Genomic DNA, 130377 nt, shown 5'->3' with positions numbered 1-130377 from the left:
GGTTGCCAGCCTTGAGTCACAAGGAAATGTCTACGGCGCGAAGGGATCAGCGATCAAATCACATAGGAAATAGGGAGCCGCTGTTCTCAAAACAGCAATGTTGTTAAAGACACGTCAAGAGCATATACACGATGCCATTAATCGGGCAGCGCTGGCAAAAATCTGCTTGCTATTCATGCGCTCAGTCTATAGAAGCACAACAGCAATGCCGTGGGCTTGGGCCAAGACAATGGGTGCAACTGTCGTTGCACTCCTCTCCTTCTCCTCCTTTCTTTTGCGCTCTCTCTCCCTCGCATGGCAGAGATGTCACAGAGAGCTCCAAAGGAGGGATGCAGGGAGGGGACGTGTGCAGGAGAACAAACGCATTGTTGTGGCCTGAGAGGAGGTCTTTGTGCACAAGACGGACGGCACGAGTGGGAGAAAGAGGCGAAAGGCAGCGGACAAAAGACAGAGGTGAAAACCGACGTCTGTCAATCTCAACAGCCTCAAAAAAAGATTCGGACACTTATCCCCCTTTCCCTTGCCCACCTGCAACAAAGACAAACACGCAGGTTCTTCTTTGACTTCTGGGCTTTTACTTGTAACAAAATGAAAATAGACCTCTGGGTTCTCAGTGGAGAATTTGTGTTCTTGACAGTTCTACATCTGGACGCTCCTATGGATACTTACCTGAAGGGGGAAGAAACAAAGTACATAATCTCCTGTCCAATTAATGTGATCCCACAAGACAGGGAGGCCCCTTGGGTGCTTCTAATGCGCCCCCCCTCCCCTCCACCAACCCCATTCCTACTTTGATCTCAGGACCACTATTCTGTATACTTGGGGAACTCACACAGCATCATTTGTACAGTTTTCCAACCTCACTAAGCGTGTACTTTACAAAAGCACAAAGCTGCAGTCCAGCAGTTGCTCTGAAAACATTTGAGTCAGCCTTAAGTTGGTAAAGCTGGGGCAGCTAGTAGTGTAGTGATTAGAGCTACTGCCTTTGGACCCAAAGGTTGCAGGTTTGAGCCTCACCTCTGGCTGTAGTACCCTTGAGCAAGGTGCTTACCCTAAATTGCTCCAGTAAAATTACCCAGCTGTATAAATGGGTAAATAACTGTAACCCTAACATCATAAGTTGCTTTGGAGAAAAGCATCAGCTAAATGTAACCATTTTAATTCAACTGTACACTGCTCCAAAAGTAACTCTTGAGAAGAAACTGCAATTTCATCAAACTATATACTAAAGAACCCAAAGCTCTTTCTCAACATGCTTTATCAAAAGTCAAAGTTGGAGGAGATGGAAAGCACTGAATAAGCAGAGAACAAAGAGAATTTAAAAAAGAAAAAAAATATTGAAAAGGGCAGGAAAACCACACTTTCCATCTTCAGTCCCTCAAACGAGCACAAGCATCACACAAAAGGTCTATTATCTAGCCTCCTTTTCCCCAGAAAAACAATCCCTGCTCAGTACAAAGCCCACATGCGCCTCAGCACACAAACACACACTCCGCTGTGGGAAGAGCGAATGTTGCTGCAGTGCACGTGTGTGTGATGTGCGTGATGCAAGCTTCTCCCATTACAGATCCCATCGTGCAGCTCCCAACCTCAAGGCTGAACTCCAGGGCTCTCCAAACATGCCCCGTTCATCTGTACTAAAAAGTGGACATGGAAACAACACACCACCGCTTCTTCCCTGAAATTCACTTTTTTATTTCAGCCACATATTAACATATAAAAATTATTTACATAGGTCTCATTTTCATATTATATTTTTTCTGCAACTCCCAGACATAAGCGAAAGATCCATCGTAGTACCAATACTTGTACTACTAATATAAGTAAAACTAAACCTACTGGATGGGTAACTGGCTGTTATGATACATAGCTGTCCAAAGCCAAGGAGCCCTTGAGCACAGGGGGCTCAGTAGTAGTCCTCTGGGTCGGCTCTATCGGCAGCTCCCTGGTTCTGGATCTGCTGCTGTTTCCGGTACAGATCTGCAATCTGGGTGGGAGGGAAGCAGAGAAAGCCCGTCACTGGCAAACTGGTGGGAGCACCACAGTGAACGCGCTTCAAACCAATCTTGTGGGCCGCTTCTAGAAAAGGGTGGGGGTGGGAAAGAGCACGTCCCCCCCACCACCACCACTTAGCTGATGCTATAATGAGGAGCAACACAATACATAACGTGCCCCGTTTTGACACATACAGCGACAGAAGTATGGGAACACACAAAATATAAAAGACTTGCCCACCTGTGCTCCTGTCGTGGAATCTTCTGGTTTCTTGTCATCTCTGATTCTGAGGAAACGAGGGAACCGTAGGGAGATGCCCTTGTCTGGTTCCACCTTACATGGAGAAAAACACACCAAGGATGAGAAACAATTATAGTCGTTCATTCTTAATTCCTCAGTAACAATTGAAAGCAGACAGACATAGCAAGTTACAAGTGTTATGAATGTGACAAACAGGAACTGACCAATCCCATGGCAGCTTTGTGAACTGGAGAGAGTGACAGGTCAGCACACTTCACTTCCCACACTTGTACCGCCTCCAACCACACGTCAGGCTCAGCTGATTGGTCAACGCGGTAGTACGGACGGAGCTTCTGCAACACATGTTCCTGAAAAGAGCAATATATGAGGGGTGGCTTCTGCAATACATTTACATTTATTTATTTAGCAGAAGCTTTTCTCCAAAAGAAATTCCAATGAACTCTACGCAGTCTTATGTATGTCTTCGGACTGTGGGAGGAAACCCACGCAGACATGGGGAGAACATGCAAACTCCACACAGACTTGAGCGGGGGATTGAACCTCTGTCCTCTCGCACCACCCAGGAGCTGTGAGACAGCAGCGCTATTCGCCGTGCCACCTGTGCTGTTGCAATATTTTGTTTCATAAAAGTAGACAGTTAGCTGCCAAGGGTTGCACAGTCGCCACAGAAGTGTCATAGTCAGGCAATCTGTTCTGTACCTTGAAGAAATTAAAATGCTGCTCCAAATCCTCATCCTTAAAGCCTGTTCCAATCTGTGGACAAAAAGATTACAGAATTATACCAGACAAATTAGAAAACACTAAGAGCGAGCCAGTAACTGACAAAGAACGGTGACGGTGCAGGGCCAGTAGAAAGAACTGGCCTTTGACAAAACCAGTATGAACTGTAAGCTCAACAGTGTTCATATCCCAGAGTTCTTTAACTTGAACAGAACCCCATCCCAAGCCCAATACGTACATCATCTGTGACATCTGTGGCAGAAAACTCAGGTATGACCTTGGTACATAAGGACTGAAATTTTCAGTGTCATAAACAAAACTTTGAAATGTAAAAGGCACAAAGCAAACGATGTGTGAGCACATAGTTGCAACAGATGGAGAAGTGCAGGGCACGCATCTGCAGGCCACTGCACACTATGAACGTGGTACGAAAGATGCAGACAAGACAGCAGCTTAGGAGGCAAACCACATTCCTAGGCTTACGCATAATTAAATAACTACTCACATTTATGACAAATAGTACAAGGTACTGTGCCAAAGTCATCTTTATCAGTGATGTTTTTCTTTTCGCCTGGAAAATGGGACCTTTTTCTTGGCCTTGGGAACTAACTGCACATACCGTAAAGGGAACTAGGTTTCTGATGTGCAAAATTTGCCTTTTGAGAAGCTTCTAGAACACAAATTAAATCTGTAAATGAGTGAGGCACAGCTGTATTATTAAAGTCTTCCAATCTCACAATGGCATTTTTTCATACTGTTGGAGATGCAGTTTTAGCGTACGCAGCACTTCCAGTTCTTCCCTGAAAAGCTGTGACAGTTTCGTCAAAAAGCTGACAGATGGGTGAAACAAAGGCCAAGCCAAGATGGCATACAATGACACACGGAGACAGATACCTTGCACACAGACTGGTACTCCTCGTTCTCCTCGTCGTAGCAGGCTAACAGGTAACCCCCATATGACCCCGCCCTCTTGCCCTTGCCCAGGTAGGCACCAATCACACACAGGTCCACGGTGTCCCCTACCCCATCCAGGTAGTCCTTTTTCAGCTGGCAAATAGACAACGTAATTTCTGTATCATATACCATCCCACATTTCTTACAAATTATTCTATGGATTTTAAATCAGTCTTTTCTCCAAAAAAATTACATGGAGAACTCATATGTATCTGTACAAGATGTCATGACAGTAAAGCTCTACACCCGGTGTGAAATACTTTCGTTACCAGAGTTGCACATTGCTTTGCAAAAAAAAAAAAAAAGCATCCACTAGATGAATAAATGTAAACAGGAAGAGTGTGTAGATGTAACAAAACCAGTGCACACCAGGTTTGAAAATAAATGTCTGTGAATGATTCTGAATGACTGCAGATGAGTCATTCACATGTGTGGTAAGTATATATCTGATCATCACACAGGAGTACATAAGGCCTGTCTATATGTCTGGAGTACAGAGGGGTATGTAGGTGTAAATATGAATTTTCCACTCCTCAACAAACGTACCTTGAGCCAGTTGTGTGAGCGCTTAGCGATTTCATAGGTGGCATCCTTCTCTAAGGTCTTCACCATAAGACCCTCACAAGAGTCTGGGTTCCAAAGCAAATTACAGAGCTTAATTAGGACCCTTCACCATAGTAGAACTCGAACCCTCATTAAACACGTACATCTCGGCATCGGGTTAATTACACGGGCACCCACCTCGAACAGACTGCTCAAGGAACTCGGCAATAGTGTCCGTGTTGTCTGAGTCAAGCGAGCGGGCAAACATAAACTCCCCCTCACGCTCCTCAAAGCTCTCTCTCAACAAGGCCCTACGCCAGGAGAGGGGCTCTCTGACCAGAGACTGGAGAGAAACCAGAACAAGTCATGACTGTCATGATCAGCACCACTGCTATACACATCATCATCACCAGCATAATTATTCCAGGCTTTGTTTACGTACCTCTCCATTCAGGTAAAGCAGGTCAAAGGCATAGACACAGACCTGCACCTTGATGTCAGACGCATCCACATCCTGCAAAACACAAAAGTTTGTAAGAACACTACATGCTGCAAACATTTTCATACAGGAGCTGGCCACAATACAAATGACACACACAGTTGCACAGAGCACCACAAAGAAACAGGGGTACCTTTCTCTTCCGTGTCGTTAGCACCTGAAAGGGCTGGATCTGCTTCTTCTCCCTGTCCCAGGCCACTGCCTCCGAGTCAAGCACACAGGAGCGCACAGAAGCCTTTTTTACCTGGCAGATGCAGACCACCAATTACAACACAGCTCCAGAAAGGACTGAATGAGCACACTGGAAAATGTCCCAGTGATTCCGATGTCCTGGAATCCTAAGCTGTTCCTGTGACAAGCAAAAGCTTGGCGGCAAAATGGTGAGATGTGTTTTATTACTTTACAACCACAGGGGGGCCTCAGTGTTCACTATTTCAGACGAGAAGCGTGAGCTAAGCTGCAACCTCTAACGTAAAAAGAATATTACTTGTACAATAAATAAAAACTCCAGAGACGATATGAACTGGGAGTATTTGTGCTTGTGAGCTCATCATTACTTGTGGTACACGAGTGATGATGTCTGGATATTTAGTCGTGTTGTCCTCCTGATTGCGGCTGAAGATGCGAACCTCCCCATTCTCCAGAATATGGATCTGAAAAACAAGACAGCCACCAATTACTAACTACAGTGACTGACTGCAGAGAAGACCCAATCACAGGGGATATCTCGAGCAGTTCAGACAAGTACACGTGAGCACATGGTGCACATGCAAAGAAGTTAAACACACACTTGCCTGTGCTCTCTCTCCATCATACTTGTATTCGCAGGTAAACGCAGCTTCGTCAAACCGCTTCATCACCTCAGACACACCCTTAGTGGGGTGAGCCAGCATGGGCCTCAGGGGGACTCCTGAAATGGTGGGGGAATGAAAGAGCAAAGTTTAAATTATGGCCACAGCAACACCGAGCTTAGACAAACAGGCAGGCAGACAGAAACCTGGCGTGAGCTTGCAGTGCTGAGGTAGTTCATCAATTCCCTCCTTCAGCAGGACTGGAACAATGACATCATAGCTCGGCATCTCACTGACAGGAGAACAAGTATCTCATAAGAGTTCATCTACATTCAGTCAACCTTTACCAGCTAAAATTCATAAACCTGAATTGGTAACTATGGTAACACATGGTCAATGTGCCACTGAAGTAAATGCTAATTCTCTAGCTGCTCTCCACCACCTCAGTTGGCTCGTCATCATGCCAAAAGCCTCATCTTACCAGTATGTCTGCTTTAGAATGAGGGTCTTTTTCTCAAGCCAGGTCCTGCGGGTCTCTGAGCTCATGCTCTTTCCAGCATCAATCACCTGCAGAGGAAACTCTACATAGGGAGCTTAGTATTATACAGTGCTGTTACAAAGGAGGTACACTCACTTCTGGCCTCAGAATTACTTAATACTGACCTTGCCCTGGAGGGGTCAGGCACACTGCTTGCGCCAAGGCCGCCAGTACGCTCTGCTCTGCCAGACCAATCCGCAGCTTCCCAGCCAGAGACCTGTCAATGAATCGCACACCAAAATAACTGCTCAAGTACAGGGGTATTTCACCAGCAAGAAAACACATAGCTAAATAACTTAATTGCTATACTTAATAACAACAACTTAATAAATAGCTATAAATGTGTCAGCAAGTAACTAGTTTCATTCTCCGCAATTATCGGCAGGGATTAATTACCGGCAATTATGTTTCGTTATAGACAGTTCAGACTTTTGTCAACATACTTAATAAAATTCCCCAGTGACATGCAATACTACACTCCACAAAATTCCATTTTCACCCAGAATCCACCAACATCAACTAGGTGCAAGTAACATGGGTAAGCTGGGTCTGGGTAAGTTGTCTAGACTCTGACAGAAGTAAGAAAATTTACTACAGGCAAGAAATGAAGCCACAGGTGACAGAAACTCACCTCACGATGTATCGGGCTTCAGAGTGTCTGCAGGCCACAAACAGGCCTTTGATGATGTCAATTTTTTTATTCATAGACTTGAATAAAGTAGGTGTAAAGCAAGGGGGAAAAAAACAGCAGTACAATAAATTTAAAAATATTCATATTGCAATCATTATTTAATAACTTTGAATTGATAATTATTAATACAAAAAAATACACTCACAGCATTTCCACTCATGTTGGCTATGTCCTTGAGCTTGCTGAACACACCAGCCGCTGTCAGATTGGCCGGGGTAAACATCATTCTCTGGTTGCTACGTGAGCTCTCGGCCACCAATCCCAGGTCCCCTTTCTCCTGAGCCTCTGCCTTGATTTTGTCCAACTGTCGCCCTGGCAACAAGCAACAGACGGAAGAAATTAACAACTAAGGCCATAGGAGAAAGGAGGAGAGGAAAAGGAAAAAAGTTGACACAAAAAAAGAAAGAAGAAGAAGAAAAGAAAGAAAAAAAAAAAAAAAATTGGCCCTGATCAGAATGTGCTTTTTTTTTTTTTTACCGGTTGCCTGGGCAACAGCCTTCATCAGCACAGTTTCCCCAACTCCGAGCTCCATTCCCAAGTAAGCAGGACCCAACTGGTTCAGACACAGGTATATGCAACAGAGCAGGTCATCTGGAGAGAGAAAGTGATGCCATGTCAAGAGCTCTTACACACACACAATGGATCTGTAGTCCATGTCTACTTATTCAGTCACCCCTCACTATGACCACTGTACAGTCTACCACAGTGAGGAGCAGTGCTTACGGCAGTGGACTTGCAAACTACTGATTGAATTCATATCCCTCCTTCCTCCCTCTTTCAGTCCCGATAAATACAGAAAGTCACCTGGAGAGAGCGCCACCACGGAACGCAGCAGGTTTGACAGGGTCTCTATGTTCTTCAACCTAAGAAAGCAACACAGGATGTGGAAGGCAGTAAGTACGCAAGGAACATCCAGCTGGGGGAGAGTTAACTGTATCACCGACTTCTGCACAAGAAAAACCTCTATATCTACAAACAGAAAAGTTCAAGTCCAATAGAAAAAAAGAGGTGCTGCACCTGCCCATTTCCTCCTCTATTTTCTCAAACGTACGAGCAACAGCCAGATAGGGCACCCTAAAAGACAGAGCCATCACTGAAGAGATGCTTGTGTGCATGGATCTTAGTGGAAAAAACACAAAACGAGCACTACAGTACTGGTACATGTGCACAAAGGCACTTTTGCACTGACCTTTGACCCTGACTCCAGCAGGCATGCTCCACAGGATGGTAGTTGGGCCTGGATGGATCATACTCAGTCTGGCTCAAAATTCCAGCCTTTCCACTTAAGAAGAACAGTAATTAAACATGGAACAGAAATCTTCTCAGAAAGAACAGGGGTAACATTATTGCAGACTGCCTGTATTTATACCCACTACAGGGGGACAAGAAGGTCTGCAGACTGACATCTCTCTCTCTCAATTACCTTCTCACTGTCCCTTTCTCATTCCCCGCTGCCTTCTCTTTTGTTGCACCCAGCTGTTTCTCTCCTTCGCCATTCACAGTCTCCTCTGATTTTTCCAGTTTTGCTGCTGCTTTCCTTGGTGCTAAACAAGGAGGTCCAATTTCAGTGAACACCAGGAAGTATAATGGAGGGGGAACATTATTAGGCACAATTCTTCAGAGACAAAATATCTGTATAACTACAATACACTGTGCAAAGTGTAAAAACACCTTGAAGGAGAACAAACTGCAAAACTTGAGAAATGTCAATACAAAGTGCAAAACTATTCACAGAAGAAGGCACAGAAACACTGCAAAGAGGCCCAGGGTGTGTCAACCTGACAGAAACTCACCAAAGAAACTGCTTATGGGCTTTTTCTTCTCAGAGTCTGCTTTGCCTTCCTGCTTTGTCACTTTTGGAGGACTCTGATCCTCTTCAACCTTTTCAGTATTTTTTTCTTTCTCTTTAACCTTTCCCTCCATTGTTCCAACCACCTGCTCCTCCTTATGCTCCTGTACTTCCATGCTTTCGTTTGGATCAGCAATATCTTTCTGGTCCTCTTCTGCAGCTTCAGTCTCATGATCTAAATTGAGAATGAAAGGTTACTGTAATGCAGAACACAGAGACAAGACAATAAGTAAGAAGGAGGTGAAAAGGGGAACTGGGGGTGACAGGTTGCAATTTTTTGGGCTCCCACCTGACACTTCTGGAACTTGCTCTGTCCGGGACCTCTTTGCTTGGTTTCCTTCCGGTTCTGTTCCCTCCTCACTGGTACATCCACTGTCCAGCTTTCTTTTCGGAAAACGCTTTCTGGCTGCAAACATGAAAAAATGTAATAGTGATCTAGAAGCATTACCAGAAAAACGTACAAATTTAACTGTAATAAATGGTTCAAATAACCTTCATAGCCCCTGTTACCTGGTTACCATAATTACTGCAAAATACTGAGAATTCCACTTTATATTTGTCTGTATGATTTTAATCAGAGAAATACAGCAGACAGAGACACTAACCAGTCTTGCGCTTCAGGATTCCTGAAGGGGAGATGGAGGACGGGGTGCCTGGGGATACTGAGGTGGCAGGACTATCTGGAGTACCTGAGGAAGCTGGAGTAACTGGTGTAGAGGGAACAGGTGAAGAACCTGGAGCAGCTATAGGAGATGCAAATGCAGGTGTCTTCCCTACTGTCTGCTGGAGGAGTCAAAATAAAAATAAAAGGTCATTAGAAATAAAGAACAATATATGGTTAGTTTAAAAACTCATCCAGATAACTGATTATGAAGGTTAAAGACGATGTGACTACAGAAACCTCCTTAGATATTCATTATTCGGCAGAATTAATATTACTAATATTACTAATATTTACGGCAAAATTTACCTATTTGTCTGCTTAGCTTAAAAATATATACCTTCATCGTTATGTTTTCTCTAACAATAGCTGGGCAACAATTAAACTTTCTAAGCTTTTCCGACCTAGAAAGGCAGGCAAGGCTTCTGAATTGAATTAAATTGAGGTTTTATTACTGAGCTGTGCAAACAAATTGTGCCAATAATTAGTTGCTTCTAGGTAAGACTGGTAAACTATGTTTGCTACCGGTCACATTTTTGTTAAGTATGGTACTGAAAGGATTGTAATGGGACCGGATTAGCAGCAAAAGCCTACAGCACAGCAGCTTGTGTTGGCAGCACATGTAAAAAACAACTGGCTCTGCACCAGATGCTGCTTTTGTGGGACTCTGGTCGAGTCCTGGTCAAGGACAACACCAGACACAACACCGTATCTCATCCTGTAGCGATGAGAGCTCAATACCTGAGACACAATGACAGGAATAGTAAGAGAATACAAACACAACAGAAGACCAACGTTCCTAGAAATGCACACATTCAGGTGCAGATGTCAACCACACTCCAAGCTCACCTTTCCAGGAGTGAGAGAACAAGCTTGATTGGCTGCCTGCTCCTTCACAACAGGCTGTTCATCATCATCGCTGTCTATGATTTGCCGGCAGCGCTTTGTGACTTTCTTTACAGGCGAGTCACATTCCTGCAGCCCATTTTGAGGTTTTAGTGGCGATTTAACTAGTCTAGTGGAAAAGCATGTGTAAGAGAGATTGTTAACATGGTGCTACAAAAAAATTTAAAAAACTAGCATAACTTTGTCCAAAATTGAAATTACATTAATTCAACACACTGCATGTACAGGACCCCAGGTCTTACAAGGTACTCTGGTATTTGTGATCTACCCATCCCACACACAACCCAGTATAGCTGCATGTGCACAGTGTGTCTAGAGCATATGACACAAAGTGTAAGACATGCAGTATCTGTATTACATATGTATTCAACCATTATCTATAATCACTTGTCTAATGCAAAGGTCATAGCGGTGTGAAGCCTATCCTACACGTATAGGTTGCAAGGTAGGGAACATCCTGGATAGGAAACCAGTCCACTGGAGGGCAATCATAGTCACTGTCACACACAGAGCAGCCCAAACATGTATGTTCCATACAATGAACACAGACTAAGCCACATTTGAACCCACAGATAAACACACAGCACAAGAACTCTGAGGCAGTGCTAGCTAGTGTACTGTACAGTATCTATAACATGCAAATAGCCTGTGATCATGACCAGATCACGTGACTCGACCACCCCACCCTTACTCTGTCCTCTCTTTATTCTGTCCATCAGTTTTTCGTCCCTCCTTCTCCTTTTCTTTCATGGGTTGAAAGAACGACCTGAAGGAGCAAAACAAACACTGTTCACAGAGGATTTTGAAGAAGCAGGACTGCCACCGTTACTGTCACTGCTGGGTGTGTAAGCTGCTCTCGCGCGCACACACACAAGACAAGAGTCAAAATTTCCGGTTGGTTAACTCACTGTAACAAGTCTAATAAAGTATTCAAAACAACTGCCTCATTGAAATGTAAATGGACAATATTAATTTAATCATTAACCATTTTATTAACTGAAGCAGCTGCAAGGTTCACCAACCCCGCCCGTGGTGATAAAGTTTAAAATTTACCTTTCAGGAAACACACACACTTGGGTTTTTGATATGTTTTAAAAAAGATAAACAACAGTACTCACGCGATGCTGCGCTGCATGACACACGAATGTTTATTTTTGCTGCCTTGAATTTCGGCACAAATTTCCCTCGGTTACAGGCTGCCGCGCGCGCGCACTTACTTTACCCGCGCTTCTTACCGACAAACAAGGCGCCGCCGTGAGGTCAAGAGCAACCGCTCGCTTCCGGTGTTTTGAGTTCCGGCGCGCGCAAACGTCTGAGCATGCGTGTAGACAAAGTAGTTTTTTTTTTTCTTTCTTTCCTCCTCCGAAGTTGCACGTCGAAGTTTCCTTGGTAAAATTACTCCAGGGTGTGTCTTGCTGTGCATATTGGCGCCCGTATTTAGAGAGAGTAGTCGAATACACATTTAAAAGTGCGGTACACTTTGAATTTAGTCACTTTTAGAATTCATATCCACATGACGAGTTACTATTTGTGTTCCATCAAGTTTACCCATGCCATGCATGCACTCCTGTGTGTGACCTCCTTCCACTAGTGATTTGCCGGTTATACAGGTGGGTCATGATTACCTGGAGCAATTGAAAAAAAATTGAGACGAATACGATTTTCAATCCAAGCAAGGGTACAGTTACGCGGCGGGGTTCAAACCTTTGACCCCCAATCTAGAACGCCGGCAGCTGCTAAGACTCTGCAGTCTGCTGCCTAATAATTTAGCTATTGCGAGTAGCATCATCATAGACAGAGATCATGGCATGATGGTAAGCGAGTGACTACCGATACATATTTTTACCTTTTCAAAATTGCTTAATGTTCAAGGGATTGAGGCATACATACATTTATTCATTAGCAGACGTTTTCTCAGAGATACGATCATAATCATGATGATGAACTCAGCCTTTCGGAGTATAAGATAGGGCCTTAAGAACTTTGATGGCTATGAATAGTGCTCACCCACTCAGCTAGTTACTGTGTCTTGTTGTAAAATGTACAAAAACCTGCCCGCGGCAAGAGTCATCTTGAACCCATTGTATGGAACGAGCTGTACGCCGGCGACGCGCGTCACCTTTTAGCGCGCAACCGCAAGGTCCGCTACTGCCATCTACTGTAGAGCAGGAGAACTGCAGCACGTGGCTTCTTGCTAGAGCAGCGCTGGGGGGGGGGAGGGGAGGGGAGGGGGGGGGGGGTGTCCTTCAGTTTTCTAAAGTAAGCCTTCCTCCATCATTGCTGTGCACCTCCTCTGGGTACCATTGTTCACATTTTATTCCTTCCCCGGTTACACCACAGTAAAACTCTGCACATTATACAAATAACTGTCGTACAGGTATTTATTACAGGCTGTTCACATAAAGTGCATCATGCTGAACACAGCGCATACAACAGGAAAGAGACCAATTACCCTGTAACTCTTTTTTTCCCCCACTGAAAGGCGCTGCTTTCTCTCAGGCCTCGCCGCAGTGCGTTGGTGGAATTACTTCCCCATGTCCCCAAGCAGTGGAATGATAGAATTCCTCTGAGCCCTTTAGGTGGTAGAATGAACAAAAACTTCTCTTATTCCTCTCAGCGTTACAATGATAGCATCTTCACTCATTTGTCCTCATGTGAGAATGATAGAATTTCCACATATTGCCCTCAGCAATAGAATGATATAGTCCACACTCATTTCTCCTCCTGGCAGAATGATGGAATCGCAGCCTATTCCTCTTAGCAATAGAACGATACAATCTTCTCTCATTCCCTCCCACTTTACAATGACACAGTCTTTTCTCTGTTTCCCCATTTTTTAAATGGGCGGTTCGCTGTCGTTGAAACAGTACAGTTATTAACCTCTTCTGACTGAGAACTTAAAACGTTTCATCGTAATTCTGTGTCCCCTTCCTGATAGTGTCCTCAATTTGTATGCTTTAATTATGACGGAATGAGCACTTCTCTGTAAATCACAGCACACGATGATACACCTTTCTCTACACCTGTGGCTGTGCTATAATCAGACACACCAAGCCAAACTATTTCTGTTACACAAACGACATTATGGAATATTTCAAGGACCGCTTTACAGGAAACAATATTTTGTTATAGATTTCAGTAAATACACCACACGCAAAGTTGTAATAAACAGAAATTGGAGGGCACGGTCTAAATGACACAATAACTCGGATGATAAAATAGTCTAATAGCGTGCTTGTAGCTTTGCTGTAACAATTAACAGTAGGAAAAGATGTTTCTTGTACAAGGGTGGAAAATATGCACATCTACTGATGCTTAAATTGTCAAAGTGAATCTTGATTTCCCCTCCTCTTCGCCTTCTCTCCTTCCATGGCTTTCTTCTTTGTCAACCCCTTTTCTCTCTCCCTCCCTCTGTCCTCCGAGGACATTTCTGCTGTAGCGGCCGAAGCTCCACTCCCTGCTGGCTGCCCAACCGCTGAGAGCAGGAGGGAGGTGGAATGCAGTGTTGACTGATGGCAAACCTGAGAGATCTGATTGGCCAGAGCCCACAGTGGGTGGGATTGAGAGATAGGACAGCTGGCCCTGCAGAGTGTGGGTCTGCAGACAGGGGAAGGGCTTGGGCAGAGAGTAGGGCAACCAGGGAGGCCGTGGCATGGACTGCGTGACTGTCGATCAAAAGAGAGATCCAGAATTACTGTTCGTGGCTCTGTAACATAGTAGAGGGATGTTAAAATATAAAACACAGTGCGCTTTTATATTTCCTTTGGTGATTTGCAGACACAGTACAGAAAATTTTTGTACTGTGATTTTTGGTAAGGGAAAACAAAATCACACACACACACATTTTCGGAACCGCTTGTCCCATACGGGGTCGCGGGGAACTGGAGCCTACCCGGCAACTCAGGGCGTAAGACCGGAGGGGGAGGGGACACACCTAGGACGGGACGCCAGTCCGTCGCAAGGCACCCCAAGCGGGACTCGAACCCCAGACCCACCAGAGAGCAGGACCTGGTCCAACCCACTGCGCTACTGCGCCCCCCTCTGGAAAACAAAATCATATCAATAGAATTCATTACGCAGGAATCATTGATAATATGCTTTAACATTTGTTCATTTTGCTGACACTTTTCTCCAGCGTGACCTGCATCGATTCTGAACTGGTATTTAGGCCAGGGGTGGTTCTTGAATGCACTGGCAGAGGGGGCGTTTTAAGACATCAGTTGAGGACCCATCTGTTGCTGGTATGCGCTTTTGTCTGATTTTATGAGATGTACGTTGCTTTGGAGAAAAGTGTCTGCTGAATGAATAAATGTAAAAGTAGATCTTTTCGCTGTCAGAAATCAATGCATGTTTCGAGGTAAATTTTCAAGGAACAGAGACAAAAGCGGACAAATTATTGTACGTGCAAGAAATTAAAATTATGACTGTTATTCTTCCATCGCGCCAGATAACTGGCAGAAAAAGAGCTAGCCAACGAGATGTTACACAGAAATACACAGAAATACTCCAAAAACCTGAGCTATAAAAAAATAGAAGCTATTACAAAAGCACAACTAATAAAGCAGAAGTCAAATGTCTGGAGCGTTAAGTGTTAGTTGAGCAAATCATTGTCTTCTCACTGTTGTGTTGCTAACGTGAAACTGAGTTGTTTTAATCCTCTTAAATGGTTCGAACAACGTTTGTGTTCAACCAGTCAAAAAATAGCAGATGTAACTGAATCAAAACTGGAGTAAAAACTTTTCCCTTTATGTTTTCCTTTATTATACATCATACCCTGATTTTTGATGAGGTGGGCAGGATGGAGGCCGCCGCCAGAGTGGACACCGGCTTCCCTTGCCCACCCTTATCGCTGCCCTTGATTTAGGGGACACCTTTGTCCAAGGTGATCCATTACACTGAACTTTCTACAGTCATTCACACGTTCATACAGCAAAGCAGTGCAACAGACGCATACAAACACAGACAGACAGACGCTACAGGCTAATTAAATCGCCGATTCACCCGAAACATGCGTCTTTGGCCTGTGGAAGAGAACCAGAGCACCTAGAGGAAACCCACGTGAACACCGAACATATGGAGAACATGCAAACTCCACACAGAAAGAGGTGGATTTGATCCCACTTCCCAGTACTCACCTTCAGGTGCTGTGAGGCACCAACGCTACCTGCTGCTCAGCACTAGAGGATACATTTGCAGAGCTTGTCGGATATTTCATGCACAGTTTTCTGCTGGATCCTTACCTCTTTCTAGCATTTCCCCTTGACTGTCCCCAGGTACAGCCATCCCTCTGTCTGCGGGGAAGAGGGGGAACTGGACCGAGCTGCTTTGAGCCAGCTAGGATTGTGTCAGAGGAGAGTGAAAGGGAAACGGTGGGGTGAGGATTCCTCGCAGTATGTTTTAGAAAATTAAACTGAAATGGGAATGAAATGTCTGATGTTACGGTGAGGTGTAACTGTATGTGTGCGGTGTAATGCATGTGAACTCGTGCAGAAGTGGAGGGAGGCAGGTTGTGAGTTGAGGAGCAGAACAGAGACCCTGGTGGCACGCCCTTACCTCTGGAGCTTGCAGGGGGCTGCTTGGGTACCAGGGGTAGTTCACGAGGATCAGTTTGCTGAAGTTGAACTTATAGGTGAATCGCTTCCCTTTGGTCTTATGAAGAATTCTCTTGTTGTAATAATACCTGGAGGTGAGAGTGGTTGAAAATATTATTCTAATATTTGACCTCAAAATGCAGATGTAGTTATATTTATACAAATAATAATTGTAATATAATAACGCACAGTCATTATTAGAACAGTGACTATAGTATTTGTAAGATTTGTGTCGTCTACACACACACACACACACTTTCTGAACCGCTTGTCCCATACGGGGTCGCGGGGAACCGGAGCCTAACCCGGTAACACATGGCGTGAGACTGGAGGGGACACACCCAGGACGGGACGCCAGTCCGTCTCAAGGCACCCCAAGTGGGATTCGAACCCCAGACCCACCGGAGAGCAGGACCCGGTCCAACCCACTGCACCACTCCTCGTGTCATCTATTTTGATTTATATTGGATAGAGTAGGGTGGCTTGGTGGCACTGCGGGTACTACTGGTGCCTCAGATCCCGGGCTGTGGAATGGGATGTGGATTTGAATCCGCATCTTTTTCTGTGAGGTTTGCAAGCTCTCCAAGTGGTCGCATGGGTTTCCTCAAGGTGCTCTGGTTTCCTCCCACACTCCAAAGTTGGACTGGTGACTCCGGATTGCCCATAGTGTGTGAATCAATGTGTGCGTTTCCTGTGCTGAATGCTGTCCATCCAGGGTGTACACTGCTTCACAGCCTGAACTTCCAGGATAGGTTCAGGACCACTGCAACCTTTTGTTAGACAAGCAACTATTGATAATGGATGAGAAGGAGAGGTATATGGATGGGATTCTTCGGGCACAGGTACACTCCAGAAATTTTAACAAGGCTAATTGGTCTTCCGGACAGAAAATGGCTAGCAGTACTTTAAATGAAAGACGTTCTCTACAAACACGAAAATGTTGTGTGTATGTGTGCGCAGCAGATGAACCTGAGTGCTCTGCTCAGCTTGTCATAATTCATGTGGGGCTTCCCTTTCCTCTCGCCCCACAGACGTGCCAGTCTCTCCGGATCTCGTATCACAAACTCGCCCCACTCTCGCCCCCAGCCGATGGCCCCGCCTTCTCCGCGGCCCAGCAGCTCTAGCAGGAAGTGCCACAGCTGCACCTGCCTGGACCCGGGAGACCAAGCAGGTTTATAGGCCCAGTTGGGAAATAGAACTGCTGCTGAGACACGGAAAGGTCAGAGGTCAGTCTGTGTACGCTGGTACTCACAGTTCATGAACAAATACACAGCGGGAACATATCGTGTAGCTGAAGATCTAGCAGTGGACACACCTAGAAGTGACTTCTGTACAACTGTGTTATCATGGCACAGAAGCAGAAAGAGTGAATATTATCACTTACACACGGGCAGCAGGAAGTGCAGTGGTTAGAGCCACTGCCTCACAACTGAAAGGCTCACCCAAAAAACTAGGTTCAAATCCCACCTCCTGCTCTTGTACCTTTGAGAAAGCTACTTACTCTAATTTGCTTCAGTACGAGTTACCGTGCTATAGAAATGGGTAAATCACACACATACATCATCTGAAACCGCTTGTCCCAGGTGGGGTCGCGGGGAGCCGGAGCCTAACCCGGCAGCACATGGCATAGGGCCGGAGGGGGAGGGGACACACCCAGGACGGCATCCCAAGCGGGACTCGAACCCCAGACCCACCGGAGAGCAGGACCCAGTGAAACCCACTGTCCCACCGCACCCCCCATGGGTAAATCAACGTAACTTAAAATTGTAAGTCACCTTAGTGGAACGTACGAGCTAAATGAATAAATGGTAAATGAGGCGGCATATGAAGACACAATAAGTAACAGTAACATGACACACTATTGCTGGCGGCCACGGTATGGAAATGTAGTAAGAACGATGACCACTTGGCTCAAGATCAGACACTGTACTGATGGCTGAAGTACAGATTCTCTAGAGGAGTGTACAGTAGTGCCGAATGGGGTCTGTTGCTGAAAGACCCGTAACAGCCGGTGACCCCAGGTTACATCACTGGTGATGTGTCCACGTTCATCTCAAAATGCACAAAATAAATGATACTGAACAAGTATACAGAATGCACAGTTCAGCCGAAATGAAATGGTACTAATGGTTACAGCAAAACACACTTGACGCTGTCACTATACTATGGACAGGCAGGGAGCAGACACACAGAGTGTGACAATATTTCAAATGAGGATGCTGAAGCTTTCAAGCATGTTCAGTGACACCAAGGATCAGTGACATTTAGAGCGATGCTGAAGCCACCGTGGCTGTCGGTACAGTTACAACACTAAAAAGAGGGGTCTGCGCGTGACCGTGAAAAAAACACCAAGAGACTGTGAAATACCTCTGCTCCAGTAAGGGTTTGAGATAGGTCCCATAGCTGAGTTACAGTTGCACTGCATCTGTTGAAAAACGCCATTGCTTATCAAGCACCATCCCTGTAATCATGACTCTGGATGTGAACACAATCTAGTGAGTAAGAAGTGGGAATTGTCACCAGACGTTTGCTCGTTCAGGTGCTACAATGGTCTGATTGCCGTCGTACATTTACTTACTGTATTTAGCTGGTGCTTTTCTCCAAAGCAAATTACAGTGTTAAGATTACAGTTATTACAGTTACAAGCTTATAATTATTTACTGATTTATACAGCTGGGTAATTTTACTGGAGCAATTTAGAGTAAGTACCCTGCTCAAAAGGGTACTACAGCTGGAGGTGAGGATCAAACCTGTGATCTTTGGGTCCCAACCAGCTGTCCCAAAGCTTTGTCACTGTTGCTGAGCAAAGGAATGGCTAGAGCCACCTCAAGTAATTTAAAAAAAATGTGCAGTGATCTCCAAGGGGAAGTGGGAGATAACATAGAACCCGAAGCAGCAGAAATGTTTTTCCAGATTCACTGATCTGTGACTCTCAGCCTCTCATGTGAGTCATTTTATGATTATTTATTTAGCTGACACCTTTCTCCAAAGTGGCTTATAATTATTTACCCACTTATACAGCTGGTAAATCAGACCCTACTCAAAGGTACTAAGGCAGGAGGTGATCCAGTGAGTCCTAAGGATAGTGCTAACCACTATGCCACCTGCTGCCCCAGGACAACATGGTACATGAGATGGGTGCCTGAACCAGAATCCACTGGTCAGCACATCTTTCCGGGTCGCCTTCGTTTCCTACCGGAATGCTCAATGGGTGAAGGTCTCATGGCACCTCCCACTACACTAAATGGGGCAGGTACGCTAGTGTTTCAGCCTGAACGTTTCTGGTTCGGATCCCTGCGAGGAATCAGCGTCTGTACTTTGCACTGTTTATCCTGAATTGCTCTGGTAAAACACTCTGCTGTATAAACAGCAAAACCGTTGCAAAGTTGCTGATCTAACATTGTAAGTCGCATTGGAGAAAGACCCCAGCTAAATAATGACACCTGCAGTAGGACAAGGACTCAGAAATTATTATGAACTACTAAAAAAGCTTGCACTCACTCACACTTCTGTCCTTGCCATCTTTGGATTGTAAATCTATAAATCTATAATACATTAGCCATGATTTCTCAAAGGCACAAACCTACAAAATGCAGGTTTCTTAAAATATACTGAAAAAGTAGTACTTTATAGACTGGGATATGTAGGTTGAATGTTTACACTGTTGTAGCAACTAACAGCTTCTAAAAGTGCAAGTAATGTTTTTAAAAATACTTTTTAAGTTCTGTTGGAGCTGTAGGACATACTGTTATACTATAGTATAATATACTGGTGTATACTATGCTCTGATCAGAGATGTGAGGCTTATGAATATGTGTGTTGGGAATTTTTTCCACATTAAGATATTATATAGAAAATTTAACTGAGTGAAATGATTTTTCTTGATTTCTTGATAGTGTTCATTACCCACAGCAGCTGTGCACAGAAACAAGATGTTTTTAGAGCAAAACTAATTTATGCCTCATTTGGGGATGAGAACAATGATTATTTAAAAAAAAGTGTAGTATTTAGCAGTAGCTGCATTTTGTACAGTCATTTCTGTAACTCTCATTATATTTTCTATAAAACATTAATACTTGTCACTTATAGCATTTAGCCTTTCAGGTTGTAATTTGTCACTGAGAAATTAGTTGAATAGGAAGTTGAGTCATATTCATCGTGTCGTTGTGATAAAATATTAATCTCTTCAACAAACATTCACACTAATATGATAACGGTTCAGTCTTCTTTGGGTAATTGAGATGAATAAATATTTTTCTAAAGCAAACTGCTGAAATTGTATAATTGTCATGTATTTATGTAACTGAAACAGTTACTGTACAGGAATCAAAACAGTGATTTTTATTTTTTTTAATATTTATTTGACTGGACTACAGTGCAGCTCAAGTCTCGGAATTAATTCTGTGTATTTATTTGTACTTATAAATATGCATATTAACACGTATAAAACATGTAATAAATTTTTTTTAAAGACATTTCTTCAGCAATACCAACCTGCATGGCTGGTTATTTTCATTTAAACTTTGTTTTAAATTATAACTCTAACTGTTCTGTGAATACTTAAAATAGGGGTAATTTGTTGTTGAATCAAAAATGTTTTACATCTCAATTTGTCAGGTTTATTAATTGTGTTACGTTATTTTAAAAATGATTAATTTAGGGAATAATGTAATGAATGTAAAAAGTTTCTGTAAAAAGATACATTAATTACAGAGGCAAATAGGATACTATATTAATTATAACTGCCAAATAGAGCACATCTATAGGCCTAGTAATTAATCTGGAATATTCTTGTATATTTTGTATAATTATAGTTAATAATATTAACATTAATATTTATTTTAAATTCAGAAATAATATTTGTATTTTCCATTCCGCTCATCATCCACATCACTACACATAATTTATACATGAATAAATTTAATCTCCCTTTAAAATGTGTTCTCAGTTATTTGTATCTTTAATTATTGTGCTGTTTATTTAACACATTAATAAAATCATATTCTATTAATAATGGACATTTCTAGCAACATTTGCAGCATGTTAATATATATTGTAAGTGACCTGAATGTGTAACTCAAGCAAATTTGTATCTTACTGTTAAAAGTGCAGCTTTTTTTCAAAGATAAATACCAGACATGAATATTGTAAAGGCAAAAAGCCTTTATGATATCTGTTAGAATGGCTCTCAGAAGCGCTGCTGGACACTTACCTTTCCCCAGCTCCCAAGGACAGTGACTCTCCCTCCTGTCCTCCTCCTGAGTTCTGCAGGTACTTACACAGCAGACTGGAAGATCCAACATGACCCCCCCCCCCTCTCTCCCTCCCTCCCTCCCTCCCTCCCTCCCCTTTGCCCCCTCACCCCCTCCTCCGTAATTGTGATTAAGACGTGATTGTCATGTACGATGTGCTTTGGAGAACATCATTTGCTCTGTGTTTCCACCCAGACTCCGAAAGCGAAGTATGCTGAGAGCACTCCTCTCTGTGGCAGTATGTAGGGGACCGAGATGAAGAACAAGACATGGACTGTGTCATTTGGCAAAAAATGCACTCAGTAAATAATACATGCGTTTACTTTGTACAAGTGTGAGTGAAATTAGAGAAACTGAGGACTGATGTAAAGACAGTAAGAGGTCAAGAGCCGTAATGAAAGGAAAGGTGAGAAAGCAGGCGAGAGACAAAGTGACGGACGATTAAGCATCTTTGTTAAACAAGTGAATTGCTGTACAGCCTTCGTCAATCCATGCCATTGCTACCGCTTCAGTCTCAATGCGTCTTATTTATTGTAGGGACTGTGAATCCATGCTGACCGGGTCAAAGCATGTGCAGCTGACACGACAAGAATTGAAGCGGTACTAGTTACACAGGAAGACCATTTTTACCATGGACCAGGACGCTCAAAACAAGTACAGCAAGTGAGCAAAACATTTATGCTTTACACAACTTTATAATGTGGATGAAAACATACTTATTTCAAAATCTCGACGAGTTAAAGATTAGTCTTCAGTGAGTAGTACACTCATCCCTCCCTAAACGGGGTTAATTAGTTCCACGAAATTCCCCCGCTGGGTAAATTCCCATTGTGAAAAACAATCGGTTTCCGAATGAAAAAACGTGTCCCCTGAAATGAATTAAAATAAATAAAAGGCACTTTTATGATATCCATCCTTGCATTTTCACTAAGCACTTGTCCAGATCAGGTTTGCAGTGGTCTGGAGCCTATCCTTGAATCGCTGGGCAGCAGGGAAGAAGGCATATACACCTTGGATGGCGTGTCTCTTCACACGCCGTGGGAAATTTAGCATCAGAAGTTCACCTGAACAGCATGATTTTGGACTGCTGGAGGACACCCACAGTGATAGCTTGACTTGAACCCACACCCAAACAGCCTAGGCGCTGCGAGGCAGCTGGACTAACCAGACTGCCGGACCCTCACAAGGGCAAGTGGTTAATGAAAGCAAGTGAGGGAGAATGTTCTTAAGTATTCCCCGGCGTGTTTATTCCGTGTTCGCTTTTACCGTTGTGTTCATTGACTGCTCTAAAGTGAATAACAGGGATGGGAGTCGTGGTGTTAAGGGAATCACCAGCACAGGGTTCATGCAACTCTGTGTGGTTGCACTGCCTGTTGTGTTTGTCAGAACCACACAAAGCACGTTCATGAGCGCAAAATGACCACGTGTGGCAGAAAGGGTGCAGTTGCCGCACAAGCTGTCGCGGCAATTTGTGATGATCAAGAATGACTCCAAGTGACCTGGATGTGTGGGTTCAAGAGCACTTGACAGAAGTGACCTGCTGGGGAAAAGCACTCGAAGCAGAGGTTCTCGGAGCAAACCAAGAGTCGCACGTACACTACACACACACACACACACACATTTTCAGAACCGCTTGTCCCATACGGGGTCACGGGGAACCGGAGCCTACCCGGTAACACAGGGCGTAAGGCCGGAGGGGGAGGGGACACACCCAGGACGGGACGCCAGTCCGTCGCAAGGCACCCCAAGCGGGACTTGAACCCCAGACCTACTGGAGAGCAGGACCCGGTCCAACCCACTGCGCCACCGCACCCCCGCGCCCCCTGCACGTACACTAGTCATACCCATATCTTTGGCACAGCCTGGTCTAGAGTCCACGACTCTGCTCCGAGCTGCTGCCCAAACAGCGATGTCACTCCGGATGTGGTGATGTCATTGAGAATAAATAAGATGATTTTTTTAGAAATAAAAATGAAGCTTGACCTTCAGCGAGTGCAATAGAAACACTTTGTTGCACAAGAAGGGTAAGATGCGGGGGGAAAATCTTTTGCTCTCTTTCAGTGTCATTCTTTCGGTGCGTCTCTGTCCCTCGAGCCCGATAACTGACACCGGAGGCTTTTAATTTCAATGTAAACACAAATACTCTCCCAGACAAGCATCAATAATTCAGGGCACTAATTGAACTGAATGTTGTGCTTTTAGCCCAGCGAAGACCCCGAGTCGCGCTGCGAAGCGGCTGAAACCGGACACGGGCCCCACTCCCGCCAGCGCGGAGCGCACCGTCAAATTCCGGGACAGTAGACGCAAGAAAAAGGGCCAAGTCTTCCAAAGACCATCACCCGATAAGCTGATGACAGTGCGGGCGAGAGCAAATCGCGTGGCTTGAATTCCACAGTAAATTAATCAATGACTACTTTAGAGAAGCTACAAATACACCCATCTTAGCCTGTGACGCTGCTCTTCTTGGTGTGGGCGCTGCTGCTAAGCTGATACCGTAGGTAATAACACCTTTCTTTTGTCGGATCAGAGGTTTTAAACAGATAAATGAGTCTTTCGATTGCGTTTGAAGTCCAGAAAAAAAGCCTTTCTAAAAAACATTGTAAAATGTGATAATATTCATAGTTCTCTACACCTTGTGGCTGTACATGTTTCTCAGCACAAGCCATATAAAAATGTTGTTAGCGCAAATATCAAGGGCTGCTGTTCCCTTGTCTCAATTGTATTCATGATCATCGCCATACTGTGCTTTTACACTGTTTACTGTGGTGTGGCACGAGCTTCATGTGCTGCACGCCTGAATACAGCGGCGTGACGAATTCGGTTCCTTTGAGACGAAGGACCTCTCGTACCTGGGTCTTGTGCAGATCATTCTGTTGAGAGGGTGGACTGTATTTTCTGTCCGTGTGAAACTGGAGCAGAGCGCGTGAAAGTGTGTGTCTGTCTCGCGGAGAGAGATTGGTGGGATGTAGGCGAGGTCGGGATTAGTTGCTCTAAAAGGGCTGTTTGTTTTACAGCCCGTGGCCCAGGATCTTAATCTGCTGCTCACTCCCCCCCCAAACCTCCTTCCTTTCTCCAGCGCCCCTTTTGCCCTCCCCCTTCCACACAGGTGCAATTTAGGATTTCGATAATTGCACGCAGGGGGCGCGGTGGCGCAGTGGGTTGGACCGGGTCCTGCTCTCCGGTGGGTCTGGGGTTCGAGTCCCGCTTGGGGTGCCTTGTGACGGACTGGCGTCCCGTCCTGGGTGTGTCCCCTCCCCCTCCGGCCTTACGCCCTGTGTTACTGGGTAGGCTCCGGTTCCCCGCGACCCTGTCTGGGACAAGCGGTTCTGAAAATGTGTGTGTGTGTAATTGCACGCATCTTGATGTGCATTAGCTTTAACTTAAAATCCCTGCGTGCACATTAGCGATTTAACTGGAAACGTGAAGATTTATGCACGCAAATCATACTTTGTGGCCAAAACATACGTCAGATAAATGAGTTAGAAATAGACAAAATGGTTGTTACCGTCACATCAGAGATCTAAGTTATAGAAAAAGTATGAATGACCATTTTTTTTGCAAAAATCAGAGGCCCTGAAACCTTGAAAATTTTAAATCCAGAATTGTGCACAAAAATTTTAACAGTTCATCCACTGCATGCTGTGAGGTCAACCATCAACAAGCTGTTCCACACGTTGCACTTTTCTCACACATTATAGTCCTCATTTTAAGCACAGCTTATGAGTGGACATACAAGTTACTGGTTCTAACAAAGCAGCTGTCAGACCTGCTGTTCTTTAATTCAGTCATTCTTCTTTCACACACAGTCTAAAGCCGTTCATTCCAAGCAGGATTGTGGCGAGCCGGAGCCTAACCCGGCAACACAGGGCGCAAGGCTGGTGGGGAAGGGACACACCCAGGACAGGACGCCAGTCCATCACAAGGCACCCCAAGCAGGACTTGAACCCCAGACCCACCAGAGAGCAGGTGCAGGCCAAACCCGCTGCACCACCACACCCCCCCTCATTCTTCTTTCTCCGTTTCATATTCATATGAGTTTTACCACACACAATAACGATGTTTAGTTAGGTTTATGTTAATGTGGATAACCACGATGAACCAGGTGAGGGGTCCTCTCCACAGGTTGCAATATCGTTGACAGGCGTGCTGAGGCCAGGCCCTTCCAGAAGACACCGATGTTCTCGCCCAGTGTGCTTGCGTGCGAGTGAATGATTCCCCGATGGCCGCGTTGTCTCCACGAGGGGCCGTGACACTCAGCTCACAGGTCTTAGGGGTCAAATCCTGTTATCACTAAGAAGGATGAAGGGTTTAGTGAGGCTCTCACTCGCTGTCTGTTTGTGTGAGATCTGTGAGAAGGATGAAGGGTTTAGCAGGGAAATTCGTGCCCTGTTTGTGTAGGGCGCCGTCATTGTTGTGCTCTCCCCTACAGCGGCTCACGACACTAATGCATTCCCAAGCAAAGCCACTTAAGTCGAGAAGGTTACAGTTATTCCTCGCCCCCAACTCCATCCCCCTCAATCTGTTCCCTACACCCCCCGGTCGCATTGCTCACAAGGCGTCTCTCTTCCTCAATCGGACTTTCTCCCTCTTCTCTCAGGGGAGTTGTGGTTTTTGAAAGGTTTCTGTATGTTTCCTATCCCTCCATCTAGCTGTGTCTGGAGAAAAAAAAATATCCGTGTGAAATTTAAGTATGTGATGGGGTGAAGGGTGGCGCATAGAAGAAAAAAAGGCAAGGTGTGGGGTGCACTGCAAGAGACAAAACAATGTCTTTAAATATCTTCATGTCTTTATTAATTGTAAACAAACGTTGAAAAGAGCATTGGCCACTTATTTCTGGAAATAACATTACTGATTTTGTACAATCATCACTGAACTTGAATAAATATTACAGGCCTGTCAGTAATATTCTGATCACTTCCTCGAATAATCATCGCTGCCATTATATTCCAGTTAAGCAGAGAATAGAGTTACTATCCTTTCAGAAAAAAAGATGAGCCCCATCTAAACGTGTTGTCTCCTTGTCCCAGTGTGTGTCAGTGTGTACCAGTGACCAAGAGTGTGGTCCTCCTCGAGGTATGTGCATATGCTGTGGCAGTGTACTGTGTGTAGTGGTTTCAAGCAAAGATGTCAGCGTGAAAAGCCTCAGTGCTGAGTCTGGCCTCGAACCTTCGCACCTGGGTGTGTCACTTGGTAGCGGTGCATTAGGCGTTGATTAAAACTCAGTGCATTCAAATTATTATATTAATGCTTACAGCTATGATGACCATAATTAAAATATGACAAAAAAGTAACAGTTTAGTGTAACATACATAGTGCAACATTACTGTTGAGTAATTCAAACTATACCAGGAAATATTTTATGTACAGTCCCAACAGAGAAATGCCATGATAAAACATATTCACACATGTAAAGAAAAGGTTGCTGGTGCTCTCCGTGAGCCGCCGATTTGTTTATATGCTGCGTGGATGGATCACACGTTTGACACTGGCTTCAACACCCTTGTCCCCAACTAGCCAGGTGGGCCTTGCAGTGCTATGACCCACAGCAAGGACACTGCCAGGGCCTTCACATAGAAGGGCTGGCTTTGCTGTTTTGTTAACAGCCCTCTGGATCCCCTCTCCCACACTTCACTTTATGGGTTTCTTCAGCCTTTCTGAAGGCTCCCTCCAGTCTTCTGACAATCACAATCAATGTCAAAAAAAAAAAAAAAAAAAACTTTTATTGCAAATGAAGCTGAGGGATGACTGTGAATCAAGTGGCAAGCAGAAGGATGAAATGCTCTCTCTGATTTCAGCCATTTAGCAGGTACTTTTATTCAAAGTGACTCGCAAAGCTGCTAAAAATGGCTGAAGGTCCACGCTCAAAGGTGCACAAATCCAGGCCCTCCACCACCTGGCTTCCCACAAGCCCACTTGTTTGGCCTTCTCACTCCACGGCCCCTGTCACTTTAAGGCTTTAGAAGCTCCTTGGCTAAGTCAGGGTTTGCTGCTAAGAGGATCTTGTTGGTCCATAAGACTAGCAGATTTGTCTGCGAAAGCTGGGGTCCCATTTAAGCCGCGCTGCACCAATTCATTCCCATTCACCTTCTCCGAGGGTCCAAAAACCTGCCTCCTCTGACTTTGGGACCTCTGCAGACTGGTCAGATACATGACCTCTGTCAGCTGACTCTGAAGCCTGTCCTTACACACACAAATATGGACACGTATACAAGGCGGTGCATATGGGTGTGCGCATTATAGTACGAGACAAAATAAGGAAAGAGTTGGCAGAGGGGCAAACTTTACTGAAGTTTAGGTAGCAGTCCCTAAGCTCTTTCATTTCCTCCAAATCCAGCGTTTCTCCGTGTGTAAAATGACAGCAGCTCACTTCCAGATATGGAGAATGAGATTAAAGTTAAAATGAGAAAAACCACACATGCTGCCTGTCTCAAAGTTACCACAAAGTAGTGGTGAGGAATGCCTTCATGTAGGAAACCATAGAGAAAGAGCACTATAGAAACACACACCTGGTCTTTTCCTCTCCCTCAACAGAATGAAATTAAGTTCACGTTTAAGAAGAAAAAATTAAAAAGCTTTACAAGCCAGAGGTTAATTACTGCTACAAGATGGATGAGTGTGTTAGCTTTCTGAATGCATTTTTTCTGTTCGATATGTACTGTCCTTCATTAACAATAAAACAACAAATTAAATCTGTGCCATTACGTCTCTTTTCGGGAAAGTGAGACCCATCTGAAATTTGAGAGACTGCCACTGGAGAACACAGTTTCTCAGCGCTGGTCACGCGGTCTTGCCACGCTTGTTGCGTTCAGGAACTTCACTCCCTCTTCCTTCTCTACAGCAGCCTCCAGTAGATACAGGTGATGAACAAAACCTCAATTGTTCTTTGTACTCAACTTAAGTTGGGAAAAAGGAGAAGGTCAAAGAGCCCTTCTTACAAACACACGCATGCTCCGACACCCACACATACACAGGAACTATACAGCAGGACACACACGTGAGAGTGTCTCAAAGCCTGACTGCTGTGGATCTCCACACTAGAGAGGGTAGAACTGTCCTAGGTACTAGGCCAGATTTTTTAGGGTTAGGGTTTGTTAGACAAGGCTTTCACAGCATAGTTAAGGTTGAACTGGCCAGGATTTTGTTGCAACGAGATTCAAATCCTGGGTTTCGTTGCCGTTTTGTGGTATAAATTGGAAGCAAAAAAAAAAAAACTCTTTCCCCGATCAGCATTGTCACAGTTCATCAATGTAAGAGATGTTAAAAAAAATTAACTAAAACCCTTCATTTCTCAAGAGATCATCAATCAGTTTGACAGTGACCAAGCAAATGTCACTTCGTGATCCTGGCCACAAATTTACTGCTATTATTCTTCTTGCAAGGAAACACCCACCCAGCTATTCACTATGGAGAGAGGAAATAGCTCACTTTCAGTTAGTTTACTAAAAATGAAATCACTGATAGTTACAACTCATTACTACCTCCTTCCTTCTGTGACTCGCCCATTTGGTTACGCGTGTGTCTATGTGCGTGTGTTTGTGTGCACAAATCCTTGTAGTTGCTTCCATCCTCTCCCTCCCCTAGACGTAGAACTTGTCCTCTCTGATGCTTTCTCTCTCTTTCGCTCGCTGTCTGTCTCCTGCCATCCCCTCTCTATGTGAAGTTCTCCACGGGCTGGCTGACCCGCATGCAGGCCCAGTAGAGCGCACGGCCCAGGCTCAGCAACAGCAGCAGGATCAGGACGGCCCAGGAGGCGTAGATGCCCCGGTAGCGACGGGCTTGTGTCCAAGTACCAGCCTAGCAAAAGAATGCAAGGGAGATTGCAAATGAGGAAGCAGAGAAACAACAAAAAAAGGCAACAGAAAATGTGCAAAACAGAACCCCCCCCCCCCCCCCCCCTTCCTTGTAGGAGACTGGAACAAGGCAGACTAGACTGTCTACATACTTGTGCTTATACACATTACATGTGTGTGCTGTAGTGAGCCCAGTGCGCTTCCCACCGCACAGAGTGGAACACAAGTATGAGCTCCGTCACGGTCCCGGCACAGCTACGTGCAGCTCCAGGTCCTCTGTGACCGCTTCTGTCATGTTGCCAGTGTTATGTTCACCCCCCTTGGCAAGTGGACCTGTTCAAGGACCATCCCTAACATCTCCAGAGCAAGAACCTAATTTCTCCCGCCCAAGAAGTACTGCTGTCCACTGAGACGGATTTTCAAACCTCATCGGGAACTGTGTCATAATTTGTTGCACCGTCTGTCCTATATATCGGCCAAAGTTACTGTCATCTGCCATTTTGCAACCGCATACCTTGAAATATTTTTCAAAACAAACTTCAATACAGTGATTGTACCACTATTTACTCTTGTCCTTGTTATAACTGATTATTATAAGGGTCACCAATGGTACATGGTGGCACAGCAGGTGAAGCCAGTACTTCACAGCTCCTGAGCTGCTTGCCGAGCATGGGGTTCGAGTGCAGCTCAGGCAGTGTGGAGTTTGCGTCCCAAACATGTACAGGAAGCAACAGTGGTAAAGACAGAGGTGAACAACGCATCCGGTCGCTTTAGAGTCAGACTCGACAGCACTTCTACAAACACGTACACGCACGTACCTATGGTCCACCCTGTACACTGAGTGAACACTGTACAGCACGTGAGTGGCTCTGCTCTGTAAACTACGTAAAGTAAAAGCAGGACAGACTAGTTTGTGCTGTCGGGGTGTACAGTGTACTCACTATGAGGCCGGCAGTAGCAATGCTGAATAGCAAACACAACAGGAAACACCACAAGCTCCGTCTCCTGGGATACCTCTTGCCAATGGAAGAGCTGCGCAAACAGAGCACCAAAGGCATTGGGCACAAGACCACAGACTTCAGGAGAACTACACATTAATAATCAAATGAGAAAAACTACACTTCAAAACAGGTTACATGCATAACAGACATTACCCAAAAACAGAAAAACTTAAGGAGTTTAACTGTGCTATTGTTAGTCTGGTCCAGAGGTAAGGCAAGGAAGTCTAATATTAGATTTAAGAGTTTAAAGAAACCGTTCACTTCAAGGAGGGAGCGAGATCAGGGCTGAGAAAAACAGATGGCTGAAGTGACGCGTAAGGGAGAAAAATGTCTGCTTACACTTTCCTGCAGTGAGGGCATCTGGCGAGCGTTCTGTCTGTAAACTCTGTCCACTGAAAGAATGGGAACTCTTTAGAAAGATGTCCGCATCGCACGCCATCGCAGCACTGAAGACTTGATGAGATTACAAGCATAAAATCCATTGCGTTCATTATGATCAGTGCGACAGATATAAACGCAGTAAATATTAAGGTTAATAAAACCTCCATATCCATGACAACTGTTCGTCACATCAGAAAAACAATGTCATGACAAGCGTGATACTTTATTTAGTACATGAGGAGATGTGGAAGATCATTAGTGCGGATACTGGGTAAGGTGGCAGACAGCACAAGCACACACCGCAGTAACGGCCATGGCAGAAGACTACGATGATGAAGACACCTACCAAGAAGGTGTTACTGCAGTGCCCGCATACAACTCTCGCTCCGGTCGGCTGGGGATCCGGGCTCGCCGGGCCCGGATGGACGGGACCCAGATTTATTATCCTCTTACTGCAAGGCAGAAGCAGAGTACAACGCACTGCTGCCTGACCAGTCACCCCAGCAACATTCCTCTCCCCGTTCACAGAAGGACTGCAGGACATTGAAAGTTGCTTTCTACTCCAAATACTTCTTTCTCTTTGCCTCTTCGCTGACGAGGATGGTCGAGTAGCGTAGCGTAATGATGTTCTTGTCATTTTTCAATAACCAGCTGCTCGATTAAGGCCTCTCTCAGGAGTACAGGCCACAAGATTCATCGTATACACACGTACACACTGTCATCTCCTGGCCTGCACTGTAGTGTGAAGCACTCAAGAGTCATGCTGCGTGTGAGTGGGTGTGCGCATCGTGAAGGGCAGTAGAGTGCTCTAATGTGAATTATTGTAGTACATTGAGGGTGTCTGTATGTGTACGTGCGTCTCTCACCAATAAGGCCGTGGGCAGGCAATTCTCTGCGAGGTCACCTTGCATATGAGCAGACAGTTGCACGGACAGCGAACGTACTTCTTCCCAGCAGGAGCGTTCTTAATGGGCTGGAGTGCGAGAACATATTCCACGGCATCAATTCAGCGTTCTTTCTAAAAATGCTTACATCTCAGACTTGCAGACTGGTAGTTATGAATAACAGCTAGAGAAAATCCATGATTATGGGGGATGAGTCATGCCAACATTGAGCTGTGATCTTAACAGTATGCAGGAACAGAAATAACACAAACCTACCACATAAAATGGTTATGCTATTACGGCATGAAATGCTTGGTGCTCTAGAGAAATGAATGCAGACAGGTGTTTCTTTTTTACAAAATAATGCCAAACACGTAGGCAACGGTTCTGTGGTCTGGGTGCTTAACGCTCTTTCACATGTACAGCCTAACAAGCAAGTTTTGCTGAAAATTCCTGAGTTGGGGTCACGCGTGGATTTCCCAGATCAAGACATAGTAAGACTTCCGAAAACCTTCCAACTTATGCTTGAACAAATCCATAACGTTAACGAATCAGTGAAACAAAGCAAGCTAACCCTAACTTCTCTATAACATCCAGGATCACTTCCTCCTTGACAACACCTATGTTCAGCATACAGGCGGTCCCCGATTTGCGGTGGTTCGACTTACGATTTTTTTCGACTTTACGATGGCGCGCCGGTGATAGACAATCAGTAGAAACGGTACTTTGAATTTTGTATTCAGATTTTTTCCCGGGAAAGCGATATGGGGAGCAATACTCTCTCGCAATGCCGGGCAATGGCAGTGATCCACATCTCCCATTCTATCACACAGAGGTGTGTATTAAATGCACTTTCAACTTACGATACGATATTTTCGACTTACGATGGGTTTCGCAGAACGTAACCCCATCGGAAATCGGAGACCACCTCTTTATACCTGTCATGTGAGAATGCACCACCCCACACCCATGTATGTGTCAGAACTTACCGTGGCCTCATTGCAGACCCCACACTTGACCACATGCTGGTGGATCTTGCCCTCCACACTAATGAGGCTCTGACACACCCTACAGCTGATCACTGGTGCACTGCCGCTCTCAGGGGAAGTGAGGGGAGAGTACGGTGGGGGGTCTTCTCCAGGGAGCACAGAGGGCTGGGTGGGACCAGGAAATGGAGGGAAACCTGAAGAAAGGCGGTGTGAGAATGAGATCGCATAAGCAGAACACATTCACTCTGATGGCTTAACACTGTATGTTAGCAACGGGTTGAAACAAAGGGTTTATTTTGTTAACATCAAAGGCAGGGCAACGGTTAAAGGCCCGGAACTGCAACCTGAAAAACATGTATTAAATAACTTCGTAATTATAATAATATCAGTAACAGCTGAACATACAAACCCCCTAGTATAATAAACTGTTTGAGGATAATAGGTTCATATGCAATACAAAAGCTGACAGGTAGGAAATAATGGCAACATTGTACTGCTGATGGAGTTATTACTCCATGCACACTAAATAAGTGGTCACTGCAAAAGAAACAAGGGTTTTGTATAAGTGCATAGATACCGGCATTCCAAAGAGTATAATAAATCAACAGCACTGAGGGTGAGAGAGTGTTACTACAATACATTAACATACAACTGCACTGATACAGCTTAATTGCAAAATGAGATTTGGTCTCGAGTTTGGAGGAAAGTAGATTTGCAAAGGCAATGCAGGAATGAAAGAGCTTATTTAACAATGTGTGTGAGAGAGAATGGGAGAAAGAGGGTGAGATTATTCTTCATACATAATTAAACTCATGTTTATAAAGCTTATTCCTAAAAACATCTCACTCAAATTGGGCATGCTGAGGGAAACCAGACCTCTAATAATAAGCAGAACAGTAATTAAAAATTTTTTTTAAAAAAAGAAAAAAATTAAATAATCTTGATGTCAGTGTGTCAGCAGAAGATAACTTTTCACAAAGCAGTTTTACGTTCAAATATGTACGAAACTACGATGGATGCTAACGATAATATCTGTATATACTGTTTATGATGGAAGTCCAATGTTCAGCAGCGTTTATTTAAAAAAAAAAAAGAAAGAAAAATAAAACAGGTGAGAACCAAACAATTCCAGCACTTGAACTGAACACAGAGCCCTCAAACAGCACTGCCCTGGGCAACATTTGGACTCCGCCCTTCGCGGAAAACCATTGGCCGTCGGCTGGTCAGATCGCGTTGGACGCCCCGCTGATAGGCTAACCAGAAGTGTCAATCAAATCAGGTGCCCTGAGGTTGCAGCGCCGTAAAAACTGCATCGTCAATGGCCGCGACGCCGAAAGATGCCTGAAGCCACGCTGATGTTGCACTAAGCGTGTCGCATCGCGACTCGTCCCTCTTTATTACGCCACAGTTCTTGAGTAACGAATAAAGGCAAGAACAGGTTCTTTAAGAACAAACCCACGAGAACAGTGCAGTGCATTAACTAAGCTCGCCGGGCAGATGGAACGTCAGCTAGCAGCTAGCCGCGCTACTGCCGGATTCAAATATCAAATATGATGGAGGCTGGAAAAAAAAGGATACGTGCTTGAAGAGTGTGTGTGGAGGACTAGCAGAGCGCGCAAGCGTCGTTCGCCTCACCCCTGCGTGCGTTTGTGTTTTGGGGCGTTGCTGGCACTGACTCCGCTGGGTCCCTCACTCAGTCAGTGTACGAGTGCGCGGTCAAGGTCCGTGAGTCACTTCCCTTCGGCTTCGCCGCCCCCCCACCCCGACTGTGAGCCGAGCCCGGACCCCACCAGGTGCGCTGCTCGTTCCCCGCTCCACCGCTCTCCCGTCACTCGCGTCCGAGGCCGGCGGGGCTGGTATTGTCCTCCAGCCCGCTCACTGACTCACACCAGGGCCGCTCATAAGCTGCGCGGATACACATGATGATCATCATGATGATATACTCACTCTGCGGTTTGCTGGGTAAGCCGTAGGGAGGCACTCCGGGCAGCGCTCCGCCGCCTCCACCTACGCCGAGGGCTCCGTCGCCGAGGTCCGATAGAAGCGGTGACCGCTCGCCGTCCGCCATAGCGAGGGCGCGGGCTCAGGCACGGGCGTGGGAGTGACACGGCGAGTCCGCCGTGCTGTTGTGGCCGGTGTGTGCGAGCACACGGAGGCGTCACATGACCGCGTCACGTGACCGCCCGTCTGCTGACGGCTGGGAAGTGCGGGCGCGTGTTCGCCGCAGCCCTCGGCGGGAAGGTGGCTCGCGCGGGCTCCGGGTCCCCCCAGCAGTGTCGCCAGGAGGACGGTTATGGCTCGTGACCACATGCGAAGGGCGGCGCTGCCTTTTCAGAGCAAACGTCCCTCCTGTAGCGCGAAAATGACCGGACCGCCTCTTGAAATGTGTGAAACATTTCTGTAGTCGGGAGGAAACGACACACACACACACACACTCACTGACTCGCTCGCTCGCTTGCAGCCACGGGGGCGGGAGGTCTCACAGGTCTGTTGTTGTGCCTTGTCAGTGGCAACAGCTTTTACTTTAAACCGCTCCTCTTACTTTGCGGCAAATGTAATATATCCAATTGGTTTCCTTACTGTTACACTGAAATCCCCGAATTTAGAGCGAAATGTTTAGTAGTAGGAGCTGTAGTTACCCACACCATGTACGCTTTGTTTTAGGGAAAAAAGCAGCACAAAATAAACACTGGCGTCCCTTGTGTCGAACTCAAATTTAAAATTTAATGAAAATCGCAAGTTTTGGATGAACTAATCTCTATGGCTATTTTGAACAAACACTTTCATTTAAAAATATCTGGCTTACGCATATATACAAAGGTCTGCATTCAATGAGCAAATTAACCTTTTAAAGAATGAAACTTCACCGTTTGCAGCACAAATTGTACCTTCATGCAAATCATTAGTCCCCTATGTAACATTAAATAAAATTAAGAAATGCTGCTATGGTCAGATATTTATCACAGAAAAAAAAAAGTGTACTTTAAAATGGACAAGTGATTTCACAGGTATACATCTAACAACTTTGCATAAAAGTATTGTACAATAACTAAGAATGCCACATATGGAATGTTTAATACCTTTATTTTCATAGCTAAGGTATAAAACAATTTAAAATTCCCGCTTCTCTCAATCCACCCATGTTCAGAGAAGCACCAACTTCTCATTGAGCGCTATCTGTGCCTGGGTGAGGTTGGCCAGGTATGTCACCATCAGAAGGTCCTGGAAGACAAAAAGGTCATTGCACTAGAGATGGAGGACATGGTCTTCATGGAACGACTTCACACACAACGCAGATAACGTCATAAAGGTACATAGCACAAATCATACAGCTGCAGTGGAATAGTTTTTTTTTTTTTTTTTTTTTTATAAAACAGAGACAGAAAGTAAAACTTACATTGATGTTAGAATTGAGCATGGTCTCAAAGTCTTCAGCTGAGATCTTGGGAACTTTGTTCACCAGGTCCATCAGGAAACGACCTACACTGTTGTCTGCTGCTACCTTGCCAGACTGGGTAGGGAACACCACCATTTACATTTACTCATTTAGCTTATGCTTTTCTCCAAAACAACTTAATTATTTACCCATTTACATTACCTTTATTCATTTAGGTGACACTTTTCTCCAATGTGATTTACAATGTTAAGGTTACAATTATTACAAGCTTAGAATTATTTACCCATTTATGCAGCTAGGTAATTTTACTAGAGCAATTTAGGGCAAGTACCTTGCTCAAGGGTACTACAGCCAGGGGAGGGGATCAAACCTGCAACCTTTGGATCTAAAGGCAGTAGCTCTAACCACTACTCTACCAGCTCTCCCCATTTATAGTTGTGTAATTTTACATCCTTTGCTGTGACTCCATACTGCTGTCAATGCTCAGACACACACCACTGCTCCTGCTGATGGGGAGAAGACTTGGGTACACTAACCAGCACATCTTCAATGTACGTCAGCACTGTGGCCAGCATGTCCTGTATCCTCGTAGCTGCCACTCCCACCTGCTCTAAATCAGAGGTCAGACCATTGGTGCGATTGGGAGATACACGTGTTCTTTGGAGAAGGTCAACTGAAAAGGAGAAAAGAACAAGGACAGTGTGATACATACATACCTAGTTACATATAGTCCCTAACTATAAATATTTTAAGATCTTTGTTGCTTTATCCATTAAAGATATACTCATATTTACCACTACAGGATATCTACACTGCTGCCAGAACATGTAAACATACTCACTTCCTATCCTCTCTGTGTCGTAGTGGACATACTTGACTGTTAGCGGGGTGAACATCACTCCCACAGTCTTTCCTGGCACCCCCATCTGAGCACTGAAAAAACAATTGCAATGTGTGCAAAGTATTACGGATCATAGGTCTGCTATACAAGAACGAAGTACACTGGGTCCTTATGTCACGAATTTTTGAAGATATGAACTTTTTTTTTTTTAAATTGTGTTCTCTTCACTTGTTTATCTTCAAAAACCTGAGAGTGAGAGTATTGCTGCATGAGCACAACTTGCCTTTCCACATCCAGCCATTAGTTCACAGTAAAGAGCTAACAGAGAAAGAGTAAAGGACTGGATGATTTCAACTTGCACTTGAATCCAGTGTTTTGAGCTTGTGTCTATTATTCTTCGGTGTTGATCAATAACTAGATAATTATCTTATGAACGTGCAGTGTTTAAGTAAACAACACTAAACAGGAGCTTCAAGAGACAACATTTATTTTTGGGCATTTTAAATCAGTTTTATTGTATCTTGAAAGTAATAAATATTAAACTTCTTACAACATAAAGTTAAAACAGACTTTTGCAGAACCTACCCAGTGAATAACTGTGGTATGTCTATTATGGTTTCTGGATTATACAGATAAACCAAGCTACATACGGCCAGATACCGACAAATCATTTGTGCCAAGAAAACCTATGAAACATAACTGCTGTTGCATTTGACATGATTAAGATAAATTACTCAAGTATCTTTCACATTTACAGAGCTATATAGTCCAATATGTTTATTAAAGTGAAAAGCAAATACACCACCTCACTGAAGTCTCATCTCACTTTGTTCAGAATTACAGCTTATTACATATTACACTACCAGAAAACCTTAACACTGACATACCACTGAAGAGGCATTTCGTTAAACAGGACTTCATCTGAACATCTTGATCAAGCGAACAAGAGCTATTTATACATCTCCCCACAATTAGTAAAGAAGAGCATGACCAGGCCAACTCACCTGACATAGGCCCGTATATTCATCTTGCCACTCTGCAGTGCAGTGTCCACAGTTAGGTGAATTGGGTTCTGGGCTTCTCGGCTGTAGTATTCGTGAATCAGAACTGAGTGCTCTGTTATGTCATATCCTGTGGCGTACCTTCAAACCAAAGAGATGACTGCTGAGTTACATTCTCATACCAGTGCTGACCAGATACATTAACTGAAAAAAAATCCATCTTGCTGTTGCTTCAAGACCAGACTTCGCATACCTTAGTCCTACAACAACCTAGTTGCATGCAAACTTGATTTAAAAGTATGCAAACTAAAAATAACAAGAATCAGCTCCCTTTGCCACGACCAGGACTACTGAATCATGAATATCAATATATTGATGTGTAATGGATGATAAACAAGCATAACAATACCAGCAAGCACAACTGGTAAATTTTAAGTAACATTCAACAGGTACAGCAAAGTTACAAACAACATAACACCTTACACTTCATATTAATTTATTTAGCAGACACTTTTCTTAAAAGCAACTTCCAATGAACTCTATGTAGTGTTATCAGCCCACACACCTTATTCACCAACGTGACTTACACTGCTAGTACTATACACTACTTACAATGGGTCACTCATCCATACATCAGTGGAACACACACACTCTCTCTGTCACTCACACACTATGGGTGAACCTGAACAGCATGTCTTTGAACTGTGGGAGGAAACCCATGCAGACACAGGGAGAACATGCGAACTCCACACAGACGTAAGCAGGGATCGAACCCATGTCCTTTCACACACCACACAGGCACTGTGAGACAGCAGCACTACTTGCCATGCCACACCTTTAAATTAATAGTAACAATGTCTAAAAATAAGATGTGTGCTCTCGAGAACAGAGGGTTTCTTACAACAATGGCACATGTTCATCTTTACTTTGAAGGAAGGTCCAGGAGGAAACCGCAAAAGAGCTCACCAGCCAACAATAACTTCACTAGGTGACACCTTCTTGTGCAGCTCATACATGTTCTTGGCAAACTCCATATCCACTGCAACCTACCAAAATGAGAAAGCTTCAGGTAAATGATCCTGAGAATCACAGGATGGCCCACAGGATGGCCCAGAGGACAGTGTATCAGAACACAAGACCTTTTCAACACTTCATCTCACCTCATCCTCAGACTCATTGTGGGGGACAGAGAAGCAGTTTGTCACCTCCACTGTGTGCTTGTCTATGGTTCCTGTGGAAACAAAGAGCACAGCTGTCACCTCATCACTAGATTCCCTGGTTCTGGGGTTACCAGGCAGTTGAGCTTTCCCCCTGTTATGGGCTATGCAGTGATGCACTACAATACAGCTGAAGGAATCATAGAGTTTTATAGAGAAATTCTATTGAACAGGGCAGAAGACCAAAGAATGGGTGGAGTCGACTGACTGAATTCTGTCATTAACGGATTAGTTATGATTTGATTCAAGATTCAAAATTCAAGAGTTATGTGTGTACAGCAAACAGTTCGTTACACCGTACAATGACTCTTGATGATACTCAAAAAAACTCCAATGACACTACTTTCTAGTGTATGGAGAGGAGCTGAACTACTGGATGCTTTACTAACCCTGAACGGATGTGCGAGTGAGTGAGCTCTAACCGCGCACGAGACCGCGGCGCGGCGCGTGCTCGAGAACCGAAGCGCCAGAGACAGACGTCCGTTTGTCCTTTGAAAAACAGTTTCGGCTCGGTGAGCAACCCGTTAGGGAGCTTACCCAGTAAAGTTCCGATGACACGGCTGGCCCCTTCATTTCTCCGCTCATACGAGTCAGCGATAGAAGAGAGCACGACGGGATGAATCTTCACCACCGGTCCGTACACCGACATCTTGAAAGAGGAAGTGACGTAGGATCACGTACCAGAGATATTTCCGTTTCCGCCACATCCTCCTGAAGGACTCAGAGCGTTCTTGAAGGGGGCGGGGCGTCGTTGTGGCGGTCTGGTCCCGAGGTGATTGACAGATCGTTAACTACTCACAGAACGCGATACTAATAAATGGCAGGAAAATGAAAAAGAAAAATAGGTGGAAATTTCTTTAAAATACTAAAACGCTTTATAGAAAATATAGAACATGAAGCAGACCAAGAAATTTAGGGTCAAAAAATAAATTGACCAATAGCTATTACTGAATCAATTATTAAATGATGCTGAACAAGCATCCTTCAACTTCCCAACAGCAGAAAACGAAGGATTGCATATTTGCATGCATTTTTAATGTTGACGTTTAATGTGTGTTTAATATTAATGATAAAACCAAGTACTAAAAATAACACCTGCAACAATGAAAGTTCGTAAGAGCCACTCCATAAACCCCAGGGTCAGGGTGTTGATCCTTCTGCAGAAATGCTTAAAGATACTGTACAATCACATGCAAATAAAAACGTAAAGGATCTGAGGCAGACAAAGTATTTTACATTTAGCAAAACAAATCTGGCTAGCTCTACTCCCTGGGAACCTTCATCACTTTCCACAGCATCCCCCCCCATATTTATAAAAATATTAACGTATGTGATGCTTTTTCAAAGCTTATTTAAGCTATAGTGTTACAGATACACTTGTAGTTCTTTACCTTTTTATAAATCTGGTTCATTTTAAAACACTAATTCAACATAAGTACCCTACTCACAGGATTTGCAGCAGGAGGTGGGATGTGAACCCGGGGCCTTTGCATGCAAGATAGCAGCTGTAACCGCTTTGGTACTTGCAACTCCGGCTGATGAGCACATCTACAGCACATCTCATTTCTTTTTTCGTATCTCAGCTCTCTATCCCAGTTTCAAATGTCTGACCGTCATGCGAACTCCAGCGTCTCCAAATCTAACACCCTCCGTACCCTCTGCACAAGTGTCTGCACAGACCTCCCACTCAAGATATCTCTCGACAGCATCGCCCTTTCGCCCCCACTTTCCGAAAGGAATCCTGCTGTGATGTGAGATGACTCACTCAGCAGCGCCCCGCGCTCGGTCCCTTACCCACATCCTTCGCTGGTCCAGAACTGTCACAAATGACTTCACAAAATTTGGTCCTTTCTCACCCACTGCGTTAACCCCCACTTTGTCCAGGCCTTTCTTCTCTCCAGGCTCAACAACTGCAAGTCCCTTCTTACAGATCTCCCTGAATCCGCCACTTCCCCTCTCCATCTCATTCAAAATACTGCTGCTCATCTACTGTGTACCATCAAGATGGCTCTCCGAATACACCTTTCAGATTCACCTCTCTCCTGATTTCCTAACTGCTCAGTAGACCTACATCACACCATCTGTCATGATTGCCTTTGTATTTCCCATCAGTTCTTTAAGCAGCTACTGCTGTGTCCTTAAAAATGGTGGCATTGGACAAACTGACTGAACTTACTGTATCTGTAACTCACACACACACACACACACATTTTCAGAACCGCCTGTCCCATACGGGGTCGCGGGGAACCGTAGCCTACCCGGTAACACAGGGCATAAGGCCGGAGGGGGAGGGGACACACCCAGGACGGGACGCCAGTCCGTCGCAAGGCACCCCAAGCTGGACTCAAACCCCAGACCCACCGGAAAGCAGGACCACGGTCCAACCCACTGCACCACCGCACCCCCCTTTATCTGTAACTCTTTGTTGTTAAATGTACTTTTGTTTACTCTGAGTTGGAGAAAACACACACACGTTGTCTGAGACTGCTTGTCCCAAACGGGGTTGTGGTGAACCGGAGCCTAACCTGGCAACACAGGACGCAAGGCTAAGGAGACACCCCCAGGACAGGATGCCAGTCCGTCACAAGGCACTCCAAGCGGGACTCAAACCTCAGACCCACCAGAGAGCAGGCCCCGGCCAAACCTGCTCCGCCACCGCTCCCCTATCTGCTAAATCAATAAATGTAAATGTAAATATATAACCATCCTGTTTCTACACACATCCCTCCTCTGCTCTGGCATCTCCACTGGTCCTTCAGTACAAGTAAGATCAAGTTTCTCACCATCATCCTCAAGAAAGTTCTACTCAGCTTGGTTCCTCATGACCTCCAATCTCTCATCTGTCTCTCTTTTTATCATTACTTGTGCTTTGCCTCTGCCTGTCTCTTCCACTCACACACACACACACACACAAGCAGAAGGTGGATGTGGAATGGCTTTCCTCTCAACATCAGATGGTCTACCAGTCTTTTGAACCCTTTTGAAGACTCACCTTTAGCTTGGAGCTGTCTGAACATCACTTCTCTGTTACTAATGATCTTTCTTGTAGCATTTCACTGTGTTCTAGTAACATCTTGACTCTGCCTATAAACTGTTTTTCTTGCCTTGTTTAATTTTCTGTCATTTCTGTTTCACGCAAATTGGTGACTAATTTATCCCATATGTGCATGTGTGTGTGACTCCATCTGTTTGTGTGCCCTGTCATGGACTGGTATTTCCTTCGGGGTTTACCCTGCATCACACCCTATGCCTCTGGGATAGGCTGATGTTTGATCTTCATACCAGCCCATCGCTGCATGGGACTAATGTTTGTGAACAATGGAAAAAAAAAGAAAGAAAATAAGCATGTTTTGTTAATGTAGCGTTTTCCACACCTGGTACATTTTAATATATTTCTTGAGCATTTTTAATTTCTCCTCAAACCATGAACTAAAGACATAAGGACATAGTAAAGTGACAGCATATTTGAAATTGAGATAATACTCAGTGAACGCCTGTTGTCGATAACAGAGCTGAATTCTTCTCTTCTTCTTATGTCTTCCACGCCTCCTGGGGCATAGGTCGCCAACAAGGGTTCTCCAGGCGGCCCTAAGAGCTGAGATGTCATGAAGTCTCCTTCTTGCTGTTTCTGTGGCTGGAAAGGTTTTTACGGTGGGAGGGTAGCTAGCCAGGGGGGGCGTGGTGGCACAGTGGGTTTGGCCTGTGTCTGCTCTCTGGTGGGTCTGGGGTTCGAGTCCTGCTGGGGGTGCCTTGTGATGGACTGGCGTCCCATCCTGAGTGTTTCCCCTCTCCCTCCAGCCTTACACCCTGTGTTGCCGGGTTAGGCTCCAGCTTGATGTGACCCCCGCTTGGGACAAGTGTGTGTGCATGTGTAGCTAGCCCTGTGCCCAACCCTCTTTCTTTCTCAGCTGGGCTTGGGACCATCCATGGCAGAGTTAAAGCTGAATTCATGGAATCATTAATGTGTTTCGTTAAGGTTGACTAAGGGACTGAATATAAGGGTTTGACTGAAGGACTTCATAGGCTAGGGGTTGAGTAAGGGGTTGGCTAAGGGTTTGAGAGAGGGGCTGCGTTAGCGTGAAAAGGCATGGAACAGTGTTGAATACGAGACTGAACGGGGGTTTCAGTTCAGGTTTAAACGTTACGTGGTGTTGAATGACGGGGGGGGGCTGAACGGGGCTGATCGGGCGCGCGGTCCCGCCACCTGCGCGCTCCACTCGAGCCGATGATTCACGCCGCTCGCTCGCGCGCTCGCCTTCGTGTTCAGCGCTCGCCACCGCGCGCCTCCGACAGCCTCCATTTTCCCCGAAAATCGCAACGACACGGAGCGAGACGCCAGGTGAGACGGAGGCCACCCGGGGAGGATGCTTTGCTGCTGGGCTCGCCGCGCTAGGCGCCGTGTCGCGTCCCCGCAGTGAAAAAGAGATTCGGCGAGGGCTTCGTTCGCACGGCGCTGCGGATCCGGATCCACCCGAAGAAGTGTGTGAGCGGCACCGTCCACGGAGACATGGCGTTCCCGGCCACGAGCCGCTTCCCCGCGACACCACACGCGCCTCGCCTCCGCGAGACGGATCGCTGAAAACGCGCAATTGGCGAGAAGAGTCCCGACAGCAGGTGAGTCTGAGTGCGCGTCCCCGCGAGACCGAGAGAGAGGGCCAAGGGGGCTGGAAGCTGTAGCGCAGCAAAGGCGCGGAGCCACGTTTTTTCCTTTAAATTTTTAAATTTAAATAATGTGTGTAATTGTTTTTATTATTTCTATTGTTGTTATTAATAAAATGAACCGTTTTGAAAAGAAAGATGACTGCACACGCGCAATTCGACTACCTGCTGGAGTGTTTACGATCATGTTCCACACACACAGCCTGGGCACATAAATCGCCGTTAACTTCTAACCGCATCGTTGGATACTAGCATTAATAATAATGATAATAACAATGGTAATAATACAGCTTCCTTCTAACAGCACCCGATAACGGTTGTTGCTCGTCGTTCGTTGCTCCAGACTTATTCTTCTGTCACCCCAGCTGGTGAGGACAAAAACACAAAGACAATGAATGTTGTCCACGGAAAACGCGAGGAATCGGAGTGAGACGTGACCACATGAAAATAAATACTCCTGTATGATCATATATATATATATTAGCGCGCATTAAGGCAGAACTTCTGCCCATTTCTCACAGGCTGGGTTTTCTTATGCAGCGTGTGCTTTTGTGTGAATCATGTTTTCTCTCAATGCGCCAAATCCGTGTCCAACATATTAATTTTACTCTTCCACGGATTCACATTAGCTTTTTTTATTTTTTGTACACGAATTGCATGTGCATATTTAGCAAAGGTTACATTTCCATTGGAGATTCGTCGTAGGAAAAGCAACACGTTGAGTCTCTCAGGCTTCTTTTCCACCCCCCCCTCATTCTTTCTCTTTCAGTGTCTCAGTCCGTCCCACATACTAAACTGGGACAGTTTTCTGTGCTCGAAATATGACTTCCTTTTCGCTTTCTATTTATACAGCTGAGTCCTCTTGCGGCCAAAAACCGTAAGCGAACTCCCTGGGTCAAAGGTCCAAGGACAGGCCTGACTCGGAGCTGCACAGGACACGGGTTTGGGAAGGACTCGAACCGCTGCGGCCTCCCTGCGTTCCCGAGCTCTGTCCCCAAGTCACGTGCGCTGAAGACCACGTCCCTTCAGTTCACCGCCATCTGAGTTCCTGATGCTCTGCGGATACTGAAGGTTCATGTTAAATACGTGGCTTTACTGGCCTGTCGAATGGATGCCGTCTGTCCTGCTCATTTCAGAGCTGCCCGCTAAAGACATCTGCTGTTTTTCCCCGCCGTTTCCTGACAACGCCACGTTTAGGGCGCGCTTTATTTTGAGCGTCCGCGTTTACCGCGCGGCATCTCGTTGACTGTGACGAGTGCGATCCAGAAAGCTTTCCGAATAGTGTCTTTAAACGGGAAAAAAAGTTCGTAAATTCACCTTAACACTGTTTTGTTTTTGTTTTGTTTTTTTTTTTCCATGTGAAGGAAGTCTACAAAAAGCTGAAACGAAGAATCTCTTCGACGACTGATAGTCAAACATAGTCGCGCAGTAACAGCTCACGTTGGCAGTGTTAAAAAATTGAAACGTATACTGTAGAGTGTTAACACACACTCATTGAGACCCATACGCATACATTCAAAAACACTTGCTCTTTAACACTTGTACGTGCACTCATACAGTTGCACTGTAACGCTGGTAGAACCGCACACATAGACACGTACTCGCGCTCCCATAACCGATTTGCATTCTGCAAACGCAAGATGGCCCTGGAGAACTTCACTTCCATCCCGGAATCCATCTCTCTCCCTGTCACTGACAAGCGGGAGGGGCCCACGGACAACGCCGCGGAACCATCCGCACCCGCGAGCCTTTTCGATGTCACCGAGGACCCGGGGCACATCGTCACCACGGAAACGGCCACGCCCCCCAAGCCCACCAACAACAGCAGGTCGTTCCAGGCCAAGCTAGCGGCTCGGGAGGCCCAGGTGGAGGCCTACCAGCAGCGCAAGAAAGCCCAGGGAGGCGGGGCCGAAAAGGGCAAATTCGGCTGGGGTGAGACTTGTCGGAACTCGCGAATAACGTGCACGTGAAATCGACGCTGATCTTTTGCCTCTTGTCTGCTTCCTTTAGTCTCGAGAATTTCATTAATGATGCTGTCTACCTGTTTCTCTGGACCACATTCCCGTTACATATTCACATTTTTATTTTTTTCTTTGCATTTTTGTCTGCCATGTCCATTGTGCCCACCTATGTCTCTCTCTGAAATTCCGGACATGTTTTCTTCTTCAGTAATGAATACCAAGCGCTACTAACCGGGTGCCCACTCTTTTGACTCGCGATGGCTTAACCCTTTTTAATTGTCCATTTCTTTGCATCCTCATTTTTACACCTGCAAACCTCATCTGCCATCTTTTTATGCTCCTTTTCCTCCCTTCACTTCCATGTCTCTTTCCTCTCCTCTACTCCCTTCTCCTCTCCACACGTCCTCCACCGCAGGGCGCAGCAAGCGGAAAAGGCAGCGCTACGTGGAGAAGAATGGCCGTTGCAACGTCCAGCACGGGAACATGAGGGAGACGTACCGTTACTTGACGGACATCTTCACCACACTGGTGGACCTCAATTGGCGCTGCTCGCTCTTCGTGTTCGTCATGGCATACGCCGTCACGTGGCTCTTTTTCGGTGCCATCTGGTACCTGATCGCCTACTGCAGGTGAGCCCCACCCAACAACACCCAGGTGAAGGAAGACACACCTGATGTGAAAAAGCTGATCTGTTCCTGCTGGGGGGGACAGAGTTCACAGTTTTGCTGGTGAAGTAAAAATCCGAATCCACTGTAATACACACAAAATGTACGGAATGCTGTAAATATACTGTATGTATACTTAACGGTAACAACTGAAGGTTAGAAAAGGCAGTATTTGAGTTTATGGTTTAAAATGTCTTTCATTCTGTGCATTTACACGGAAACTGTATTTATACAGTTAGTCCCCTTTAATACATTTTCGGGTTAATGTCATCGAGGAACCATGATGCTTGTCAAAAATGCCAAAAAAAATTTTGTCAAACGGCAGAATGTATTTAAATGTACTGTTAATTGCATTTAATTGAAGATAAGAGCGTTCAGAGCAAAATTGTAGTGTTTGATTCAGCATAAGGTTAAACTTAATCACAGCTTAAAAACAAATGCATTACCTCTTTTGTGATTTTATGCTGCATTTGGAGGTTTGGGGACGCAAAACAGTAGCAGTGTGGTTTTGGAATGAATTACGCATCGATATTGGTCATAGGAGCTACAATGTTTTTTTATGAGGCAAAAATATGTTGCTAAAACCTCTCCGCTGCCCCAGTGCCATTCCCTCAACAGTACACAGCAGTTAAAACTGACCTTTCCTGGGTGTGGTGTTCACATATGAAACAGGTCTTCCTGCCTACATCAAATTTTATTTCTGTGTCACATATCTTCCACTCTTTGCCCTCCTCCTCTGCTAGGGGAGACCTGGACCACCTGGAGGATGAGACATGGACACCTTGTGTCAACAACGTGAATGGATTCATCTCGGCGTTCCTCTTCTCCATCGAGACAGAGACCACGATTGGATACGGCCACCGTGTCATTACAGACCAGTGCCCGGTGGGAACCATGCTGCTCCTGCTGCAGGCCATTCTGGGATCCATGGTCAATGCCTTCATGGTGAGGCCAGAGCTGGTGTCTATGGTGAAACCACAGTATTGGTGTGAAAGGGGACAACTGGTGGTTTAGTGGTTAGATCTTCTGCCTTCATACCCATAGCTATGGCATCCATACTGGGTGGCACAGCAAGTAGCGCTGCTGTCTCACAGCACCTGGGTGGTGCAAGAGGACATGGGTTTGATCCCCGCTCAGTCTGTGTGGAGTTTGCATGTTCTTCCTGTGTCTGTGTGGGTTTCCTCTTGGTGCTCTGGTTTCCTCACACAGTCAAAAGACATGCTGTTCAGGTTCACCCATAGTGTGTGAGTGACACAGAGTGTGTTGCACTGATGTATGGATGAGTGACCCATTGTAAGTAGTGTATCTAGCAGTGTAAGTTACCTTGGTGAAAAAGGTGTGTGGGTTGGTAACACTGCATAGTATTGATTGTAAGTCGCTTTGGAGAAAAGTGTCTGCTAAATAAATTAATGTAAATGTAGTACCCCTGAGCAAGGTACTTATTCTGAAGTGTTCCAGTAAGAATTATCCAGTTGTATAATTAGGTAAATGATCGTAAGTTGCTTTGGAACAAAGCATCAGCTGAATGAAGAAATGTAATGTCAGAAAGTGCATTTCTTTCATTTGGACTTTACAATAACATTTAAATTTATTCGTTTTGCAGACGCTTTTCTCCAAAGCGACGTACATCTCAGAGAAAATACAATTTGTGCATTTTGTAACAGTGGCTTACAATGTGGTGTATGGCACCTCACCCCAACATTGACTACAGCTATTTCAGAAAAGCTTTGCTGGAATCATATTAGGTAATCTGAGTGAAGATGAAATATATTTTAGTCCCTTGCAAGGTCAGCAGTTCTCCGTAGGAATGGATTTTTCAAGGCGCTTGTCTAGTGGTGTGCATAAGTGCCTATAGCTCCCAGATATGGGTGCTTGTGTGAGTAATGCTCACATCGCTGTGTAGAGGTGTGTGGTGGAGAACCCGTAGGGACGTGTGCGTGCGTGCGTGCGCGCGCTGCAGCTTCCTCATGCCTAGCCTACCTGTGTGTGTGCCTGTATGCAAGAGCCTTCCTTTCTCCTTCCACCCAGGTGGGGTGCATGTTTGTGAAGATCTCGCAGCCGAACAAGCGGGCCGAGACCCTGGTCTTCTCACGCAATGCAGTCATCTCCCTCAGGGACGATAAGCTGTGCCTGATGTTCCGTGTGGGCGACCTGCGCAGCTCACACATAGTTGGGGCCAACATGCGAGCCAAGCTCATCAAGTCAAAGCAGACTCAGGAAGGTAAGCCCTCTGTGAGCGTCTGCCCCCCCCCCGCAGGGTCCTTCCTCCAACTCTGAATGACGAGCTGGGACGATGAATCTGCATCCGCTTTTCTTTGCTCCAGGAGAATTCATCCCTCTGGATCAGACAGACATCAGCGTGGGCTTTGAGACTGGAGATGACCGGCTCTTCCTCGTGTCTCCCCTGGTGATTTCGCATGAGATCGACTCTCACTCGCCCTTCTGGGATATGTCCCAGGCGCAGCTGGAGAAGGAAGACTTTGAGATTGTCGTCATCTTGGAGGGAATGGTGGAAGCCACCGGTCAGTAGGACCAGTTCTCTGTTCATAAATCCTCTGTTTTGTTGCCTTGATGAGTACTGACATCTTCCTTGCGAATTAGAACAATCGTCTATGTGTTACATTTGCATTTGCGTACCTAGCCAACACTTTACTCCAAAGCAACTTACAGTGCAAAACTACTCGAAGGGACTTACCCTGTCATACAGCTGGGTAGTCTTTACTGGAGCAATTCTGGGTAAGTTCCTTGACTGAGGGTACAGGCAGTCCCTGAATTACGAACGAGTTCCGTGACCTGTCTTTAAGTCGGATTTTGACGTAAGTCGGAACAGTTAGGTATGGTGGGTATCTAACGTCAGTTTGTCAAATGTTTGTCTTAGTATATCATATATCGTGTACTTTTCCATGCATAAAAAACATTAAAGAAACACTTTGGATACACTTAACACATCTTTAATATCATATAACAATCCAGTAATAATAATAATACAATGTAATGATAATAATCTACTACTAATAATAATAAATGTAACTACAGTATTTATTATCGAGAGAGAGACATAGAGAGAGATGATGATAATAAATGTAACTATTGTCATGATGAACAGAGGACACGGAGGAGACTGGACCCAAGCGCAGGGTCGTTTATTCAGAATCAAAGGACTAGACGTGTTCTTGTGGTCGGCGATGGGCGATTGGTTGGTTGATCAGCGAACTGAACAGAGGCGAGGATCCGAAATCGTGGTTGAGGGATGAGGCGAGCAGTCGTTATCAAAGAGACATGGAATGGGACTGGGGAATGATGAGGGACAAAAGTTGGAAGAGCAGAGCGAGAAAGGTTTGAGAATGCAGGGGGGGGGTTCGTATGAAGTGAGATTCAGCAACTGGGAAGAAGTGTTTTTGTAGCCGAGTGCTCTCTCAGAACGAGAAGAAGAGAAAGGGAGAGAGAGAAACTTTAATGTTCGCTTTTCCATTGTTCGTTGACGTTTCACCTTTCGCTTTATCATTTACTCTTTAGTTTCATTCATGATCGTTTCCCTTTTCTTTGATGCATCACCATCACTTGCACGACATTTACGCTTTGGTGCCATGGTTTGGAGGGTAAAAACAAAAAAAAATTAAAGCCAAATGCAGTAACACACAAGATGCTGTTAACAGGAAAAGAAGGAAGTCTGTCCCACCTCGGGCTCACGCCCCCCCGCCCACGAGCCGATAAACTGCTGTAGATGCGCAATGTTTTGATGCGTTTCGCAAAGTAGCGCCCGTTTGTTATTACAGACCATTGTATATAGGGTAACTGTAATTTTTAATATAATAGGCTTAATTGTGAAGTTTTTTTTATTTGTTGCTTAAGGATAACAAAAAAAAAAAAATCAACTTCCAGTCAGTAAGGGGGTGGTTCGTAAGTACAGGTTGTATGTAAGTCGGATGTTGGTAACTCAAGGACTGCCTGTATTACAGCAGGAGGTGGCATTTGAACTTGTCCTTTGAGTTCAAGGCCGCAAATCTTAGTGCTAATGATTATATCATTTCATTGTTTAGTTATTAGTGTGTGGTACAGTTGCTTCATTGCTAAGAATTCACATACTCGTGTGCTGTACCAGTGTAACTCTTCAGTGCACTGTTGCTTGCGGGCCGGAGGTGATCACAGGGGCAAGACTGAGGCAAAGGGTATTATGTGTATCCTTCCCGATTGTCACGCAGGTATGACGTGTCAGGCACGAAGCTCATACCTGGCCGAAGAAGTGCTGTGGGGCCACAGGTTCAGCCCCATGATGTCTCTGGCTGAAGGGTTCTTTGACGTGGACTACAGCGCTTTCCACCACACCTTTGAGGTTGGGATTCCTCTTTCTTGCTCTCGACATGACTCAGAAATCCATCCTGCCGCTGAAACCATTCCATGTATAGCTCTTACCGTGCTCTCAATTTGTAGGCTGAGACGCAATAAAAATGAATTCTTAATAAAAACGACAACATGGAGTAATAATGGTAGGCTTGTCGCCAGGATGTGTAGTGCACCTTACGGTAGGAACTTATGAATATGTCTTGTATCTTCATCTGTGATTTCCAGCTTGTGGAATGACTGGCTTTTCATACATCGTTTCCCCAGGTGGACACACCTTCCTGCTCGGCTCGGGAGCTCTCGCTGGCTGCTGCGCGTCTGAAGGCCCACCTCTATTGGTCAATTTCCAGCCGGCTGGATGAGGAGCTTGACCATCTGGAGAAGCAGCCAGACAGCGGTTCAGGCGACGGGAAAGTGGGGGGTGGGCCGACATTTGTCGTGGGTGAGACGCCGGAAACCCTGGAGCAGTCGGGGCAAGGTGAGCAGAACGGGAGCGTGACCACAGACCAGTCTGAGTCCGAAGCTTGAAGCTGAGGAATCCAGGAGGGAGAGGGTGAAGCAGACGTGAGAAGTGACAGTAAGGATAAGAGGTTTTGTAAGCACTCAGAATACGATCAAGCTCAAGAATTTTGTCAGATGCCCATCGAGGTCAGAGCATCAGAAGAATTAGATGTATGTGTGGCTACCCCAGTACAGTATGTCCAGTGTGTTACCCAGTATGCTCTCTGTTTGCACTTCCCCTGCACCTCGTAAGGCCTTGAAATCCTGGTAATAGCAGGATCGCAGAGATCCTCGGATGAATGCGTGAGGGGTTATTAAAGGCTGTCGGAAGGCTTACAGATACAGTGTCGGCGATCAGATCACCTGTGGCTGGGGGATCCGTTTTCGGAAAAGCTGATTTTTGTGGGTTTGGGCTTCACGTCTGGAGATGGAGATGTTTCAGCACTACCCTGCAGACAGTATTTTCTAGAAGAATGTAGAGTATCTTGAGAATCACCACATGTTGTAGAAAAATGAAGTAGTCACTACAGATATCCTTGAGAAGAACATTTTGTGTACAAGTGAGATTTTGTGAATCGCACAGTGTGTGTTTGTGTGTGTGTGTGTGTGTGTGTGTGTGTCCCCTTCGCAACACTAAATAGCACAACTAGGGCAGGTAGTTTTTAGAGAAGTCAGTGACCCATGAGGACCGGAGATGGGCTGTAAAAAGTCACAAACGCCCCCGGTGTTTCCTACTTTATTTAAGGTGTAAAGATAAATCCATGTATTTGTGGGCTTCGGAATTAGACGTTTTGGAAGAGACCGTGTAGGAGTTTGAAAATGAATGTTAGCGAAGCAAACGTTGCATTTTTTTTTTTAAAAGCTCTGAGACGGCTGTGGCATAATCACACTTTAGAGAAGAGTTAGGCAGCGTTAGGAAGCCAGAATGCAGAAACGCGCTTCACACACGTCTTTGGATGAAAGCACAAATATTCCCAGTCAAGCTCGGTGTTCCGCTTTTGCCGCTGTGTGTGTGTGTGCGCGTGCGTGTGAGAAGCGTTAACTGGCGTTTTAATACAACTTAAACACGTTAGAGATAAACCACTGTATAGTTTACATGGATTTTAGATGTTTTGCACGTTGCTGCAAAACGGTGGTATATATTTTCTGACACTGTCTGCTTTTGTCTGTTTGTGTACCTGTTTATATGATTTTTTTTGATGTAATAAATACATGTTGTGTTACGGTCACACATTCATTAACACTCTTTCCTTCTGTTAAAGCTGAATCATATTTCCTACCACATTTTCCGCCAAACCCACTGGACCTACTGGCAGGCCGTCTTTACCATCGCATCGCGTGCCAAACCCAGTAGGATTGTGGGTAATTCATGTTTGCCACCACAGTTTTAGCAAGAAACCTCTGGGATTATGGGCAAATGTTCAGCAGTTAAGTTCTCACTGACATTTTATTTACTCCACTTGTTTTTCTCTAGACTTTCTATGCTTCGCTCGCTTTCTGCTTTCTTACTCGCCTCCCTCTTCGTACCCGTGTCCTTGCACTGCTGACGAGCCCTGAAACGTCCGGGGGCCCGAATGCTGACGTGTCAGCGTTCGTGATAGACAACAATGGGGAATAGAGGGGCAACGGGTAAAGGTGTAGTCAAAGAACTCGGGTTCAGATCTTACCTCCTGCTGTATTATTCTTGATCAAGATGCTTACTTTGAATTGATACAGTAAAGATTATCCTGCTGTATATACGGGTAAATCGTAAACTGTTTTTTTAAAAAAAAATCATGAGCTAAATTGTGCACCTGCGTACAGAGACGTGGGTCAGAACCTGGTGGGATTGTGGGACTCCTGGTATTTTGCAGGAATTTTGTGCGCGCGTGTATTAAAGGGTCGTCACATCCACGGTTATGAATGTAAAATATGGTGCTAAAGTGCTTCTCCAAGGATCAAGGATTTTCATCATCGTTCCCAGCCGCAAACGCCAGCGGCGACTATTCTCTCGACTCCCTCAGCTGAGGGCCTTTAGCTGCTTCTTGACGCTGTGAAGACGAGCTGCCGAAACGAGCGCTGTGGCGACTTCCTCCGTGTGCGACGAGGCTTCCCTTCCTAGCACCTATTGCGCGTTTGTTTGGCTCCTTAAATCCTTCTGCGAGAAAGTGCTGCGGCGCTGATGAGTTTAGCAAGGAGTCTTTGAATAAATAGTCTGTTTTTGGGGAAACCTCAAAAATGGTTGGAAACGATTTCCCACCTTTGGATTTGTCACGGCGTTAAAAGTGATTATGACTTGAAATGGGTTTTTGTAGCACGATAGACGCGTTCGGATTTGAAATGGGAATGCTGCATTTTTTTTTGCCCCCAAATGCCGACTGAACGTGACGTCGGCGCTTAAGTCTCGTTTGTAAGAAATGACAAAGAGAAGTGTCACGGAAGTGGGGCCAGATGTGTGGACGCTATTAAAAGAAGCGATGAAAGGAGTAGTTAACACATCAGGGTCGCAGACAGTACTGTGCTCTGACATAATGGCAATGTTGTTCCGTTGAGCCGTTATTCCATTGATCGGTACCTCCTGTAAACGCAAAATCGTACTGAGGTGCACCTGAACTGCTTTTCAGCAGCAGCAGTATGCCTCTTGTTTACTTTCTGCTCTGTACACGTCCAGTATAACTAAGTTAGTTGGAGTGTAACCAGCCCATATAGCGAAAACAAAGCCCTACCATCCAGCTGTTGTAATGAGTAATATAAAGTGCATTAGAGCACTTTATTATAGGTAATAAGTGGTGTGTTACTAGGCCCCACATGAACAAGATGGGAGGCCACAGGCTTGGTATTCAGCAGCTGAGAGGTGTGTGGGAACGCAGTGTTCCCAGATGGAAGTTCCACCTTCCACCACACAGCGGCGCTCTTCCGCGTCGCATCATTGGTGCTTAGTTGCGTTTATTTCGGCTCATGTTCACTTTCAAATACAGCTCTCTGGGGAGAGAGAGAGAGAGAGAGAGAGAGAAAATGCACCCTGGGTAGCACTGCTGTCTCTCAGCGCCTGGGTGGTACAAGAGGACATGGGTTCAATCCCTGCTCAGTCTGTGTGGAGTTTGCATGTTCTCCCTGTATCTGTGTGGGTTTCCTCTGGGTGCTCTGGTTTCCTCCCACACTCCAAAGACATACTGTTGAGGTTCCCCCATAGTGTGTGAGAAAGAGAGAGAGAGAGAGAGAGAGTTCCACTGATGTATGGATGAGTGACCCATTGTAAGTAGTGTATCTAGCAGTGTAAGTCACCTTGGTGAATAAGGTGTGTGGGCTGATAACACTACATAGAGTTCATTGGAAATGGCTTTGGACAAAAGTTTCTGCTAAGTAAATGTAACACTTTCTCTGGAGCCGGAGGTCCATCCCTGTAAAAGGGTCCCAGGTGCACACTAATGGGAGTACAAATTGTTTTAATTCACTTAAATAATTTCTTTGCTCATTACAACCTACCCTTTGACTAATAAGAAGTGCATGTTCTGTAATGGCTGTTGTTATTGTGGTTTTTTATGAGCAAATGAAGAACAATGTCTGTGTTCTCTTACATTATTTCAGTCTGCTACTTTCCCAGTTATGGTTGTTTCATCCTTGCAATCCTTTGCCACGTTAAGGGCAGTGGAATGAATTATGCATGAAGTATGTATACCTGAAAACATGTCTTTGGAGGAACATATAGATGTCAGTCTCGCGCGACACTTCACATCAACAGCAGAGGTTTGAATTGCGCTTTATCATCAGATTTAGTTGCAATCGGGGCAACGGGTTGCGGGTGACTGCTTAAGGCCGACGTTGCGGGACGTCCATGGGGGCTTCGGAGGATAGGAAAGACAGTGCATCTTTGTGTAAGAAATTTTCTTTTAAAATGCAGTAACCCCAGCACTGTATTGGTGGGAACATTTTATGGTGAAGGTCTGGAGAAACACAGCTGAAGGAGACGGTGTTTACGGAATGCTCTGGCCCCCGCCAGTCACTCTGACCCGGCCTCTTTTGCGGGATTTTTCAGACTCAGAAATGACCATTAAACATTCGCCATCACCTACAAGTTCAGGATGGAGCTCCCAGGACAGTGGATGTTCTGTGGAACATCAGTGCAAGTGGTCTTATGTTGTGGAATGCTCAGTTCCCAGGGTCTCGGTGGTTAGCGCACCGGCCGACGCAAGGCGGGATACACGCTTCAGTGCGAAACGTGTTCCGCAGATCGGAATGGTTATCAGTCTGAAACACAACATGAGGGTGAGGAAAATGAGAATTTATCATGCCAAGGAGGAATCTCTGCTTCTCAGCTGTTTCCTTCCTCCAAGGAGCAGAAGAGCCCTGAAAAACCTCCTGCGTTCTGCAGGTTCCTTCTGACCCTGGGTTGTGACTTATATGTAATTAGAATTAATTACCTTTTTGCTTTGTTTTTGCTCCGACGACCAATTATATTAATTATCTAAGAATAAACTGGCTTGCCCACAGCGTCCTTTTATATGAAAAATAGAGGCGCTTGTTAAAGATCAACCCCACTGATCTGTGCAGCAGAGGCTGAATTATGATGAAGCGCTGGCATCCACCAGTAGTTGCCTGGTAATGAGCATCTCCAGTAATCTGCTGTGTTGTTCCCGAAGAGGAGCGCCGCTAATAAGCTTATCATCATTATCATTGGAAGGCCCAGAAGTGGCTGTGGCTACATCGGGAGGCTGTGGCGTCATACATCTTCTGCTGGCGACTCGGCAAAAAAAAAAAAAAGGAGCAAACATCCAACAAAAGAAATGTTGCACTTATCTGCAGCGCTGTGACCACTGCTTGTACTAAACAGACGCAGAACTAAATGGCCATAATAGGTTTCGTAACAATAGTAGGCTTTCTAGTGTGTTTTCCACTCAGATGAGTTTTGCGAATCCAGCCTCAGCTTTGCATTTATTTCTGAAAAGAATAAAAAGAATATCTTCAGCACTCTGTTACCTTGTTTTTTGTTTTTTATCTTTAAACCTTATCCAGCTTTATTTGCTTTTTTCTTTGTCTGATCTTGTATCACCTGTCTTTTCAGTATTGCATTTTGGAGTTCCTCTCCATCAGCCCATGCAAAATCAGTATTTCATTGGATAGATGATCACATGTCAGTTACACACACCTACTGTCTACAGCTGCTTGTCCCGAGTGGAGTCGGGGCAAATCAAAGCCTAACCTGGCAACACAGGGTGCAGGGGGGTCTTCGAACGGGATGCCAGTCTGCCGCCAAGCACCCTAATCAGGACTCGAACCCCAGACCCACCGTGCCCCCCATGTTGGTTATGAACCCGGAAATATGTACAGGATGCCTTTGAGTGGTTATATAACTAAAGGCGTAAGCAGACTTTGCCACTTACGAGGTTCAAACTAAGTGGAACACAGCATGTTAACGTTCTGCTGCCCAAAAGGACTGTACACGTAATAGCTTAGAGTTTAAAACACTTTCACCTACTTATAGGGAAATATTTGGCGGAGGCTTTTCAGCATCCGACACAGCGGCGCGTCTCAAGGACACACGCAATGAGGCATGAGGCTGAGCGGGTCCTTGTGGGGGTGGACACATGCCGAAGGACCGGTGAGCGATGACCGGGACAAAGATGTGTTCCGAGACCATCCTTGACCCGTTTTAAGACGAACGGAGGATGGAGTTATCACGAAAGAAGGAGTAAGTGTTGTATGTATGTACATTTTCAGAGACCGCATTAATTTGCCACGTACCCTGGGACCAGTAGGATCGCTGGGGGTCAGGGGGTCATTGTCCATGTGAATATACACACCGTGTGACCCCAGTAATGTGTTTACTGCCTAATTGCACTCCAGATGCACTTTGGTTTATGCAGCAAAGGGAGTTTCTGAGGGACGGTTCAAGTTCTCGGGCTGAGACACAATAAGGATTAAAGTAATAGCTCAACTTTATAAGAATGATGAAACGCTGGGTAATTTATTTCTTTATTTTTTTTTTTTTAACAAAACCCCATGCCTGCATCGCAGTGATTGGTCAACCCCCTGCACGCCGCCCACACCGCACCGCCCACACCACCCAAACTGTGAACTGGCTTAAACAGATAACTCCTACAGTCAGCTTCTATTTGTAATACTTTTATCTCTTAAAACGGAAGGAAAATTGCTGCAGCTGGAAAAAAAAAAAAAACAAAAAAAAAAATCACATTCCAAAATGGAACGAACGCAACTGGAAATAAAACAGTCAGCAGCGGCAATTGGCAGGCAGAGTGTTGGTTAAAGACGCAGAATTTTAACGTGAGGGTTGATCGTTCAAGTTCCCGGTAGGACTGACTGTAGTACTAATGTTCAAAAGGCTGAGCTTTGAGGATGGGTATTGTTGAGTCTTTTTGGATGGAAATGTTAGGTAAGATTTCCTATAATAATAATAATAATAATCATCATCCAAGAACTTCTATTAAATTTAACGCAAATTCTATTCTTACTAAAAATTCTTATATGAATGACATCTTTTAAGAGACAAACTTCACTCCAAACAGTTAACATGTAGCATGCAGCGTGCTGGGGTAACTATACAGTATTATAGTGCATAGCGGCTTCATTCCTGCGTTCCAATAAGCTGAGATGCTGTGTTAAAACTCGAAATCAATATATACGTACGTATGTATGCAATGGGTGAGTGGAAGTAGAGTAGTAGTAGGGATTAGTAACAAACACCCCCCCTTTTGAAAGTTATCTGATGAAGTACCAGGTGGAGCAAGAACATTATTGCCCGGCAACAGATGTTTACACAGGATTTATGGATGGTGATCTCCGAAGATGGGCCCAGACCGACTGCCTCACTCGAGGGTTGCGTCCTCGCGATATGTAACAGGGAAGCATAAGTACATTACGGTGAAATGTTAATTTATTCTCCAGAATGTCTGTTAAACAGACAGCCCTTTAAATCATGGCATGGGGGAACAGCAAATCCTCTGATTAGATATTCATCCACATTCATCTTGTGCTAAGTAAAATATTGCAACTTTCCATCAGCCTTGAACATAATTATTCCCTGGAGGAATATTTGTCAGATTAACATGTCTGACAGTGGTAATTGGTTTTAAATATCTGGCTCATTGATCGTGTCCACTCTCTTTATCGTTTGCAAAATTTGTCCTGCGTCGAGTAAACTCTTCGATTGATCTGAGTGACGCGAAACTTTCCTTTCCGTGATCATCTTTTATGTAAGTGGCAGTGTAATAAAGCTAAATCCGTCCGTCCCTCCGTCCACTAATTACAATCTAAGAAAACATAAAATGCAGAGCAGGTGCACTGTGGATAAGAAGCCAGTGAATTGTAGGTCTCTTGCACGCGCACACACACACACACACTTTCTGCATGCAGTACAGAATACTAACAAGGTGAACTTGGATTGAAAGAGCAATTTAGAAACATGCTATATGGAGAAAAAAGGGGGTGCGGTGGCACAGCAACGCAGGGGGTTTGGCCAGGTCCCACTCTCTGGTGGGTCTGGGGTTCGAGTCCCGCTTGGGGTGCCTTGCAATGGACTGGCGTCCCATCCTGGGTGTGTCCCCTCCCCCTCTAGCCTTATGTCCTGTGCTGCTGGGTTAGGATCTGGTTCACTGTGGCCCCGATTGGGACAAGTGGTTTCAGACCGTGTGTGTGGGCTACATGGATATAACCATGGTAAAACCAGTGCAGACTCAACATGGGCAACATTAACAGGGGACAGCCGGTAGTAGAGTTGCACTGCTGCCTTTAGACCCAAAGGTTACAGGTTCAAATCTCACACCTGGCTGTAGTACCCTAGAGCAAGGTACCTGAAAAGTGCTCCAGTAAAAAGTTACCCAGTTGTATAAATGGGTGAGTAATTTAAATACCTTATCATCGACAACTGCTTTGGAGAAAAGTGTCAGCTTAATGAACAAATGCTAATAGCAGGATATGAATGGCATGATGCCTGCAGGATGCTTTTGATGGCCGGGTTTCCCTGGCACTTCCGTAATTATTTCACCGTTTCCCTAAGGATGCTCAGCTTGTGATCCTCGGAGTCAGCAGCTGGGAGAGATACACCGTGCGTGGCGTTCAGTCCAAAGTGTTGTCACATAGTTGACCGGTGACAGCCTGTCCTGTGAAGCAGCAGGCTGAGCCGTGTGCTGGACTCCACTCCTCACTCACCCCACCTGGGGAGCACTTGTAGGCCGGGTCCCTTCAGCCATGGGGAGGAGTGATGACTCATCTCCGAACATCCTCTCAACAGGAAGCGGGCGGACCAGGTGGACAGGGCATGTCTTGGCTCACTGGAGTCAGTTGCCAGGCAACTGTCTTTCAGGCTTACTGAAGCTAAATGGATTTGTGGTAAAGCAATGGAGAACCCAGAGTGCAACTGTCAGCTTCTGTCCAAAAATGAAGTCTTGTCAAATTAACTTTAAGGTATCTTGAGCAGTACTGGCTAATTCCCAGTAATACTCAGAAAAGAGATTTGAACCTGGAACCTACTGCTTTTCAGCTCCTTAACTTTTATAGCCCCAGTTCTGAAGTTCTCAAGGATGTGAATAACCTCACTGTTCAATTAAAGTAGTTAAAGTCAGCGAAAGAAATCAGGACAGGAGACTTTGCTGAACCGTGTCCTAAGGGAAAAATGTCAACTGCGCTATTTTCATTTCAAAATACCAAGTTTGTGGAAGCGAAGCCAGGAGCGAGCCCTTGGTAATATTATTAAAGTGTTTTGTGTCCCCCCGAGTCATTCTTTGGAGTACCTGCAGAAATAAGGTACGTATCCAGGATTAAGATTCCAAATCAGAGCTCCATGGCTCTGCTACTGTGAGCAAGGAATGCCTCAATGTGAACCACCCTGCCGGATCATTCCAGCTGCATTTACCAAGAGGATGATGTTCGGTAAACAGGCTGCAGACTGCTATAATTACAAAACACATCACACAGTGCCTCTGTGCGATATGTGTACAACGTGTGAGTAAATGCTGATTAATCATAAAGTTCTACCCGTCATTTTGTTTTCTTATTCTATGAAGAGACGCACAAGCCTGCATTTCAATTACAAGTAAGAAAAATGTATATTTTCCAATAAAATATAGCTTTAGACCTTCAGGGTTTTCCTCTAAATGCTTTTATGAAAAGGATGCTGTTATTGAAACATTCAGTGCTATTCATTCGGTCTCTGTGATGCTGACAAGTGTTTCCCACCTCGATTTATGATACTTTACTTTCGTGCACATGAGAATAAGTTGAGATTGCTTGTGTGTCGCTGCATTTAGAACAAGAAAATGATGAACTATCTGAGGAAGGAATGTGACTGGCGCACACACACACACACCCCCCCGAGTACTGCCCTTTACACAGGGTGTGTGGGGCGTTTATTCTGTCTGGGTTCATCCAGCGCCTGCTTTCACAACTATATCAAACTTCTGAAATAAAATAACTGCTAAGAGTTGCTAGATACCCCAAAAAACTAATATTAAAAACAGGAGAATACAAAAAAAAAAAAAATTCTTAAAACTGAGGATCTACATTTGGGGATCACACCCTTCCAGCAGCCAGCGTCACCATGGACTGCAGTTGTAATAGATGGGTGATAAAATATGGTAAACAACATACAAAAACAGTTATTAACACTGCAAACATCAGGACAACACTTGAGAGCAACTTTAAATATCATGTAAACTTCAAGAACCACCTGTCTGGAGGCACCATTAAGGTCAACAGGTATTGTGGTCATTGTTTCTGGGGCACCTCACAGTTATTGGTTCGAATCCCCTGTTGCTCCAGTAACCTACTCTTGATCAATATGCTTACCCTGGACTGATAAAGTAAAAATTACCCTACTGTTTTAAAATGGGTAAATGGTTGTAAAGTTGAGTCCCTCTCATTGTGATTCAAGGCAAAGATGACCAGTAATAACATCATGATAATAAATATAAAACCTGACCCGCTCTTTGATTAATTTAGACGATTATTGTTTATAATTAAATTATTACTGAGAACCGTCCAGTTAGACAGCGTCTCAAAGTAGTTTGAATAGATTTGTCAGCTTCATGCGAAAGGAAACCTCTTTATTTGGAGAAGTTGCGTCAAGCAAAGGAATTTTGCGCATTTTGCGCCACAGTCAAGAGGAATCAAGACACGCAGCTCCGCAGCTCCGCAGCTCCGCAGCTCCGCAGCTCCGCAGCTCCGCAGCTCCGCAGCTCCGCAGCTCCGCAGCTCCGCAGCTCCGCAGCTCCGCAGCTCCGCAGCTCCGCCTACGGCAGAGCTCCCGGAGCGAACCATTTCAGCCGGAGGACAACTTCACTCCTCCTGTTGCTGCACCGGGGGGGGAGGGCTCCATCAGCTCGGTGTGTCTCGGAAACAGAAACACTGGAGCGAAGTTGTCGTTCACAACAGAAATAAATACTAGACACTCTATAACAGCTAATTTCTCCATAGAAGGGATTTTTTTTTCGAGGAGAGAAAACGCGGGGCGCGCGCTGAATCGTATCCCCCCTGCGCGTTGGTCGCGCCCGTTGCTCTGTAGTAAAGCTCGTGCGGCGCTTCTTGGTTCAAACCCGCCGCGAACGACAGCGGAGAGCGAGAGGCAGCAGACAGCAACGAGTCGGGCTGAGCGTCGCCTCTCCGAGAGCCTTCGGCGGTCCGGATATATAAACGCTCCTGTGGGGATCACCGCTGTACCCGGGACAAGTAGCTCCTCTCCTCCTTCCCCAGCGTCTTTATCACTTGTCGCGTGGATCCCGAGTAAATGAACCGCAGCACCTGGACACTTCATTTGGTAAGCGCTTTTGGAAATGATGATGATGATGATGATGATGATGGTTATTTAATCATGTTATTGCTGAGTGTGGCACGTGCCCCATGGGCGAGTAGGAAAACTTTCTTCTCAATAAACTAGTCTGTGTGGAAATGACACGCGAGAAAACTGCGCACGTATGCCGCTGCTACTACTAGCCATCGGCATCGCAGCTCAGCTGCGCCTGTTGCGCATTCGTGATTTCACTGCTTTCTGCGTGGTTTAAAATCGAAATCAGTGTTATTCCAACTCCTCCTTGTCATCATCATTGTCGTTATTAATGTTTCACATTTAATACTGTAATATTGCAGAGCTTTACTTATTTCCCATCTGACATGAGATGCACTTTTGGGACAAACGCTTCTTAACAAGACAATTACTTTTCTGCGTCTCAGTGTTTGCTTTTTCTTTTCTTTTTTTTTTATGAAGAATTGGGAGATTTTAAAAAAGACAGTTAATTCCCAGGGAAAAAGAGCGCGGCGAAGTTCGTCTCAGGTGCGCCTTCAGAAATGCGTCTGATTCGCCGCCAGGTGGCGCTGCAAGTGAATTTATTCCATACCTCACAATTTTTTTTTTTCTCCCCACTTTGCTAAAATTCTGCTAAAGTTATATTCTCCCTGTTTTTTTTTAATCTTATAAATTTGTGGGTATAAAAAGCCAACACATTTTTATTTCCAGGGTCTTATTGATTTGCTGCCATCAGGAAGTACTTCAGAGTTTTTGATGACTACAGGTAGTCAATACATCATGTATCTTATCCTGCACCTGTTACTCTGTTACAGATCAGTAGCATGGTTTTATCGAAGTGTCTCTCAAGCTACGTAAAACATGGTGCTCTTGAGTTGCTGTTGCTTAGGAACCTGTTAAACTCCTGTGCTTGAAGGCTGGGTGGTTCGGTGTCTTTTCGTTGTATTTTCCCTTGATTTGCGCAGTTAGGTGGATGGGAACTGATTTCACTCGGTGTTCCAGGTATACGTGGTGCACCGATCACATCGGGGTCGGAAACGCGCGGCAGGCCGTGTGGGCTGTGAACCCTGCTGAGCTGTCGGAGCGGGGGCACTGACAGTCCTGCAGCTTTGCTGCAGGTCACTATCAAGAAGTCGGGGGGGGGGGGGGGGAAGACGCAGGATTCCTTGGCCTCTCGCATGTAGTTCTTCACCAGCCCTGAGGATCTATGTGGAGTTGGTCACTGTTGATGTGACGGTCGCGACCCCGACGCGGCCTGTTTAAAGGCTCTTTGCCCTCAGGGATTCGAGTGGCGGCCGAGTGCCGGGATCGCGGCTCCACGCGGACGTGTGCCGGAGGAGTCGTTCCGCCGATGGGCGTCTGACTAATCCTCCCGGGCAATAAATATTTATGGCCTCGTCATCCCCGCCAGCCACCTCGAGCGTACGAGTTTAACCGAACGTGTGACGCTCCCGTACGCTGGTGTCCTGGGAAAGCAGATCTGGTGCCTTCTGTCACAGGTGTGAATTGCATATCGCACGTCGCACTCGACATGGGATTTGTTCCACCGCCCAGCTGTGGTATGATTGACGGTGGTGATGTTAGACTCTCACTTGTAGCGCATTCTGGGTCTGACGCATGTCGTGAGGTCGCCGGCCGTGTGCGGGGACTTGTGGGCTCGGCGTAAACGCCGGTGCGCGTCTCCCCTTCGGGACAAACTCTAGCAATATTTCCATGGTTACTTCTGCAGGAGTTGTCATAGTTGCCATGGAGTGTTTGGCAAAAGTAAGCCGTTCCTGTGGCAACCAGAGCACGCCGCAAACAGCGTCCAGGGGGCGCGGAGCGATGCTCTGCGGATGCTGCTCGACCCTCGGGCGAGAAGATGAGATGCGCCGTGCGGTCCAGTGTTGCGGTCAAGAGCGCTCGCCGTCTGCATAGGTTGCTCATGCGCTGTCGCTCAATTTGTTTGCAAGAAGTACTCAGTCGGGGTTCCTGACCTGGGCTCCGTGAATTTGGACGGGCGAAAATGTACATCTTTATTTTTGCTGAACTCTGCATCTACAGTCCTGATCTTCGAAAAGAAGCACGCGCACACATTGAAGCCGCTTGTCCCGAGCGGGGTCACGGCAAGCTGGAGCCTAACCCGGCAACACAGGGCGCAAGGCTGGAGGAAGAGGGGGCACACCCAGGGCAGAACGCCAGTCCATCACAAGGCACCACAAGTGGGATTCGAACCCCAGGCCCCCCGGAGAGCAGGACCCGGACAAACCCGCTGCGCCACCGCGTCCCCCACAAAAGAAGGACTTCTATCACAAATTTGTTTAGTTAATATTTTGATGGCTTTGTTTCAAAATATTGGTTTCCTTTGCAATCCTCTGGTTAAGGATGCCTGTTGTAGATTGTTATATAGTGAGGTTTTTGATGTCAAATTGATACGTTATGTACATTAGGGCTGAAAATAAACATTTGTCCCTTTTTATCCTTACATATAGATTTATTCATTCATGTACGTTTATAGAGATCAGCAGAGAAGTGGGTCCTTCTTAAATGTTGAGGGATTCAGCAGCTCTGAGGAGCAACGGGAGCTCGTTTAATCACGCTGGAGCCAAAACGGGGAACCTGTGGAGTGTCAGGTGCATTTAACTGAACTCTTATTGGTTATTAGATTTATGCATCCATGTCGTGGTGCAGAATGGATGGAGGGGTTCAGGGATGTTGCACTCTTGAGTGTTACAGAACCACAGCTGCTACTTGTGCTCACCTGGTAACCTGGCAACATCTTGCTCTGAAGCTCCCAGCCGTAGTGGCTTCCATCCAGCGCTGTCCGCGTACAAACGGGAACAGTCTGCGTGGGTTTCATCGCTGCTCCTTAATCACGTTTGTGCCCGGTAGACCGATCAAGGTGCGGTAAAGGACACGTGACCGAAATCTTAAGCACTGTCTCAGCATTAGTGGTTATTGTGATGGGCACCTTCACCATAAAGTTCTGACACTGTAAAAAATGATATAAATGTGCATTCTGTTACCATCGGCCTGACGCTGTAATCTCAAGCCTCTTATGCCCGTTCATAGAGGTGGGTGTTTTTACTGCAGTGAACCAGGGGCAGTACCTTGATCAAGGGTACAACAGCAGTGACAGGGGATGGGGCTTGAACTGGCAACCACACACCTTATTCACCGCAGTGACTTACACTGCTAGATACACTACTTACAATGGGTCACTCATCCATACAACAGTGGAACTCACTCTCTCACACACCATGTTTGCATGGATTTCCTTCCAGTGGTCTGGTTTCTTCCCATAGACATGTGGTTCAGGTGAATTGGAGATGGGGAGGTGTGTGTGTGGCTACCATGCAATGAGTGGGTGTCTCCTCTAGGGTGTACCCCTCTTCACCTAGCGCCCAGTGGTTCCAGGATAGGCTCTGGACCTCTGTGACCCTGACCAAAAGTGCAAGAGTACCCTGTAGATGTTAATATATTCATAAATATTAATACTTGAATATAGAATCATTCCTGAAGTGCTGCGTTTCGGGGGAGTTGCACGGCTCTTCCGGCACTTCCATTAAGCTGTGCTGTTAACTGCCGCGAAAAGGGGACCACTTCGTATCCCTCGGAGCCTCTGAAACGTTTACGGGGTCGCGGCACCGTGGAACGGCAGGGGGCGGGGCGGCATGCGGTTAAGGGGCTGGAGAAGCGCGGTAAAGCATTCGCGTGTCGCGGGAGCGCCGTGGGGTACTCGATGAGGACCGAATGCGCCCGGATGGCGGCGCGACCGAAGATGGAGTCGAGTAAAGGCTGTCGCCAAGACGACACCTTCACCGGTCACCCTGTTACATGTCCAGGGAGAAACACATAAGGTCTCTCTTCCCTTATGTGAACACACTCCACTGTGCGGCTGCCTGCGTAGTAATTACTTCTCTATTATATTAATAGTACTTTACCTGGATTTATTACCGCCCTTGACCAGCGGATGTTGGAATGACTGGACAGTCCACTGGGACACTTATGTATGTATGTATGTATGTATGTATGTATACATTTACTCTCTCCCTCCCCCCCCGCAATTAAAAAGGGTAGATACTGGCTAATTGGAATTTCAAGAAAAAATCAAATTCTATTTATTTAGCAGACGCTTTTGTCCGAAGCGACTTACAATGTTAAGGTTACAATTATTTACCCATTTATACAGCTGGCTAATTTTCCGGGAGCAATTCGGGGTAAGTACTTCGCTCAAGGGTACTACAGCCGGAGGTGAGGCTCGAACCCGAGACCTTTCGGTCCAAAGGGAGTCGCTCTAACGCTTCGTAACGCGGTTCCGTCTTCCAGCCCACGGTGTCTCGGTGTTTTCGTCACCGTCGGTAATTTTTCTCTTGATTGGTCATTTCCGGGAGTACAATATTTTATTTATAGCAAGATGAAATGGCTATTGTGTGAAAGTAATATGGAAAAAAGACATTTTTGATACCGCGGCCACTTGTAGCCGGATGCCGCCCACGCTGTCCCAGCCATGAGAAGAGCTGTAATTGGGCTGTAATTACTTACTATAATTGTAATTGGGGCAGCAGGTGCTGTAGTGGCTTGAGCTGTTGCCTTTCGAGCTCAGAGGTCGGAGGTTCGAATCCCACCTCCTGCAATAGTACCCTTTACCCTTATTTACCCTACATTGCTCCGGTAAAAATTGCCCACCTACATTTACATTTATTCGTTTAGCGGACGTTTTTCTCCAAAGCGACTTACGAGTCAGCAGCTGTAAGTGGCCCAACATTGTAAGTCACTTCGGAGAAGGTAAAGGTACGTAGTTAATGTCTGTGCGGCAGATGACCCGAATATCATCACTGATGCTGATTCTCTTCCTCTCCAGACTGATGACGGGACTCGGCTGCACTGACTGTCTCTTGAAACGAAGGTTCCAAGCATTGCATTTTTTTTTTTTTTTTGGCTTGTTCCTGCTGTCTTGATGAGGGTGTCATGCCAAAAAAAAAAAACACCAACACGAGAAGTGCGTTGTCCCCGGTGACGGTGTTTCGATGTCAACAGAAAGCAGGACTTGGACGAGCTGCGGAGTGAAATGCCTGCAGCTGAATGAGGGGAAATGTGGTACGCTGTACCGCCTTCCACTGATCTCCTCTGCTTTTGGTGTCCGTGTCCGTCCTGGGCAGTGGGGTGACACTTTCCAATAAATGCATGGTGGGAAGTGGCTCTTCTGCGTTCGACTGTTGACCCCGATCTAACGTTAGGAACAGTGCCGCTGGCGAGGGGAGGAGGGACGCGACTCGGTAGCCGCTTCCTCGGTCCCTTGGCTCGCGTGGGCCCCGCAGCGTAGTTAAGTGGCTGTCAATGGGGGGTATCGATCGTTGGTATCGACAAACGCTCATCAGTGCGTTTAGTGCACTCTGAGCATTTTTTTTTTTTTTTTTTTTTTTTTTTTTTACCTTCGCACCGGGATTCTTGGACCAGTAGTACAGATGGTTCTGTATGGTGGGTGACCTGTAGTGTATCTTGTCGAGTGTGGGGTAGCCCTACCGACGAACGTTTGTCTTCAGAAGGGTCGCCTCATTTCAAGCTCGAGACTTCGTTCGCACTGCTGCGCAGGTGTTCTTTTTAAAGCTGTGTTTATGGATTAAATAATTCTCGTAAGTTGTTTATTTCTAAAAGTTAGTATTGGGGGCAGCAGGTGGGGTGTCGGTTGGAGCCTTGCACTCAAAGGTCCCAGGTTCAAGTCCTACTCCTGCTGTTGTGCCCTTGATCGAGGGGCTACTTATCCTCAACTGATGGAGTGAAAATATTAAGTAGCTCAGCCTTTTAAATCACTTTGGAGGGGGGCGTCAGATGTGTGGATTAATATTATTATATTCAGCAAGAGGGGGGGCGCGGTGGCGCAGTGGGTTGGACCGGGTCCTGCTCTCCAGTGGGTCTGGGGTTCGAGTCCCGCTTGGGGTGCCTTGCGGCGGAATGGCGTCCCGTCCTGGGTGTGTCCCCTCCCCCTCCGGCCTTATGCCCTGTGTTGCCGGGTTCGACTCCGGTTCCCCGCGACCCCGCATGGGACAAGCGGTTCAGAAAGTGTGTGTGTATTCAGCAAGAAGTACTGAATGTAGTTTTTCACTTGTGATATTAAATGTACTGTAGTCAGTGGCTGTGATTGAGACTGTTCTAGAAGAAGGTGGTGCTTAGAAAGAATTTAGCTGGTTTTGTTATGGGAGAAGTGGAGGGTGTGGTGGTGCAGCGGGTTTGACTGGGTTCTGCTCTCCAGTGGGTCTGGGGTTCGAGTCCCGCTTGGGGTGCCTTGCGACGGACTGGCGTCCCGTCCTGGGTGTGTCCCCTCCCCCTCCAGCCTTACGCCCTGTGTTGCCAGGTTAGGCTCTGGGTTGCCGTGACCCCGCTTGGGACAAGTGGCTTCAGCGCGCGCGTGTGTGTGTGTGTGTGTGTGTGTGTGTGTGTGTGTGTGTGTGTGTGTTACGGGAGGAGTGTGACTGTGATAATTCACTGCTCAATGGGGTATCTGTCCCCACGAAGTGCCCATCCTAAAGGAGAAGAAACCAGCCACCATGGTTCAAATTCTACTTTTATCCCAGTGCTCATTGCTTCCAGGGACGACACAACACACTAGATTTATCCAGAGAAGAACCCGACTGACACTATTAACAGCCAGATGCCTTTCGGGTTCGAGGCAACAACTATGTAGCTCTGTCCCACAATCAATGTATGTTTAAGATGCCTGGTACAAGTTGTTGTACAGGGTAAAGTACCCACTGTGGGTGCATAATGACCACGTAATGGGGGCCGGGACACACACACACACACTCTCTCTCACTCTCTCTCTTCTACTCAATAACAAGCCTGGTAATTGGTCTGAACCTAAATGAAATGGCATAAACCTGAATCAACTTTAAAGTCAAGGTTATATCCCCTCCGGATTTCTCGGCATTGGACGTAACGGTGCGCATCAATATTAGAATTATTCTTTGTGTTCGTCCATATATGAGCTACGTTAAATGTAAGTCAGAACGATTTGAAATTTTGCCAGCCGCTTTGCCCCGACTTCTTAAAAATGATTAGTTTTACGAGCTTTATAATATAACTAATTATTTTTTTTTCCTCCACCAAATCATCACCATGGCAACTGTGTATCTGCGGAGGGCCCTTCACCTGCTCGGTGATTAATCCTTCGCTGGAAGATTAACTTTTAGTTTTCACTTCTAGGTTATTAGATATTCAGGATATAGCCAGTTAGGAGCTGTACGTGCTATCGCTGAGTTGTACTGAGCTGGGTATGAAATACGTGGAGTTTTCCTTTCTTTGGAAAGATCTTGTGCAAATATGTTTGCTAATTAATTCATTCGCCCAGGTTATTCACTTGCTTGACTTTTCCACTTCTTTCCGCCTTTCCTCCTGTTTATACGTGTGTGGATGTGTGTGGATGTTCTGTGCTGCTGCAGCAGAGATGAATTTCCCATGTGGAATTTTTTTGCTTCTTCCATTCAGACTTTATCCTAGCTGTGAATTAGGTACGAGATGCACATCTGGAGACCACATGTGGCATTTTGTGGGGGGGGGGAACGTGTGCATAATATTTCTTTCTGACAATGAATTATGTGCCTATTGTTTTGCAGAAGGTCCACCGATGGCATGTGTCACCAAATAAACACCAGCTTTTCAGCATCTGACAACACAGTTGGGGGGCGAGGTGGTGCAGTGGGTTGGACCGGGTCCTGATCTCCAGTGGGTCTGGGGTTCGAGTCCCGCTTGGGGTGCCTTGTGATGGACTGGCGTCCCGTCCTGGGTGTGTCCCCTCCCCCTCCAGCCTTGTGCCCTGTGTTGCTGGGTTAGGCTCCGGCTCCCCGCGACCCCGACTGGGACAAAGCGGTTCAGAGAGTGTGAGTGTGACAAGTTATTGAAGTGTCCGGATGACTTGGCAAAGAAAACATTGTAGGTGTGACCAGAGTGTTGATTCTCTAAAAGTCCACATCGACGAGTCCACTTCGGTTTTGTAGAATTATGGAAATATTAACTTTTTTTTTTTTTAAATTTTATATTTTGCTCATGTGAAAAATGCTCCCCATACTTTGAGGCCTGTGTGTTGCAGGTTCTTTCTGTGCAGAATGGAGAGGAGTGTTCAGTCCGCAGAAGTGCGTCGTGGTCTAAACGCTCGTACGCTTTCTACACTGTTTTGAAATTTGAGGCAAATTTTAACGCGTCATCTTAACGGGGAGTGTAAGGAAAGTCGGCATCAACAGCCTCTGCGGCTGGAACGGCGACGTCCCCCCCCGCTGCCCGCAGCCTCGTCTCTCGTAAACCCCTCCAGGCATGAGACGCGTAGCTGGGAGGGAGGAAAGTGGTGGAGAAGCAGCTGTGGGGTGCTGTCTCTTTCTTTCTTTTTCTCTCTCTCTCTCACACAGTTCTTGACTCTCACAAGTGATGAGTGCAGGGGAGATGGAGGTCTGCACGCACTCGGGATTTTGTGTACAGTGGGACTCCGCACTTCTTGGTGGCACGGCGAGTAGCGCTGCTGTCTCGCAGCGCCCCGGGTGGTGCGAGAAGACGTGGGCTCGATCCCCGCTCAGTCTGTGTGGAGTTTGTATCTTCTCCCCGTGTCTGCGTGGCTTTCCTCCGGGTGCTCTGGTTTCCTCCCACACTTCAAAGACATGCTGTTGAGGTTCACCCGTAGTGTGCGAGTGACAAAGTGTGTGTTCCACTGATGTAGGGATGAGTGATCCAGTGTAAGTAGTGTATCTAGCAGTGTAAGTCACCTTGGTGAATAAGGTGTGTGGGCTGATAACACTACATAGAGTTCATTGGAAGTTGCTTTGGAGGAAAAACATCTGCTAAATAATTAGCGTAAATGTAAACGCCACGACAGGCCGTAACACACAGGCTCTCTGGGTTGGCTGCACCAAAGGGGTGGGGGAGCTCATGGAATTGTGATGGATAATGTTCCTAGCACTTCATATTTTGGAGCCTTGGCGGAGTAAGATAATCGGTGCAAATGAAATCTTCTCCGTTGATTTCCTCCTTCAGCGGTTTTTTTTTTTTTTTTTTTAAAGTCTGAATACTCTTTGGTTCGGTCAGTTTTCTTGTAGAAATGTAAGTGTGGTGCTGTCGTCTGACGGGGGGGGGGGAGGGGCGCACAGTTGAGACATAGGAGGTAATGGAGGGCCTAACCTGGAGTGGTGAGTGAGTGAGTGAAGGTGGGATCTCCGTGCTGGTGACCCTAACACGTGCGGGCTGGTTTTCCTCTGTTTGCTGTCCAGTTTTGTCTGCGCAGTGATTTATTTCCTGAGGTATCATGTGTAATGCTTCAGGACTCCTTTTCTCCCGGGTATTTCTGCTTAGAATTTTATGGCGAAGCCGGAGCGCCTTCTGCTTGGACCTCGGGAGCTGTGGGAGAGGTGGACGCCGCGGGCTCGGAGCTGCTCCCCTGGCGCTTGGCGCCGTAAACCGATGACCAAACCAACGAAACGGCACCGATATCTCGGGTTTTTTTTTTTTCTCTAAACGTTTAACGTGTTTTTTAAAAAAAGACATCTGTTTGATGTTGAACTAATTACTTTGCACTATGTGGTTGTTATATTGAACGTTTTGCAAATAGCCGAGACTCGGTCGATGTCGGGGCAAATTGACATGCATTTACCTGTCGTGTAAAGTAGCCTCCAATATTCTCCGCCGCGTGTGAAATATGAAATGTTTCATGTGTTTTGAGTTGCGTGTCGGAGCCGCCTATAATAAAGTGTTTCCTTGCAAGTCCAGGTCTCTGTGGTCCTCGGCTGGAAATGTGCAAGGGCTCCGATCCCAGCCGTGTGCACACGTGGTGTGGTGTCGCGGTCCACATGTGGAGTCGTCCCCAGGTTCCTTATCCACTTATCCTTGTTGGGGTCACGGCGGTCCGGAGCCTATTCCAGGATCGGCGGTTCCCATCCTAGGAGGGTAGACCCCGGATGGGATGCCGGCCCATCGCAGGGCGCATGCACACGTGCGCGATCCAGGCCGTTTGGAGTTGCCGGTTAACCTCAAACACATCTTTGCACTGTGGGAGGAAACCAGAGCACCCGAAGGAAATTCATGAAGACATGGAAAGAACACGCAAACACCACACGGACTGAGTGCTGAACCCGTGTCTGAACGGAGCGATGAAGTGGCAGCGCTCTCATTTTCCAACGTGCGCGGCATGCTGCGCCGTCGTGCCGATGGTCCGTTACTCCTGCAGCCGCCATTCCTCCAGTTTATGGTAATTTGATGGCAGCAGAACCCATTGAGGTCCAAGGTCTGGACATCGAGGGGACCGTAAAGATGACCTTTGACCTTAAACTTCCCTGGCCTGTTCTTGCTGTGGAAAAGTCCCTTTAGCCTCCACAGGGCACCTCTTGTGACCGCATGGTACAAAAAGGTGTTGGGGGGGCGGGGGCATCTTTTTGGCTGCCTTTTGTCCCCTCAAAAAACGAAGTGGTTTTGAAGGCCAAAATAACGTGACGTAACGGAATTGAACGGTGCGGCAGAGGTGCGGAAGGAGCTGCTTTGCTGCACTGTGGAATATGAGCGCGCTCGTGGCTCGAACCCGTAGCCAAGACCGCGATGGTAATTACGCCTGGGGTTTTTCGGGCTCCGTCTTCCACCTTGCCGCAAGCGGAGCAGCTCCAGGGATCCTGTGCCGCGTTCGACCGCGTTTCAGACATGGCCGTGGCGCTCGGTCGCTCGCGAGTCGGTTCGGGACCCCGGCTGGACATCTGGAAAGCGATGGGAAATAGGGGGGGTCCAAACCTCCTCTCCATACATTATTTCTCACCATCCTGGCCGCCGGTCCTTCATCTCCGTCCCTCGGCCCGTCACTGGAGCGGGATCGCGGTAAAAATAGCACTAGGCCTCTGCGCCTCCGGAGAGCCGGGGTGGAACTGGAGGAAATTGCTGGTTCTGCTGCCCCAGATATAACTCTGAGATCCAAGGCCGTGGCTGAGCGACACGTTTGTTGGGAAAGCGTTTAACCCGTGACCGTGTGGCACGACTTGCGGAGAGATCCGTGACTCCGCGTGGTTTTCGTCTTTTCGGTCCGTTTCGGGCACGGGGGAACTTGTACAATGTGACTCGCTGAGATTTTTTTTCAATATTTCGCTGATACAAACAGGTGTCCGTTAATATTACACGCTGGGGGAACTTGTACGATGTGACTCGCTGAGATTTTTTTTTTTCCAATATTTCACTGATACAAACAGGTGTCTGTTAATATTATACGCTGTCGCAATAAATGACAGTAATTGTATGTGTGCAGAACTTTAGTAAATGCAAAATGTTTGAGAATGGCTTGGATGTAAAGAGACGCATGCGCTTTCCGGAAGGCCTTTGACGCCTGTTGGCCTTCAGCCGCTTGGTGCTATAGGGTGCCGTTGAGACGGGTGTGACTTTCTTAGCTGCGGTAAAGTAACTGTGGAGTGGTGTAATATTTTGTTACCCTGGTACAGATGGCAGCGTGGGGAGGGGTGCGTCGAACACACCGTCGCGTTTATTGCGCACGCTCGTTCTTCCTTTCGTTTTGCCCAGATCCCAATCCCCCAGCTGGTATTGTTGCAGTTTTTTTTTTTTTGTTTTTTTCCCCTCCCCCCTTCTCTTATGGTTTTCATCCCTCGTGTCACTTTGTCAATTATACGTTTCGCTCACTCAAGGCCGTTTTGGCTCCGGCTCCCGACGGCGGATCCTGCAGTCGTGGCGTTCTCCTTTTCTGCACGATAATGTTGGCTTCGAGCGCTACGTCCGCGCTGTCCTGCGTGGTGGTTTTTTTTTTTTTTTTTTTTTTTTTTTTTTTTTTTTTTTTTTTTTTTTGGGGTCGTTGGGGGGGGGGGGGGGCACTGTGTGTGGAAACGCCGTCGCGGCAGTGTGCCGAAGAGGTCGTGTTTCGAGCTCATCACATCTGGCGTGTGTCCTCCGCCTCGGGAGGGAAGTAGAGAGATGAGCGTGCGCAGCAGTTTTGACACGACACGCGTCCGTTTCCCCCCCCCCCAGTTGACGTGGAGCCCTTCGCTCGCGTGTCCAGTCGACTCTTCCTCCCCCCAGGATGTTGTAGACGCCTGTGGTGCCGACTGCCTTCATCCCTCTTGGAGGCAAATTAAGAATTTTATGGTGCGGAGAGATGATCTTTAAATTGAAGGCCTGCTCGGGTTTCCCCAAAAGATCCCACTAAGTGGGCGCTTCACGCGGCGTCTTGCCGAGTGTCGCACCCCTACGCTTACAACACACACACACACACACACACACACACACCCTATAAGGGGCGCTGAGCTGCGACAAAGCGCCTGTCGCATATTTCCAGCCCATCTCACGATGGATGTAATTGGCGCAGATTAGTTTTGGAAATATATATATTTTGTGTTACTCTATAAATAAACTTCACCAAACTGCAGTACTTTGAGTGCTGTTCATTTACCCTTTTTTTTTTTTTTTTTTTTTTTTTTTTTTTTTTTTTTTTTTTTTTTAAAATATCTGCTGCTCTTCTCCAAAGCAACTTACACTGTTAATGTATTTACTTTATTCATTTATACTGATGGATAATTTCACCGGAGCAATTGTTAGGGTTGGTACCTTTCTCAAGGGTACTACAGCTAGAAGTGAGATTTGAACCTGTGACCTTCTGGGTCTATAGGCAGCAGCTCTAACTTCTGTACTACCAGCCGTCCCCAGTACCTGCGTATGAACCGCCGTGTCGGATCACATCCCAACAGGCATTGCCATCCACGTAAAACGTGTCTTTACGTTGTTGTCTTGCCGATATGTGACATGCTGGCTTAGAGCAGTAAGCTCTTTTTAAGCTCCCCCCCCCCCTCTCTCTCTGGTCCATCAGGCCTCCTCCGCAGATGTCCAGAGCCCTGTGCTCGGGCCCCTGGAGCAGTGAGCAGCCCCCAGTCCCCCATGGCTCCTGCCGGGGGTGTCGGTCCAGCTTGGTGCCTGCTCCCTCTGCAGGGCCTCTTCGTCCTGCTCGCTGGAGGCGTGGCTAATGTGGCCACCGCCCACTCGCCAGAGTCTCCCTGCCGCAGGGTGGAGCATCCTGTGATCTCACATTCGGGTAAGTTGGGGGTGTACGTGGGTGGAGCTACAGATGCTCCTCGATTTGTGATTCTTCGACCTTGCAATGGTGAACTGGCAATATACATTTTTTTTTAAAAAAAAAAAAATCAAAATTCAATGTACAGTTTCTACTGAATGTAGAATGTGGGGGGGGGCAAATTCAAGTGATATGTATATGTGGTGCGATGCTGAGCAGCTGCAGCGATCCACATCTCCCAGTCTGTCAAGTGGTCGCTACACAGATACCCCCCCGTATCTATGTTGTATTTTGTGCATCCGTAACGTCACAGAAACACCACATCTGTGTCTCCTGCTACTGGTGGGAAGAAGGAGAGGGCAATTACTCTTAAGGAGAAACTCAAGATAATTGCCCAGCATGAAGGCAACAAGCCTATAATGACCATCACATGTATGTTAGGGTATGATGTTCAGTAGGGTTATTAAATGCATTTTCAATTTATGATGGGTTTTGTGGGACGTAACCCCATCGTAAGTTGGGGACCACCTGTATGGCTATTGCAAATGTACAAGTGACTTCTGAGAACGGAGCCAGTTTTTGTGTGTGTGTTTTCCTCCCCCCCCCCTTATTAATATGAACAAAAGTGATCAAACGGTTTCTCATGGGATGGTGGGGTGGGGACGCTTTGTGAGTAGACCCTGAAACCCAAGTAAATGGCAGCCTGTTGACTGGGGGCAGAGAAACAAGGGATTGCAACAAGAACTTCCACCCATGTGTGCGGCGCAGTTGCGTATTGGTCACTGTTTGTTTGTTTTTTGTTTTTTTTTTTTTTTTTTTTTTTCTTCTTTTGATTACGTTAAAGATTTTGTATGTAGCTTAGTTTCCTTAAAGGGCCAGCAACCCCATTTCTTGAGCGTTTTCAGTGCTATAAAGAGTCATCTCTTTGCAGCCTCTGTTACTTTGTACCTGAGTACCCCTTCCCCTCAGCTGGCTCATACCTTGTGCCCAGTGTTGCTAGGAATATCTTCGGCTCTCAATGTCCCTTTACTGATGAACAAATGAACTGTGAATCTGAGAATTTTTGAATACTCTATTTGAAAGGCAAGGTAAATGGAAAAGTATGCCTTCTGTGCAAATGAAGGCAATCGTAATCCAGTTTGCGTGCCTCGCACAACCACTCAAACACAAACCCATAAACAACAATTATATATGCGCTCTTGTGATGCTGTACAAAAACATGTCCCCTGCAAACCACATAAAAGACATCTGTATGGTTTCAAAAATCTTGGATGCCCTTTTTAGCCCTTAAAAACCACAAAGATCTTAAAAAGTCTTTTTCTTTTTGTTAGACAGATGCTCTACAGTTAAAGATTTGACCAGTTTGTATATTATTATATCTCTGTACTTTCCCCACACAATAAATAGGCAACGTTGACTGCAAAGACAGGGTGTGCCACAGACGTGTCTCTCTTCTCCGAATTCCACCCGGCTCTTTGTTTCAGCTCAACTCTCGGCTGAACTTGCTTTCCCTGAGGAACGTAACTTTTTTTTTTTTTTTTGGACACCATTTACTTGGACGATAGTATTAATATAATACACACACACACACGCGCGCGCGCGCTTTCTGAACCGCTTGTCCCTTACGGGGTCGCGGAGAACCGGAGCCTAACCCGGCAGCTCAGGGTGTAAGGCCGGAGGGGGAGGGGACACACCCAGGATGGGATGCCAGTCCGTCGCAAAGCACCGCAAGCGGGACTCGAACCCCAGACCCACCGGGAGAGCAGGACCTGGTCCAACCCACTGCGCCACCGCGCCCCCCATTAATATAATATTCATCCTTTTTATTATGTTTGTGTTTAACTACATCAAAATCAAAAGGGGCATTTTGGCTCATTTCATGGAGGCCAAACTAGATTATCATTTTAGGAGGGGAGAACACAGGAACCTCAAATCTTTAAATGAGGTGAGACGACAAGGCGATCGGCACTGAATAGCCGAGGGACTTGCTCGGCTGCGGTATTTTTCACTTTTCATGAAATTGACTAGTTTTTGAATCGGTAATGCTTCCCAACTAGGGAATTTTGTATTATCAATAATAATAAGAAGGAAATGAGTTCTGAATTCCGACCCTGAGGCTTTTTCACCACCAAGACCCGTGGAGTCTGCCTCCTAGTCGTGATCCATCCGTTTACAGAAGTTAGACAGAGCAGTCTGTGAAACCAGTGAACAGTTTGAGTTAAAGCGGTCAAAGATCAGCGTGCTTTGGCACGTTGGCTTCGTGTCCGTGTGTGCTGTATAAACCCTCTGCTATTATAGGTATTGAGACGAGTGCGGCTTAAGCGGTGTGAAAAGCTACTGCTGAGTGTCCTTGAGCTGACGGTCTTAATGCTTACGCCTCCTTTTATATTTTTCACGCTCCAATACCAGCTATTAACTCAAATTAGAAGGTATGGCCACGAAGTTGCGGCTTTGCGAGCCCCTTGGACGCCAGATTGCTGGAAAAGGAGCTTGGAGGAGCCGCGATAAATGGTTCTTTGCCGCCAAACCTGTGCCCGTGAAAAGGCCACGTCTCCTGCTCCTGCCGTCGTTTAAGCCTTGTCTTCAGGGGACCTCCTGCGAAGATTGCGGAGACGAAGACCTGCCAGCTGTGCTCGTTCAACCTTTGTGCTGTTTCTCCTGCAGTTTTGTATACCCCACACCAATCCTATGGATGCAAAACCTAAACCAAGCTTCTTGTGCCTGTTGCTTTTGGGTCGAACTCGGAAGTTTCCAGTCAGGCTTCATGCAGGGACCTTGGGTGCGAATGACCGGATTTGGATGTTTTTGGCTCCGCTTCCCTCTTGCCGTCATGCATTTAAAACAAATGTGCCCTTACTAGAGGCTCCAGCTTGCGTCCTCGGCAACCTCGGTCTCGGCACAGAAGAGCTTGCGGCACCTGTTTCCTGGAAGTGACACCTTCACATGTGTGAAACAAATAGGGGGTGTCAGTGTCTCACCTCACTCATGGCATCAGTTTAATTCTAGCCCAACTGAAGGCTAATCCCAAGACCTCATCAGTCATAACCTGCATCGCTTCCTGTTGTAGGAGACTAGATGGTTTCCTCAGTTGAGAGAACTAAAGTTAAGATTAATCATCAGTACAATAATTTATATGGAATATATAAATCCAGTGCTCAGTGGTCCTGAGCTGTGCTCTTTTGGCTTAGTCTCAGCTGTTAACTCTTACATTGAAGTAATTACCTATGTTACATCACCTCTCCTGGTGTTTCAAGTGTATATGAGGCAATCTTTCAATCCATTTTTTTTTTTTTTTTTGGTCTCTAAAGCCTGCAGGTCTTCAGTAACTGGAGAGTAAGAATGTCTTGATAATAATCTAGGACAATAGGACGTGCAGTTCCCTTATAGTGTAGCGTGCTGCATTTCCGAAAAGTTGGTAGGTAGGAGGCTTACAGCAATGACCAGGATCTCTGGTTTGAGTGTACAGTGTAAATTTGGGTTGCAGCACTGAAAAGTTTCACATATGTGATGTGTTTCCAGTTGGTGCCTTACTCAGTGAGCATCAGCACTTTATACAGTACACATATGTACTCAATGGTACATGCAAGGAACTGGCACTTTTAGGCACATGTGGTTCTCTCTACAAACAGTTCATACTCACGTAGCAAGTCACATATTGCTGACTCAGTATATGAAATAGGCAGTAGGCATGAGAGCTCCAGTTACTGTTTGAACGAGTGTTGGAATGGACAAGATGTGTGATCTAAGTGACTCTACATAGGGCGGGATCATTGGAACCTGCCACGCTCTTGGGATTTTTGCCCACCTTTGTCCAGACTGAACAACACAGAAAAGTGTGAGCAAAAAAACAAAAAAAAAACTGGCATTGTATGTGATTTTGTGTACCTTATTATAAAAAAAAAAGTGTACAAAGGTTATCAGGATTCATCGATCCTGTGTTTTATGCACCTGTTCGAGTGATGAACATCAGTGCATCAAGGAGAAGGTAACAAGCTAGGTTTACTTAAGTCACATGTCTGCAGCCATGTCTTTCTCTTAATGTAATACACAAATTTTACTTTTGCTGAGATGCATGTTGCTTTGGACAAAGCATCTTATAAATGTAATTGTTTTTTAAAAAAAACAAAAACACTCCCTTCTAGGTGCAAAAAACACCTTAATGAGAGAGAGGGGAGGAGAGTGGAAAGACCTGTTGATGCCAACAAGACAAGTTTAAAAAATGACAGCTCGGTACAGCAGTGGTGTGTGGAACATCTTGGGACATGCAGTTCATCAGACCTTGAAGCAGATGGGCTACAGCAGCAGGAGGCCTATGGCCGGTTTCATCCCGTGTGCAACAAGAAGACAATGTTTTGGTGAATATGCAGTCACCGGGTCTAGCTTTTATCAAATAGATGCACTCTTCACCATCGCGGGGAAGATAATGCCTTCTTGGAGACCCCCTTGCAAAGCAAGTTCTCATAAATCAGAGATTCACTTACCATTAGTTTCAATGGAAAATTTTGTGTGTGTCTTGGGACCAAAATCGGCACCTGTTTATACTGAAAAAATATCACCGAACCTCATCCAAATGAACACAATGACTTGTTACCTTGCGTCATTGTAGCATATGTTAAGACAGTTTCTCTTAATTACTTTCTAATACTGTATGGCTGTCTACCTGTGCTCATTTAGTGCTTTTGGAACTTTTTGGTACCATACACTTAATCTGCTTGCTGAAGAGTTACCGTAATGAAATCCAAAAGACATGAATGAAAAGAATGCTAAGGAATTAGTGCTTACAGAATATATTGGCACCCTTTGCACAGTCCACACGGGGGCCGTGTTTATTGAGGTAAGGGGTCAGATGAGCAAATGTAGGGTAATGGAGGCTGAGAAATGGACACAAGTAAAACCATAAATGCAGCGAAGCTCACATATGGCCCAGTGGGTAGTGCTGGTGCCCATAGTGTCTGGGCTGTGCTATTTGATATGGGTTCAAATCCCTGCTTCCATCTCTTTGGACTTTACGTGTTCTCCTTATAGGTGAATTGATGACCTGTAGTGTAGCTAACTGTCTTCTTGGACAAAAGTGTCCGTTTAAAAACAAGTTGACCCCTGTGCGTCACTTTGGGGAAAAGCACCTGCTGAATGAGCGTGAACATCATTGCTCAGCTGGCGGGAGGTGTGGAAAATCCAAATTTGGTCTTTGTAAAGAGTGAAGGAATTTCTCCTAAGCTGAAGTAGGGGAATGAAATGAACCTTATCGCAAAGTCTAACTCTCTCATATCTCCAGTGGCTGTATTTTGGGGTTCGACTGCACGTGAAGTGATCTTCCAGCCTAGTACGCTGGTTGGTGAACTCTGTAGCCCGTTACTCTCGGTTGTTGTCACCGGGAATGTTGACATATTTATAATGGTATTTTCCCCAAAGCAGATGGTACCGGTGTGAAGGCTGCTTTCACAAGTGAAATGGGCATTCAGCTGGGATTCCAGAACAAGCGGTTGCATGAGGGCAGCTCTCCATCTGTCACGTTACAGATGAGAAGGGAAAATGGTGTGGGGTCTTGTGTCGGCGCCCTCGACAGGCGTTCCTGGAGGGGAAGGTAGGCACCGTGCCCAGGATCGCTCTGCCAGGGTAGCTGTCGGTGCGGCTCGGACCCTGCGGCTTCGTCCCGGTGTCGACGGCGCAGGCCCGACGGCGCTGCCCTCGGTCCCACGGTATGTCAACATCCTCCTCGCCCTGGCAAGCCTCCGATGAGCTCTCGCTGCTCTTCATCTTTGTCTTTCAGACATTGAGCCGTGGATACACAGGTTCAGGGCGGAGGACACCGTGGATTATTCGCAGCTGACCTTCGACCCTGGCCAAACCGAATTGATTGTTGGAGCCAGGTAACTCGAACAATAATCGGCAATTGTCATGTCATCCGGGCAGCTTGCATTTCTCCCATTCATTTCTACGTTTTCTTTATTTGGGGTAAGTAACTCGGGTACTATGGTAACAGAAGAAAGCAGAGGTTGAAGCAGCAAGTTCATGTCCTTAATTGCCTCACAGCCTGCTGTCACTGTTCATGTGTTCTAAATATACACTTGACATGTGACTTTAAATGTTGTGTATGTAAAAAGCACAGCTACCTTTTTTTTTTTTTTCCCCCTTTATTGGGTTATAGTAAAGCTAAACGACAGCCGTCAGAAGTGGGGTCCGGACCTGTGCAGATTCATTCGATTGCCCCGTACTGTATGCATCCTCGTGTATTTGTAGAACAAAAGGAGAAAGTCCTTATGAGCCTGGCACCCTAACAACCACAACTGATTTGAATATTCTAATAAAACATCTTAACGATGACAGTTCGAAGAAATATGGGTCATTTTTTGAATATACTTAAAGGATTGTATTTTTGATTAATTCAAGTATTACCTTTCTTACACCCACTGAAGGCGTGTGTGTGTGTGTGTGTGTGTGTGTGTGTGTGTGTGTGTGTGTGTATATATTACACACTGTATACTATATATACACATGCTCACAGAAATATACAATTTGAGTATGTGAGCAGAACATAAAAAAAAAATTTGATATGTAAATTTAGTAAACGTTTCTCAGGAAACATAGCCACAAGAAGAAACACTGATTTTACTGCCCTTTACTGGACACAGTGTCCTTTAACAGTTTGCTCCAGTACTTCAAAAACTGCACTATGCTGATAGATTTAATACAGGTCTAAGCATCTATTTACCATGACATAGTTTTTCCCTATATTAATAAGCATCCTTTGTAGGTTACTCATTTTCTTCAAGGAAAAAGCTTGAATCTGGAGATGGCACATTCCGATATCAGTCCGTTCTCCTAATTGGTGAACCCGAAAAGGGAGGGAGCATCGATACACTTCTTGCACTGTGTTTTAAAATGGAAAGAGGAAAAAAAAAAAAAAAGCTTAATGATATCAAAAGCTTTGTGGGACCAGCACTTTGACTTCAAATTTTCAAATGGACCTCATAAATCTTAACTTTCTCTCAGCCTCCTTTTCCAGATGTGAACTCCAGCTGTGACTCAGCATTAGGTGAATTGAATGCAAAGTTTTTCTAAAACCACATAATATGTAGTAATAATGACTATGACATTTCCATCTTATTAACATTGAAATTTTCGCAAAATACAATGCATAACCCCAGGCATCAATTAACTTTTAGCAAGAATTGTGTGCTTAAAAAAATAGTCACCCTAAAAAGCAACCCTTTGAACCACTTATATTGAATGTTATCACAAAAATCACAGTGATATTTTTTAATGTGTACTTTTGTGGCACACTGCACAACTTTGCGCTATGCTTCGGGGTGTATTAAAGGTGTTCCCCTCCTTGAGTGTAAGGTGATGTCAGGTTTCTATAATGGAAACTTTATTTTGGGCCACTTGATGCAAGGTGCTTGGATTTGTTTGCTGGATGAGTTTTGCAGCCTTCTTTCTTCTCTCTCACACTTGCCTTGTGTCTTGAGCAAGTAGAGAGACAGTGATTTGATGCTGCCTTGTGCCTTTGTCACCTTTCAAGATTTTTCACCTTAGGCTGCATACTTGCATGCTGTCATTTTGCACTTTGCTAACTTGTATTTTTCTTCCAGAAACCACCTCTTCAGGCTACGTCTGGAGGACCTCTCCTTGATCCAGGTGCGAGCGATACCTTTCTGCTGTCGTACGGAGCTGATGTGTGATGGGACACAAAGGTGTCCTCAGTGTTGTACCGGTTGTGGTGGCAGAGGTGCAGAGTGGTGAAAGAAACGCAACGCGCGCTGAAAAAAGAAAAGCACCATGTTTATGACCCAGATGTTATGAACTTTAATTGACTGTGTTTTGAATTCCTTCTGAAAACCAGTACATTTTCCTAAGGTGCTCATAACTAACAACTGTTCCATTTCAAAGTGGTAATCATTTGGAGCTTAATGTCAGAGAGGATAGTGTTCAGTTGCATGCTTTAGGTTTCTCAATGTAATATAAGGATAATTAATCCATTTAATGTTGTCTGAAAGGGTTCCGGTTCATTTGTTACATGGAAAGAAAGTTCTCCAGTCCTGGTAACCTCTGTGTGTTTTTATGTAGAGTCACTATTAGTTTTCTTTATTGATTAAGTTGCACAATTCAAATGGACTGAGTTGATGGCATTTTAAATCAAGGAATTACTTTAAGTTGAACAGTTATTTACTGTAATCATTAATTTATTACATATTTTTTTGGGGGGGGTGAACTTTTTTGAAGCTACTACAGAATACTTTAAGGAGTTATAAAGACTAATAACACCTTTCTCTGTCAGTGTTACCCAAACACTTAATCCATTTACTGTTTTTGTCAGGCATCCTTTGCTTTACAAACTCTCACACACACACTGTCTGAAACCACTTGTCCCAAGCGGGGTTACGGTGACCTGGAGCCTAACCCGACAACCCAGTGTGCAAGGCTGGGGGGGGAGGGGACACACTGGACGGGATGCCAGTCCGTTGCAAGGCACCCCAAGCAGGACTCGAACCCCGGACCCACCGGAGAGCAGGACTCGGCCAAACCCGCTGCACCACCGTGCCCCCCGATTTACAAACTCTTTACCTAAAATTTTGGTATAATAGCTCTTGGCTTTTGATACCGAATTATTGATTTCTGGAAGAAGAAAAATCCAATGCATGTCCAAAACAGTTAAAAGTTGAACGAGTGAAGCAGAAGTACAGTAATGTGCTGTAGCTGTCTTGTCTGCATCCAGAAATCTGTTAGGAATGTGAGAGTGTGGGCATTATAGGAAGCGTATGAATTTCCAAAGGAGTGTGTGTTGGGTGTATTGCGTTTGTTGTTTAATTGAGTGATTGTAGAGACAGCAGAACAATTAGCAGGAAAATTTCAGCTGTTTTTGGTATGTTTGTGCATTTTAACGGCACTGCAGTTTCTACAAAGTAAATAAATGCAAAGTCCTCAGTGGATCCCTTCTTGATTTGTTGCTCATCCTGCAGAGAAATTATCAATTAAAGTGGAAATTACATCCACCCAGTAAGTATGTAATTATAACTGCTTCATATTGTGGTAAAATCATAGGATTATAGATAGAATTGTGTTTTTCAGTGTTCTAATTTTGAAAAATTTGTGGCTGGAAATTACTTTCCCCATTTGAAGTAATGGGGAAATGAGACTTTTGGTATCCAAAATTTCAATATCTGCATCGTTTTCTGTAGCAGATTAGTTTTGTAAATTGAGGAATGCTCGTATAGTTTTTTTTTTTTTTTTTTTTTTTTTTTCAGCAAGAGTAGGTGGGGCCACACATAACAAACCTCCTTGCCACAAAATGGAACAGGATCTGATGAAACAAGGGTCCTTTTCTGTGTCCAACAACCTATACACCTGCAGAAGAAACGGTGAATTTATCTGCGCACTTTCCAGTCCAGGATGCTGCACTTCATCTGAGACCACAAAACCAGAGTCAATTTGATTATGCCGGCCAACTTAATGCGAACACAAATACATATGTTCTGATGTTAAGCTACTGAATGTAGACGTTTCAACTTGTCTTTTTAAGAGTTGGTTATCTAATTGTAAAAATTGTAGGTTGTGAAAGAATTGAGGTCTACAAAGTGCAACCTTTTGTTCCAGCATGCTGCAGCTGTCAGTTCTGCTTAAACATTATACATCGGATAAGCATCATTCCCTTCTGGATCCTTTCTTAGGTCTCTGAATCAGGGGTAAAGCTGCAGTTTTTAAGACTGTGATTTTATGTTTAGTCTCATGTTCCACTTATTTACACATTTATACAGATTGATGATGGTTTCAAGTGGAGTAGTTAGAGTAAATACCTTGGTCAGAGCTACGGGACCAGGAGATGGGCTTCAAACCCAGGTCCCTCAAGGACAAAGGGCCCCCCGAAGACAGCAGCACTAACCACCACGCCACATGTCCTCTCTGCCCCTTTGAATGACCTTCTTGCTACATTAATGCACCACTTGGAAAAATTACCATGAACTTGTATCCATTATATTCATTGACTTTTCATACTGAAAACCTCGCGTTATTACATACTGTATCTCGTTGTAGTTTTCTATTAAAGCTTGCTAATAAGCGATCCGATACCCTGATGTGATAAGGATACTGATAGTCACTGCATCTTATCGATATTTATTCAGTTGAACGTGAATCAGGAAATTAAATCTGAAACTGTCAAATCGTACCTACACCTGACTTTTAACTGCGTATAAATCTGGTGAATATTGCATGTAATAAAATGTATTGTGTTGCTGAAATAAGTGTTGTAAAGCTCAGGATGTATGACCTAATAAAAAGATGATTAACTTTGACTATTAAAGTGAAGGGAAAATATTAGAGACCCAGTGCGGATAACAAAAATTAATGTGGCATTAAAGCTGTATAATGCAATGAGGAATGAAGTGTTTGTGCTTTTGAAGGTTTTGTAAAGATGGGAATTTTACCAAGAGGAATTTGAGACTTTCATAAATGGCAACCTTTAAAAATAAATAAAAGCAGGGAATGTTGCAACCCAGAATGTATAGCCAAGAAATGCAGCGAAAGCTAATGACATAGTAGCCTGTTGCTAAGAATTTTCAGTATATTGAGATACATCCAAAATTTATTTCAGCAGTGTTATTTCTTGTGAATATAATCCTCACATCTTCTAAGTACCATAACCACAGCAATATTCTTATCAGTAACCACCGATAGTACTTCCAGCGCATGCCGCTACACAGCCCACTGAAGATATAAAAGAAAGTTATTGATCCCATGAGCAGTTTGACTCATAATGTATTAGATTAAATTAAGTACAGGTACAGAATGTAAATAGTGTGTGTGAAATATGTATATAGAGCGTCATTGTCTGGGGGTTAGGCTGTAATAGCTTTGTGTTGTAACTACAGATTAAAATTAATTCCAGTGTTCTGCAGACACTTGTGAGGAATAAATCAAGTTCAGATATATGAACATCAGCTTGTGTTATTTTGGTCAGTATAAAATAGGGAACAAAGAGGATCTGTGTCTCCAGTACGCAAGATGTTAAGGAATTTCAGAAACACTTATTATTGGAGTGTACAGTGTACCGTCATTTACTGTACAAATGACAAAAATGAGTAGTATTTTTAATGACACATTACAATTACTATTGGTTTCTGATTGTTTGCCACAGTAAAAATGTAGCATGTTCTTTTAAGCTTTTAATTATTTCTACATTTTTAAGGACTGGGAGTATGTAAATTAGTGTGACCAAACTCACAGCACAGTGGGTTTGGCCAGGTCCTGCTCTCTGGGGGGGTCTGGGGTTTGAGTCCTGCTTGGGGTGCCTTGTGATGGACTGGCGTCCCGTCCTGGGTGTGTCTCCTCCCCCTCCAGCCTTGCACCCTCTGTTGTCGGGTTAGGCTCTGGCTAGCCGTGACACCACTTGGGGCAAGTGGTTTCAGACAATGTGTGTGACCAAACTGTCAAACAGTGGTGTCTCAAAGTTTCTGAGCTGCGCATTCAGGTGTAGGTTTGAATCTGCCTCAAAGTAGGTGATGTTTGCATGTTCACCATTTAGTTTCCCTCCCACCCTTGCCATGAATACCACACAAATGGTCGCTATGGGTGGAATTTGCCTGGATGGCACTTACCCTACCATACAACGCCTTCAGCAACATGTTAGTTTTATTTTCCAAAAAGATCGCTAGCTTCTCCCTCTTTTTAGCTGTAATAATTTACTACATATGCTACAAGATCTTATCGAGGCAAGGAAAGGGAAGTTATAAAAACATGAAAAAGCTGATTCCATTATAGCCTCAAGCTTGATATCCTTCCTTGAATATCAACGGCTGTATGTGAAACGCATTTTAAGTTCTTTTAATATTTCTTGCCCATTTGAATAGAACAAAATGCATTTTTTTTCTGCTGCTCTTTTCGTGAGAAAGGTGTTGACCGGTTACACAATTTCTCTGTGTAGTCAGGCCTAGGGAGGAGAAGTGGATCATTTATTTTTTTATCACCAGTGGGCGGCCTTTTTTCCGATGGCTCTGTGACTCTCTTCCAAGCTCAGTTGAGTTTCAGAGTTGCTCTGTAAGGGGTTTTAGCCCTTTTCTGTGTTTTTGCCAAAACATTGTAGCAATGGTAATAACAGTGATTCATATTGTTTGTTCATCTGTATGTGTGTGCGCATAGTGGATGGAAGAAGGACGAGCACAGCGATGGAATACATGAGAACACCCTGTGTCACGTCGCACTTGACAAATTGCCAGAATTACTGTAATGAAGCATATTTCAGATTCCATCTTGTATCTCTGACGCGAGACAGGAAATTGCCGTGTCTGGTTGTGGCGAATCTTTCATGCCTGGGGCCACAGGTGGTGCGATGCCTCTCTCGAGACCTGCCGCTGCTTCTCCCAGCAGTAGTAATGCGCCAGTTGTCAGTCAGTATGGAAATCGCTCACGTTGGTCACACTTGAACGTACAGCCTTTGGCCGTGACGCACGGCGTGCCTAAAGATTAGTTTTGTTGGGTTGAGACCTCTGTCGCCGCTTCTCCTGCTGTAGACCTCCAACCTAGCGTGAACAGGGAGGAGGTCTCAGGATGTGACCTCGCCTGGTCGGAGGGACCGCAGGGGTGCGGTCAGCCGTCACCCGGGTGCGTCAAGGTGTTGATGAGCATTCCCCCGAACTTGGCTGGTCCTCCAGGCTTCGCATGGTTCCCCCAGCTGGCGTCGAAGTACAGAGCGCTACATTTAGCTAATGCTTTTCTCCAAAGTGACTAACAGCAGCGTTCAGCTACCTGCAGTTATTTACCCATTTGTACCAGCTGGGTACTTTTACTGGAGCAGGTAAGTACCATGCTCGGGGGTACCGCAGCTGGAGGTAGGATTCAAGCCTGCGATCTTCGGATCCACACGCAGCAACTCTTAGCGCTACGCTACAAATTAGCTGCGCGGTGGTGAAGGTGCTAGCGGTAGTGGCTAACTGCAGAAGTATGTTTGTGCTCTATGTTAAAATGAGCACACAAATTTAAATTTACTCTTCATAGCGTGCTCAGGTTTGGTACAAAAAGCCCTCATACTCTGTGCGATCCACTGCTGGTGGGAACGCAGCAGTAGCACCGACAGGTGAGAATAGACATTGATGCGCCGGCGGTAGACTGATGTTTACGGCCAGTGTCTCCAGAACACATCGATTTGTAGCTGACAGATGGTGGTACGTGTGGATATGCTTGTGGTTGGAGTGCGATGGCATTAGTGAGTCTTAGCAGATGCTAGTCGAAAGCACTGGTGACAGACAACGATGCTGTAATAAATGACATTCTGGAATCCCAGTCTGCAGCCTCGTCTTCGACTACCGTCTCATTTTGCCCCCCTGGGCTTTTCCAGCGTCCCCATCTGTGAAAAACCAAAAGCTCCTGGGTTAATGCGGAGGTGTGCTTTTTGCATTTGCAGCTCTCGGAGCCACTTAAGAAGCGTTTTTATTGGCAATTACACACGTGGACAATGGATGCGAAGAAGGCAGACGCACAAGTGATGCTTGTCTGAATTTGAAAACGTTACATTTACATGTACGTTAATTGTACGTTTGGACCTTTATGCTCTTTTACTTGGCGATGTTTGGTAGTGTTGGAATGATATAACAATTTAGTTAATAAATGGCTCATGTTTCGATATTTATGATTGTAAACAGCCAGTAAGCATGCGCTTGGATTCATAATGAAGAAGACTGGCCGGTGAATACTTGAGCGGTAAGTTGCGTTTGTACAACACGCTCATGCAAGTTGGAATGACTGCTAAAACTGTCCACTCTTCTTGGTGTTCTGCAGAGCTGTGTCCCTCTGTTTCGCTGTCCCTGTGACCGTTCTGTTTGACTGTCGCAACATAAAGGTGTACTTTGGCGGACGGATCTACATCCTTGTAGATGATGAAGTCAACTAAAAGGCTGTGAATGAGTATAACGCAACACGTTGTGCGGAAGCGAAGAAGAAACCCCTCTGAACGCACAGGAAATGACCTGTTAAGGGCTTTTCTGAAAAAAGAGGGGAACACACACACTTTCTGAACCGCTTGTCCCATACGGGGTCGCTGGGAACCGGAGCCTAACCCGGCAACTCAGGGCGTAAGGCTGGAGGGGGAGGGGACACACACCCAGGACGGGACGCCAGTCTGTCGGAAGGCACCCCAAGCAGGATTCGAACCCCAGACCCACCGGAGAGCAGGACCCGGTCCAACCCACTGCTCCACTGCGCCCCCCAAAAGAGGAGAACTCGGGAATTAATTCCGTTTTGGTGTGACCAATTTTAGTGTTTTGCCAGTAAAAGTTTACTGTGTGGAAATAATAGGTTCCCCTGGAAAAAAAGGAGGGAACTGGCAGATGAGGCTGATTCACAGCAAAAATAAAATTCAGAAAGCATAACTTCTCGGTTCTTATTTAGGGGAACCGCACCGTTTCCACAGCGTGTTGGAGCCTAACAACAAAAACACAGTGACGCTGTCGCCCGGGGTTTCGCTGCACTGCAAACCATTTTGCTGTTCAAGCCTGGATGCCCTTAAAATAGCTCGCCGTGGCCTGGAATTTGGGTTGGCGGGCACTCAAAGGCACAGTCTGGCTTTTGGCTTTCTGTCCTTCGTGCGGTGCCTGGACAGCACCTTCCCTGCCACCCGGCTGAGGACACACCTGCCTCGCCCATGGACACACTCTATTCACCATATTCACCATACCACGCCGCGGTTTGACCCGCATATACGGCATGCCCGTCTTCAAGAACTGGTCCCAAGGCTCTGTGATCTGGAAATGTTCTCTGCATCTCAAGTCACCGAAGACAGAACCGTTTAAGAGATGCCGTGAAATTGCAGGTTTGGTGTGTATTTTGGCAGTGGGTTCTAGCCACAGAGTTCCACTTTAAACATATTGACACGCTTCTGCATTAGTGTGTTCGTGAATCACACACGAGTGTGACGCATGGGTTGTGTTTTTTTCTTGCGGCGTTGGTATTTTATTTTTGTGTCATTCATATTCGCTTTCACGTCTTGTATGTAGGCCTAAAAACGGCAGGGAACTTCTCGAGAAGTGAAGGAACCAATCCAGTTTCACCTTAATTTACATGTATCGCTTGTCTGCTCAACATCTTCTGAAACAATTTTTGAATCTAGTCAAAATGAGCAATATGTAATTAGTGATAATTATTTTATTATGTGTACAGTATATATACATGTACACATTTTATATATAGAAATTGTAAATTGTTACATTATGTTATAATATTCTTATTATTTTGCGTGCTGTTGGCTTTGCTCAGTAAAATGTAGGACATCCAAAACTGAACTGACTTTAGATTTTCTGATTTTTTTTTTTCTTTTCTATAAACATGAATTAAAAAGGGTGAAATCACCATCTCTGAAATAATTTTGCCAACATCTGCCAAAAGGCCATTTTAACTTCTTGCATGCAGAAAGCTGTGTTGTCTTCAGTTCATTTTGTTGAAACTGCTATTTTCTGGCTGAAAATAATACCGTAGTATTTATTTGTTCCAGTATGATGGAGTTGAGTTGTTGTCCCTGTTTGACGGCATCTGTTCCACTCCCACAGGCGGTGGACTGGCACTGTGACCACTTCACCAGGGCCGCCTGCTTCAGCCGCGGGAAATCCCAGGTGAGCCCAGAAGCGTCCTCCCACATCACGGGTGCAAATTAAAAGAGAGACAAACACACCTCTTTATTTACTGTCTTTAGGGGTCATCATTCGTAACGAAGGCCTTTAAGATTTTCGTGTTGCTCATGATCATTACTGTTGAGGCTTATTAGGGGACTTTTGTAATATTAGCAGGGGAGGTAGTCATGGATACGAGGATGTGCACATGATGTGAGCTAAGCAAAGAAGCTTCTCTTCTAGAATAAGAAGCGATTGCGATGATGCCGGTCATTTTGTTTCCATGCTATGATTGGTGCTCTCTGCCACCGTGCTTCATTCAGGGTGGAAGAGGAACCCGGGGTTTATGGGGGAATAGCACCTGCAGCACCCGGCAGGACCCCTGGGGTGGATGAACTTCTTGAAAAGAGCTGGCAACATATCGCCACCCCCGTCCCATCCCATCCCATCCCATCCCATCTATGGCTTTGCCCTGATCTGAGTTTGCGATGGCCGAATGGGTCAGAACAGAGGTGGCCTACTGAGCTGGCATGACCAACACTGTTCTCGCTCCTGCCCACTGCCACCCCCCCCGGACCGTTTCCAACTGCGCTGTTCATGCCCACTGGACTGTGCAAAGCTGGACTCGGTAGAGTGAGCGCGCTCAAAGGAAGCTGGACGTCTGCCCACTGCCACAGCTGCGTGTCTTTTGAACCCGACCCTAGTACGAACCTGGGGCCTGCTCTAGTTGGCTGTGGTGGAGGACTGGGTACACCCAGCAGGCCAGTGGTGTAATTAGCACATCCACACCAAACAGTGAGGGGTAGCAGTTAACACAGTGCTTAGAGCTGCCACCTCCCGGTCAAAAGACGCAGGTTCAAATCCAGCTTCCTGCTGCAGAACCCTGGAGGAAGGTTCTTACCCTAGTAAAAACAAGCCAGCTGTATAAAAGGGTCAGTAATTATATGTAGGTTAACATAAGTGACTTGACTGAAAGCTGACAGCTCTAAAATATTTATATTTCAGTACCAGCTCTGTCCAGGTATTGGGCAGCAGGTGGCATAGTGCTTACAGCTACTGCCTTGAACTTAAAGGTATTGGGTTGAATCCCACCTCCTGCTGTAGTGATTTTGACCTAGTGCCCAAAGTCCACATTCACCCTGAATTTCTTTGGTTAAAAAAACACCAATAACCAGGCTGGTTGAAAATAAAAAAAAATAAAATTAAACGTAAATAAGTGTAAATAAGAGAGCGGCAAGGAGTTGAACAAAAGGGGCCACACTCCAGGAGGACAAAAAGGCCACTGCCAGATTTTGACGGGACCATCGTAGCAAGGTGTGCTTTTCCGAATGGTCTGCGTACCGCATGATACCAGAGTTTTCAAAGAGCAGATGAGTCTGGGGCCACGCATTTATTTAGTTTTGATGGCAGCAGTACTCTAATGAGCAATTTGGCGTGTTTTGTCGAGCGAACTCTCCGTGTTCTGCCCGAGTGCCCTTGAAGGTCTGTTTGGCCCAGATTGATGCTGGTAGACAGATCGAGTTCTTTTCTGTCCAAGGCACCTGCAGCTTATTGAGCGCACAAGGCTTCCACTCCATTTGACAGCACGGTTACCTTTGCCCCGTGTGTTTGTTGTTGTTGTTGTTTTCGTTGCCCTTCGCATTGTTTTAATTTGCTCCTCGTCGTAGTTATGTCTCGTGTTTTTACTAGACGTGAAACAAGGTGCAGCGTGAAAATATTCCGAAGCAAGAATCAGCCTGAAGACGCATATGGAGGGACTATAGGAAGAGGCTTTTTCACTATTAGAATAGGGGAATTGAGGGATAGAAGGAATCATTCATGGAAAAAAGTAATGAATAGGGCTGTAATGTTTGTGATTTGTTTTTTTTTTTTTTTAAGGTTGTATTTTTGTGAATAAATGGGGAATAAAAAGCTCCTATAGGCATCAAGACTGTCAAGTTTGCAATGCGCAGACAAATAGGCAGATTTGCATCCCCACCCGCTGGGCTTAAAACCCATTGTACTTTGTGTCCACAGGATGAGTGCCAGAATTACGTCCGCGTTCTTCTCGTCAACGGAGACCGGTTGTTTACCTGTGGAACAAACGCGTACACTCCAATTTGCACCAATCGCACGGTACTGTGAAGCTCGTCAATTCATTTTTCGTTCTCCAAGAAGGCGGTTGAAGGCCTGTGGTTAAGGAACTCTGGGAAATGTGTTGGCTGCAACATTTAGGGTCCGGCTGTTTTAACCTTAATTACTGCGTTTGGGGGACATTCACATGTTCAGAAAGAATTTTGCCTTGTTACTGTGCATCCATGTATGACCAGACCTCCGATGACCAGATATTGCAACAACCGGAAAGTTTAGTGCATCACAGTTCTGGTATTTCATGTATATTTCCCAGAATTCCCAATGAAACAGCAAAGTGGGAGAGAAAGTGTTTAAAAAAAAAAAAAAAAATTCAATATTTGATGCAATCTACTTGTACCATTAAAGCAGTGTCTTTTATTTTTACTGTTCAAAAACTAAAGATGTCTTATTTTTTCATATTCTCCTGTCTTTTTTTAAAGCAACTGAATTACGTATAACAGGATTGAAAGTGATGTGAAAAGTGAAACCTGTGATAAATTAGAATGACCACTAAATCACTTGACCTGCCCCCTCCGCCCCCATTATCCCCCTGTTCCTACAAATATGAACCGTGTTTCCATATCCTCTAATATGATAAAACAGTGTGATCATAGCACTGCACAAAAATGTAAAGCAGTACTGAGACACAAATCTGTAACCTGTAGGTTCAAGTCTGAACAGGGTCCTGCTCTTGTACCCTTATGGGAGGTACTTGTCCTTAGTTGTTTCAGTAATTATTCGTTAAATTTGTCTTAATTCTTTCTTCTCTTTGCTAAGGAAGGCAAACTGTTCACCTCACCTCTAACGGGGAAAAAAACGGTCTTGTGGACCTTTAAGACAGTTTGTGCATAACAAAGGGTCTCCAGTGTGAGCGGCGACCTGTGCGATGACGCCTCCGTCATGTTCTCGTCCCACCGTCCCATCTCACCCGCCCCCCCCAGCTTAACAACTTGACGCAGATCCATGACCAGATCAGCGGCATGGCCCGCTGTCCCTACAGCCCCCTACATAACTCCACAGCCCTCATCACGTGCAACGGAGAGCTGTATGCTGCCACTGCCATGGACTTCTCAGGCCGCGACCCCGCCATCTACCGTAGTCTGGGGGGCCTCCCGCCCCTCCGCACTGCCCAGTATAACTCCAAGTGGCTCAACGGTGGGTATGTCGAGACAGCAACTCGACAGGACGGTGTTGCCGCTGTAAATTCTATGCTTCTGTTCCAGCTGATGATGTCACCCAAAGGTTGCTGTGGGTTTGTGCTCCTTACCATATTTACTCTGGGTATGTGACAGTCATCATATCCTCACTGTCTGTGTGCTGCTGCTCGAGTCTCATCTTACTGTAAATGATTTCCGCCCACGCATGTCTCATATCACGAGTAATAAAAACGCACTTTGTGTGAAAAGCGGCATTTAATGTGGCACGGGTCGCTCTGCCGCTGAGGGTGCCGGTCTCTGAGCTCTTTCCTTTTGTGTGGAACATGAACAGTAATTCCACATTTAGGTCATTTCAGCTGAGTAATGACATATCCCACCTACAGTAAGGTATTACATTACTTACTCTGTACTCCCCGTGTGAGAAATCATTTTGTCTATTTACATTTAAAATTAGACTGGCAGACATATTAGAACCCGGTCTACAGAATATCAGCTTTATTGGAAATATTTTTTTTCCTCGTGCTGTCCTAGCAAGTATTCTATGACAAAGGGATTTGATTTAAAATGAAACGAGGAGTGCTGTCAGCAAGTGGGAACTAATCTCATAATCCAATACTGCTGAACATACAATAATATTGTGTTTTTCTGAATACACGTAGGTCATCGGTTTTCAGTGAGACGGAGCTGTATGAGCACGTTTAGTATTTTATTTTGCATTTTCATAGGCTTAAGGAATTAAGGTATCAAGCTAGTAATACATGAGAGCTTGAGAGTATGCATTTGTTATGTTACAGTTGATTTATAGGAATTAAGTTTATATGAGCTAATACACATGTACTAATGCCCTCGATGGTATCCCAGGTGTTATAAGAATCACACGCACACACATTGTCTGAAACCGCTTGTCCCAGCGAGCCGGAGCCTAAGCCGGCAACGCAGGGCGTAAAGTTGGAGGGGAAGGGGACATACCCAGGATGGGACACCAATCTGTTGGGGACTCGAACCCCAGACCCACCGGAGAGCAGGCACAGGCCAAACCCGCTGCCCCATTGCGCCCCCTGTTATAAGAATTGCTCAGATTATTACTATTTCTTGCTGAGATGTTCTCATCCCCCATGTGCAGAACCTAACTTTGTGTCCTCCTACGACATCGAGAACTTCACCTACTTCTTCTTCCGGGAGAATGCTGTGGAGCACGACTGCGGTAAGACGGTGTTCTCACGCGTGGCCCGTGTATGCAAGAATGACGTGGGGGGGCGCTTCCTGCTGGAGGACACCTGGACCACCTTCATGAAGGCGCGCATCAACTGCTCGAGGCCGGGCGACATCCCCTTCTACTACCATGAGCTGCAGGGGACCTTCTACCTGCCCGAGCTGGAGCTGCTCTACGCCATCTTCACCACCAACGTGTGAGCACTTACCCAGCATGCACCACTGTGCGAGCCAGCGCTCTTCATTTTACAGATGTCACTGTATTAATCCTTTGAGTCAGGCAGCTGGCATCAAGTCAGGCATCAATTCATTTTCTTTTTAGTTAAAGAAATGCAAAGTCACTAACATCTTTATGTTTTTCCAAGCGGCAGCAGGTGGCGTAGTGGTTCGCGCTGCTGTCTTGCACATGAAGGACGCATGTCCCGATCCCCCCTCCTGCTGTAGTGCCCTTGACAAACGATCTTACCCTAGTTGAGCCATTAAAAAATAATCCTGCTCTACAGAGGGGTAAATCGAAATGTGCTTTGCAGAAAGCATCACCTATGTAAATAAAGGTGACATCATACGTCTTTTTTCCACACGTTCTATTTCTTTCCAGACAATCCTAGTATCGTTTCACTGCTTAATTACCAGAGAAGTGAACGCGTGAGATTGATGCAGCATTATAGCGCGAAACACACGCTTGTGCTGCATGAGGCGTGACGCCATGGCAACATGCCAAAGCCGTGGGATGGGAGGTGAGGTTGTGACCCTCTTTCTCGCTCCTCCTCCTTCCCGCAGGAACAGCATCGCTGCCTCTGCGGTGTGTGCTTTCAATCTCAGCGCAGTCACCCAAGCATTCAATGGGCCTTTCAAGTACCAGGAGAACTCCCGCTCAGCCTGGCTGCCTTACCCCAACCCGAACCCGGACTTCCAGGTAAACGACAAACTGAGCGCTGGAGCGTGTAAAGGAAGAGGCGGCTGCCTCCTCAAGTATGACATTAAATGGCTTGCGAATCCTTTTTGTGAAAGCTCAGGTTGCTGAGCATTAATTTAGATAGAAATCTTTGCTTTTATTGTCATCGTATCATGTGTCCATGACTAGACCTTTGGAGACTGGATGATGGTATGACCAGACAGCCCAGAGCATCACAGTGTTTTTTAAGGAATTTCAACAAGAGAAATTGGGAAGAGGTGGTTGGTTTGAAGTGACAGCTGGTAGCATAGTGGTTAGAGCTACTGCCTTTTCATCCAGAAAATATTTAATAAGTTAATAAAATGTATTTAGCGAAAATGTAAAATCATTCTTAAAATTTGTTTAAATATTATATGTGTGTATAACAAGAAAAACGAGTTATCGTATCCAAAATCATGTATGATACGCTGGAGTGACCGGTGATGCGAGGACAACTTGTATGTCCACCGTCATATCCTGTCCTTCTCCCTTCTAGCTGTCTACTGTCCTGTTGTGAAACGGCAAACCCCGGAAATGTTTCACGTTCGCTGAAGTCCGCTGCACTGTGCCAAGCGATCCCGCAGATCAACACCTCACTTTACCATACGTGGAACAAAACGTTTAACGGAACATGTCAACAGCGTCCGTTCCAAAGTCGGTACCACACAAACGTGCTCATTCTACCAGGATATCCCATTTGGTACTCACTAGGTACTCGCTAGGTACTCACTGCCTTCATAGCGAGTCTTTTTGCGGGTAGAAGCCTCGGTCTCCTGTGGTGACAAGAGGAACGTTCTTGGACACGAACTGGTGTTTCTGCTTGACACACCAATGGAGAACACACTCATGGGGGACATTTAAAGCAAAAATAAATATGTAACTCTCTGGTGTATAAAGTGCTGTAAGTGTGTGAGCTGCAGCTGAAATGTCAATTTCACGACTAATTAATTTCAGTAATTTCAACAAGATACTACGTGACTCAGCAGCTTCACTGCTTTATCGAAATGTGTCAGAGACACATAAAATGCAGTTTAATATGCTATGGATTCCCCATGATGGTAAAGTTTAATGTGTCCTTCTGCTCAACTGCAGTAAGCAGTAACTCTTCGGTTCTCCTGTGATCTGGATGCCAGGGAGAAGTTTCATGATCCATCTCAATATGACTACATATACCACATTGTGTATTAAACTGACACTTCTTGGATTACTTGACACTCTTCTTATAGAATACTGTAACGACCTCCCATTACAGTATGTCAGGGGGACACTGCACACCATATTGGTGTCAGAAGTGGGATAGGGTAGGACAATGAAAGACTGGATATATGGCACACAGCACTGTAGGTTTGGATGGGGCGAAGAAGGACACAGAGCCAGCATTCATGATGTACGATTTATTAGAGCAACAGCACCAGGGAAACAAGGCTCTTGGTCCGAGGACCCTGCTTCCTCTGGAGCCGGTGCTTACAGCCAGCCTTCCCAGCCTGCTTAGCACCCCCAGGGCTCTTGCCCTGCCACACCCCCAGACACAGCCACCCCATTATTTTCTCCATAAGTGCCCCCAGTGGTTACACACACATTTAACATTATTTCCCATAATGCAATTATTCACATTAAGCACACACTCCCTCCTAAAACAGTAACGCGGGGTCATTACAATACACATGTAAAACGTGGTGTGACGACGTTTGGTGAGCATTTTCAGCATGGATCAGTTTAATAGGGTAAACCGTTTTGGGTGCTCCGGTGGTTAGAGTCATCGCCTTGAAATTGAATGTCTCGGGTTTGAATCCTTGCTGCAGTACATCATGAGCAAGGTGCTTTTCCCAACATGTGCCAGGAAAAAAAATTCAAAAATGACCCAGCTGTATAAAAGGATGAATAAATGTATGGGTAGCGTGCTGTATTTATACCTAACGGTGCAAGTCGCCTTGGAGAAAATGGTTTTACCAGATTTTAGCAGTTGCTGAAATGTCTTCTCTCTTATTTCATACTGTTTCTTGGTCTGTTGTGCATATTACTCTTTTCAACTTGTTTCTTTGCATTTGCCTCGGGGAGAGATCCTCCGTGACTTGCGATGTGTCGGAAATCTCTGACGCTGTAATTCCAGATGTGCACAACATAAAACGCTTTCTGCAAATACAGGCCCAAATCTGCCCAGTACTGATGCTAAAATGTGTGTACAGATCACCATATATCAGTGTATTTTGTTTACTTTGAGTTGCATACCTCTTTGGAGAAAGGTGCCTGGTAAATGACACATTGTCTGCATTAATGAGATGATTGGGTTACGTGGAGCCACTGCTGCTCCAGACTTACTGTGATATGTAATTCTACACTCATTAAGTGGAAAATTAATCAACTACTGGACAGGTTTGCTTCAGCCAGTAGCCGCCTACCGCACACTCAACGCCCTTTATGCTGAAATCGTCTCTCTGAAGTCTTCTGCTGTTCTTGCCCTTCCTCTTTAATACCAGTGTGGGACCATAGACTATGGGACAAACATGAACCTGACGGAGAGGAACCTCCAGGACGCGCAGAAGTTCATCCTGATGCAGGAGGTGGTGCAGCCGGCCACACCTGTGCCTCTCTTCACGCAGGACGACGTGCGCTTTTCCCATGTAGCCGTGGACGTGGTGCAGGGCAAAGAAACGCTCTTCCACATCGTCTACCTGGCCACCGGTACAGCAGCCACCCGCACTGTCGATGGGGAGGGACGGCGTAGGGGGCTCTGCTTCCAAATTCTCGAGGGCCTCTGAGAACATCGGATATGTCAACGCACCGTTGTCTTTACACAACAACTTCACTTTCTTAGCATGCAGTCATAGCACAACTGGCGACCGCGTGATGCTGCCGAACTAACGCAGAGCCCTGTGGCGCACGACAAATATTATTACAAATATGGGCAAGAAAGCCAAGGCAAAAACTGCGATGGCATTACAGCACGCGGCAGAAAGGGCAACGGCAGACGCATCTTGTGCTGAACGTCATTAGATCGTCTTGCTCGATCTGTGCTGCTTTGTTTCTTCCGCCCATTGCTGCTAAATTGACATCCTTCACCCTGATAGCCTAATTTTGTATGATCTCATGCTGTTTTCAGACGTGCAATTAGTCTGATGTCAAATTAGAAACATGTGCAATGAATTTTATGGTGCCAAAACTAATGAGAGAATGGACTTTGATTAACATGTGTTCTTCTCTCTGCGGGACAGGATTTGATCGTGTCTAACAAACCGGAATGTTAGAACTGAAATATAATGACTGTGGAAACAATTTTAATGAGCTCAAGTACATTAATAGAAAGAATTGTACTAAAAAGGTTATTCTTGTAAGATGCCTTGAGTTAATTATTACAATTAATCATACGCTTTTTGTGTGTGTGTGTAAATTGAATGCCGAAGGTGTGTAGAAAAAAAAAGTAATTTGAATCAGAAAAAGATACCTAAGATTTTTAACAATCTGGAAAAAATATACTGCAAAAGTGATTAATCGGATTGTGATGATGTGAATATAATTGACTGGACTTATTGAACAATTATACTTGTTATAAATTTCCACAGGACCCTGAAGAGTCCTACGCTCTATGGCTTAACACTGAGCTGGAGTACAAGAGTAATTAGCAGACGCACCCACACATGGATTGTTATTTGCAGTTGCGTATTGTGTAACTGCACTGTATTCAGAGTGGGGCTTTGCATAATTCAAGGCTTGCTGTGATTTTCCAAATTAAACTGATTGTCTTTAACCCAAGGCCCAGAGGGCTTTCGTTAGTCAACGAATATAAATTTAGAATAACTGCTTGCAGATCTGCAGTTGGCGGTGGGTGGGGGGAGGATGTCTGCTTTGGAAACCTCAGCAATTTCAGTTTCAACCTGTAAATCACACATTCTGATTGTTCCCCCCCGTGTCTTTCCTTATTAGATTTCGGGACCATCAGAAAGGTGCTGTCGTCAGTGAACCAGTCGATGAGCAGCTGTCTGCTGGAGGAGATGGAGCTCTTTCCCCCAGGGCGTAGGCAACCAATCAGGAGCCTCCTAATCCAGCACAGCCGCAGTGTCCTGTTTGTGGGCGTCCAGGACCAGGTGATCAAGGTCCCACTGATGCGCTGCAACTTCCATAAGACACGCGAGTAAGTCCGTGTATCAACTAAACCAAAAGAGATGCATTCTGAAACCCTTCTTGAATGCTGAATGGGATTCAGCAGCTCCGAGTGAGAGAGGGAGCCCATTCTGCCGCATTGGAAGCAAGATCTGCGGACTGCAGATTTTGTAACTCTCCTGAACCGGACCGTCGAGCAGAGGCGAAGGAGCTTAGTGCTCTTGCTGGCGTGTAGGTAGTGGTCAGGCCGTGTAAGTATCTGAGTGTAGGTCCTTTGACCTTCTTGAAGGCTGCGTCCAGAGTCTTGAACTTCAGGGCAGGTCGAGCACTCCTGCTGTAGCCTGAAACCACTTTGATCACCCTGAACCTCAGCTCAAAGTGATGGGCTTGTAGGCTGGGGCCTGTGTTACCATGCTTAACTACAGTTTCCTGAGTGGAGCCACTGTATCCCTCACACAGGCTTCATATCTGGACCTCAGTAACTGACAAAATTTCCACTTGTCTGTAGTGTCTCATCCCACTCTGACACCTCACACCCAACCCTCCCCCATGGACAGGTGATTGTCAGAATTGCAGTCTCATATTCCACACAAAAGGCAATGATCTTAAGGTAACAAACACCCTTTAAGAGTGATCTGAAGGTTGCTGGTTCGAATCCCACCTCCTGCTGTTGTACCCTGAATTGCTCGAGTAAAAATTACCCAGCTGTACAACTGGGTAAAGCATTGCAAGTAATCTAACATTGTAAGTCACTTTGGAGAATGCCATCTAATTGAATAAATGTGAACGTAAGAAGTTCTAGAGCTGCATCAATACTCTGGAGAGAAAACAGGGTATTTGCAGAATGGGGCGTATGTAATGCTTACCACAGCAAATTTGTATTGCTTTTTACCCATACGCAGCAGTAATTTCTCTTCTACTTAAACTTTTCTCACTCCTATAAATCATCATTTTATTGAATAGCTGCCTTATCTTCTGTCTAAACAGAAAGTTTTCCGTGTCCTGTTCTCCCACCGTACAACGAAGTTGCACATGCGTTTGTCAGACATCTCATTAGAAGTGTCCGCGCTGAGAAATGAGCGCCGCTCACTTTCGTACCTGCGGCTCGTCGAAACGGCCCACTCCGTCTCGCGACGTGACGAAAGGGCTGTCGAGTTCACGGGCCTCGCGATGGACGGCTTTCCTTTTCTCCGTTAATGGACAGTCGTTTTGTGCGCGTTTTCTGTGAAACCGAGGCGCGTCGGCGGCTTGTGCGATCACATCATTCTCCCGATGTGACCTGCCCCTTAACGTAGCCGGCTTTACGAGTGTTGGGCGGATAAAAGGCCGCCTCTGTATGGTTTGTGTGGTAAAGCGGAGCACCTAAGTGCGCTGTTTACGTAGGAATGTGAGAGTGGACTGCGAAGAGCATCAGTCTTTAAAGACACACTGTACCATCATCTACCGTGATTGTACCATCATCTTCCATTCCAAGTATTGGAGGCCTTCTCCAAATAACTTAGTCAGTTGGATAAATGAGTAAAACACTATTTTCTACTGGACCACTTCAGGTTGAGTGTTTTGATCGGTGTTATTGCAGATAGAGGTGAGTTTTGAACCTTTCAGGTCTTTCGGGTCCAAAGGTGAGGACTCTTAAGCACTACACCACCTGCTGGCTCACAATTAAGTGCCGTAAAAGCAGTATCTTTTGGAGAGGGGAACCCCCCCCGAAACCTCTACCATTTCTTCCTCCCTCGTTGCTTTCATATGACCTGAAACATTTGTCACTCGAGAGATGCATTGTGAGCCAGTCGTCCTTTTTGTGCTGTGGATGGGCCTTGGAGAACTGCGCTTTACTGGCGGACACAGTGCCTGTGGCTTGGAACACCTATCAGGTAGCAATCAGTTTTGCACTTTTGTGGCAGCAGGGGGTGTAGTGGTTAGAGCTGCTGCCTTTGAACATAGAGGTTGCAGGATTGAATCCTATCTCCTCCTATGGAACCCTTCAGTAAGGTACCTATCCTGAATTTCTCCACCTACAAAATGTCTAGCTGTGAATGTTGGTCAGTAATGCGCTCTCGCACACACACATTGTCTGAAGCCCTTGTCCCAAGTGGGGTCGCGGCGAGCCTGAGCCGGAGCCTAACCCGGCAACGCAGGGCACAAGGCTGGAGGGGGAGGGGACGCACCCAGGACGGGACAGCAGTGCATCACAAGGCACCCCAAGCGGGACTCGAACCCCAGAGCAACCAGAGAGCAGTGCCAAACCCACTGCACCCCCCCGCCTTGGTCAGTAATGGTTGGCAGCTTAAGTAAAAGTCTCTTTGGGAAAAGCATCAGCTCAAAGAATTAAATACGCCTGGAAAATCAGATAAAGCTTTGTTCATCCGCACGTGACTGAACCCCTCCCCCTTTGACCGGTCATTCCAAAGTATTATTTCTGTGGTATTTTTTTAAATAATTTGTGCATGATAGAAGTCTTGTTTATACATTTATTGAAAGTTTAATTAAAAACAAAAAAACAAATGAAATAAATATATTATCTTTTAACAAATTGTTTAATTTTGCCACGTATCAGTTCTGCATTTCCCAAAAAATATGTGTTATATATTGAAAGCTGTATCCTTGGAAATCACTTTGAATATTTAAATTAAGCAATTTTTTTTTTAATCATTTTGTTTCTCAGCCGTTTTATAATTCTGAAAATTCTGAAAAATATATCATATATAATGTTGTCATTGTCATTATTGCCATGCATAATATTATATAAAAATAATATTGCGATGCACTAGACTGTGAGGTCACAGTATCCAGTCAGCTGAGGTTTGGTCATGCGTGAATGAACTGCAATAGTTTTGCTGAAACAACGAAGCTCTGGGGTAGAGGGAGGATCAGTTTGGTCCAGTATGGTCCGGTATGGTTTGGATGGCCTGGGTGTCTCGGCGTACCTCTACTCCTGTGGCGGTTGAGCTGCTCTGCTGCTTGCAGTCCCCCAGTGAGCCCCTCCTGTCTGTCTGTCTGTCTGTCTTACTGCACAGGGCCTGTGTGGGAGCGCGGGACCCCTACTGCGGCTGGGACCAGGTCCTGAGGCGCTGTACCACCCTGGAGGAGAGTGTCAGCATGAGCCAGTGGGAGCAGAGCATCACCCAGTGTCCCGTGAGCATCCCCACAGCCACGGTCACCTTTGGCAGTAAACATACCCACCAGTGTATTACCAGCTATGGAACTCACATTCCTTTCTTACTTGTTCAATATCTGAGCAAATTGATGATTTTGTGTGGTTTTTCCAATCCGGAGGCTCCCGCTGTGAATGCTGCAGTCTTGAGGATGTTTCTTTTCCTCAGTCGTCCATGTTCCTCGGCATTGTAGTTCCCCACCCATCTGTCACTACCGCCCTGACAGAAACCACATTATTCACACTCCCTTTGAAAGTAACCGTGAGGCTAAATCGAGGCTTGATGAGATCCCCCGTTGTGGCACCGGCTCGGCAGTCTGTTAGCAGGCATAGCGTCTGTGTCGGCTTCACGGTCGAGCGCTCGGCCGTGGAAACTGAACCGAAGCCGACTCCTCGCGGTGGAACGTCCACCGTTGTCAAGCCAAGATCAAAGAGGAGCTGAATTCGGAATAATCCCGGTTCAAGTCACATTTGCCCGTCTCACGGGCAACACAGGTTAACCCATTGGATCTGAAAGAAGTCGCATCAGGCAAGCATCGTATTGCGACGGCTTGCAAAAGAACAGACTAAACAAAACAAACTGGTAGAGGATACCGTTCCGTTTTGTTGAATTTCTCTTTAGTCTCCTTCAATTTAGATCACTTGGAAGTTCAGTTGGAGCTCTACACACCAAGTGCTGATGCCAAATTGGGTTAATACAAGTCATTTGCTACGGGATACCAAGGCGGGCTACTTATGGGGCTTAATTTTGCCACCTTTTGGTCATGACTCAGTTTGTTCTTGTGCAATTGTTCGTAGCAGGGGTGAAGCACCTTGGTCCTTCTGGGCTGCCACACGCAATCGTGTTTGTTCCAGCTCTTAATAACTTGGCCTTCACTGGGCTCTTGACTGAGCGCATGTTCGACCTCAGTCATACCCAACGCATTAGCTGGCAACTCGCTGTCAAGTGTTAATCAAGAAAAAAATGTTAATAACTTCACTTCAGTCATCATAACTGTGAAAAGATACGTAAAGGTATTTTATGAATGCTCTTTTATTTTTGCCTGTTAACTGAATAATCATTGTAATTATTTCTTGTAACAAATGACTGCTTCGGTGTTTTTTTTGTCTTAAACAATTAAATGCTAAAAGATTGATAAACCTAAATCATTTCGATTTTTTTTTTTTTTTTTGTTTTCCCCCTCTTCCATTTTAATTGTGGTACATCGGTACTTCGCAAAAATGCGCCCACAAGTTTTGTTGAACAGCTCGTGCTTTCGGATGTGATTCGATCCCTTAGGGGCTTCTAGTCAAAATCCTAAATTAGGCTGAGGAATTAAGAGCGAAAGCAAACGATGGCAGTGGCTCATAAGGACCAGGGTTCCGTCACCCTGGTTTTGATTTGAATAAATCTCGATTCCGCTTGAGATGTTGCTGTGTTCCCTTCTTTGAAGCAGAACAAGAACGTAACAGTGGACGGTGGGCACGGTCCATGGTCCGGGTGGAAGGCGTGCAGCTACAGCGATGGGGGATCTGCCGGTTCTTGCCTCTGCCGAACGAGGGCTTGCGACAGCCCCACTCCACAGTGTGGTGGCCGGCCATGCTTAGGCTCAACAGCAGAGGTCACCAACTGCTCCAGGTACCCCCGACGAGGACTGTCCTTTACAACGAAATCCACACGGTTCGGTCAACCACGACTGAGTCGAGCGATTTAGCCTCTCAGCCCCTTTATTGCCTTCTACTGTTTAATCAGTTAAGCCAGCGGGGAGTTTTCAACCATCTCCTTCTTCTATAACCAGAAATTCCATAGAAAGTTTGTGTTTTTGAGAAGTAAGAAGGGGACCAGCATCCATAAACTTAATGAAGAACCAATTTAACGTGCACGGCGCATGGATGTGTTTCGGCCTCTCGCCTTCATCAGCGCGCATGCACATCACATAGGTGTGTACAGTGTTTAGAACGTGTGACAAGGCTGATCATCATTTCAATCAGTTATTGCAGAGTTAACTGAAAGTAACCCAGCAGTCAGAAAGTATACATAAATCATAGAATACAAGGATGTTACGTGGAACATTAACAAAACAGTAGTACCAGTAGTAAAAGAATAATATTCAAGGAATGAAAAACTGAATTACACATACAGCAGTTTAAAGATATCTCATCACTCAGACCATTAAATGATATGATGATTAAAAAGTGGATATACCAAGAAAATAGGTGTGTCTGTTACCACCCCTTATAGTGAAAAAAATGTGAATAGCACTGAACTCATTTCACTTGTCTTGCCAGCTGTTCTGGACAACCACCTGCTCTATGTCCTCACCTCACTTGCCTGTTAATGATATCGTAATGAGGGGGAGAATGACCTCATCCAGACAGCCAGGTGCCATCCACAGTTCAGAGACTGGTGTGTTTGTGCAAGTAGCACAGCAGAGTAGAAGTACACTGTAAACACCTCTCCGTCTCCTGAAACGCACCTCTCGTGACAGCACAGCTGTAGCTGGCTGAGCATTTCCCCACGATGTCCTTTCAGAAATGGTGGCTGGACTCCCTGGACCTCGTGGGCGCCATGCAGCACAAGCTGCTCCGTGGGTTTCCAGGTCCGGCAACGTTCCTGCAGCAACCCTGCCCCTCGGCACGGGGGCCGCGTGTGTGTGGGCCAGAACCGGGAGGAAAGGTGAGATGTCAGCATGTCTGTTCTTTGTGCTCAAAGACACCATCACCGATGAACCCACGTATTTGATGTTCCCCCAGTGCAAAACGTCCAGCGCCAAGTTTGAATTATTTTCTTTTCTTCACATTTCCAAAAAAAGAAAAGATGTCTTCTGCAGTGGTGATGCATAATTGCGGAGCGATATGTAAATCAAAAGTGAACTTTAAGCATGTTTAAGAAATCTTAGCAATGCTGTGTGTTGCTAGGATACCTTTCGATTCAGAAAAAAAAAACAAGAAAGGGAAAGACAAACAAGAAAGGAAAGGAAGAATAAAATCTTTTTCAAGGAAAATTCTTATTTTATTCAATTGTAGAGGTCCATACGAAAATTTTCAAAGCTTTGGGATGAATGTTAAGAAAAAGAGTTTTTCTTCTTTTCACACTACTTTTCCATAAGAAAAAACCAAAGCATTTTTCAAATGACCAAACACACACACACACACACACACACAGAACGAAACCGCTTGTCCTAAGCAAGGGGTCGCGGGGAGCCGGAGCCTAACCTGACAACATGGGGGAAAGGCTGGAGGGGGAGGGGACAAAACCAGGATGGGACACCAGTCCATCACAAGGCACCCCAAGCAGGACTCGAACCCCAGACCCATCTGAGAGCAAGCACAGGCCAAACCCGCTGCGTCATCGCGTCCCTCACCTGGCCAACCATGTAAGGTGTATTTTCTTCTGAGAAAATACACACACACGCACATTTTCAGAACCGCTTGTCCCTTACGGGGTCACGGGGAACCGGAGCCTACCCGGTAACACAGGGCGTAAGGCCAGAGGGGGAAGGGGACACACCCAGGACGGGACGCCAGTCCGCCGCAAGGCACCCCAAGCGGGACTTGAACCCCAGACCCACCGGAGAGCAAGACTGCGGTCCAACCCACTGCGCCACCGCACCCCTCTGAGAAAATATTATTAGCATTTCTGATTCAAAATTTAAAAAAAAAAAAAAAAAAAAAACTTTTTTCTTTGAGTAACATATTATTGCATTACTTTTGTGAGAAATTGTTAAGGAAACTTCCTTAAATTGTCCTACAAGTGAAGAATAGATTTTAGATGTAATTTTTCCAGTAGAATACTAAGGGCATTAATGTTTCGTCCACCATAGTAATCATTATTCTTCCCGTAATTCCTAAAGCACAATTCTTTGTATCTTATGAAGTATCCTTTTCCGCATCTTAAGACTTTCACAGATACAGAAAGTCATATATAGAGTCACACAGCCAGGAAGTCACTGAATATAACTTATGTACACTACATATATAACTTCACCTGAAGATTATTTTGTTTATGTATCATTTTTAATTATGGATATTGGTGGCTTGCTTGTTTAGCGCTTGCGTTTAATACACAGGTTTGGTGTGTGCATTTGGAAGTGCGGAGATGTATCAACTGTACCAAATGTAAGTTCTGGAAGTTTCCCGTGGACTGTGATCCTATATAACCCCAGTGCCAAGCAATCTTTCTTTTTAAGCGACTCGTGGTTTTCAGAAGGCGCTCGGCGATGGTAATAATGGACAATAATGCGTGGCCCTGCCGAGGACTGAGCGGACACGGTCGTTCGAACGGGCCCGTTAATTGGCGCAAACTTCAGCACCGGCGCCGCTGCGCGTCTTTAAAAGATGACCTTGATTTCTCGTAGATAATAAGTAAAAAGCCTGCTCGGAGTGCTCACATGTAAGGCTGACAGTTGTATTTACAGGAAAAAGGGGCTTTTGCGAACACGGGTTACCTTGTGTCGGAGCTCGCTGCTGATTTTGTCCATTTTCCCTTCAGCCACAGGTTCAGCGTTAGCATTGTTAAGAGCCCGGCTAAAGTTGAGCCCTGTTGGATCCTGGTGCTTTAAGGACATCACGGACGCTGCCTCACTGTCACACGCAGACTTTTGTGGTCGAAACACTAAGGCGCCAGGTTGGTGGCGTTGAAGAAGCGATAGAAGAGTCTTTAATGAAGCTTTAATGATCCTTCCTGGAAGGCTAACGGAAGCAGGCCTGAGGCAGCGAAGCTCAGATGTGTTGGCCTCCTTGTCCCCTAAAACTTAGCGTCAACACGCCTTCCTTTCGCCTGTCCACCTTCGCTTAGCAAGCGGGAGTTTTTCTCCAAAGTTTTTCCCCAAAGATCTCATATCCAAAAGCTTCCCGAGACCCTGTCGTTTGCGTTAGCTTCACGTAAGGGCCGCGTTAGCGCCGGGTATGTGTTGGAACCACACCGTTGATTTGCAGAGTTGTACGTCTTTGAGTCAGGAAGGAATATTAAGGATACCTCATTGTGCATTTTTACTTGTCTCTGCTGTGAGTCGCCCAGGGCAAGAATGGGTCAGTGGAAGATTCTCTGTGCAGATGAAATGTTTCAGGGACAGTATGTTTGTGGCGTGTTTGATAGAGGTGGTACCTTGGACTGGTGCTTAAATGTCTAAATATTAAAATTATTTGATTGTATTTTATTTAACTGGCACTTCTGAACTTGGACTGGAATCCCTGCTCTAGTGTCTTTAATCAAGATCCTTACATTGAATTGATACCGTATAAAGTCCCCAGTATGACCCGACTATGAATGGGTAAATCATTGTAAGCAAAATGGCAAACAAACCCAAGATAAGTACAGTAGAGTCCTGGTTGTCCTGCCTTGCTGTTTTCCCCATCGCAATTTTTTTTTTTTTTTTTATTTTTTATTATTTGTACATGCAGCATCAAGTAGTGATGTTTGCTCCACATGAGTTTTCTTTTTTGTACCTTGTATGGAGAGAATATAATAACTTTTGTTTTAGGTTTTACATTTATTATTTAGCACATGCTTTTCTCCAAAGCGACTTCCAATGAACTCTACGTAGTATTATCAACCCACACACCTTATTCACCAAGGTGATTTACACTGCTAGATACACTACTTACAATGGCTCACTCATCCATGCACCAGTGAAACGCACTCTCTCTCTCTCTCTCTCTCTCACTCACACACTATGGGGGAACCTGAACAGCATGTCTTTGGACTGTGGGAGGAAACCAGAGCACCCGGAGGAAACCCACGCAGACACAGGGAAAACATGCAAACTCCACACAGACTGAGCAGGGATTGAACCCGTGTCCTCTCACACCACCCAGACGCTGTGAGACAGCAGCGCTGCTTGCCGTGCCACCGTGCTGGAATTGAAATGATTGAAAATGAATAAATTAAGCTTTTTATAGCTTTTTATTTAATCGCTGAGCCGATCTAACAGTCTGTTTCCATAAACGGTTCCGTATTATCAGCATTTTTTATTCGGCCCACAGCCATTCCCATTTAGGTTGGATAATCAAGACTCTGAGTCCCTCTGAACAGGTATCAGCTAAAGAATGGATAATAAGATTATAATGATCATTAATGCTTTAGAATAGTTATATTTTGACATGTACTAATGTATATTGTAACATATTAAAAAGCAATCTATATATAAAAACACACAACTAGGATTAAATTTTTATGGTCAAATATTTATTGCTATTTGTGTTTGAGTTTTTTTTCCCCCTCTGTTTTAAACAAATATATAATCCCAGCTCTTACAAAAGAACACTATAATTCAAAGCACATTTAGCTTTGCTTTCATGGTGAGTGGTGGCATTATTCTCCAGTTTTTCCAGATTCTTTGAAGGCACATGTCTTTGACATGAATTATTCATACGTAATAAAAAGAAAGCTGCAGAAAAACACCACTGACCTTTTATTGTTTTCAGTATAAACAGAGGTGTATGCGCGGACAGTAGTTTTTTGCATAAATCCTTGCCTAATAATGTCGGCTGTCTGTTGAACACTTCCACTGTCTCTCTCCCAGATTAAATAAAATGTCATGTGCTGTTAGTGGAACAAAACCTGAAACTTTTTTTTTTTTTTTTTGTACTTTAAAGGGGAAAAAAATGAGTATTGGAAAGAAATGGCAAAATGCTGCCACGCAAACGCACGACGTTGTTTATTCAAATGGAACGCTTGAAACGAATGATGAAACGATCTTCAATCAGATGGCCTATTAATTTGCCTTTCGTCCTAATAGCTCCTTTTTATTTGTTCCATAACTGATCCCATAGCTGCCCTTGTTTTGACGGAATAGGAAGTCGCTGCTTAGCTCTGAAAGTATTTTTGTTTTTGGAGTCTAAGGCCCTGGGGTGGAAAATGATTACCTCTTCAAAGGTTAACTCTTCCTCCATGTGTCATTTGAGCCTGAATTTTTGTGGTCTCTTTCAAACCGTTCATTAATTTAAACCGTACAGGAGCACAGCAGCTCCTTTCGCTGCTAATTCAATTCATAGCTTACACCTTTCTCCGAAGCGACTTACAGTATTAAATTTGTACCTTGTCACTTACACTGGTTTCCCAGTTTTTGCAGCTGGGTCGTTTTCACTTTGTGAATTCAGAGTAAGTACCTCGGCCCTGGGTTCACCGCTTCCGCGCTCGGCGGAACCAGATTTAAATCCATATTCCTTCTCCGTGACCCTTGATCCAGTCGAAACTACCCAGCTGTATAAGTGGGTAAATAAATGTAAGCAGCTTAACAATGTAAGTCGCTTTGGGATAAACCACCACTTTCAGGCAGCCTGTCCTCTATTTCCTCCCAGCGAGCCGAGTGAGGAAACCCAACGAGCTCGTGCGCCCTGCCCTGACCGTAGCGCGGCTGGAGCAGCACCGAGGAGCCTAACAAGCTCTCGCCGAACCTCTACGTTCTCATCCCGCATCGCTCTCTCCTCACAAGCACTGATGACTTCAGCAAACGGTTAAAGACTGACATGCTCAAAGACACCCCTGCACATATGCCTTTAAAGCAGCTTTACCAGCCTCCCGCTCCCCCCACGCTCCCTTTTTTCCTACAGGTACTGCAATGAGCATCTACCGTGCCCACCCCACGTGTACTGGTCCAGCTGGTCGCCGTGGGAACGGTGTTCCGTGCCCTGTGGGGGCGGGACTCAGGCGCGGAGGCGGACGTGTGAAAATGGGGATGAGTGCTCTGGCTGCAGCCTGGTAAGACGCAGACCTCTCTCTTGGCCCTTTCCCAGCCTATTTCCCAGCAGCCTCCGTTTAACCACCTCTCCTCCTTCCTACTTGCCTCCTCAGCTCTTTGGTATGGGGGCTGCTCAGAGCTGGAGAGAAATAGCCTCCATCTGCAGTTCATCCATGCATGACTGGGGTCCTAGATACTGGAATGACCGCACAGCGCAGTGCATCGCAACGTTATTTTTCCATATATTTTCCAGAATCTTTAAACATAAAATGCAATGCATGCATTTGCATCATGTGCACGTATAAAATGTATAATATGCAAAGTGGAACCCGGTTTGTTAAAAATAACTTGTACTGTTATACCTGCAGATTTGCTAAGAAAGTGTTGTGAACAGTCGTCGTTAAACTTGCCGTGTCTGTTGACTTGTTTTAGGGGTGTTCAACGTACGAGCCACTGTTTCATGTAACGCCTTGCCGCACGAACATTTGTGAAATTATTACTCTGAACTATACCTACCATACATGCTGTACATTTTATGGGATCACATGACAATACAGTTGAGCAAACATCGCACCTAAATAAAATACAATCTTCAAAAATAATTTTTGTATTTAGAAATTTAAAATTCACCATAACGGTGAGTATGATTTTTAAACACATGACCCTCAATCCAGTTCACAGTAATGATCGGCTGAGAAAAGATGGACAATCTCTAAAGCCAGAATAATGAAAGAGTCCAGTTCATATTGGAAAATGCAAAAATATAATATTTTTTAAAATATATTTTCCAGAGTCAGAAAAATTGGAAAGTCTGCAAAGTGAAACACAAATAGTTGAAAACTATTTATTTCTCTTATATTTGAAGTAATCTACTTGCATTGTACCCTTAACTATTTATTAATTTTAGAATTCAATAACTGTACAAATTGCTATTTTATTTTCTTCTTTTGTCCTATTCTGCCGTCTTTTGTGAAAATAAAACTTTATTTTCATGGAACAAGATTAAAATCATAAAATAGTTTTGTCCATCACGTGTATGATCAGATTGAATGACCGATCAGTTGCATGGCTGGACACCCCTTCTTCCATTAGTCCGGTCATGTGAGGATGAACTGTGTGTGAATGAACTGAATGTATTCAGACACGTCCCTTGTAGGTAATTGAAACATCTAAACACAGTAATAAATATTATGTCCTCTATATATATATTTAAGGGGGGGTGCGGTGGCGCAGTGGGTTGGACCGGGTCCTGCTCTCCAGTGGGTCTGGGGTTCGAGTCCCGCTTGAGGTGCCTTGCGACGAACTGGCGTCCCGTCCTGGGTGTGTCCCCTCCCCCTCCGGCCCTACGCCCTGAGTTGCTGGGTTAGGCTCCGGTTCCCCGCGACCCCGTCTGGGACGAGCGGCACAGAAAATGTGTGTGTGTATATATATTTATACATTGACATATAATATATAGATATTTCAGACGCATTTTCAGAACCGCTTGTCCCATATGGGGTCACGGGGAACCGGAGCCTACCTGGCAACACAGGGCGTAAGGCCAGAGGGGGAAGGGGACACACCCAGGACGGGATGCCAGTCCGTCGCAAGGCACCCCAAGCAGGACTCGAACCCCAGACCCACCGGAAAGCAGGACTGTGGTCCAACCCACTGCGCCACCGCACCCCCTTCCCCTTATATATAGATATTATTAATAATAATATTTTTACTTGGGTAGCGATGACACTGATCAAGAGGCCTGTGTCGTCTGTCTGAGCAATATTTGATGCAGTATTCTTCATGAAACAAACATGACCTTTCGGTGCTTGTTCAGCCTGCAGCTTGTGGTTTTGGGGACATATTTAGTCTGACACTTGTCCTACATTTACACTTTTTACATTGACTCAGTTAACAAACACTTTTCTCCAAAGTAAGGTACCTTTCAGGAAGCAACACGGCAGTGAATAACACCACAACTGGGGGAGATCTGCATGCAGACAGGTGATCCAGTAACGTGCACTTAGTTTGTCATATATCACCACATAAACTGGCATGCATATCGTTTTTTTTCTTTTTTTTTTTTTTAACAAAGGTGACATATGTTTATGGAGCACATATAGAAGTGAGTCCAAAAGAGATGTATTTTGAGACAGCTCTTGGATGAAGAGAGGAGGGATTCAGCAGTTGTGAGTGACAGAGGGAGCTCAATCCTCCACACTGGAGCCAGAAGTGAAAAGCTGTGCACATGACCAGTCTGTAAGACACAGGTAGATTGTCCAGTTTAGGAGTGTGCAACCAGAGCCTGTTTTCCAGTGATCTGTCTGGCTGCGTGTTCACTTAGATGTCATCAACAGCACAATTGTTGCGCCTCCATTCAGTGAAATTTGTCCTTATTTCTTTGTGCAAGATCCCTATCGTGCATGTCATTGATTCGTGTGCGGTGTGTCCATGTGCTATAATCTTGCGTAAGTGCAGCAGCAATGAAATGTCAGTTTTTCTGTGATAGTTTGCTTTGTGATCCTTTGTAGGATAATTGTGCTTCAAGGCAGCCAGATACGTGGTTTTCCTCCGTATTTTGTCTAATATCAAAGTTGATTTTCTTCTCTCCTTTCATCTTCTCATAATGATCTGCTGTGCATCTTTCACGGATGAGCTTCGGTAGATCTACCCTTATGTGTTTGTATGGTGGAGACGGCTAGCTAACAACTAGTGGCCTTCCCAACTGTTATTATTACTTACTCATTTAGCTGATGTTCATGTTGTTTACGTTTGAACAGCTGGGTAACTTTTACTGGGCAAATTTGTGGTAATTACCTTTCTGAAGAACATGGTACAGTTGGACATAGGATTCAAAGTTGCATCCTTCGATTGAGAGACAAGAGCTCTAACCACTGCAGTACTTGCTACCCCCAAACATGTCTTTTGACTGTGGGAGGAAACCAGAGCAGCAGGAGGAAGCCCATGTGAACACTGGGAGGACATGCAAACTCCACACAGACTGAGGCAGATTTGAAACCACATCTGAAAGCCCAGCTACTGCCAAAGTCTGAACTGATCTATTGATGAAGATGGAGAAACTGTGTGTGTGTGTGTGTGTGTGTGTGTGTGTGTGTGTGTGTGTGTATCTATCTGTATCCACACACACTGTCAATATACACCCATCAGCGTTCAGCTGAAGTGGTGCTGAATGGGAATTCAATCATTACTTTATCTTTAAGTGATATTTGACTGCAGTGGATCAGTTACTCTCAATGAGCTATTCTGCCCGTTCGTAGTTTCTTTAAAAGGTTTCCAGGCTGAATTCGGGTCTCGTCCCCGAACGCCCTCGACTTGCAGACAGGACCCTTTGTGCTTGATCCGTCCGCTGCCCTGGAGACGGAGCAGAATCTGCGAGACAACCGTGAGTCCCGCTTGGACGCATGGCATGAATCCCACCTTGGATTGCGAATGTGTGCTCCAGGCCAGGAAGTGCAGATGCCTTAGACGCCAGCGCCCCCGCCCCCGCCCTGTAGCCGGATGTCCGGACTGCGGAGCAGAACAAGGAGCTGCTGTGAGGAGTGGGCTGCACCTGCTTCTGGCCGACGTGCGTCTGTGCTAAAGGAGGACCAGCTGGGAGACACGTGGGGGTGTTTGGATGCTACCTTGAGGTCCAACCGCGTGCTAAACGTTGTGTCTGATCCAGCTTCTCCCTCGCTTCCTGTGCACGCTGTTCGCTCGGGACTGTTTGCAGAGCCCGGCGCTGGTTGGTCCGTGTGGCAGCAGATTGTTTTGTTTAGAACTAATGCAAACACGCGCTCCCGCGCTGGGACCCGTCATCTCTCTCGTGTGTCATACCCAGATTTGGTTATATCATGGTAAAACGCCACTTATTCGCTGTTATGCTTCAGCTCATCTTATTCTTACAGATGCATCTGTTCCTGCACACAACACAAGTGTGTGTAACTTCTACTGCGTGATAAAAATACCCTTGAGTGCAGTTTTCTCGCTCAGCAAAGTCAAGAGGTTCTAAAGCGTGATCCTAACAGCTGTGGTTTAACGCCGCTCGGCTTTGTTTCTCATATAATGACAAGTTATGCGGGCAGCGGGTAGCATCGTGTGTAGAGTCTTCGATTTCCACTTGGTGCGTGTTTGAATTCTGCTCCTGCTGTAGGGCCGTTGAGCAGGGTATCTATGGTAAACTGCCCCGGTAAAGAGTGCCTAGCCATAAAAATTAGTCTACAAATCAACCGGCATTTACAACCGCTTGCCCTGAGTGGGGTCACAGTGAGGCAGAGCCTTACCGGGGAACACAGGGTGCAAGGCTGAAGGGGGCGGGGACATACCCTGGATGGGGCGCTAGTCTGCCGCAAGGCACCCCAAGCAGGGCTCGAACCCCCGACCCGCCACACAGCGGATACTGGCCGAACCCGCCACACCACCGCACCCCCCTAAAAATTAGTGAATAATTGTAAATGAAAGAATGTAGAAGCCCCGCATTATAAGCTCCTTTGTATTAAAGTGTCGGCTAAATGAATAAATAATAGTAGCTCAAGTCTGCGTGATTTTTTTTTTTTTTTTTTATTATAAAAATCATACATCAGGTGCTGTCTTTTTTTTTTTTTTTGTTTTTCCCCCCTAATCGGTGGGTTATTGGTTAAGTCTTGTGTGAGGTCCAGCGGCTGTACATCGTAGGATGGCGGTTGACTGGAATTTACCCCGCGAGCCGTAAATCCCAGTGAAAAAGTAAGCTGCTGCGAGGAGGAGTGACGGCTAGTGATGGATGTTGCGGTACGAGTCAGGCTCGCACACGAAGCACGTTTCACAGGCAGCTTGTCGACACACTGGGTCCACCTGCTGTCCCACAAAATGAAGTACAGCGTGAGTAACACACCGAGGAGCGGGAGTGCATGATTTGCACCTTGCCCCTACTTGGTCAGTCGCTGGCCCAACTCTTAGGCCCCCTCGAGCTCTCCCAGGGTTTGTGTATAACGCCACCGAGCACTGTTACAGCTCATCGTGACCCCACCTCGGGTAACTGGACACTGGAATGACCAGGCAGTCCTGTGCATCGCAATATTATTTTTTTAATCCATTTCACAGAATTTAAAAAAGGTGGGGGGGGGAGTCGACAAAATGCAACACAGATCACTTTATTTCAATATCTGTAAAACTTGTACAAAATAAAAAAAAAAAAAGTAAATGCAGATTTTGGTAAAGAAGTGTTTTATGTAGAGTCTTGTAAGTAGGGGTGCGGTTGTGCAGTGGGTTGGACTGGGTCCTGCTCTCCAGTAGGTCTGGGGTTCGAGTCCCGCTTGGGGTGCCTTGCGATGGACTGGCATCCCGTCCTGGGTGCGTCCCCTCCGGCCTTAGGCCCTGAGCTGCCGGGTTAGGCTCCGGTTCCCCGCGACCCCGTATGGGACAAGCGGTTCAGAAAATGTGTGCGTCTTGTAATTAATCTAATTTTTCTCTTGAGTGATTGGTTAATTAAGAGAATGAAAAATTATTTTATCTACATATAACAAGATTCCAGTCATACCGGAATTGTTTACCCCCCCTTGGCTTGTTATGCCAGGATGAATTGTATCATGTCTTGTAGCCCCCCCTCCGTGTTAATGCTGCTGACAGTGCGTTCTGATGTGTTTTCTAAGAAAAGCACCGAAGGTGCGTCGAAAGGCAGCGATCGACTTATTGCTGTTTTTACCCTGTAAAACCACGGTACGTAGTAACGAAGTAGCGCGTGTTACGTGTTCATCGGCTGTGTTCGTCATACACATTAAGACACTAATGAAGAGATATGATAGCACAATGTATTTCCCCTGGTTTTCCTTCCTAAGAGTGCCGAGATCTTTTGTGCGTAACCTTGGCACCAGCGCTCTGGCTACGATACCCGCAGGAGACATCGGACAAGTATTTAAATTTAAATGTTCTCTGTGGCAACTAGAAGGATGAACAAAGAGCACTTTTATCTCGCTTTAAAAAGTCGTCAAGTTCCTCAAAATGAGCTGCGAATTAATCATTTGGTCCGGCGTCGCCTTCCCTACCTAATGAAGCCAATATACGGTAAAAGGTTGTGTGGCTACGGCAAGGGCTCGTCGTGACCTTCCCAGACCTTCTGCTTTTTGTCGTACTGGGGAAAATTGTTCCGGGAGATATTACTGAAAATATTTGCGAGAGATGCAATGTAAAGTGAATGTAAACTGTATTGGAGCGAACTGGTTTTTTTACCCCCATAAATTCTTTCTGCTCTTCGGTGCCATTTCTTCGCATCTCAACCATCGTGATCGTCGCTCGTTGAGCCACGAATCCGGGCTCCTTTTTGATCCGGGCTTCTCCTCTCGCATGTCCGACAGGAGTACCAGCCCTGCAACACCCTGCCCTGCCCAGACCTGAAGAAGACCACCCCCTGGACCCCCTGGAGCCCCGTGAACATCTCGGACAACGGAGGCCATTACGAGCAGCGCTTCAGACACACCTGCCGGGCCCGGGTACCCGACCCAGGCCTGCTGGAGGTGGGACGGCAGAGGGTGGAGATGCGTTACTGCTCCAGGGACGGCTCCACGGGCTGTGCCCCCGAAGGTGAGCTCCGTCTCTAGTCGGGATGGTAGCGGCGCTGGAGAGCTGGAAATGGCGGGAAACATCCCGAAACAGCTGGAAATGGCGGTAAACGGCCGGAAAGATAACTCGCCGCCTCCCTGCCGCTTGAAACGGATACAAAATGAGGTGCAGTTTCTGAAGAACATGCATGTGACACATATCAGTTGGGTTTGACGCCTCATGTTAGCTCGCCGACTGTCTGCGAACAAGTCAAAATGAAAACAAGCTGCGGACCGGTGTTTCGCCGAGCGTAATTTTTTCCGTTCGCGCCACGGTAACGATCTGAACTTGTACGTTTCTCAGCTAAATTTGATCTCGTCCGTTTCCTCAAGACCACGTCAGGTCACAAAGGTAAGCGGAGACAGCGCCGCGGCGCTAAAGCGAAGGTATTTTTTCGACACTTTCCCCTTGGGTGGTTTCGAAAGTCCTGTCTTTGATGCCACTGCTGGTCCCCAGGGTACGGACGCAGCCCTGCGAGCTAAAGGTTGCTGGTTTCGGTCCCTTTAACGAAAATGACCAAGCTAATATGCATCTAGTTGCTACCGTATCTGGTTTCGTGATTTGATCTTCTCTCGTTTTGTCGCTATAAATCGTTAAAGCTTTTATTCGGAATGCGTGCGGTCGTGGGCGTGGACAGGTGAAGTTCCCGTGACAAAATACTTCGATTCAGCTGAAGATCCTGCTTTATCGATGCGAGCCCGGCAGGCCGAAAGGAGCCGTGAAACCGTCTGCGCAAATACTGTTCGTGAGGGTAGCTGCAGTAAGTTCTCGTAATTTAACCCTCACGTAGGGTAGTATTTTTCATCGTCTCGCCCTGTGCCCCGGAAGCCCTTTGTTTTATCGTGCGGCTTGTCGGAGGTAGCAGAAAGATCCAGTCAGTGGTTGTGGATGAGGAGGCACCAGGGTGTTTGGGGGAAGCACGCTTGAGTGGGGAGTATTCGCCTAGGTGAACATCAATGGTTTGAGTTTTGTTGTCACCTCCATATGCTGATGTGGTGTGTTGGTTGGTTGTTGGTGGTTGATGTATGGTTGGGGTGGGTTTTTTTTTTTGTGGGTGGAGTCTCTGGGATGGCACTGTGGGCATGGAGGGGGGTGGGTCTGGGACGCCAGATCTCGCCGTTGAGCCTTCTGGAGGTGTCGTGGGCTCAATTCAATGAAACATCAACGAAGGAAGGTGCCCACTTGACAACCCCAACGAAGTGCACGCGGTGGCTCCCGGCAAGGAGGATGGTGTTTGCCCATGATGTGGGCTGATTTTTTTTTTTTTTTTTTTTTTTTTTTCTTGTGAAGGGAATTGTTTGGCGGGGTTTTGGGAGGGATGGAATATTGCGGTGTGGTTGGTTTGTGTCCAGCCCCCCTTGATTTTGACACGAGGGGTTGAACATCTTTCCCTGCGTATTATTGTATGACATGCCTGCACTTTATACGACGCACCTGATTCCGGTGAATGACACAGATTGCGTTGCGGACGCAGATGAACACGAGTGCTGTAGGAGAAGAACTCGATTCTGTCAGTTTGTCTCGGGGGGAAGGAGGGCAGAACGTAGTAGTTTGTTAAACTGCTGCCAATTTTGAACCAGGCTTGAAATTAGAGTTCATTGGAAGTCACTTTGGAGAGAAATAAATAAATGTAAATGTAATTCCGTTGCCAGTCTCCGCTGGCCTTCCGAAGTCCTCCGTCAATTGTTGAACTGGAATACAAGCTTCCCCCACGTAACAAATACTTATATGATGAGAACGCGCACGTACAAACAAATTATTTGTACCCTGAAAATTCACACAGCAAGCTGCTAACCCAGATGTGACGCGAAAAGGCATTTCATTTCCGAACATGAGCCTTGGTGATATTAAGCAGTGCATAAAATTATTGTGTTTCCCTTCTTTTAATGACTGGTTTTAAAAGTAAAACTTTACACCGAGTTACATAATTTGATGGCTTCAGCTGAAAATCGCTTTTTTCACACTCGCCAGCGCTTTTATGGCCACCAGTCAGCATGTCTTCCACATTCTCCGTCAGGAATGTATACACTCTCTCTCACACACACACACACACATTGGCTGAAGCCACTCGCCCCATACGGGGTCACGGTGAACCGGAGCCTAACCCCCGGCAACACAGGGCGTAGGGCTGGAGGGTGAGGGGACGCACCCAGGACGGGACGCCAGTCCATCACAAGGCACCCCAAGCGGGACTCGAACCCCAGACCCACCAGAGAGCAGGACCTGGCCAAAACCGCTGCGCCATTGCACCTCCCCCGTATACACTCTCATTTTTCATAAACTGACGAATACTATGTGATTTTATTTGTGTTCCTTGGCCAGCAGCTTCCAGTTTTACTGGCATGGGCAGCTGGATATTTTTAAGGAGTAAAGGTTCATGCTCAGCACTACAACAGCAGGGGTCCACCTGGGACTTGAGCTGGCGACCTTCTGGTTACAAGACAATCCTAATCCACCGTGTTACCTGCTGTGCTCGTGTGACGCGGCTGCCGCCCGAATTCTCACCTTTCATTTCCTGTTCCTCCAGCTGCTTCTTGTCTGGTAACTTTGTACCGCTTATCTCCTGTTTCCCAGTGCGCTATTAATACCAGATCCTGCTGAGCTGTACCGTGTCCCTCCCCTGCATCCACTTCTCCCGCTTTGTTTCTTTTCTCGAACCTGCTACCTGCCGCTTGCAGCTCGAAAGCTTGTGCCCCCCTCCTCCGTGTTCCCTGCTGCACAACGTGATCACTAATGCTTCATACATCCATTTAGCGAGGGGCAGTCTGCTGAAAGAATATAAAACATCGTGATTAAATTCCTTTGGTGTGCCAACCTACAGCAGGAGATCGAAATCCAAGATTAATGTTAAGACTGAAGTTTGAACGAGCAAGTGTGTGTCTGTATATATACACGCTGGCTTGTATATAAATATATATATATTATATATAAAGTCTATCATAGCCTTAGGCTGTTTCTGTTGAGTTCGCAGCCAGGTAGGTCATTATGAGCACTTCAGAGCCGAGCAGTGAAATTCCCAGCATGCACCTCCACGGAACACACGCGCTAGTGAGCACAGGGGCGTGTGAGGCCAGGGCGCTTTTTTTCACTACCCTGTTTCGGGGCCTTGGATGTTAGTGACCCGCTCCAAACTCACGGGGTAGGAATAAATCACAGAACTTTGTTGCCCGTCAGAGGGCAAGTGGGGGTGGGGGGTTATGGGGTTTTGCCAGAATTGCTGCTCCCACTCAATTAACAGGCAGTGCTTGGCCTCCTGGGGGCACCTAGGGCCACCGTTACGCCAGAACAATACACAAGGTGAACTTGTGGTCAAGGTGAGCAGGGCAGGAGTGCCAAGGACCCTACGATTAATTTCAGCTTGGTGCATATTACTCTCTGCGAAAAGGGGTAACTGCTGCCACGATGGTGTTCAAATGGAATATTCCAGAGAATATTCCATTCTCTCCACGTTTTTCTTTTTTTTTTTTTTAAATTTAAATTCTCCCTTTTCTATTTTTACAATAGTCTTTGCTTTATACAAGGACCGGTTTCAATAAATACCCTGTCATGATTTCAAAGCAGAGATAAAGTTACGTAAGATGTAATCAGATGCTTTTTACTTTTTGTCTTTCCCATCAATTATTGCTCTAGGAGACCCCTTGCGCTCCGGACGGATGACGACTCACTTCCTCAAAGGGGGCTGGTCGGCCTGGGGTCCCTGGTCCCAGTGCAGTCGGGACTGTGGACGGGGGATTCGCAGCCGAAAGCGTGCTTGCAGTAGCCCGGAGCCTCGCCACGGTGGCGTGCCCTGCCCGGGTCATGGCCTGGAGTACCAGGAGTGCAACATCACACCCTGCCCAGGTTGGCTCTCCTCCCTCAACTTCAACCTCAGCCCTCGGTTCTGGTTGACCCTCCTTGCCGAACATCAGCCTCTGGTCAAGTCAGCTCCTGTCGTTTTCCAGCAAGTCAGGTCGTCTTTACATTTGATTATGGTGGTAGACACACTACAGTAGACCACTTAGAGTCATTCCCACATTTATGTAGCAGATCAGTGTAACACACACACAAAGGGCCATTTAGATTGCTCGGTTCACCTGAAACACATTTTTTGATCGTGGGAGGAAAACGGCATTCAAAGGAAACATACATCAACTCAGGAAGAACGTGCAAACTCGACCTGGACAGAGCTGGGGTCAATAATGCATCCAGTTAGAGGGTCCGGGCGCCGTACTTCACGATGCACCGTTTTGCTGGTTGAGACGCAGTATTGACTCCAACGGATGTTAAAGCATTTAAATGCTGAGTGAGAGAGTTTGGAACCAACGCTGAACTCAGTCCGCAGTCGGACTCCAAGGCGTAAACGGATGGCACAGCTTGTTGTACGCTGCTGCTGTCAGTTGCATTGGGTGAGCTTCATCCCATCTGACCCTGGGATTTGAACCCAGGAAGGTAGCGGCTCTGACCACTATGCCACCTGCTGCCCTGGTACTGCTTCCTCATCCTGACCGCTTTCGTTCGATCCACGGAGCGATTGTTTTGCCCGGTGCTGTGGAGTCAGAGTCGTGGAGTCAGAATCGGAGTTGGAAGCAATTATTGGGTTACTGGAGTCATAGTCAGTAAAAATGTACCGACTCCCACTAAATGTACCCCGTATGGTGGCGTATAAGTCGATCGGGCGTATAAATCGACCCCAAAAAATTAGAGGTGTAATATAGGTTAAGGCCTATATTCGCCAGATAAGTCGACCCCCAAAATAATGTGCAACTTTCGGGGAGCGCTGTGGAGTCACAGGCAGTTATTGGGTTACTGGAGTCGGACTCATTTACATTTACATTTATTCATTTAGCGGACGCTTTTGTCCAAAGCGACGTACATCTCAGCAAAAGTACAATTTATGCATTATATTAAGAGAAAGACATAGCTGCAGACACGTGACTCAAGCAAACCTAGTTTACCTACCACTTGCTGCACCGAGGTTCATCGTTTGAGTAGGTGCATAAAACACAGGATAGACAAATGCTGATACCCTCCTACCAATTTCTTTTTTTTTTTTGTTTTTACATAAGATACACAAAGACAATGCCAGAGTAGTGGTTGAATAAAGGCTTATCTGGGGATGCTCATGAAGTTACGGTGCATGAACTTTTACGCCACACATGAGCTGGAGAGATCTTGGACGAAGTGGGTTCGGAAAAGGTGAGTTTTCAGACCCTTCTTGAAAGTAGACAGAGTTTCCGCAGTTCTGAGTGACAGGGGAAGGTCGTTCCAACACAACGGAGCCAGAATCGAGAACCTCCGCGCTTTACCTTTCGTGCGCGGGACCACCAAGCGGACTCAAAGGTTTTGTGTACCGACTCCACAGCCCTGGTTTTGCCCGCTTTAGCTTTGCACGCCGACCTTTTGCGGTTACTGTTTAGCACCTGCTAGATGGGCAGTGGGAGAAGTGCTGCGTGAAATGCACCACTCCAAGGGCCATTATAAAATGATAATCTAGTGTGTTGATCATTTACTTTTTATGATTTTATTTTGAGATTTTATAGGGGTTGATACACGCTGACTCGTAAAGGGGGAATTGCAGCATCTAAGCTGAGCTGACACTTATCGCATTGGACACGTAGCTCGCCACAGAGACACGGTGCCACCCCACACCCTCCCCCGTTTTGCACCTTGTCTCCTGCAGTCCTGCTGTAATACACCTTAAGAATGCCTTACACCAGCAGTCTGTGAGGTGTCTCTCTGCTCCACAGTGGATGGGAACTGGGCCTGCTGGTCGCCCTGGACCAGGTGTTCAGTGACCTGTGGAGGAGGCCACTACATGCGTACGCGCACCTGCAGCCGCCCCACACCTGCTTACGGGGGGGACATCTGCCTGGGTCTGCACACCGAGGAAGCCCTGTGCAACACCCAACCCTGTCCAGGTAACACAGCACATCCAGCCCTTTCCAGAAAACACAGCACATCCAACCCTTTCCAGAAGACACAGCACACCCAACCCTGTCCAGGTAACACAGCACACCCAACCCTGTCCAGGTAACACAGCACACCCAACCCTGTCCAGATGACACAGCACATCCAACCCTTTCCAGAAGACACAGCACACCCAACCCTGTCCAGGTAACACAGCACATCCAACCCTGTCCAGGTAACACATCACACCCAACCCTGTCCAGATGACACAGCACATCCAACCCTTTCCAGAAGACACAGCACACCCAACCCTGTCCAGGTAACACAACACACCCAACCCTGTCCAGGTAACACAGCACATCCAACCCTGTCCAGAAAACACAGCACACCCAACCCTGTCCAGGTAACACAGCACATCCAACCCTTTCCAGAAAACACAGCACACCCAACCCTGTCCAGGTAACACATCACACCCAACCCTGTCCAGATGACACAGCACATCCAACCCTTTCCAGAAGACACAGCACACCCAACCCTGTCCAGGTAACACATCACACCCAACCCTGTCCAGGTAACACAGCACATCCAACCCTGTCCAGGTAACACAGCACACCCAACCCTGTCCAGATGACACATCACACCCAACCCTGTTCAGGTAACACAGCACATCCAACCCTTTCCAGGTAACACAGCACATCCAGCCCTATCCAGGTAACACAGCACACCCAACCCTGTCCAGATAACACAGCACACCCAACCCTGTCCAGAAAACACAGCACACCCAACCCTGTCCAGGTATTTCTGCATAAAATATTTTCTGTTTTTGGTTGCCATGTGTTTCAGGAGCAAAAACAAGACACAAAAATGTAGGAGGATACAAGCACGATGGTGTAGATGGGAGTCCTGACCTGAGTGTGTCAGTGTGAGGATAGAAACTGGGTGTTTCTTTTCAGCTCTTTATGCCATTTATCAGCAAAGCTGTGTATGTGTGTGTCCTTCACGTTGCGCCCCAGAGAGCTGGTCAGAATGGTCTCCATGGTCCCGCTGCGACTCGGTGGGGGTGCAAGTTCGACTTCGCCATTGTGATGTTCTCTTCCCCACTGGAAACCAGTGCTCAGGGAACAGCACTGAAAGCAGGCCTTGTGTCTCTGACTCCAACTTCGTCCCAGGTGACCCGTGCGTATGCGCGCGTGCGCTCGCAACATTGCGTTAATGCACAATGATTCCTGAGGATTAAATAGCTCTCCTGCTACTGCTGCACATATTTCTATTGATATTGATGAATATTTAACGTTAATACATCCGTGATGTGTGTACAGAACATCACAGTAGAAGAACGGAACAGTTATTTCCATGCTGAAAATGAAGAGGTTCTCTTCCAGCGAAAACATGAATTCATAATGCAAATTGTCTGACACAGATAAGAGATTCTTAAATCCAGATATTTGGTTTCTCGAGAAATTTCGGTGCTTTTGAGTGTACTGTACAGATCTGATAATAGGAAACGTTTCCTTTGTAATTACTGTTTTGACATCGTCCTGGGGTTTGTTAGAAAAGTGAGGTTAATTAAAAAAGCTCACAAGAAAAGTCTGTGCCAAGAACACTCTGCACTTCCCATAACTTTCTGAAGGCACTAATTTCATCTACAGTGACTTTTATTTTATTTTAATGGATGGTTTTTTTTTTTTTTTTTTTTTAAAAACTTTTGTTTCGCTGGTAATGAAAAGGTGTCCTTTTCCAGTTTTTTTTTAAAAATTTTCTTTCTTTTCCAGAGATATCTATTGCTCGGTCCAGTCACGAAGAGAGAAGATGCGAAGGTAATTTATTCTAAGGGAAATGAACTGCTGAGTTTCTGATTTATTGCATTCTTGGTCAACAGTAAACTTGAAGCTATGATGTGTTATGAACATATGTCTCATGAATTGAAAGCACTGTAATGCGGGGATGTAACATACTGTGGTGTGTTGTATGACACAGACTTCAGCTTGTTCCACATGGTTGCCGTGGGCCTCAGCAGTTCCATCCTGGGCTGCCTGCTTACCCTCCTGGTGTACACGTACTGCCAGAGGTACCAGAAACAATCACATGATGCCACAGTCATCCACCCGGTTTCCGCTGCTCCGCTCAACACCAGTGTGACCAACCACATCAACAAGCTGGACAAGTATGACTCTGTGGAGGCCATCAAGGTCAGTCCTTGGAGATGTACTATGTGAGAGCTAAAAGAAGGCTGGTTTGTGGCTTCACTCGAGGAACATGCCAGTATCGTTTTATTGCTTACCTTTGGTACGATTTGTCTGCACGTGACAATACTGCAGGTGCTTGGATATTTGAATGACCAGATAGTCCAGTGCATCAAAATTACCCTTCCTTTTTACATGTTTTCCAGAATTTCAAAAAGACAAGTCAAAAAAAGGTTAGTTAATTGATCCAAAATTGTTCAGTTGGTAAATTGAAATCCAAATTGTTAAAAAAAAATCCCTCAGTTGAGATATCTGAAGTTGTTTTAAAGCATTCAGCTCTGAATATATAACAAAAACATTTGTGGAGATGCAGAATTGGAAGGAATTGCCTCCTTTTTGCAATTAAGATCATTGGACATTTTTCTTCCTAGTGAGATACTGAGCTAAATGAAATACAGTTACTTTATTTGAATACTTTGCATGATTTGCAAACATGCAGCACTAAATACACAGCAGCAAAAATGATCAATTTGTCGAAATAAAATAACAGGAGTACTGTCATCTGTACTAACTATACTACATACATCTATGCTGTCATCCGTCTTTATCATTTATTAAGGCACTGGATACTAACAGTTTTAATTTATCTCAGCTTAGGCACATATTGGAAATAGAGAAATTGAGCTCATTTTGCTGATGTGTACAGCTGACCCAAAGACAGCAGTTATTCAAAAACCAATCTATAAAATGTTGGTTCAGCATGAAAAAAAAATTATACTTATTTTTGTATTTATTTATTTAGCAGAAACTTTTCTCCAAAGTGACGTAAATCTCGGGAAATAACACGACAGTGCATCACACCAGCAGAAGGAGAGATTTGGATGCAGACGTGATTCTTGCATACAGTTGGTTTTTTCATACCATGGTACAAAACAGTGTACATTAGATGAGTCGTTGCATATAGTTTTTTTTTTAAATAAGTTATTAAACCCATATCAAGCACATAAGAGATCGGCAGAAAAAATGGGTCCGAAAGACAAAAGTTTAAGACCCTTGTTGAATGTTGAGAGGGATTCAGCAGTTCTGAATCACAGAGGGAGGTCATTTGAGCACATTGGAGCCAGAACTAAAAACTTTTGTGCTTTTGATTTTGGTGGAGGAGCGTAGCAATTTGGATGTGTGAGAGATAGATAGATAGATACTTTATTGATCCTAAGGGAAATTCAGTTGTACACAGCAGCTGGTACAGATACAATACAAAGCAATACAAAGGTCCTGTAGGTATATGGGAGCAGATCCGTTGAGGGTTTTGTAGGCTGATACCAGAGTCCTGAACTTTGGATTTGAATTTATGTAGCAAAACACATTTTTGTTTCTATTATACATTAACAACTACTATTAGTGTTTTCCTGTACATCTCCAGTGATCAAATTCAAGGCACAGAATGGGTTGGTAATTGGCACAGACCCTATACTTTACCATACTGGGCCACAGTGTTTTCTGTTTGAAGGGAAGGAACACTGTGCTCTTTAGGGTTTGGAACTTTTCCTCATTTGGTCTGTTTTTAGACAGACCCACAAAGCCTCCTCATTCCGTGTTTCAGCTTTTTCTTCTTAATTCAACAGGAATTGACTACAACCTCGGCAACGCCAATGAAACTTTTTTCTTTTTTTTCTTTTTTTTTCTTTTTTTTCCGGCCTTAATGAAACTTGAAAATGATGCACAGTCAAATTGCAAACAATACAATTTTAAATGAAAAATGTAATAACTCATTTTCATGTGGAAAAAATCCATGAATTTGACTGTCAGTTTGCATTTAGGTTCCTTCATTAGACAGCAGAGTGCATTTTCCAGCTTTCCATCATACTTTAGTTGTTGTGCTTTTCGGGACATTTCCTGTCAGAAAGAGCGTTGGAAAAAGATACTTTCAGACACCTCCTCAGTGTAGACACCAGGGATCATGTGTGGCAGACTTGTGAAAAATCCTTCTCATGAACTTCTAACCTGTCTACAGAGTCGCTCATTGCGGAAAGCGCCACCGTTCCTGACATTTTACAGGTGGTCGCATGAAATTTAGAGAAGTTGGTTTATTTTGGGCGTCTGTGCTTAAATGCAAACCTCAAATTGAATCATTTTGTTGTAAATTTTTTCTTAAAAGAGCCTCGCTGTCATCTCATGATTTCATTGTTGTAGGCCAGAATTTGGCATGTCTGCATGTTCTCCCCATGTTGTGTGGGTTTCTCCAGGATGCTCTATTGTCCTAGATGAGGATCTACCCCACATTTGCTTTGGTTTCCCAGCACTAGATCCACATCAAAACGACCTCATGTGCTTATTGAAAATGAATGGATAAAATCGTATGTTTCCCACCTTCGCTGTGCCCCTGCCATGCAGAGTAGAGCATCTCCGTTCTCTTTCTTCCACTTTTTGTTTACATCTCGCACAAAGACATACAAAGTGTAGTTGTGACCAGCTATGCAGTTCTTCAGGCTGTAGATGACGGGAACATTTTTCATAAGAAGTTTTATTGAAAACCGGAGGACAATGGCTGTCTCAGCAAGATAAGTCTCAACAAAACAAATTGAACAACTGTGCTTTTTAATAAGTAGCTGCTCGTACCCATTGTGTGATATAAATAAGCCAAGGGGTTCTTGCACAGAGTATTTAAATGGCTCATCTGTTAAATGGGCCACAAGTTATTCTCCTGAAAGCACGCAATTAATAATTAATGAAGTAACTGAAGTTTATGAAGGCTGGCGGACAGCTTCACAAGTCTGCAGAAACTGTGCTTCTTTGCAGCCAATCATCTTATGGAAGACAGACTAATAATTGAGATTTTAGAAAAGAAATAAACGTGACTAAAATAAACCTTTTTAAATTTTTGTAAATAAGAAAAAAACGAAAGCCTGATTGAAGCCACAAGTAAACACTTAATGTAAGGGCTCACTTGACCTTGTGGTGATTAAGCAAATTGTTTATAGAAAGGCTTCCAACTGACCTACGTTCAATTTCATTGATTACTGTCTACAAAGGGGTTGCACTCTGAGCCATGTGCTCATTCGTTGAGTTAGGGTTAGGGTTGGGGTGAACAATTGGGGTTGGGGTTAGGAATTAGGGTTAGGGGTATCTTAGGTCAACCCTGAACTTCACCCTATCCCCTAACCCACATCTGGTCCAATGTTCTTTTTATGGTAAGAAAGAACACGGGGAACTTAATGTCCTCAAAAAGAATCGCTGCGTTGAAACTAGGTCATTTTCCCAGTGTCGACATCGCTGTGCTTCTCTTCTTTCCCCAGGCTTTCAATAAAAACAACCTCATCTTGGAGGAGAGAAACAAATACTTCAATCCTCAACTTGCCGGAAAGACGTACACCAACGCCTACTTCTCGGATCTCAACACCTACGACGACTATTAAGTTGAGCTGTTTTGCAACGGACGGACAATTTTTGTAAGATAATGAGCGCCTCTTTTTAGTGAGTCTCTTGTTTTGCCTTGTGATTTTTTGTACCGACAGTACACGACACCTCCTCACTGTGGTTCGGTTCCTTTGAAAACCACTGACATGTCTTACACCTGATGCCAGTTAAGGGACACCAGCATTTGCTTTGTGTCTGAGAGTGGTTTGGGAGCTCTCGGATTTAGAACAGCAGTTTCTTTTTTTTAAATGTGTTTTAGTGTTGGGAGAGGGTGTAAGTTTTGGAAAAAGTGGACAAACAAGGACTGGAACATTTCTTTGGTCCCCATAAACCACCGGTGCCCAGGGCTTTACCTGGCATGACCATGTACTACATGCTGGTCTCCATTCCACCTAAGACCTAGACCATTGAGTTCAGCTGAATGTTCTCCTGAGGGCTCTTTTTTTCAGCCTCTCTGGGCCATTTGTGGTTAGGTGGAGAGCAGCACACAAGATCCAGAGCTGGGGAGCCCTGCCATAAATCCTCTGAAAGTTATTAGCCCTTTGGTGTGGCACAAGACTGCTTTTGCATGACTGAACCGGATCGGATCATTTGTCGCCTCATCGATTTTTTTTTTTTGCATGATTGGCTGCGTTCCCAAGCCCTGGACAGAGCTGGGGAGCTGTGGCAGTGCTGACCTCCCAGTGCTCCCAAGACCTCGAGAGAAGATTTGGTCTCTTTAGCCAGCTGATTTTTTTCATTTTCCTGCATCCCACATTTTTAGTCATGACCACAGTATAAAGTAATAATAAAGTATAGCTGTTCAAGTGTTCAGAAATGTCATTTTTCAGCTATTATTGTCAGCTAAGTTTTTTTTTTTTTTTTTTTGCAATTTGTCTTATTCAGGTTGCACTGTAAACCTTTGACAGTACTAAAACCCAGGATGTACATGCCACATTTCACCGTGCCCATTGAAGTGGTCCTCTGTGTTACACTAATAAAAAGAATTAACATTCATATTCTGTGAATATAAAATGCCTTTTTTGTTGTGGACATTATGTCTTTAAAAGAGAATACATTTGCAAATGTTATGAATTCCATTTCTGCAACTTGCACCAATAACTACATGTTAGATAATTCGTTAATTTTAAAAAGCTGGCAAAAAAAAAAGAAAATCTTATTCCAGATAGCTGTAGCTATCAAAGAAATTATGCATGTTATATTTTTGCATGAATTTGAGTACAAGCTATTGTGCTTATTCATGGGGTTCATTTTTTTTTTACTTTTATGTATTCTGGGGGGTGCGGTGGCGCAGTGGGTTGGACCGCAGTCCTGCTCTCCGGTGGGTCTGGGGTTCAGGTCCCGCTTGGGGTGCCTTGCGACGGACTGGCGTCCCGTCCTGGGTGTGTCCCCTTCCCCCTCTGGCCTTACGCCCTGTGTTGCCGGGTAGGCTCCGGTTCCCCGTGACCCCGTAAGGGACAAGCGGTTCAGAAAATGTGTGTGTGTGTGTGTGTATTCTGACCGTATGTAAGTAGAAGACACTTTTTCATAGAGCATAAGAAATGTTGACAGTGATTCAGTGATGGATGGCTCTGAGAGCCAAGCAAGGAGACAGGAAAGGGGTTCCAAGGTGCAGCAGATGTTCACGTGGAACACAAACAAGTTGGTGTTGTTCTCCATCGGCTACCAGCGTCCCGACGGACCACCTGTGTACCAGTGCAATCGAGCCCTTAATCGAAACTGACTCCGGTGAAGTGGAGGGGGCTTTGCCCAGTTGCGTCGCCCTTTTTTGAAGTGAGCAGAAGATTAGGGTTGTCTCTGTCCT

The 130377-nt window shown here is 45.6% G+C and overlaps 5 protein-coding genes across 7 annotated transcripts; 2 read left to right on the top strand and 3 right to left on the bottom strand.

Moving 5' to 3' along the window:
* Positions 1-1761: 1761 nt before the first annotated feature.
* Positions 1762-11775, bottom strand: lig1 (ligase I, DNA, ATP-dependent). Of its 2 annotated transcripts, none has more exons than XM_018757968.2 (27): positions 11527-11775; positions 11100-11174; positions 10352-10517; positions 9447-9621; positions 9131-9247; positions 8786-9016; positions 8416-8536; positions 8182-8274; positions 8010-8066; positions 7797-7855; positions 7470-7583; positions 7138-7304; positions 6933-7009; positions 6427-6518; positions 6245-6344; positions 5970-6055; positions 5767-5882; positions 5530-5625; positions 5106-5216; positions 4916-4987; positions 4672-4816; positions 4477-4559; positions 3871-4023; positions 2956-3009; positions 2460-2603; positions 2236-2328; positions 1762-1987 (listed from the first exon to the last, which is right to left on the bottom strand). In XM_018757968.2, the coding sequence occupies exons 1-27, from the start codon at positions 11541-11543 to the stop codon at positions 1907-1909; spliced, it is 2895 nt and encodes a 964-aa protein (XP_018613484.1). In that variant the 5' UTR covers positions 11544-11775; the 3' UTR covers positions 1762-1906. The 2 variants fall into 2 exon arrangements, with proteins under 2 accessions (XP_018613484.1, XP_018613483.1); XM_018757967.2 differs by having other exon boundaries at positions 9447-9624; positions 11527-11774.
* A 14261-nt stretch (positions 11776-26036) lies between these two features.
* Positions 26037-34602, bottom strand: LOC108937836 (type I phosphatidylinositol 4,5-bisphosphate 4-phosphatase-A). Its single transcript, XM_029258895.1, has 7 exons — positions 34244-34602; positions 32297-32490; positions 31290-31396; positions 30770-30875; positions 30382-30434; positions 29983-30073; positions 26037-29045 (listed from the first exon to the last, which is right to left on the bottom strand). Exons 1-7 carry the CDS (start codon positions 34362-34364, stop codon positions 28902-28904), a joined length of 816 nt encoding a protein of 271 aa, XP_029114728.1. The 5' UTR covers positions 34365-34602; the 3' UTR covers positions 26037-28901.
* A 409-nt stretch (positions 34603-35011) lies between these two features.
* Positions 35012-39411, bottom strand: eif3f (eukaryotic translation initiation factor 3, subunit F). Its single transcript, XM_018758122.2, has 8 exons — positions 39290-39411; positions 38696-38766; positions 38502-38581; positions 37539-37676; positions 36535-36626; positions 36230-36366; positions 35694-35807; positions 35012-35518 (listed from the first exon to the last, which is right to left on the bottom strand). The coding sequence occupies exons 1-8, from the start codon at positions 39399-39401 to the stop codon at positions 35441-35443; spliced, it is 822 nt and encodes a 273-aa protein (XP_018613638.1). The 5' UTR covers positions 39402-39411; the 3' UTR covers positions 35012-35440.
* A 3303-nt stretch (positions 39412-42714) lies between these two features.
* Positions 42715-53340, top strand: kcnj9 (potassium inwardly rectifying channel subfamily J member 9). Its single transcript, XM_018758200.2, has 9 exons — positions 42715-43366; positions 44264-44482; positions 44776-45343; positions 45788-46001; positions 46781-46982; positions 48066-48258; positions 48362-48559; positions 50240-50370; positions 50646-53340. Exons 3-9 carry the CDS (start codon positions 45052-45054, stop codon positions 50904-50906), a joined length of 1491 nt encoding a protein of 496 aa, XP_018613716.1. The 5' UTR covers positions 42715-43366; positions 44264-44482; positions 44776-45051; the 3' UTR covers positions 50907-53340.
* Positions 53341-61415: 8075 nt separating this feature from the next.
* LOC108937948 (semaphorin-5A-like) lies at positions 61416-129529 on the top strand. 2 transcript variants are annotated; one of them, XM_018758193.2, is made up of 22 exons: positions 61416-61626; positions 74414-74635; positions 80385-80484; positions 82207-82252; positions 90148-90210; positions 92224-92322; positions 93261-93474; positions 94600-94885; positions 95469-95604; positions 98100-98304; positions 99544-99751; positions 102738-102855; positions 104311-104492; positions 105387-105530; positions 110408-110555; positions 116844-117069; positions 120718-120927; positions 122814-122984; positions 123987-124142; positions 124746-124790; positions 124951-125162; positions 128453-129529. In XM_018758193.2, exons 2-22 carry the CDS (start codon positions 74482-74484, stop codon positions 128570-128572), a joined length of 3243 nt encoding a protein of 1080 aa, XP_018613709.1. In that variant the 5' UTR covers positions 61416-61626; positions 74414-74481; the 3' UTR covers positions 128573-129529. The 2 variants fall into 2 exon arrangements, with proteins under 2 accessions (XP_018613709.1, XP_018613710.1); XM_018758194.2 differs by lacking the exons at positions 61416-61626; positions 74414-74635; positions 80385-80484; positions 82207-82252 and adding an exon at positions 88959-89419.
* The last annotated feature ends 848 nt before the right edge of the window (positions 129530-130377 follow it).

The sequence above is a fragment of the Scleropages formosus genome, chromosome 1 (assembly GCF_900964775.1).
Source record: "Scleropages formosus chromosome 1, fSclFor1.1, whole genome shotgun sequence".
Taxonomy (NCBI): domain Eukaryota; kingdom Metazoa; phylum Chordata; class Actinopteri; order Osteoglossiformes; family Osteoglossidae; genus Scleropages; species Scleropages formosus.
The sequence above is the reverse complement of the archived record's forward strand: the minus strand, read 5'-3'. Positions and strand labels throughout refer to the sequence as shown.

Coding starts and splice junctions, on each gene's coding strand:
- lig1 (XM_018757967.2), bottom strand. Junction 8,537..8,785: donor GCCCATAAGCAGTTTCTTTG/GTGAGTTTCTGT, acceptor CTCCTTGTTTAG/CACCAAGGAAAGCAGCAGCA. Junction 8,275..8,415: donor GAGAAAGGGACAGTGAGAAG/GTAATTGAGAGA, acceptor GTTCTTCTTAAG/TGGAAAGGCTGGAATTTTGA.
- LOC108937836 (XM_029258895.1), bottom strand. CDS start 34,364: ATGGCGGACGGCGAGCGGTCACCGCTTCTATCGGACCTCGGCGACGGA. Junction 30,435..30,769: donor ACTGCAGTAACACCTTCTTG/GTAGGTGTCTTC, acceptor CCATTCTTTCAG/TGGACAGAGTTTACAGACAG. Junction 29,046..29,982: donor TTGCTACTGCCGGCCTCATA/GTGAGTACACTG, acceptor TTCTTTTGCTAG/GCTGGTACTTGGACACAAGC.
- eif3f (XM_018758122.2), bottom strand. CDS start 39,401: ATGTCGGTGTACGGACCGGTGGTGAAGATTCATCCCGTCGTGCTCTCT. Junction 36,627..37,538: donor AATATACGGGCCTATGTCAG/GTGAGTTGGCCT, acceptor TTGTTTTTTCAG/TGCTCAGATGGGGGTGCCAG. Junction 36,367..36,534: donor CGACACAGAGAGGATAGGAA/GTGAGTATGTTT, acceptor TCTCCTTTTCAG/TTGACCTTCTCCAAAGAACA.
- kcnj9 (XM_018758200.2), top strand. CDS start 45,052: ATGGCCCTGGAGAACTTCACTTCCATCCCGGAATCCATCTCTCTCCCT. Junction 45,344..45,787: donor AAAGGGCAAATTCGGCTGGG/GTGAGACTTGTC, acceptor CCTCCACCGCAG/GGCGCAGCAAGCGGAAAAGG. Junction 48,560..50,239: donor GGGAATGGTGGAAGCCACCG/GTCAGTAGGACC, acceptor ATTGTCACGCAG/GTATGACGTGTCAGGCACGA.
- LOC108937948 (XM_018758193.2), top strand. CDS start 74,482: ATGGCTCCTGCCGGGGGTGTCGGTCCAGCTTGGTGCCTGCTCCCTCTG. Junction 99,752..102,737: donor AACTTCCATAAGACACGCGA/GTAAGTCCGTGT, acceptor CTTACTGCACAG/GGCCTGTGTGGGAGCGCGGG. Junction 122,985..123,986: donor CAACACCCAACCCTGTCCAG/GTAACACAGCAC, acceptor GTTGCGCCCCAG/AGAGCTGGTCAGAATGGTCT.